The 144,179-nt window shown below is 44.1% G+C and overlaps 1 protein-coding gene and 1 long non-coding RNA gene across 4 annotated transcripts; both read left to right on the forward strand.

Annotated features, from left to right (window-relative positions):
• Window positions 1–13,325: 13,325 nt before the first annotated feature.
• LOC113027186 (guanine nucleotide-binding protein G(o) subunit alpha) lies at window positions 13,326–117,640 on the forward strand. 3 transcript variants are annotated; one of them, XM_026176787.1, is made up of 8 exons: window positions 13,326–14,058; window positions 14,826–14,868; window positions 43,432–43,573; window positions 87,041–87,201; window positions 98,249–98,377; window positions 100,040–100,169; window positions 103,943–104,096; window positions 106,968–109,746. In XM_026176787.1, exons 1-8 carry the CDS (start codon window positions 13,941–13,943, stop codon window positions 107,153–107,155), a joined length of 1,065 nt encoding a protein of 354 aa, XP_026032572.1. In that variant the 5' UTR covers window positions 13,326–13,940; the 3' UTR covers window positions 107,156–109,746. The 3 variants fall into 3 exon arrangements, with proteins under 3 accessions (XP_026032572.1, XP_026032573.1, XP_026032571.1); XM_026176788.1 differs by lacking the exon at window positions 106,968–109,746 and adding an exon at window positions 116,047–117,640 and having other exon boundaries at window positions 13,339–14,058; XM_026176786.1 differs by lacking the exons at window positions 103,943–104,096; window positions 106,968–109,746 and adding exons at window positions 113,124–113,277; window positions 116,047–117,640 and having other exon boundaries at window positions 13,354–14,058.
• A 14,453-nt stretch (window positions 117,641–132,093) lies between these two features.
• Window positions 132,094–132,576, forward strand: LOC113027504 (uncharacterized). Its single transcript, XR_003273067.1, has 2 exons — window positions 132,094–132,124; window positions 132,479–132,576. It is a non-coding gene; the product is annotated as an uncharacterized LOC113027504 (long non-coding RNA).
• Window positions 132,577–144,179: the final 11,603 nt, after the last annotated feature.

The following is a 144,179-nucleotide window of genomic DNA, read 5'->3' on the forward strand; positions in this document are numbered from 1 at the left end:
GATGACCTCAAAGACCTGCTGGGGACATCGGGCTGTAGCAGATCAGAGATGTAGGCTGGTGCCAGTCCGTGCACAGCTCTGTAGGTCAAGACCAGGATCTTAAAATTGACTCTAAATTCAACAGGAAGCCAGTGTAGCTGAGATAACAACGGTGTCACATGTGAGTACTTGCAGGAATTAGTCAAAAGCCGCGCTGCAGCGTTTTGCACAACTTGCAGACGATCCAGAGAACCTTTGCTTAGACACATAAACAGCGAGTTACAATAATCCAAGCATGAAGAAATAAATGCACGTATAGCAATCTCCAGTTCAGAGTGAGATAACATCGGGCTCAGCTTAGCCACATTTCTGAAATGATAAAAACAAGACCGAACCAGAGATTTCACATTGAATGTGAGAGTCGGGTCAAAGGTGACACCTAAATTCCTGATAGAGGATTTAACACAAAGTGAGAGAGGACCGAGGGCTTTCACTATCTGCGATAAAAACCTATCAGGGGCGCATACGAGGACTTCAGTTTTCCCCTCGTTGTGTTGGAGGAAATTTGCAGCCATCCAACGTTTGATCGAATCAATCTAAGCAATCATTCAGACGCTGAAGCTTAGATAAATCCTCAGGCATAAAAGAAACGTACAACTGAATATCATCAGCATAACAGTGATAAGAAATGTCCTCAAAAGAGCCCATTATATGCTGGAGGGGGAGAAGACATATTAAAAACAATAAAGGCCCCAAAACTGACCCTTGAGGGACACCATAAGTAAGGGAGGTAGAGGATGACCTAAAATCGGAGACTGCCACAGAAAAGGATCGGTGATGGAGATAAGAGGAGAATCACTCTAATGCAGTTCCAGATACACCAACACAATTTTTCAGCCTTTCAATGAGGACGTGATGGTCAGCTGTGTCGGAAGCTGATGTGAGGTCCAACATGAGTTGAACAGAGCATTTTCCTGCATCATTATCCATCAAGATATCACTTGAGACCCTAAGAAGAGCTGTCTCCGTGGAGTGAAACCGACGCAAACCGGACTGAAACTTATCGTAAATGCCGTGTTTATCAGGAGCTGCCATAAGCTGCTGAGCCACAACCTTTTCTAAAAGCTTAGCGATTAACGGTAACTTAGAGAGAGGTCTGTAGCTGCTCCTAAGAGAGGGGTCAAGCTGAGGTTGTTTTAAACGTGGGAGAATAGCAGCGTTTTTAAAGTAAACCGGAACTATACCAGACGCCAGTGAAGAGTTGATTAAAGTGAGCACACATGGGCCAATAGACTGGAAGACATTTTTGAACAATGATGCAGGTACAATGTCAAGTGAACAGGAGAATGCTTTCACTGAATTCACTAATTTTACCAGCTCAGGTAGTGAAACAGGAGAGAAAGTATCCAAGATAGCGGGTCAACATGGGGTAGAGATCGAGATAACAGGTGCTGAGTGTGTAAAACTCATTCTCACGTTATGAATCTTTGCAAGCAGAAAATTTTCACAGTCCTCGTTAGAAAAAATAAGGGCCGCAGGCAGAGCAGGAGTAACAATGTCACTAATGGTGTTGAATAGCACCTTAGGATTGCCTCTGCTCTTTGTAACCAAGTGTGAGAAGTGGGCAGCCCTCGCAACTCTGATCGAATTATTAAAAGAAGCTAAAAGGTCCTTAAGATAGAGGAGGTGAACATTTGGATGAGTTTTCCAGAGGTGTGGACTCGAGTCACATGACTTGGACTCGAGTCAGACTCGAGTCATTAATTTTATGACTTTAGACTTGACTTGAAAAAATGTTCTAAGACTTGTGACTTGACTTGGACTTTTACACCAATGACTTGGGACTTGAATTGGACTTGAACCGGTTTACTTGAAAAGACTTGATATTTTACCCCAAATATAAAATTTAACATGCATATTATATAGAGATTGAAAATGTGACGTCATTCACGGGTAGAACCGCAAAGGATTCTGGGAACTCGTGGCAAGCGGTACTAGCGCACGCAGGCTTTCAATTGAAATCAGTCACACAGCGATAAAAAGAAACACAAAAATGTCAAGAAGCCGTTGTATTATTAACTGCAATAGCCGGTCGCATGACAGCCACGGGAAGCCGACGGGTAAAGAGATCGGTTGTTATCGGATTACGTCGTTGAAGAGAAATTGTTCGAGCCATGTTTCCGAAGTGACAAACAGGTGGTCTGGTTTGCAGCCATTCAAAGATCAAATATAACGTCCCAGAACACTCCAGCTCACAGGTTAGTCTGCTCCAAGCATTTACACGAAGGTCAGTGTCTTTTAGTACTTAATACGTCATTTTCATAACATAATTAGTGATATAGGTTACAAGCAAGTCTGGCGCTGAACAGAAATGGTCGCGCTATGCTCCTTTATTTATTGTGCATAAATAGTGAATTGTCCTGACACAATATTGCGTTTCGCTTCTGTTATTATGGTACATTGACAAAAACATATACTTTTATTCACAGGATAAAACAGGTTTTTGTATCACTAATTGCCCAGTACGATTACAGCATACAATATTATTGTCACTGCTACATTTCTGTGATGCTACCAGAAATTATTTCCACTACTAATTAATTACCGTTGAGCTCAAAGGTCCTATTAATAAACGGTTAAGGAATGTGTATTTATGACGACGATTTGTGAGACTGGTAAACTTATGATACGTACGATGGTCTTTCGTTCTACATGGTGCATTTCAAGGTCCTGCACCCATCCGTCGGTAAACTGTACCTGGGCTTGTTGCAGTGACCGGAAGTTACTAAACTTCATGAGTGTGTGCACTCACTCCAAGAACCGTATGATTATAAATATGCATATAAATATGCTACGATGAGATAGCTGACTTTGTGGAGGTAAGCATTAACGACACAGAGCTCTCAGTCCTCACTCCTTCTTTATTCGTCTCTCAACAACAACTGAGCATATCGCGCCACAAAACACGGAACACACTTCCTTTACACTGGGTGTGAGTGGAGCCCTCTAGTGGTCCACCACACATGCCCCCCCCGAACACCCAGCAGAACTAGTCCAGGATCCGGGGCTTAAGCAAACGGCCGGAACGGCTGAACTGGGGGGGTGGGGAAACGACAGAGGGCAACCCAGCCCGGGAGCGAGGCTGGCACTGGCGGTCAGAAAAAGCTGCAGACGACTCCGTTGATTTTGGGTCGCTCCTGGGGGGAAAAACAGAATCCATCAGCTCGGTGGCAGGTGGGCGGCCGCGGCGAGGGGCCTGGGCCGGGACCACCTGATCCTCTTGCATAACATATGCAGGCTTAAGCCTGTCAACAGAGACAACTTCCTCCCGACCGCCAAAGTCCAAAATGAAATGTTTGTTGCCTGGTTTAAGAACCCTGTATGGCCCGTCATATGGTGGACGCAGCGGAGTCCTATGGGCATCGTGCCTGACGAAAACAAAACGAGCAGAGTCCAACGAACTCGGAACAAAAGTGTCAGGCAGGCAGTGGTGCACAGGACCAGGAACAGGAAATGAGTCTCTTGGGGGGCGAAAAGGCAACAAAGAGGTATCGAAACATGGGGGAGGGCTCTCAGGTAAGAATTCCCCAGGGACCCGGAGAGGCTGGCCGAGGACCAGTTCAGCCGGGGAAACCCCGAGGTCTTCTTTAACCGCGCTACGCAATCCCAGCAAAACCCACGGAAGACGGTCGACCCAGTCGCCACTCGTTAAGGAAGCCCGGAGCGCGGCCTTAAGTGACCGGTGAAACCGTTCGCACATCCCATTAGCTTGCGGGTGGTATGCTGTGGTGCGGTGGACCTTGACTCCCAGGCCGTCAGCCATAGCAGACCAAAGCTCGGAAACAAACTGGGGGCCCCTGTCCGAGGTAATGTCAGCAGGGGGGCCGAAACGTGAAACCCACGTTGACAAAAATGCCCTGGCCACCGTCGCCGCTGTCGTGGACGCCAGGGGTACCGCCTCCGGCCACCTGGTTGTGCGGTCCACCACAGTCAAAAGGTGCGTGAAACCCTGTGACTGCGGCAAGGGACCAACCAAGTCCACATGAACGTGATCGAAACGCCTACCTGGGACACGGAAAGGTTCGAGGGGTGCCTGTGTGTGCCGGTGGATTTTCGAGCGTTGGCATGGGATACAAACCGCCGCCCATTCTTTCACCGTCTTGCGAAGGCCCGGCCAAACAAACCTGGCGCTGACCAGCTTGACCGAGGCCCGTACGCCGGGATGAGAGAGGGCATGCACCGAGTCAAAAACACGACGACGCCACGAACGTGGAACCACCGGGCGGGGGCGGCCGGTGGAAATGTCGCAAAGAAGGTGCGGACCGCCGTCCCACACCGGGGTGTCCTCCAGCACGAGGCCCGTTTTCGTTGACTGAAGGGCAAGGACGTCCGGGTCAGCACGTTGCTCGGCGGCCATGGCAGTGTAGTCGATGCCAACATACACCGGAGAAACCAACACACGTGAGAGACAGTCAGCGACGTGATTGGACTTACCAGCCACATGCTGAATGTCTGTAGTAAACTCTGAAACGGCCGCCAACTGGCGCTGCTGGCGTGCGCTCCATGGGTCAGAGACCTTGGACATCGCAAACGTCAAAGGTTTGTGGTCAACGTACGCAGTAAAGTTGCGACCCTCGAGGAAAAAACGAAAATGTCGTGTCGCGAGGTGCAGGGCCAGCAACTCCCTGTCAAAAACACTGTACCTGCGTTCAGCATCCCTGAGCATACGACTGAAAAAGGCGAGCGGTTGCCAGAGACCTGAAACCCGCTGTTCCAACACCCCACCCACTGCCACGTCAGAGGCGTCGGTGGTCAACGCGATCTCTGCCGACGGAAGCGGGTGGGCCAGCAGGGCGGCGTCAGCCAGCGCAGACTTAGCTGCGGAAAACGCACGGACGCGTTCTGGCAGCCAGTCAACCGGATCTTTGGCTGTTTTACCCTTTAAGGCAGCATAGAGTGGCTGTAGCAGGTGGGCAGCTCTGGGGAGAAAGCGGTTGTAAAAATTTATCATCCCCAAGAACTCCTGCAGCGCTTTAACTGACGTGGGACGCGGAAAAACCGAAACGGCCTGGACTCTGTCGGGCAACGGAACCACACCTTCAGCGGAAATGCGGTGCCCGAGGAAATCCAGAACAGGCAACCCAAACTGGCACTTGGAAGGGTTGATGATCAGGCCGTGCGCTGCCAAACGCTGGAAAACCTGGCGCAGATGGGACTCGTGCTGGCTTGCTGAGCAGCTGGCCACCAATATATCGTCCAGATAAACAAAAACGAACGGCAGCCCACGCAAAACGGAGTCCATCAGCCGCTGAAAGGTCTGGGCAGCACCTTTCAGGCCAAACGGCATGCGCAAAAACTCGAACAAGCCGAAGGGGGTAATGACAGCGGTTTTAGGAACGTCTTCGGCGCGCACGGGAACCTGGTGATACCCCCGCACCAAGTCAATTTTAGAAAAAATCGATGTTCCCGCGAGATTGGCAGAAAAATCCTGAATGTGGGGGATGGGGTAACGGTCATTGTCCGTGGCATTATTTAAACGGCGGAAATCTCCGCATGGCCGCCACCGACCGTCCGATTTGGGCACCATGTGAAGCGGAGAGGCCCATGCACTGTTCGAACGCTGTACAATGCCAAGGCGCTCCATGGCTGCAAACTCTTCCCGAGCGACGGACAGTTTCGCGGGGTCGAGGCGGCGCGCGCGTGCGAACACCGGGGGCCCGACCGTGGGAATATAATGCTCAACCCCATGCTTCGTTACCGTGTTAGAGAAATTAGGGACAGACAACGATGGAAACTGTAAAAGCAAGCGCTGAAAAGCATCCCCGGAGGTCACTACATTAGCTCGAATCAGGGGCTCGGCGGCCCGGGTAAAACAGGGTAGCGAAGAAAACGAAACAGCATCGATTAAACGTCTGTTAGCCACATCGACAAGCAGTCCATTAGCACACAGGAAATCAGCTCCCAAAATAGGTACAGAGCTAGCAGCAACAACAAAGTTCCACTGGAAATCCCGGCCATGAAAACAAACAGTCACCAACCTTTCCCCAAACGTTTTGATGGGAGAGCCATTAGCTGCAATGAGCTGCGGCCCACAGTTCGCTGCTAGTCCGTCGGCAGCGGTAGGGGGAAGGAGGCTCTTCTGGGAGCCGGAGTCCACAAGAAAACGTCTCCCGGAGCGCGAGTCCTCTATGAAGAGCAGCCTTTCTGTATTGCCAGCGGTCGCGGCCGCTACGGCGCGCTGGCGGGTCCGTTTCCCTGGGCCGTGAAAGCGCAAGGCGGCAGGCAGCGACGCGCCCTGTCGCCAAAACGCTGATGGTAGAAACAGATGCTCTTTCCGCGGCGACGGCGTGTAGCAATCCCTGCCGTCAGCAAGGGGGCGGATGCTCCGGGGGAGGCAGGTGGAGGCGTGGAAGGTGCCGCCGGCGTGTCCGTAGCCAGGGCGTGAACGTCGAAAGTGCGGCTAGCCAGGAGAACGCGATCCGCTTCTTCAGCCAGGGAGCGATAATCCTTCGCAGGCAGAAGTGGAGAGTTCGCGAGGACAGCTCTCACGGCGGCCGGTAGTTGGCGGAGGAAGAGGTGGGCGAAGAGGAAACCACCGTCATCTGGCCCGAGCAACGATAGCATGTTCTCCATGAGCTCGAGCGCAGTACCGCCACCTCAGCCTGACAGGTTGAGGAGCTTGTCGGCTCGTTCAGCGTCAGAGAGGGCATAGCGCCGAAGAAGCAGCTCTTTGAGGGCGGCGTATTTCCCTTGGGTGGGTGGGTCCCGGAGGAGCGCCATCGCGCGGCGGGTGGCCAGCGGGTCGAGCGAGGCCACCACATGGTGATACTTCGTGTCGTCAGCCGAGATGCCGCGAAGGGCGAACTGAGCCTCCACATGTACAAACCATGACGGGGGGTCATGGAGCCAAAAGTCCGGCAGTTTCAGCGCCACAGCGAACGTAGCTGAAACAGGAGGCGGAGGTCCGGCGGCCGCTGATATATCCATAGCGGGGTCTGTGTTATCTGCGGCCCGTTGCATGCTCGAGTCCGGGGTCACCAATGTGGAGGTAAGCATTAACGACACAGAGCTCTCAGTCCTCACTCCTTCTTTATTCGTCTCTCAACAACAACTGAGCATATCGCGCCACAAAACACGGAACACACTTCCTTTACACTGGGTGTGAGTGGAGCCCTCTAGTGGTCCACCACAACTTCATCTAACTAGCAAATGTTGTCCAGGCTACGTTGGTGATGCAGTTTTTTTTAATGTGTATGATATTTTTGTCATGCGATTTTAAAGCCGGTCCTACAACCGCATCCAAGAATAACATGCAGCTTATCTCAGAACTGTCGGTGAAAATTATTCTTGGAGCTAGGTTTAATTGAGCTGCATTTTAAAGAGGTGCAATTTCACAATTTGTGTATATTTTCTAAGTTCACTATTTTGTCATGTGTTGAGAAAAACACAGATTAAAAAATTACATGGTCTAATATTTACATTTAGCATAACTGCAACATTATTTTTTCGTTTTTTTTTTAAAGACTCGAAAGGACTTGAAATTCAAAGTTTCAGACTTGTGACTTGACTCGGACTTTTACACCAGTGACTTGAGACTCGACTCTGACTTGCCTGACATTACTTGAGACTTGACTTGAGACTTGAGGATAAAGACTTGAGACTTACTTGAGACTTGCAAAACAATGACTTGGTCCCACCTCTGGAGTTTTCCTCCACCTGCGCTCCGCTTTACGACAATCACGTTTTAGACAACAAATACTGTCATTTAGCCAAGGAGGAGATTTGGAGGCAGAAACACTCCTCGTCTTAACCGGACAGATTTCATCTAAAATAGAAAGGCAATAATTATTAAAAAGACTGGTTGAGAAATCAACACCATTTTGAGGTGATAGCTCTAAGTTAAAAGCATCCACAAATTTCTCCGCTGTGGAGGAGTTTAAGATGCGAGAGCTAACCATCCGTCTGACGGGGGACAAAGGCTCATTAAAAGACAAGTTAAAAACTATAACATAGTGATCAGAAATAAAAATGTCCTCAGAGCGAATAAAATCAATATTTAAACCCAAAGTAAAAACAAGGTCCAGTGTGTGAGCTTTGCTGTGTGTAGGACCGGACACATGCTGAGCAAAATGAAAAGAATCCATAATGTTCATAAAGTCTCTGGCGAATAGGTCGGAGTCATCATCAACGTGAATGTTAAATTCCCCAACTATAAGCACTCTAGACAGCCTCATAGTAGCAGATAACAAGTCGCTGAGCTCCGATAAAAATAACCTGTTATATCCAGGTGGACGATACACCACAGCACAGCACAAAGGGTCCTTGTTCCCAATTTTAAGCAGCTGCAGCTCAAACGAACGAAAATGTCCAGTTTTCACGGAGCAGCAGGAGAAACGGTCCTGGAAAGCCACGGCGAGCCCACCACCCCGACCAGACAACCGAGGCCGGGTAATAAAAGTACAGCCATCCAGGCAGAGTTCAATAAGTGACGAGTAGTCTACATCCCGCTGCCAGGTCTCAGTCAGGAGTAAAAAATCCAGTTTTTTAGATAATATAAAATCATTCAACAAGAATGATTTATTAGAGAGAGATCGAGCGTTAAAATGCGCCATATTCAGTGAGCTAGAAGCCTCATTATTTGCAGAGGCTCGAGTTAAGGGACGTAAATACACAGGGTTCGAGCCGTCACGCTCATAGAGTCCACTCACCGAGGGAAGAAAAAGCCAGCCCGCAGAAGAGTCTGGATAAACCCTCCTGAGGTGGCACGGTCTCAGAGAGCCAGGCCCAGCTCATCCAAACAAGGCCGTGGAAAACAAGTCGCCCTCCATGGAGCTTTTCTGGACGCAGGAGACAACGCACGCTCAACGTCGCTTACCAGCCAAACCACGCCGCCAGTAAAGCCCGAGCTTTACCTGAATACCTCCTCTTCTCCCTCTCCTTCTCTGTGGTCTAGAGCAGGGGTGTCAAACTCAAATACACAGTGGGCCAAAATTCAAAACTGGAACAAAGTCGCAGGCTAACGTTAATATTTATTGAAAAAAAAATCTTCCTCCAGATCAAGGTCAAGGTCAAGATATAAGAATGAATCTTTTCTTATGGACTCAAACACGTTTTGCTGGAAAACTGAATATGGAACAAGCAAAGCTTAATACTACACAATATATATATTAGCTGTATAATACCAGTAGGCCAGCTCTAATAGTAATTTGGTATGGCTTTGTGGGCCAAATATAATTAGGCTGCGGGCCAAATTTGCCCCGCGGGCCAGAGTTTGAAACCTATGCTCTAGAGGGACCACTGAAATCGCCTGACGAGGATCCAGCTAATGGAGGAGGGTGGAAAATGCCAGAGGACGACGAGACATCGTGTGGCGTCATGGTAAATAGCCTGGCTTTGCCAGGCGATCATACACCAGAGCAGCAAATACATCATTAAAACTGAGTGAGAACAGTAGAGCAGAAAAAACAACACAACAGTAGTAGAGCGCGACAAACTGCACCCGGCAGCGGCAGAGCCAAACACCATCGCCAACATACCGGAAACTATGACTCTAAAGTCTAATGTCTGATAAATTATTAGCAAAGGATGATGTTGTCTGAAGTTTTAAAATAGATCCAAATGGAGGCACGAAAACACTTACGCTGAGGAAAGCTGGGCCAGAAGCTTCTTATTTTGCCACATATGTAACCTCAGAGCTGTAGCCAAGATCCAACCATTAGTCATGGCTGTAACCACTGAGGGCTTCTTTTTCTTTCTCAAAGCCAATGTCATTTTTCCCAATTGACTACAATATCAAGACTGAAATATTACACAAAGTCAATAAAAGCAAGGCATCTTAGATGATCTTGTGCAAACAGAGGGGTACAAGGTGTGCATGTAATGCGTGTTTTTCCATGTCATATTGTTGATGATGCTGATTATTACCAAACCAGCCACACAATCAGCTGGAAAATGGCTCCATTTCCACAAACAGTGTGATGGTTAGATGAACAGTGCTGCTGTATGAAGCCAGCAACTCAATAAAAACGATGTAATGGAACAGCTGCCTCCCTCAGTATTTTTTCCTTAACAATATTATGTCCATGAACACATTTGTGATATTAGAACTGCAACTGTATTGAATTATAGTCAAAATATATATAAACTAATACTGTAGCTTCGATATTTAATCTTGGATTAAATATTTGTTTGTAGGATGAAATTATGATCACTGCTAATGCACTGGCTACTTATCTTTTTTGTTTTATGACCTTTGGTCACTCGCAGCTGTTTACCAGATGCTGAACATACGTGTTTGTGTTCACCTTAGCTAATTTATGCTCCACGTAGCTAAATGTTGTTGTGCAAAAGTTGATTCTGTTCATCTGGACGTAGCGTTTTGTGGGAGAAACGTTTCGTCACTCCAAGTGACTTCTTCAGTCTCAGCTGACTGCAGGTTTCCCCAAATCTTATAAACAGGACATTTTATAAGACTGGGGAAACCTGCAGGACACCGGCCCTCGAGGCCTGGAGTTGGCCGCCCCTGCTTTAAATTGTCCAACAAACTTTTGCCCTCTGAATTACAAAAATGGGGTTTTAACCTGTTTGCCAAAAATGGGAATCCATCTATCCTGTACATTTCCTTCGGGCCATTTACATACCTAAAAGGGACAATTTTCTCAAAAACTTGTGGTGGTAAAAATGAATATGTAAGGAGGTTGGGGGTACCAAATCATGAGTTAGCCTGGGGTATCAGAAAGGTTAGATCCAGCCCTGCATGTAACCACCGCACTGCTGTCTTTGGGAAGAGTCTCAGAGATACTTTCAGATCAGTCCAAGTGTCTTATACAATGATGCCAGGACATTATTACTGAAGAGAACTTCAGAGAAAGCTACACGAGCAAACAAATCTCATGCATTTGCAGTTTTATGCGTCTGAAAATGAAATCTGTTGCTCTATCGAGTATGAGATATCCATTTAACCCTACTTTATGTGATTTTCTACGAGCCATCGGACCTATAGACAGATCAACCTCACGGTTAACTTAACCTGGAGTCGCTTTGGGTTTAACTGTTTCTGAAGCCTATAGGCTCAAAATGTGGTCATAAATATTTTGTACTTGTAAAAAAGATTTGTATGTGTAAAAAGAATTTGTGTGTGCGTAAAAAAGATTTTTATGCGTAAAAAAGATTTGTACTTGTAAAAAAGATTTGTGTGTGGACTTAGAAAAAACCCCCTGCAAGTTACAAGTACGGATTTTTGACCCTATTTTTCTTCCCGTCATCTGATTGGTCAATGTCATGTCAATCACAAATGTAACAATCCAATCAGAGAACAGATGGGTTTGGCTGTCGGAGGGGCGCTGTTTTGAACTGCAGGTCCTTGAAGGGTGATACCGTTTGAAGCTGGAGGATCGCTATATAAATATCCGATAGCAGCTAGGTCCCCTAACTTTCAGTAGCTGTTGAAAGGAAAAAGTTGTGGTATATCAGTGTAGGGCTGGGCGATATGACCCAAAATTCATATCTCGATATTTTTTAGCTGGACGGCGATATAAGATATATATCTCGATATATTTTTTTTAAAGCCATAAAGTAAGAACAAAAAGAGAGTTCTTAGTCAAAGCTGTGTCCCAGATGTCACACAGGCACTTTTATTAACATAGAGCAGATGTACATAAAATTTACTCAAAAATAAATTATGAGCATTTATTAAATAATAATGCTCCATAAATAAAAGAAAACAATGTTGTTTTTGTGCATAACAAAAAGCTCACAAATGTGCAGTCAAAATGTAAACTAAAAGACGAGCACAATAACAAAGACAGATTTCACAGCTGCTCTGTTCCCAACTTGTACTGCGTGACTGACAACCTGGAGTTTGAAATCCGCTTCGCAACCACGTCTCTTAACAGGTGCCATTTATGGTCCTTATACACAGTAAGGTAATATTACGTTGAAGCACAGTACGTATCACTCCGCGAGGCTCAGCCGTAATGCTCCGACAATCCATCAAGCGGTGCAGCTCCGTAGCTTACCAAAGTCGTACTAAAACATTTTTTGACAGATTGCTGAGCGCTGTGTACCACATAAAATCGGTTCGCGGCCATCAAGCACAACCAGAATTCATACATAAGGCGCGCTGTCAACTTTTGAGAAAATGAAAGGATTTTAGTCCGTGCAGCACCTCTGGGCTGCATGGCGTTAGCGTGGTTAGCTCGTTAGCGTGGTTAGCTAGCTAACACGTTGACGCCGTCCAGCCCCACGGACGGGGCGATGCGCAGTAACTCGTTAACGGATTTGCCGTGTCCATCTTGTCGCTTCCTGCAGGTGAAGCGATGGGGGAGGAGGGGGAGTTGTGTTCAGTGAAGGAGAGGCGAGGCCGAGTAACGTTGCGTAAAGACGAAAGTGGACGAAAGAGAGGCAAACTTGCGGCTCCGCAAGTATAATTATAACGTAACATAGACTATATCGATATAAAGGATATTGTCACATCTTATATCTCGTATAAAAATATATCGATATTTTTTAAAAACTCGATATATCGCCCAGCTCTATATCAGTGGTTAGAAATACATCATTACTTTAGGATTAGTTTAACACAAAGTCAGGGCTGACCCAGGACCATTGCTGTGAGTCACAGTGCGCAGCATAAAAGTCCTTTCACATCGGACGCAGGATGTGCTGCTAATGCTAACTGCTAACTAAAAGCAAAGGATCCAGAATTTGTTGCTGGCTGCTGGGCTCTGTGGGTTTTTGCAGCAGCTCTACCTGTACTAGATGCTCCTTGTCTTTTCTATCTCTGACTTTATGTCCTCTACAAGAGTTTGTTTTTTTTGCTGGTTCTTCAAATGTTCAATAAAAACATGTATGCTAATTCATAACGAAGAAAGCTTTGTAATGAAGACTGTCATTTCCAAAACACTGCCCGCCCCCACCCCGCGGTCCGCAGCGCTGTTGAAAAGGCTGTGGAAGTCCCTGTATTAAACACGTAGACCTGTGACACAAAAATCACCAAACTCGGACGACCACAGACTGTTTTCCTTCGTGGTGATGAAGGAAAACGCTGGGTTGGCATGTAAAAGGGCATTTATTCCCTTCAAGGACCTGCAGTTCAAAAAAAGCGCCCCTCGACAGCCAAACCCATCTGTTCTCTGATTGGATTGTTACATTTGTGATTGACATGACATTGACCAATCAGATGAAGGGAAGAAAAATAGGGTCAAAAATCCATACTTGTAACTTGCAGGGTTTTTTTCTAAGTCCACACACAAATCTTTTTTACAAGTACAAAATATTTATGACCACATTTTGAGCCCATAGAAGCCCATGATGGTACTATATACCAGTGCGCCACAAGGCCGCGCCACTGGGAGCGTGGATGTGCTCTCCCACATTTGTTTTCACTGCTCTGACGTCAGAAACCTGCAACTGAACGAATGAACTAACGGAGCACTGAGCCCCTACCGGAGCTACCGGGAGGCAGTAGTGTTACAGAGCGAGTCCCCGCCGCCGCCCGCCCCGGAGGAGCCAAACGGAAGAACCGAGCAATGCGCACCGCCGCCCAGTAACGCAGAATAGACGAGTGGAGAAGAAGAAGAAGAAGAAGAAGAAGGGAACCGTTATCGTGATTTACTAACGGAGGAAAAAAGAGAAAAGAAAGACACGGATAAAGGACGGACCAGCTCCGAGACCACGCGTGAGAAGCGACCAGCTGCGGAGGCTATATCGTCTCGGTGTTGCGCTGTGGATCAAACCGAGCGGATCCCTGATTTCAATGCTTTAACGGTGCTTCTACCCGGCTGCCCAGAAAGAAACAGGGATCGTAGAGGGATCGAAGCCTGAGCAGAGAAAAGGGGGGCAATAAACCAGCGAAGGAAAGAAAAAGGATTTGCAATTGAAGTTTCATTCATTCGTCTAATTATTGCGCTTTCTTCCGTGGATCCCGGTACCGATACTCTATCAAGCTGTGTTCTCTGACCATGGGATGTACTCTGAGCGCAGAGGAGAGGGCGGCTCTGGATCGGAGCAAAGCCATCGAGAAAAACCTGAAGGAGGACGGCCTCACCGCGGCCAAAGATGTTAAACTGCTGCTGCTCGGTAAGAGACTTGGCTTTAATGCCCTTCTCTTCGGCTGGTAGCGCCAGGGCTGAGAAATGAGACCCTGGGGCCGTGGGAAGGTGTGGTGTGTGTGCGTGCGCGCGCGCGTGTGGGTGGGTGTGGGTTGGTGTTGGAAATAAAGAAAGAAAAGACAGAAACTGTCGACGTCTGTCACAAACTATATTCAACAACAAGAACAAAGATGCGTTGTGATTTTTTTATTGTGCATTTGAAGGAACCCTTCCTTCCTATTGTCGTTTTGAAGCCACCTGCTTGAATAACGGCAGATGGTCCAAATGTTTTAACGCGCAATCAGTCGGTGGGTCGGTAAAAGATAACATCTACACCAGAGATGTTAGCTGCAGATGGAAGCCAAGGCGAAAAAATGGCAGCATGCAGCAGTGGAGGGCCCCGCACAGGCAGCACTGCTTCATTGGTTTGGGATTGATTCATTGATACTTTGCGCGAAATTAACCTCGAGTGTTTAATCTGTTTGACTCTGTTGCAAGATGGAGGATGGAAGAGGCTGAGGAAGAAAGGCTTCAGCCACTTTGTCCATCTCTTTCATCTCCACCCGCTGCTGCTGTGCTGTGCACATACCTCCCTGCCTCTCTCTCTCTTCCCTACCTACCCCTCCTCTCTGACACTCTATCTCCATCTTTCTGTCAAACACACACACACACACACACACACACACACACACACACACACACACACACACACACACACACCCTGTTTATATTGTCTTCTTGTCTCTTATCCCTCAGGGGCCGGAGAGTCAGGGAAAAGCACCATCGTCAAACAGATGAAGTAAGTCTTTCATAACCACGGTCTAATAAACCTATAGTGTGCATGTGTGTCCTTTTTCTTATGCCCCACACACACACACACACCACACTCACTCACACACACACACTCACACACACACACACACACACCACACTCACTCACACACACACACTCACACACTCACACACACACACACACACACACAGGTGCTGCACTGTTGACAGCCTAGTGTAACATTTTTATCTGATGCAAAAATGGATCCAGATTTAATGTTTAGCTACTAAAAAAACCACAATTTTAGAAACGTATGATTGGTCTGGAGTTTCCAAGTTTGTGCATCTGCAAAAGGACGACTGTATCGTTTGACGGTTGCAGGATGAATCATTGGTTACGGTTATGTTCAGACAGATGCAGTGGGTTTTCTCACCCACTGCAGTGACTGGGTAAGTTATGCATTCGCTTTCCATTTTAAAAGCACTGAACTGTTGTTTTGTTTTTTTACTGTTAAATCCTGTAATAATACATTGTAGGAGGATTAGTTTGTGTAGACACCAGGGAAATGCTGCTACCTGTTACCCTGGTTGAATGATAATGTTCCCACACAAATGACTACCATCATTATATAATCGTGATATTTTATTGAGCTTAAACACTTTATCCATTAGCGATGGGGCTGACTGACTCTAAAGAACTATTCTCATTTTATTCTGTATTGGTTTTTTTTTCAGGCTCTCAAATTATTTACTTGTTGATTTTTTTCCTGGTGGGAGTGGTTGGTATGAGGCTTATAGGCCATCATGGACCAGTAGCCGAAAACTGAAACGAGAAACTGAGTGCGACAATCTTTGACCCGAAATGTGACGTAGCCGTTTTATTTCTGTAATATTTTTACTGAAACGTTGTTTTACCCTGTTGGATGTGCTTTAGCCTGTGAAGGCTTACACAGTTACCAGATGTGAGTCCAGTGTAGCTGTGGCACATCTGGATTTCTTCTGTTGAGATTTAGGGCTGAGTTCAGGGGCTTAAATTAAAGATTTCTTTCTCCTGTGGACTCACAACGATGTGCGTAATGATCCTTCTATCAGGACTTATCTGTGGCAACCTTATCATACTCCTAATGCTGTTTTTGTGTTTGCAGCGTTGCTGCAATAATCCTATAAAGCACCTACAGGATTTACTATAGTTCCTCTTTAAGGCTGGCTGCACATAGGCTGCCCCCCCCCCCCCCCCCTGGTCCTTTTCTTTCAAATCTGTAATCCCATTATGACATATGGTTTTCCATCAGTCTTCTCCGCTGGTGTATTTTAGCCGATAATAGGCTTGCTTTGGTTGTGCATGCATGGCGACGCATCACATGACGGACACGAGTGGATCCAGATGAGCCTGTTGCTCAGCTGTTAATGGTCCTTCCAGCAATGGACCAGTCCTCCCAGTGGGTTCACTGGAGTTGTTGTATGCATTGGACTGATGTAGTTCGTGCACTTATAAAACCTGGTGTTAATCCATTTAGGTCTGAGTCTGTTGGTTTAATAGATTTATGTAGACGGTGCCGACAAGGTTGTTACTTTATATCCTTTATTACATAAGACAGCGTGGATGTTTTTGACTTCTGCTCATCAATCGACACGATTTCCTGACAAAAAGGAGCCAGTTATTGTTCTTCACATCAGTCCTGCCACCTCCATGTGTCTGCTGTCTGGCTACAGTCTGCAAGAATGGATGTCATGTTAAAACTATTCTTGGTTTTATCCACTACGCTCTATACTCTTATCAGGGTTCGTTCTGTTTGCGGGTATCGAGCAGCGTGATGCAGCGGGACCACATCAGAGGCATTTTCAAAGTGCCAGTAATGGACTACTGTATAAATTGTAAAATTAGAGCATTTGTGTTTCTTTATAAACAATCGAAAACTTTTTTTTCCAAAGTGGCGGTCAGCGCCCTGTGAGGGAAGCCTTTTAGATGCTCTGGAAACTCCTCGCTGCATTTTCTTTCACAGTGTGCTTTCAACATCGGGGCGTGTCCGAGTGACCTGCTGCTGTTAGTGGACTGCTTTCTTCGCACAGGGAGGACGAGTGGATTAGATTAAGGTTTAGATTTAACGGCGTGTCCACTGAGCTGCGGCGTATCCGTGTGGCAGCTGCGTGTGTGTGATCTCAATGATTGGAAGTAGGGAGTCTATTATAGCAGCGCTTTGTATAATACAGCATAGACACAATAGTGTGCACTGTGCACGGGTGAAGTCGTTTAGGTCTGTGCCCGTTCTCCTTTAGAATGCAGATTATTGCTTTCCGATGTGATGCAATCACTGAATGACAGCAGCTCATGACAAAGCAGCGATAACGTCTCTGAGGGGAACGCAGGTGCTCGTCGTTGGTGCGTGTTAGCGATAGTGGATTAAGTACAGCAGTGTGTGGATGACTAAGCTCTGATGGTGTGAAGCTACAGCATGGTCCACTGTAGACTGCACTTCTGAGACAGTAAAGAGGAAGCAGGATGATGAACTGAGGAAGAACATGTTTGACTGTGCAGAGATGGGGAACTGGTTTCAGAATCATGTGAATGACTGGATTGTGTGCGTTTTTGCATAAGTACGTACACGATGTTATCTCGTGTGTAATGTTTGGGCCGCAAACTCGAGGGACCTGGTCATGTGTTAACAGCATATCACTGTGTGTGTGTGTGCGTGCACGAGGAGACACCATCTGTTTATGGGGCCTGTGTGTGTTTAGACGTGTGCAAATGTTCTCTCGCTGCCCAGCTGGCAAACTGACCTCTCCAGCAGCGTTCACTGTGAGCATGTGAGAAAACTAATTTAATGTCGGATATTTTCATATCATCAAACAGGAGCGAGGAAGAAGCCGCCGTCAGGCAAAGTGAGGAAGATATTAGAGGTTGTTCCCAGCAATGTGACTAAGTACAGCCCTCTGTCCTGTCAGAGTGGCTGTGAGTAGGCTGCACTCTGCCCTGAAAGGCTTTGCTTTGGGGGCTGCTCCTGGAAGGGCAAACTCCAGAGATGGGTGTAAGCGTACCAGGAAATGGATTAATTATTTCTGGAGATGTAAGATTTATATTTTATAGGTTTGCCTAATGACCTAGCAGCAGTTAAAGGATAAAATAGCAAAATCGTTGCTGAAACAAGTGGAATTTCCAGCTTCCAGTTTCAAATCATAGCGTTCAAGATCCAAACACTGCTGTTTTATAGCTGACACGCTGCGCTCGTGGACATTTTACAATGCTACCATAGCCTTTATTTATTTTTGTAAACCATGTTTTTGGCCCTCAGGTACGCAGATGTTTGAAATGACTCAAAGGGTGAGGTGTTACCAGCATGCTTGTATTTTGGTCCTTGCGTAGTCGTAAAGCCTCAGTTTAGCTGAGCTGTCATGCTTATCACACATTCTAATCACACATTGGTCTGTAAAAAGAAAAGTCATAAAGGAGGCATTCATGACATCTTTTGACACGTTATTAAATGTCTGTGTAATTTCTCTTTCAATAACTGACAGAATACAACACATGCAAGCCAAGACTGTTAAACACATCATGAGTTCAATGCACTTCATAGTCACAGAGTAACAGAGGCCTGCATTGCTCACTTAATAAAGATGTCGTTGAGTAACTGACTTTTACCCAAACAGGGCAGTGACGCTCGTTTCATCATCCCTGCTTAGGAACGTTTAAAGCGGTGGGAATGTTAAGCTCGGGATCGCGACGTGCTCAAACAAACCAACATCAGTGATTATTGGTTTTTGGTGTTTTTCTGTGGAGATTTATGCAGTAAAATGGTTATTCTGAAGTAGTTCATTCAACATGAAATATCAGCTTTCAATTTTGTATTGATTTAAACTGACGTGAAGAAAATTGTGAACCAAACTTATATGAATTCATAAATCTTTATCCAGTTATTTTGATTAGAGTGTGTTTTAGCATCAAAGCAATTCAGTCAGTTATTCTCTTTGTGTGTGTGTGTGTGTTCCTGTCTAGCTATCTTTGTGAGGACCAACAGTCACTTGTGAGGACACACTCACAAGTTTGAAGGCCTTTTGAAGGCTTGTGTGTGTGACATACAATGCCTCCTTTTCTGTATTTCCCTCTCGTCTTTATCTCTGGCTTTCTCAGTCTGTGTATATGTGCGCTTGTGTCTTGCTGACACGATCGGAGGCGACCGGCCGAAGGGAGAACAAACGGCGTCCGTCCCTCGCGGCTGCGCTGCTTCCCACAGGCTGTTCCCACCGTGTGTGGGTGGTTTCTCTCTCTAGAACACAAGATAATTGGGTTTAAGCCTCAGAAGAGGAGAATAGAAGGGGGAAGGGAAGCAAAACTGAGGGAAAAAGGTGGTGGTGTTTTGCTCAGAGAGGCAAAGGAGCGTTATAGATGGAAGGAGGCAGAATTTAATGAAGGCAAAAAATACCCAGCGCATAGAAACGGGGCAAAGAATTGCAGTCTGCAAACAGGGGATAGAAAAGACTGAAATTACAGGAGAAAATAGAAAGTGTGACAGTGATGGAAACAAGGATGAAGTAGGAGAACAAGAAAGGAAAGAGGGAAGAACACAAAGAGCAAGGAGGAGAGTCCCAGGGACAACACGCTGAAGCAGTGAGGCACGAGAATTCAATTTCTTCTTTCTCAAAGGACAGAAAAGTGTTGTGGGAGTGTGAAAGGAAACAGGATAGGAGAGAAGAGGGTGCAGCGATATACGAGGAGGGAGGATGAGTGTGAATCAGACTGGGAAGGTAAGAGGAGGAAGATGAAGACATTTTGAGCTACAGAGGAGAGATCGGCAAGTGAAACAACATGTTATAACTTATTCAGCAAGCTAGAAGAAGTGACAAAGAGAGTCAAGGACAAAGAGCAAAGAGCACTTCTCTCCTGGACTCTGCTCTCCTTGATAATTATTAGCTGCCTTTTTCTGAGACGCTCAGACTCCAGCAGAGGAACTGGGCTGCAGAGAGCAGGGGCAGCTCGTGCTGGCACCAACTCCAGTGTGGCACGGAGAGGCCGTCTACAACTGGTCGTCCAAAACGGTCCGTCAGCTAGATAGTCATCCTTCATTGGCCAAATGTAGCCATGGGCGTGCTCTATACTGGAATGATTTGATTGGTCGCTTCAGTGAGCCATGAACTAACAGCAGGGGTCATCATAGCTGTGCGTGCGTGTGTGATGCCCTTTTTGTTTAGTGTCTCAATCAGATCTGCATGTTGTAAATAATCAAATTTGAACTCGGCTATCAAAACCTTATCGGGACCACCGAGACTCGTACTTCTTATCCCAGGGGAAGAAACTTCGGCACTTCCCTTTTTCGTCTCCTCCCTTGAACTCACCTCGTTCACAGTAATCTTCAGTTGTTCTTGTTTCCACGCTGTAAGTCAGTCTTTACAAACTGATACTTAAATATCAGACCTTTAAAATTGATCAGTCACAAGTACAACACTTACATTATGGAAATATCAAAGGCAAACCTCCCAGAAAGGCCGTGTGAAATTTCCAGGAAATTGTTGGAAGAAGAAGTCTCTTTGTGACTGTTGAAGGCCTTTGAAAAAAATCTCTTTCCTGCAGGAATGATGACATCAAAGCTGATTTTGTACTTGATTTGTTATGTATCCTATTACCTGAATGACTGTTAACATCAATCAGCTAGCTTTTAATATTGATGGTCTTTACCATAGACTGCAGGTGAGGACAGCACACGAATCACTGATTTTAGTTCAATCAGACTAACGTCTTGTTTTGTCTGTTTGTGTTAGCAACATGTTTCTCTGATCCCTCGTGAAACCAAATCTACGCCACAAGAATCTTCCAAAATAAAATGAGTGAAAAAAGTGCCTTTTTCTGCTCGGTGTCTGCTGCGGGGTGTTTATGTGAGCATCCAATAGTTAATTGGTATAAAATCAACTGGTGACATTAAAAACTAGTGATCTTTATAAAAGAGCTCTTCATATAATCCCTCCTGTTGCCCCGTGCAGACAGAGATCTTGGTATAGTCACACGTTTTTTTCCCCTTTTGTTATTTGGTTGTTTTTATCTGCAGCTAATCGTGCAGCAGCTTTATTACTCGGGTAACACAACAGGCTCTTTGAATATGCTGCAAATCTTTCTGTGTTTATTGTCCTACCTGTCCTCCATTTCATTTTAATTATATTAAAGTCAATGCGCACACATAGAAAAATATTCCCCTCTAGTCCTTCTTCATCCTTCTTGTTCCTGGGACCTGCTGGAGCCACTCCCCCATCTTGGGAGTCACTGGGACCACTGTTTCCTTCACCCTCCACAACTTCTCCAGCTCTTCTCTGAGCCCTTGATATTTGTCCAGCTTCTGTGTTCCTTCTTCCTGATGTTGCTGTCATTCAGTATTACTACGTCCATCACTACGGCCGTCTTCCTCTGGTTGTCCACCACTACTTTGGTTAGCCACAGTCCGACAGGATCTTAGCTCGGTCATTCTCCACCACCCTAGGGGCGTCTCCCATTTTGACCTCGGGACTTCCAGGCCAGCCACTTGGTTATGGCGTTCCATGTATGCCCTGCCTGCTGGCATCTTGCACCCTGCTGTTATGTGCTGGATTGTCTCATCTTTACACAGCCTGGGGTCTTGCCTGGTGTGATAGACCCCAGCCTCTATGGATCTTGTACTCAGAGCTTGTTCTTGTGCTGCCATGATTAGTGCCTCTGTGCTGTCTTTCAGTCCAGCTTTGTCCAGCCACTGGTAGGATTTCTGGATATCAGCCACCTCCTCTATCTGCCGATGGTACATACCGTGCAGGGGCCTGTCCTTCCATGATGGTTCCTCCTCTCCCTCCTCTTCTCCAGATTTCTGCAGCCTGAGGTATTCACTTAGCACACGGTCAGTTGTGTCCATCTACCTGATGTACTCATGGATGTTTGTTGTCTAAACCTGGACAGTGGTTCCTGCATTCACCAGTCCCCGGCCTCCTTCCTTCCGCTTAGCGTACAGCCTCAGGGTGCTGGACTTGGGGTGAAACCCTCCATGCATGGTCAGGAGCTTCCTTGTCTTGTAGCTTCTATCTCGTCCTTTATGATCCCAGCAGGGTACCTGATCACAGGCAGGGCGTCAGTGTTCATTGCCCAGATCTTGTTCTTCCCATTCAGCTGACTCCTCAGGTCTTACTCTCTGCAGGTACTTGGTGGTTGCAGCTTTCCTAGCAGCCTCTTCGTGGTTCCCATTTGCCTGCGGGATCCCCAGGTACCTGTAGCTGTCCTCTATGTCTGCAATGTTGCCTTCTGGTAGTCCGATCCCCTCAGTTCTGACTACCTTCCCTCTCTTTCTTACCGTCCAACTACACTTCTCCAGTCCGAATGATATTCCAGTGACATTGGTGTAGATCCTTGTGATGTAAATGAGTGAATCGATGTCTCGTCGTTCACTCCTGGCATACAGCTTGATGTCATCCATATATACACATATGTATATATATGGATGACATATGTCATACATATGACATATGTCATACATATGTCATACCTATGTCATACATACGTGTATATATATATATATATATATATATATATATATATATTAGGGGTGCAACGATACACAAAATTCACGGTTCGGTTCGGTTCGATACTTTGGTGTCACGGTTCGATATTTTTTCGATACAAAAAAATGTTCATGCCTTTTTAATTTGTCATTTATTAAAATTATAAATATATATTTTAACTCAAAAGTACAGTTTTTAAATTTAACCCTAACCCTTGTGCGTGTTTTTTATTTTGACAGCGAATGCGCACCTGCGGACCACTTATGTGCAGCCCTGGTTATTTAGCTCGTCATATTGCAGCCACAGAAATTCTTTTGTCCATGAAACCATAAAGCTGCACTTTCTTTTTGCCTTATAGTCTGATTTGTCGTAACTTCTCCGTTTTGTGGTAAGCTTTTCTTTGGCTGTCACTTCTTCACCCTGACCTGTCTTATTTGGCTCAGCAGAACTGAAATGCTTTTACACACTCACTCACATAAGCTCAGCGATTCTCTGCGCGATCAACCTCTCACATGTTTAAGCTGCGGGAGATTTCACTTGTCATGTTTGCATAGTAAGCTAACAATTAATAAGACGATGTCAGAGGAATTGGTGCACAAATTATCATCACTCACCAATCAGTGCTGTCGCTCTCTATACACAGTTTGCACGATTGCAAAGTGAAAGCAAAAAAACAAGCGCAAATTCAAACGCGACTTCAATATGTCACATATTGACAGTGGCTCACCGATGCCAATGACATAATTACCCAGCTACATTTCTGAAAGAATGCAAAAGCATTGACATATATTTTTCCTACAATAGCCCGACGGGCAGGGAAGAGATAGATTTTGGTAGCCCGAGTGGAAAAATCGCTAGCCCCAGGACGTCGGGCTGATCACAGGCTAGCCGGCCAACACGTTAACGAGCTAACTGCGCTAACACACTAGTTCACGCCAATGTAATCGAGCATTGCATGGCACATCCAACATACTGTTTTACTTTAGTCCATGACTCGCTTACCTTCAGGGTCATACGTCACATGAAAACCAAAATAATTCCAAACGCAGATCTGAATGAGGGTGGGGGAGGTCTATGTTACAAGGAGAGCTTAACTTCTGTCTCGCTAGCTTGCCCTGCGCTCTTCCTTCTGACTATGCTGTCTGTGTTGAGCGCTCAGTGAATCTGCATTCGACTACTCCGCCTAGGCTGCACTGTCGAGCCTAGGCGGAGTAGTCGAATGCAGATTCACTGAGCGCTCAACACAGACAGCATAGTCAGAAGGAAAATTGATAAAATAAATTACAAATGTTGTATTGTTCGATACATATGCATACCGAACCGAAAGCACTGTATCGAACGGTTCAATATCGATACGAATATCGTTGCACCCCTAATATATATATATATATATATATGTAGTGGTTAAACTACACGCCTTTGGAACAGAGGATCGCAAGTTCGATTCCTGCCTGGGGCGTCTGTATCCAGTAAGGGTCCTAAGGCTAGACCCCCTATGCTAAGCAAGCCTACCGCAGACATGAGCGAGACAGATAAATATGAAGGCATGCCGGCTCGGACGTCGCCCGGATCAACAAGGTCCGCGTCAGGTGTTGAGGAACCAGGGCACCCTGACGAAAAGTGGGCTACTGGAACAAGAAGGCATCGGTGGGCAAGGGACGAAAACAGGGCGTTGTTGGAATGCTACTACGCAAGTAACCCCGGCGGAAGGGGCTACATGAATAGGATGAGGGACCTATGGATTCTTCGATACCCAACATCCACAATGACGGCGAAACAACTAGTAGCTCAGTGTTCCAACATTCGAAAGAAGGGACTGCTCTCACAGCTAGAGATTGACGAGGTACAACACAAATGCTACGGCAAGGAGGAGTCAGGACGCCAGGTCAGGGGGGCGATATCATCACCCCCACCCGAGATTGGGTACATAGCCCCAAGTGCGATAGGAGAAGGATCGTTGAGTGCGAGAGGAACTGACCTGAAAAATAGGATCATGGCCAAGCTTGAAACCTGGATCCCCCGTAGCCGGTTACCAAGATTACGTGAAGTACCCTCAGAAGGTCTGCTAGATGATGTTAATGCAGCACTACGGACAATACCTACAACCACGATTACCGACACTAACAAGCTGATCTACAATACGGCAGCAGTGATCAGTGAGATGCTTGGCTACAAGTTGAACAGCCACAAGGGGCAGTACCCTCCATGGAGAAGGAGGCTAGAGGGCAAGATCAAAGTAGCACGGAGGGAGGTTAGCCAACTAACGGAGTTGCAGAAAGGTGCGACAAATAAGGTGCCTAAGAAATACAGCAAGTTGTCCATACCTGAGGCCTTGGAAACTGCCAAGCAAAGACTCACAGGCTTGGCCAGCCGCTTGAGGAGGTACACCAGAGAGATAGAAGGCAGGAGAATAAACCAGCTGTTCTCCACAGAACCAGCAAAGGTGTACTCTCAGTGGCAAGGGAACAATAAGAGAACAGCGCCACCAAGGCTGGAGACGGAGCAATACTGGAAGAGCATATGGGAGAAGGATGCAACCCATAACGGCAATGCTCAGTGGCTAGAGGATCTGAGGGCAGACCACAGCGACCTCCCTGAACAGGGTCCAGTAACCATCACAGTGGCAGATATCCAAGAAAGGGTCTCCAGTATGAAGAGTTGGACAGCACCAGGGCCCGACATGGTTCACGCCTACTGGCTGAAGAAGCTGACTGCACTCCACGAGCGTCTGGCAGCACAAATGAACCAGCTGCTAGTTAACGAAAGACACCCGGAATGGCTAACTGAAGGCCGGACGGTCCTGATCCCCAAGGACCCCAAGAAGGGACCGGTCCCCTCCAACTACCGACCAATAACCTGCCTCAGTACTACATGGAAGCTCCTGTCAGGCATCATATCGGCTAAGATGAACAGGCACATGGGTCAATACATGAGCGGGACACAGAAAGGAATTGGCAAGAATACCAGAGGTGCAAAACACCAGCTACTGGTAGACAGAACAATCAGCCGAGACTGCAAGACCAGACTGACCAACCTGTGCACTGCCTGGATTGATTACAAGAAGGCCTATGACTCAATGCCCCACAGCTGGATACTGGAATGCCTAGAATTGTACAAGATCAATGGGACCCTAAGAGCCTTCATCAGGAACTCAATGGGGATGTGGCGTACAACACTAGAGGCCAACTCCAAGCCCATAGCACAAGTTACCATCAAGTGCGGGATCTACCAAGGAGATGCTCTGTCCCCACTGCTGTTCTGCATAGGCCTGAACCCCCTCAGTGAGATCATTAACAAGACTGGCTACGGATACCGACTACGGAACGGAGCAGTTGTCAGCCACCTCCTGTACATGGATGACATCAAGCTGTATGCCAAGAGTGAACGAGACATCGATTCACTGATCCACACTACCAGGCTATACAGCAATGACATTGGAATGTCGTTCGGACTGGAGAAGTGTAGTCGGATGGTAACAAAGAGAGGGAAGGTAGTCAGAACTGAGGGGATTGAACTACCAGAAGGCAACATTGCAGACATAGAGGACATTTACAAGTACCTGGGGATCCCGCAGGCAAATGGGAACCATGAAGAGGCCGCTAGAAAGGCTGCAACCACCAAGTACCTGCAGAGGGTCAGGCAAGTCCTGAGGAGTCAGCTGAATGGTAAGAACAAGATCCGGGCCATCAACACGTACGCCCTGCCCGTGATCAGGTACCCTGCTGGGGTAATAAGCTGGCCAAAGGAGGAGATAGAAGCCACTGACATAAAGACAAGAAAGCTCCTGACCATGCATGGAGGGTTTCACCCCAAGTCCAGCACCCTGAGGCTGTACGCTAAGCGGAAGGAAGGGGGCCGGGGACTGGTGAGTGTCAGCACCACAGTCCAGGATGAGACAAGGAACATCCAAGAATACATTGGGAAGATGGCCCCAACTGACCGAGTGCTCAGTGAATACCTCAGGCAGCAGAAACCCAAGAATGAGGAGGGAGACGAGGAACCATCATGGAAGGACAGGCCCCTGCACGGTATGTACCACCGGCAGATAGAGGAGGTGGCTGATATCCAGAAATCCTACCAGTGGCTGGACAAAGCTGGACTGAAAGACAGCACAGAGGCACTAATCATGGCAGCACAAGAACAAGCTCTGAGTACAAGATCCATAGAGGCTGGGGTCTATCACACCAGGCAAGACCCCAGGTGCAGGCTGTGTAAAGATGCCCCAGAGACTATCCAGCACATAACAGCAGGGTGCAAGATGCTAGCAGGCAAGGCATACATGGAACGCCATAACCAAGTGGCCGGCATAGTGTACAGGAACATCTGTGCCGAGTATAACCTGGAAGTCCCGAGGTCAAAATGGGAGATGCCCCCAAGGGTGGTGGAGAATGACCGAGCTAAGATCCTGTGGGACTTCCAGATACAGACGGACAAAATGGTGGTGGCTAACCAACCGGACATAGTGGTGGTAGACAAACAGAAGCAGACGGCCGTAGTGATCGATGTAGCGGTTCCGAATGACAGCAATATCAGGAAGAAGGAACACGAGAAGCTGGAGAAATACCAAGGGCTCAGAGAAGAGCTCGAGAGGATGTGGAGGGTGAAGGTAACGGTGGTCCCCGTGGTAATCGGAGCACTAGGTGCGGTGACTCCCAAGCTAGGCGAGTGGCTCCAGCAGATCCCGGGAACAACATCGGAGATCTCTGTCCAGAAGAGCGCAGTCCTGGGAACAGCTAAGATACTGCGCAGGACCCTCAAGCTCCCAGGCCTCTGGTAGAGGACCCGAGCTTGAAGGATAAACCGCCCGCAGGGGCGTGCTGGGTGTTTTTTATATATATATATATATATATATATATATATATATATATATATATATATGTGTGTGTATATATATATATATATATATATATATATATATATATATATATACATGTATATATCACCAGTTGTATAAAGCCAGGTCATTTGATCATTTGTATAAAGCCAGGTCATTATGACTGTGTGTGTGGTCTGTGCGCTAATCAGGGCTTCTTATAAGAAACAAAGGTCTTTTGTTATAGGGAATTGTGTTTGTGTGCAGTTACACACACTTGAAAGTTTCTTTTTCTTGGTGCTTTTGTTTGTGTGGCTTTGTGGTTGTGTGACTTTTTTTCCGTGTGTGTTAGAGCTATTTGGCAGATTTCCTGTCAGTTCAGTGCACTACGAGACAATGGAGTCTTGTTACAATGACCACACTCAGCTGATATAAAGTCAGCTGAGTGTGGCTGTGTAGCTGAAAGAGTGTCTGGTTAAATGCATGTTTGTATTTTTGTATTTGTATCATAGCTAACTCAGAGCAGACATACGCAGCAATACAAAAAATTAAATTATTCCCACGGCACTGTAAACTGTAACATATATAAGGTTTATTTTTGATTCAGTTTAAGTATGTTGCAGTATGAAGTATGTTGCATTAAATTGTAAAACATTTTACTTTTTTCCTTTCATGTTTGCTTTACTAACAAAGTACAAAGTGATAAAGAAAAACTTGATAATGAGTATATAGCTGTGCATATATACGTACAACAGCAATCAGCTAATTAATTATCCAAAATATTCATCTGGTTAAAATAAGTGAAGCGTCACAGTTTTAGACTCCGTTTTCGCACAGACGCCATCTCCAGGTTGAGTCCTGATGTTTGGATACGTATCATTAACGCGAACAATTTAAACTTCTGCTCCCACTGGAAGAACCAAAGTCACTTAAATCTCGCTTAGCATTGTGTTTATCTACTGAAATGATTGAAATAAAGAGACCTTTTTGAAATAAGAAGACAAACAGCAGCAGTATTTTGCTGTCTCTGTCAGGCCTGTCTGGGGTTCAGGTGTGCCTATTTTCTTTTCATTTGTTTCTACTGGATCAGCCTGTCGTTTGCTCCCTCAGTAAGTCATTAATATTGACACAGGAGAGGACAGGTAACTTGAATAATTACATTTTCATTTATGAAGAGGTGAGCTACTGTCACTGATGACACACTAATACCAGTAGTGACACAGCATACTCAGAAGGGAGTTCTGTTCGACCAAAGTCCTCATCCAGACCAAAACCATACTGTCCCTGCTGCGAGAATAAGGAGCATTTCCTGAATGCTTGTATAGAGTTTAAGAAACTGACCACCGACCAGATGGTGAGGTGGTTAACTGATGAACAGCGGTGCTGGAAATGTGGAAGAACTCACCAGCCGGAGGTTTGCACCCTCAAACGACCTTGTAATACCTACAGAGAGCAACACCTGACTGCACTGCATGATGCGGTCCAGCAGATCCAGAAGAGTGTGCTCATGATGACTGCTCCGACTACAACAGTGTACTTGGATAAGCCAAACCGGTCTCCCAAGGTGATGCTGAAGGTTGTAAAGGTCTTTTTTTGTTTTTTTTTTTTTTTTTTTTTTGCCTGTCCCGTTTGGCTCTTTTGCCATCAGAATTATTGTCTAAAGGCAAAGAAAGATGCCCAACGGATTTACTTTACCAAACTGACCATCCCAGCCTTGCCGTAATGGTCCATTTGATTCACCTTTTATTGTTTATTTTATTTTCACTTACTGAATACGGAACAGACTTGACTGGGGGAAAGAAGGGGAGAAAGAAAGAGGGAAAGAGAAACAGCTGAGAAGAGGGACGGGGGAGAAGGGCAAAAGACAAAAACCAACAGAACGGGCAGAAAAAAAAATGCATATATCAATCACCTGGATCACCTGCTGAGAAAGAAAAAAGAAAACAAGCAGAAGAGAACAAGAGTAATAGAATAAACAGCATCACAATGATATATGGGAATATGACAGTAAATACTAAATGTTAAACATTATTGTGCAGCACATAAGATCAACAGAACACAGTGTGCTTTGAGGTAGGAGCCAAAAAGGGTGTAGTTTGTGGGTGTGATCACCCGTGTGTACACCTGTGAGCATGGACGCGCTTGTTTTTTAAAAGGTTCCTTCATGTAATAATCTGCTAGAGGGTGTGGGGGGGCCACAGCCCCGTCCTCCAGGGCATGAAGCAGGTATGGAGGAGATCAAAACTCCAGACATCCAGAGGCCCCCAGAACACAAGAGACCAAGGAAGACCAACTCCTTGAATGCACCACTCTGTGCCATGTGCTGCTAGTCTGCCTTGTAGCTGCTGATAGCCAGCATTGTTCCTTGTGTCCTCTCATCAGCATCTCGTGGGTTTTGGTTTATTGCTGTGTGTGAATGCCAGAAGGTGGGTTCTGTTTACATGATGTTGTGTATGTCAGATGCTATTGTGTGTATTTGTTCCCTCGTGACTATGCTAATGTTATCCTATGCTAATACGCTAATATGCTATGTAAGCTACTAAGTTAGTTAATGCTAATTATTAATTCTTGTGTAATTGTTGAAGTTGTTATAGATGTGAGTGTTGAATACAGTTCCTTGTGCCATCTCTGTGCTAGAATTATGTCTGGGCATGTTGAATGTTTTATGTGTGCTGTACTGATAGTTGCTTTATGTATCGTTACTACAGACCACAGCTGAATAAATCTCCTAAACTTGGAAGCTGCCTCCGTGTTCTTTAACCGGAACACACCCACCATACCTTGCTGCTCTAAATCAGCTAAACTCCTGGAGACAACATTCTCTCCATTTTACAGCATGTGTCAGATGTAAGCATAAAAGTAGCCCAGGTTGTGTTTCCACTGAAAACTTTAGTTACATAACTGTGTATTTAACACTTTAACAAAAACTAAACTAACAGGAGCCAGCACAATGCGTAATACAACTGACATTTCTTCTACCTGAGCTGTGTCTTGGGTCGAGCTTTTAACCGGCTGTTTAAAGGCCTGCGTGTGGGTAAGGCTGCTTTAGCTGCCTGCTTTGAGCTGTCAGGCTAATACAGAGGCCCACACCTGATTCTGCCCCGAGGTCACTTCCTGTGCCTTGCCCCTGGTCTTTCTCCCAGCTTTCCTGTCTTCTCACTACTGTCCCATCAAAGAAAGGCTAAAAGCAGTGCAGTGGCAGAAGTAATATCCATTCACCATTTGCTCTTCCTGTCATATATAGTGCAACTAACGAGTGCTCCAGCAATGCTCAGTTGAGTCATTTGTTTAGAATCAGAATCAGAATCAGAAAGGGTTTTATTGCCAAATGTTGAGCAGGTTTACAACATTAGGAAATTGCTGCGGTGCTTCAGTGCAAACATACTGTCATATAACGCTTAAATAAACATAAAAATAAGAATTAAAAGTGCTAAGTAGATAGATATATACTTTTTACTTTTGGGTTGCACATCACCAGCTGCTAGCATCTCCTCCTTCCTAGCCTGGTTGTACTCAATGGTGTATTTGTGCCTCGCATGATAAAACGAGTGTGTAGTTTAAACCTTCAGCAAGCAGGAACTATTTTCTTGCATATTTTCCAAAGGATCGTGCTTTGTTGGATGTAGCTCTCCTTCAGGTACTAAATCGTCATCGGAGGGTGACGCGTGGCTGTCACTGTCAGACAGCGTATACTGATACGATCAGGGACAATATGACACGACTAACCCAAACTGTCTCTCACAGAGCAGACACTACCTTAAAGTGCCTGCTTTGGTGTAATCAGCAGAGCTATTCTTTATAAATCACCTGACGCATGCGTAGGTTTTGGATCAGTGCTACACTCTGCCTTATTTACATACATCTACATCTTCTACCTAAAGCTTTCTGCCAGTCACAACGTTGCTGTAGCCAAGATTTTAGCAACGATGTGGCTGTGAGGAGTGGGTGAAATGAAGCTGGGGAAAAAGATCTGGATCAGATTGGAAATGGCAAAAAAAAAAAAAAAACCCAGCTCACAGAAAACAGGTGAAGCTGTCCCAGGGTGGTGTCTCTGAGGGCCAGCATGTGTCTTTGACGTGGGCTGTGGAAGTGCTATGCACCTGAAATGTACACAGCTGACAGTTAAACCACAGCGGTGTCATTTGATAAGCTCGTGAGCTACTGTTACAAAATGGTCGAAACACTGGACTAGATATGACTGCAAGTGTCAGCAGCTGTATCACTGATTCATTCATCTTCTGAACCATTTTAGTGTTACGGCGATGGCCTGAAGCCTGTCCCAGCTGTCACTGGGCAAGAGGCAGAGTACACCATGACCGATTAGCATTTTAACACCGGGCTGACACAGAGGGAAAGAAAAGAAAAATCCACTCTTCTATTCACACCTCGTGCCAGTTTACCATCACCAGTTAGCCCAACAAGCTGTCTTTGGACAGTGGGAGGAGTCCCCCGAGAGAACCTGAGAGGCAAGCACAGGATTAACATGCAGACTGGTGCAGGGCTGCCAGCCAGCATGGAAGCTGTCGAGTGTATTTGCTGTTTGTGCTGATCGCTGGATCCTCAATGAGAGAATGACAGGTCGCACTGTTTGAAACTGAATTACAAGGTTTTAGTGCAACATGCTGGGTGTGACTCTGTGAAGCCGTCGGCAACTGTTAATTAGGCAACGGTTACGACACGGCACCACCGCAGTGGTTGCACTAAGTTCTGCAAAGACAGCGTGTGTGTGTGTGTGTGTGTGTGTGTGTGTGTCTGTGTGTGTGTGTGTGTGCGTCTGTGTGTGTGTGTGTGCGTCTGTGTGTGTGTGTGTGTGTGTGTGTGTGTGTGTGTGTGTGTGCGTCTGTGTGTGTGTGTGTGCGTCTGTGTGTGTGTGTGTGCGTCTGTGTGTGTGTGTGTGTGCGTGTGTGCGTCTGTGTGTGTGTGTGTGTGTGTGTGTGCGTCTGTGTGTGTGTGTGCGTGTGTGCGTCTGTGTGTGTGTGTGTGCGTCTGTGTGTGTGTGTGTGTGCGTGTGTGCGTCTGTGTGTGTGTGTGTGTGTGCGTGCGTCTGTGTGTGTGTGTGTGTGTGTGTGTGCGTGCGTCTGTGTGTGTGTGTGTGTGCGTGTGTGCGTCTGTGTGTGTGTGTGTGTGTGCGTGCATCTGTGTGTGTGTGTGTGTGTGTGTGTGTGTGCGTGCATCTGTGTGTGTGTGTGTGTGTGTGTGTGTGCGTGCGTCTGTGTGTGTGTGTGTGTGTGCGTCTGTGTGTGTGTGTGTGTGTGTGTGTGTGCGTCTGTGTGTGTGTGTGTGTGCGTGCATCTGTGTGTGTGTCTGTGTGTGTGTGTGTGTGTGCGTCTGTGTGTGTGTGTGTGTGTGCGTCTGTGTGTGTGTGTGTGCGTCTGTGTGTGTGTGTGTGTGTGTGTGTGTGTGCGTCTGTGTGTGTGTGTGTGTGTGTGTGCGTGTGTGCGTGTGTGTGTGTGTGTGTGTGTGCGTGCGTCTGTGTGTGTGTGTGTGTGTGTGTGTGTGTGTGTGTGTGCGTGCGTCTGTGTGTGTGTGTGTGTGTGCGTCTGTGTGTGTGTGCGTCTGTGTGTGTGTGTGTGCGTCTGTGTGTGTGTGTGTGTGTGTGTGTGCGTCTGTGTGTGTGTGTGCGTCTGTGTGTGTGTGTGTGTGTGTGTGCGTCTGTGTGTGTGTGTGTGTGTGCGTCTGTGTGTGTGTGTGTGTGTGCGTGCGTGCGTCTGTGTGTGTGTGTGTGTGTGTGTGTGTGTGTGTGTGTGTGTGTGTGTGTGTGTGTGTGTGTGTGTGCGTCTGTGTGTGTGTGTGTGTGTGTGTGTGCGTCTGTGTGTGTGTGTGTGTGTGTGTGTGTGTGTGTGTGTGTGTGTGCGTGCGTCTGTGTTTGTGTGTGTGCGTCTGTGTGTGTGTGTGTGTGTGTGTGTGTGCGTGCGTCTGTGTGTGTGTGTGTGTGTGTGTGTGTGTGTGTGCGTCTGTGTGTGTGTGTGTGTGTGTGTGTGTGCGTGCGTGCGTCTGTGTGTGTGTGTGTGTGTGTGTGTGCGTCTGTGTGTGTGTGTGTGTGTGTGTGTGTGCGTCTGTGTGTGTGTGTGTGTGTGTGTGTGTGTGCGTCTGTGTGTGTGTGTGTGTGCATTCTTGTTCCACTCTAGAAATCAGTCACAGGGGAGGGAGAAAGGGTGTGTAATGCATCAGCCCCGTGTTTTTAATTAATAGTTAATTGCAAATGGAAAATTAAAGGGAACGAGGACGAGAGGAGTAAAAAAAGAAGAAGAAATAATTAGGTATGAGGAGCGAGGCAAGTTGGAGGAGAACATGTCACGGCAATGTGGGGGAGAGGAGAGCGAGTGTGATGTTAGAGGAGAGAGATGCACGAGGAAGGGATGAAAGAGGAGTTGGCAGATAAACATAACAGGTGACAGTGAAACAGAGAGATAATGGCAGATAGATTTAATGAGGTCTCCTTAGATGTAATACTGAACTGTAATTATTCTGCTCACCTGTCTGAGCTTACATGCATGTGTATGTGGTTCTTAACATCCCCCCTGAACCTACAGACTGTGTCTCTTGGCACCAGAGCTCTCCATTAGCACATGAGCAAACCTGAACCAGGGGGCCTCCTCTTCAGCTCTGCAATGGTTAGAACCAGATCCTGAAGAAGTATGTTAGCCTCTAATAAGCCGGTCGCATGGGGCGAACGTTGTGGTGCAACACTGCATGATGGGTATAAATGTAAAAATGTGTCAGGCTTTTCTGTCTCTCCGTTTCTGAATAAACCTTCAGGTGCTGCGAACATTAATCTGGTGTTATTGAATACAGTAGGACGGCTCATGCTCTTAGACAGGTCACTGCCTATTTATTATACACTGTGTATTACTTTGGATATAGCTGGGATTAGCTGGTGGTGTACAGACCAGTTTACAGCCTCGGTAGAGTTCCTGTTCCTGCTTGAAAAACGTTAAAAAGTCTGCCACTGGAGCAAGTCAAAGTTCAGTATATTAAGCCTTGAAATTAGAAAAACTCATTCTTAGCTAGGGCTGTTCGATATAACGATATATATCGGATGACGATATAAAAACATCTATTGTTTCATTTTACGCTGTCGTTTGTTTCGTGGTGTCACAGAACAAACTGTTTACGGCAATATGTTTTCATGGTTTTGATGGTCACTGTAGTGGCTATATTCATTTCTTAAACTTCTCTCTTTCTCTTATATTTAATATAACCACACTACGGACGGACAAGCGCCTGTTTTTATGCGTTGTCGTTGTCGGTAACAGCATCACGTGTCGGCTTGTTAATGTTCCACATAAACCTTTCACAATAAAGCTCAAGATCCTGTTGAGACTTTTCAAAATAAACTGAATCACGTGAAAGAGCAGATTATTTACGGATGAGAAGTAAAAAAGAGTCGCCAGGTGCTAAAAAATAAACCTTAGACTCAAACGTTAGAACAGGCTTTTCCCCGCAGCACGCCGTGTAAGAAATACTCCCAAAGAAAACGGCGCCGTTACAACTTATGTCTAAAAATGCAACGTTTCATGCATCGGTTAAAACACTTGACTCCAGCTACACGACGCGCAGCTGGAAACACTTCACACAAGTCGAGCTGCCCGAGATTCACAGACTTTACAGAAAATGTTACATGTTTGTGATTTATATGGTTATCGGACGATAGATGTCTGATATCGGGATATGAGATTTTGGTCATATCGCGCAGCCCTATTCTTAGCTATCTTTGACTAGTGTTGTGAAGGTTTGTGTCTCATAATAGGTTCATGGTGCTCAAAAGTAGCTTTTTTTATAACCTTCCAACATCATCATCTTGGTTTTAAGTGTATAAAACTTATTTTCATTTCTAAAACTGTGACGCTGTTCTAGATTTAAGTCCAACACCTCACTTAAAATAAGTCATAATTCTCCATTTCTGGTGCGTTTACCTTTCTATAAGCTAAACAGCTTTGTGTCTAATTTGAAGTGTGATGAGATATTTTGACTAGAAATTGAACAAAAATACTTGGTAACATTTTGAGTTTTTGCAGTTTACTTCAAGCTAAACGTAAGATTTCAATACCTGCATCCATAAAACTGAATTATTAGTTTTATTAATGCTTTCATATATTTTAAGTACAGTATTTGTTGCTCTGGAGATTGATGGTTAACTGATGCAGCACATGCTCCGTACTGAATTATCACAGCTCCTGCATGTAAAACTGTTGTGGCTCTTCTATCCTGTCCACACTTACAGTCTCCTATAACTGTACTCATGAGGCACATTTAGGTTATGTTATATAACATATGATGCTACTATACTCACTGGCCACTTTGACATACATGCTTTTTCAACTGCGTGTGAATACAGATATCTAATGTCTGTGAAGGTTCTCAGTCATCCAGGTCATCGTAGTCAAAGGAGCTTGCAAAGAAAAGCGTCTGGACTCCCACTAGGTTTATATCTGGGACTCTCCACCATTTGACCTTAGAACTGAAGAAGCTTCTCGGATGAGAGGTGAAACGTCTTCAAGCAACTCAAAGAAGTCCAGACGCTTTTCTTTGCAAGCTCCTTTGACAGATATCTAATATTTTTGTGTTGTTTAGAGTCTCGCTGTCTGCAGTGTCTTCTTAGCTAAGAGAGATGAAGTGGTGAAGCAGATGCAACATCTGAGGTGACCAGCTTAGTCATTGACAGTCCAGCTGGGTTGATGTTTTATGTAGTGTTATGTAGTAAGGCTGCGTTTGCAGATTGTTTTTCTAAATCATGCGACAGCATCAGATAAACATCTGGATGTTTGGATTTGGACGTTTTCAGTTCATCACGGGACTTTTCTTGAAGGCTGTTGTAATCTTTAGCTTTGTGCTGACTCTGGGGTTTCCCCCTGTAACTGCTTCTCTTGTTGCTTGTTACAGAAACTCTTCTACCATTAGATTTTCGTGGTCGATGAAGAAGCAACGGTGACGAGCGTAGAGATGTTCCAAACGTGACTGCAGTTGGAAGAATTGTTTCTGCTCTGGAGATGTTGAGTGATACAGATGATGAGAGCACAATAAATACTGAAGAGTCTTATGCACTCACTGGCCACCTTATTAGGTACACCTGGCTAGTGCCAGGTTGGATCACCTGTTGCCTTAATGTTTCATGGCACTGACTCAACAAGGTGCTCTGCTGCACACCTCAGTGTTGCCTGGCCATTCTCCTCTGACCTCTGTCAACATCTCCCCCACGTCTACATGCCTGTATGTATTGAGCTGCTGCTATGTGCTTGGCTGATTAGTGACTGATACGCACTGATCTGTCAGAACAGATATTTCCAGATCAGTAGTTCATGTTACGAACATCTCACATGAGTGTTGTCAGTGCACAAAGAAAGTCTCTTTCTGGCCTAAAAAGGGCTAAATTCCATTTATTTTCAGCTATCTGAGCTGGAAAAGACGCACTGGTGCAGACGGGCAATCCAAAGAAGAAAAATGATAACGTTTATTTATTATTATCTTAATATTTAGCTTTGAAAATCTTATTTTTGGACATATTTTTGTTAATCATGTCTTTGTCCTGTCTTCCTTCTCTCACCCCAACCAATCACAGCAGATGGCCCCGCCCCTCCCTGAGCCTGGTTCTGTCGCAGGTTTCTTCCTGTTAAAAGGGAGTTTTTTCTTCCCGCTATCGCCAAAGTGCTGCTCATAGGGGGTCATATGACTGTTGGGTTTTTCTCTGCTGTACGATCTACTTTACAATATAAAGCGCCTTGAGGCGACTGTTGAATTGAATTTCTTTTGGACTTTAAACTTACATTAGCACCAGAGGCAAAGGGTAGGCTAAGAGTTTGTGAATGTATCGAGACTGTAACAAATTTTCTCCATGAATTTAAGAGTTTTCAAAACCACAAATATAAACCCTGCAGGTGTAGTGAGACCAGTGCCCGGACTCTATTGATATGCACATAAACTCTTCACAGCAATCCATCCAGTAACTAGTTTGGATCAAAGCGTTAGACCAGCCATCCCCCGAGCTTCGCCTCCAGCACGGCTTAAATACCGGCTTATGTGTGTTTTGAAGAAAAGCAGAGACAGAGCTGAGGGCATCGGGATGTGTCTGTGAGAATCTGTGTGCTCAGGATGCTGCTGCTTGACCTCAAGGTGTGATGACAAGTGAGTGGAGCCGAATAACGGAGCAGCTGATGCCTCCATTTCACTGTCTGTGTGTGTGTGATGGGAGGGTGGAGGGGCAACGTTACTGACACCTTCAGTTATTTATAGCTTCTTTATCACACACATTTTTATCTCCTCCTCTTTCTCCTTCACTCTTTGCACTTGCTGTAATGTTCTCAGAAAACACACACACACGCTGTGCATCCGAGTCTGAGGCAGCGCTGACAGGAGTTGGTCAGTGTGCACTTTGTCACTACCAAGAGCTCTGTCGACGAAGAACGGAAAGGGAGTGGATGGACGGCATAGTGCAAAAGAGCCAAAAGAGCCAATCACAGGGCTTTGTGCGAGTGTGTGTGTGTCAGAGCAAACAGTGTTAGCTAGCAACAGTGCAGGGCTGAGATAAAGACCTAATTGCATAGTGTGCTGTGTAGGCTTTGTGTTCTGTGAGTGTTCACATGAGTAGGTGTGAGGATAAAAATACGAGGCATTAACGAGGCAGGCGCGTTGTGTTTGATATCATGTGTGCGCATCAACAGTTTTTCTTTCTGTGGGTTTCGTAACTTTAGCCGGTTAGCTTTAAACTTCAGGTCATCTTGTCAACGGAGCCTTCAAACTCCCAGAAACACGAGTTTTTAGCGCCTGTTGATCAGTGATCATCAGCAAAGAACGGCCACGCTGGAGTCGATGTAACCAGTTTGACAAATTTAAAAGTGCGCTAATGGCAGACACCATCCTGTGACTGCTATATAACATCTGCTGATTGGCCCCAAAATGGCAGCCACAGGATGATGTCATGGAACAGCGTTGTGGTTAAATTGCCCATATGTCTGTCTCTCTGTCCATCTGTCTGACTCGGTGTGAAACTAAACTATGTTTCAGGTCACCGTGCAGATTGTGCCAAGGCTACGTGAAATTGTACACATACACACACCAACACAGAAACACACACACACAGTCCCTTGGCTTTGCTGACAGAAGGGCTTGGAGAGTGGGTAATGAGAAAAGGTCCTCATGCATGAAAGCTCACGTCAGCAAGCTAGCCAGCCGCTCGCGCACACACACACACACACACACACACACACACACACACACACACACACACACACACACATGTACAGAGATGGGAAAACATGTCAGTTACACTTCTGATAACATTCATAACACTAATTTTAAGTCTTTGCTCGACCCTGCTCTCCCCAGCTGTGACCTTCGGTGTCTTCCTCTCTCTTCCCGAGTTAGCAAAGATGCCAGTAAAACTTTCTAGAGCGCTTTCTTCTTCCATCAACCCTCCTCCTCGAATTGTTTTCCAGTTAGGGAATCACGTAAAAGCTCAGCAACATCCACAAAATGTAAATCGATTACCATTTAAGAACAAAATAGTTGAGACAGAGCTAGACGGAGCACACCTCGCCATGCTAAACAACGGGTAGCATCACGATATCCAGCTGAGGAAAGAACCACCTGCCTTTACGTGTCAGAGGATTGTTTTAGCTGTCTGTGTCCAGTTAGCTTAACAACCTTAATGCTGTGTGTTAGAAGCGCCACGGGACATAACGTAGGGACAACACGGGCGTGCTGAGTGTCGGCGCCCTCCCACGGCCACTTCTGTTCCTGATGAAAGGCTCAACTTTTGGTTTGGTTTAAAAAACTTTATTCCGAGTTCTTACCTCACAGTCAGGTTTACATGGAGTTTACATCTAGTCCAAGATGGCGCGGCCACGTCCAGACGCCTTCCTGACCGCTCTCTGTGTGCATGGGTGTTGGACTTCCTCACTGGCAGAACTCAGGTGGTGAGGGTGGGCAGGTGCTTCTCCAACAGCATCACCATCAACACAGGAGCACCTCAGGGATGTGTCCTCTCGCCACTGCTCTACTCCCTCTACACTTCAGACTGTGTGGCCACCCACGGCTCCAACACCATTGTGAAGTTTGCTGATGACACAGTGGTGTTGGGTGCCATCTCCAACAACGATGAGGCGGCCTACATGGATGAAGTGAAGAATCTGGCATCGTGGTGCCAGGACAACCACCTCCAGCTGAACGTCAGCAAGACCAAGGAGCTGGTGGTGGACTTCAGAAGGGGTCAGCACAGAGACTACAAGCCCATCATCATCAATGGAGCTCCAGTGGAGAGGGTGCAGTCCTTCAAGTATCTTGGTGTCCACATCTCCTCAGACCTGACATGGGCTGCCCACATTCAGGTCCAGACCAAAAAGGCTAGGCAGCGCCTGTATCACCTACGACAACTGAGGAAGTTCAGGGTCTCTCCAAAGATCCTCAGGATTTTCTATACAGGCGCTGTGGAGAGCATCCTCACACAGAACATGACATCGTGGTTTGGGAACAGCTGTGTGAAGGACCAAAAAGCTCTCCAGAGAGTGATCCGTACAGCAGAACGCTGCTGCAGGATTGCTCTCCCCCCGCTTCAGGACACCTACACCAGGAGATGCCGGACTAGAGCAGCGCAGATACTGAAGGACCCGTCCCATCCTGGCAACAAACTGTTCCAACTTCTGCAATCTGGTAGAAGGGTCCGCTCCGGGCAAGGACAGAGAGACTCAAGAGGAGCTTCTATCCCCAAGCCATCCGTGCCCTAAACACACACACCCACCCTCTCACATCATCTATAATTGACTGAGACAGGACTCTCTTCCAGACACTAAACCAAGGCACAATGTACATTTCAATTCCTCTAATTTTAAATATGTTTATATTGTCTATCCTGTAAAATAGTCAGATGTCTATTCTTATTAATGTACAGAATTCACCTGCTTGCTGCTACTACTGCACATTCACCCAGTGTATATACTGTATGTATGTGTATATATATATATATATAATGTTCTTCCTCTACACCCCCCCCAATTTTTGCACATGTCGAGGAGCGTGTCAGGCTACATTTCACTGTGTGTTATACTTGTATAACTATGCATGTGACAAATAATAAAGAACCTTGAACCTTGAACCTTGGAAGCACATTCTCACAGTGCAAAGCTGGCCGAGCGCCCCTGCAGAAGAGGCTCTTTGTCATAACTTTAGCTTCCTGTCGTATAAACACAGAGTCTCCAGTTCTGTTTGTTAGGTTATTTCTGACATCAACCTCTCTATTGGCATCGTTTCCTCTTCCCATTAAGAGTTTCTCCTCTCTGGTGGTAGGAAAGGTGGAATTTCAGAAAATGTCTTTTTGGCATCTTTTAGCGGGGACGCAAAGATCTGTCCTGGTTCCCGTCTGCAGCTACAGGCTTTGGCCCTCTGTGTGAAAGGCACTGATGTAAATAGAAGTGTGGCATATTTATATAGGACTGGCACACTGCCTGATTGATCTGAAACATTACACTGACCGAGACCGCAAACACACACACACACACACACACACACACACACACACACAAAGTCAATACCGTTGGACACTCACAGAAGCAGTAAACAGATGTATCGTACCACACATCTGCCATATGTCAAGAAGCACACCAAACCAGACCCCGCAGAGCAGAGGCCTTTTTAAACTGACCACGAACTCTGTGGTCAGGTTGTTATAAAGAAACCGAAGCTTTTCCTTATTTCCTTTCATGTACTTTACGTCATAACGATGGATGTTCATATTAAACTTGTAATGAGGTCGGCGTATGTGCGAGTAATCCCCGTCAGGAACAGAACTTCAGGATTTGGACTCTCAGCACTCCGTCTGCTCTTGGCTCTCTATGATTTTAGTGAGGGTGGATATCACCTTATATGGTAATCTTAGGCGTACAGCAACCCACCCACCTGCTGTTCAAACCTTCTGTTTGAAAAGAGCAGCCAATCAGAAGAAAGCGGGTTGAATGAGGAGCAAAGAGCTCACTTCAGACCTGATATAAGTGAGGATTATTTTGATTCATCAGTCAAGCACCTTTCAGTGTAATCGATGTTGTTCTCCAAAAGTTTAATCTGTTCATCTGGACGTAGCGTTTTGTGGGAGAAACGTTTCGTCACTCATCCAGGTGACTTGTTCAGTCTCAGCTGACTGCAGATAATTGATGTAGTGTGAGTACATAATACTTTATCTCACCGGCTCATGACTGATGCTGCGTATTGCTGTCCAGCTGTCACTAGTAGGAACTAAGAACAAATATAAGCGTTCACATGCTAAAGAACAAGATGTGAACAGTTTCTCTGAACAGTTTCTCTGAACAGTTTCTCTGAACAGTTTCTCTGAACGTCCACTGCGGGGCTGCTGACAGCGCTTATATTTGTTCTTAGTTCCTACTAGTGATGTGCGATACCACTGATTTCCTTTCCGATCCGATACCAAGTAATATTCAGGGTGGTATCGACGATACTGATCCGATACTTTGTACAAAAACTTATTTTATTTGTTGTATCTTAAATTATAGCGTCATAATGATTACAGGACATCAGATTACTTGTTCTTATCACTTAATAATGCAGAGTTCATCATATAGAAATAAAAAAACTGAAGTTGTGCTATTTGACCACCTTGCCTGCCTGTGAGAGACGTCTGTCTCGCCCTAGCAGCACCTGTCCCTCTCCTCCTCTTCAGTTTGTCTCAACATAAGCTCGTCATATTCTGTGATATGATTTACTCTGAGGTGACAAGGTTAGTGATGTTGCCACAACCATACATGCCAACCCTCCCGATTTTTCTGGGAGAATCCTGATTTTCAGTGCCCCTCCCGAAAATCTCCCGGAGCCACCATTCTCCCGGATTTCTCCCCGGACAACAAAATTGAAAAACCATATCGCAGAATTCATAGCGCGGCCCAGCCAATTCCAGTTTCCAACAATGACGGCAGCTGCTTAGTTTTAATATTACTCTTATTTCTCTTTCTGGGTCGCAAAAAAACTTTTAACATATTTTCAGGTGAGAATGTAGCTGTGTAAACTTCAAATATCTGAGCCCACACATCGTCTTCAAACCCCCGCGGGCTTTCACTACTCGAGTTAAACATGATATTTAAGTCACTTTGATAACTTAAAAATGTTCTTGTTTGGCTTCTTCGGTGTTTTATTTGTTCGTGGGTGAATCGGTTTGGCTGAGATTAAAATGATTAGATTAAATTTAATTTAACTTTTTTAATCCCTCGGGAGGGTTACTCCGGGGTTTTACACAGCTGAATAAACGTCAAACAGAAACTGATTAAAGAGAAGTGTGAGACGGTCGAGAGTTTACGCCAGCGCCCGGTTATATTTTAGATAGCAAGGAGCAGACGGCTGAGTTTCACTACCCGGCTTTCTTTAGACCGCGAAGGTCTAAAGAACCCTAAGGCGGAAGAGGAAGTAGTTCCTTTGAATGTAGACAATCCGAATGATATAGTTTCTTTCCACTGTGTTCCTGTTAATGACAAACTACAAATTTACCCTAAATTACTAAAATATCGATATTTTAATGTGAGAATCGATTCTAGAACATAAATGATTGGTATCGGAGGAATCGATATTTCAGGATCGATCCGCACATCACTAGTTCCTACACGTGTCTCTCTGACTTTACCGAGCTCTTTGCACTTTCTTTACTAGATTTCTTTTCAATTTGGATTACTTGGTTGTAAAGTAAGAACAGTGGGATAGACACAGGCCTGTAATACACGCACAAATGTTTGCAGCCGTGTTGGATCCTGAGTTGTGCCCATGCTGGAGGCCCGTTCGTTCGGGTTTATTTATGCATGGTGATGTTGTCTATCAGAATTGCCTCACACTGTTGCCTCAACCTGTATCTGTCTGTTTGAATCAACCTGTTGTTCGTGGCTGTCCGTCTCTCTGTTGGTCTTTGTCTCATTTGTCCATACGAGCGGGAGTCTACCTCGCTAACTGTCCCTGCGACCGTCTGTCGCTGTGCCCTTGCGTTAGGTGCAGTGAAAGACATTGTGGCATTTCAAACAGCAGCCTTAAATGTCAGGTTAGGCTACAGTTATGGGCCCGCTCCCTCCCTCCTCTCCGGTCCAGGCTCCACCTGTGCTTATCTCCATTTTCCTCTTTTGTATCCCACGAACGTGTAAAACACCTTTGCCGTGTGCTTTTAATCCACTTTTTTATCAGGTTGAGAAGCAAACCTGTGCCTGCACATAACTTTGCTGTTCACTTTGTTTGCCTGTATAATGAGCAGAGCCCAAGTATTTAACATTCTTTAATGCCCGTGCGTCTCTTTGTTTCTAGGATCATCCACGAGGACGGTTTCTCCGGCGATGACGTAAAGCAGTACAAGCCCGTTGTTTACAGCAACACCATCCAATCTTTGGCCGCCATCGTCCGCGCCATGGACACGCTGGGCCTGGAGTACGGAGACAAAGAGCGCAAGGTCAGCTCCCGTCCTCAAGCGTGCATACACGTTTCCCAAGCATGCCCAGCAGAACGTACGACACATAAATGACTCATTTTCCAAATACTGTCACCAACATTGTAGAGTGTGATGACAGATCACCATAAACGAGGGAAATGTTTTGTGATTTTTTTGTATTCTCACTTCTGTGAACTAAATAAGGCTCATCATTAAGCACTTAGCTCGTGCACCAAATTCCCAGCCTACGACTGACGCACGTAGCCACGGGATGGACCACATAACTGGGATAGAGCAGGGAGAGGCCGGCGTGGGCCTTGCAAGACAAAAGCACCAGGAGTCCAGCTCTTGTATCAGACCTGTTAAAGTATATGTGGCAGGACAACGATCTCTACCAGCTTCAGCTCCTCGATTTGACCTTTTTGAAGACAAAAATCTCTCTGTATAAAGTTGTGGAGGATAGCACTTAAATATAGCGCAGGTGTAAGACTGCCTGTGCTGTGGTCCCTGAATGCTGATAGCTGGTCTAAGCAAATTCAGGTGCGGCAGTTCAGCAACGTGGAGGACGCATAATCAGCGAGCCAGTGTCAAACCGACACAGACCTTCCCTACACATTTCACTCTTGACTGGTTGCAGCTGTGTCTAATGTAAAAAATATTCACAGCTTGTTCGTTTTCCCAGAACGTTAGACGCTGCCATCAAAGACAAGTTAGCATCACATTAGTATTCACTCAGAAAGCATCATTTTTCAGGGAACACTTTAAAGACGGTACTGAATGACCTAACCAAACAATCCTAATGTGACCAAGGAGACACTGAAGGAAAAGTAAATGCCCGGTGAAAATGAGGGAAGACAAACCATCATGAAATGAAAAACACCAGCTTCCAAACAAACGCCGCCTCCTGAGGGACAAACGGATCATTTGCTTCACCACAAACTCCAGTGGCCTCTGAAGTCATGGCAACTTTGATGCTTTGGAAAGCATCGAGAGGAAAGCAGAAAATGATCAGCACTTGTTTTATATATATTTCATATTTTAATGTCTTTGTTTCGCTTGCTGAGATTGAGCAGCGATCTTGCATCTTTTATTTGATAAACTGTCTTCAGTTTATCGGGATTGGCTGTGAACGGACCCTGTCACGCTTGGGCCGAAATTCCTTCACACTAAGGCTCACACCGGGTCACTTTCCCAATTTTGCTTTAAGTTATAAAGTTATTTTATTATTTACATTTGGCCTAATATTGATCCTTATTGCTGCTTCAGAGGATAGTTTCACTGACATCTACACCGGATGGTCAGGAAGCGTTCGCGATGTCTTCTCCGGCGCTGATAATTGGCGTCTGTCTTGTGTCAGTGACGTAAAAGACGGATTTAATGTGACATGACCATCAAACAGCAGTCGCTTTCTGAAACATCAGATATGTATCGGATTCAGCACCACATACCAAAGTGACCCAGATCGGCTTTGAAAATATCGGATTTGTGCCGTTCACACTGTCACACCATGATCGGACAGATGGTCGCAGAGGGTCAGAAAAGTCGGATTTGATGCGCTTTCGCCTGCAGCGTGAACGTAGCCTTAGTCTTTCCCACTTCTCAGTCCTCTGAATCCTGAAGTATACACGTTCAGTATACGACCTGCTAATTGAGGATTATGAATCTAATCCACAGAAGAGGATCGGTTCTATCTGAACGCAGGGCAGCGGGATGAGGCTAATCAACCGCTCCTTTATACTCACCTCAGTTTCAGGTTCCAAATTTCTAATAAATCAGGTCATTAGACTTGTCAGGATGACTCAGGCACTAAAGAGTGCAGGAAATGCAGTCATGTATGGCACCTTCAGTTAAATGCTGAACATCAGCTCGTGGTTTTGAATGCACTGCTGTAGGAGCGAACACGTTTTCACTCAGCCTCACCTTCTCTGCTGGAACGTTTTGTTTGACCTCTGTCTGCACATGAAGCATCCTGATGTGTTTGTGTGATTCAGACGAAACACTGACACGCCCACTTTGTTCCTGATGTTGTATAAAAGTTCAAAGTGAAGATAAATGCTGCTGGTGTAAGTGTACATCATTAGCAGTTCTGTGTAGTTGTTGATGATGCGTCGCCATAGCAGTCGTGGTGATGATGTCACAGTGGTGATGATGTCACGATGACAGAATATCTGTCCTCCTCATCACTGCGTGAGCGGCACAGATTTGAACTGTAAGAACACATGCAGGTGACCTTAACCTTATCCAAAGGCGCGGTGTATTTTTAATCACAACGCTGCTTTTGATACTCCATGTAGAGGCTGAAATAACAATACACCTATTGATCAGGATATGCTGTGTGTGTGTGTGAGTTGTCTTTGTTAGACTATTGAAATGAGGACATTTTGGAAACGCAGTAGTGTGAGGAGTCAAGGTCAGCCATACAAACGTGTGTGTGTCTGTTGGAGGGTATAATATATCAAAGTATTGCGTTTCTATTTCGAGGTAAAGTGAACAGCCTCAGCTACATTGTTATTTGTACAGAGTCAATCCGTCCACCCAGCCAGCCGTCCAGCTGTCCGTTTTCTACCACTTATGCAGGTCATGGGGACGGCAGGCAAACCTCTCTCCTGCCCTCCAGCACCTAAAGCTCCTCTGGGAGACACCGAAGTGTTCCCAGGCAAGAATGGAGCAGTTTATGTTTTTGGTGTGAGAGTTGACATTTTGAAAAGTGTCTACAACAAGATTTCTGTGCTACACTACTTATCAGGTTAAAGTAACGTGTGTTACAGAAGGGTTGCAGGATTATAACCGGTTCTGAAATGAATGCAAAGTGTTGAAGAAGAGGCGTAAAACAGGAAAGAGGACAGAAGATCGATTTTTCAAGGCAAAATGGAGAAGTGACAGTGGACAAGAAACAGAATGAGCTGTGTTTACACTCCCCATCTGACTTCCCCACAAAGTAACCAGAGCAACATCCTACCCACATCAATAAAGGACGAGGGGCGAACGTGAACGTTTTTCATACCCGTATCCTTCAAGCTCTCCTCTTACTCTTTCAGCTTCCCCCTCTAATCCTGTGCTGGGATCGCGTATGTCAAACCTGTCCCGTCCTATCTTTTTCTGGTCTTTTGCTTGCTCTTCTGACTGCGCCCCACCCACCCACCAATCTGTTTCTCTTCGCTAGTTGCTGTGGCAACCCAGTGTTTTCCCTTGCTCTCAACACATTCCACAAGCCCGTGTCCAAGGGCGCCGTGACACATACACTTGGAGACGCGCACGCACAAACTCACACGCGTATGCAACACATGCACACATTATGATAGCTTGCTTGAAATAGATCTTTGAGCACTTTTCACTCAGGCTTCACAGAAGAAGCTTCAAAGAGAAACCTCTTTGGTGTTAAAGCCTCTGCTGGTCCTTCAATAAAACTACAGTTTATGGCTCCGTGCTGTGACCTGAGGTAGTATACTATGTCTGTCCTTATGTACATACCAATCAGTCCCATTCTCGCAAATCTTAGGAACTATTTTTTTCATATTCAGTTCAAGCAGGGATGAATGTAATCTAGTGATTAAGGCCAAGGACAACTGTATGACAGTAATGATAGTTTCCAGAATTCTCTCCTGCAAACACAAAGTCTAAAAAAAGTAGTTAAAGCTTAGGGCAAGGGTGGGGAACTCCAGGCCTCGAGGGCCGGTGTCCTGCAGGATCTCACCCTGGGTCAGCACACCTGAATAAGACGATGAGTTCATTACCAGCCTCTGCAGGACTTCAAGACATGTTGAGGAGGTGATTTAGCCATTTAAATCAGCTGTGTTGGATCAAGGACACATCTAAAAGCTGCAGGACCCTCGAGGCCTGGAGTTGCCCACCCCTGCTTTAAAGTCAAAGTCAAATTTATTTATATAGCACATTTAAAACGACAACTGTTGACCAAGGTGCTGTATACAATTTAGGCGAATGCTTTCACCTGTATCGTCCTCTGTGTAAAGTTCCCCTCCATTCCCAGACCAACTTGTATTTAGAGATAATGTCCTACGGGATGCATTGGTTAGTTGCATTTAGATCCATTACTCCAGCAGTAGCAACAGTGCAGTATTTAAAATACGAACAGTAAAATATGGCATTTTTCATCCATCCATGTGTTTTTTTTGTAACCGCTGTTGTCATTTAGGGTCCCAGGGTGCTGGAGTCTGTCCCAGCCGTCACAGGGCACAGAGGCACATCCTGTACAGGGCGCTGGTCTAGCACGCCGTTTGCACTCATATTCACACATGGCCTACTGCGTGTCTTTATGATAAGCTGAATCATTCCACTGGTACAGCCTATGTTCTCTTACTTCATGCTGGACGTGTTTGTTGTGTTTGAGGTTGGATGGTGATCCCTGTGGAACCAGTGCCAGTGTTTTCCAGGGTAAGGTATGGATGATGGAGATCGCCCGACCATTCTTCTTGGAATAACATCAGCAGACCTTAAGTGTCTGCCTGGAGCAACCACTCGGGATTTTTTTTATTTATTTTTGTTCGAGCCACAAATAATCAGCCTGTGCTTTACTCGTGGATTTGCCTTAGGCTTCATTTTCTGTGTCGGTATATAAAACTAAATGAAGTCAGAGGCAGTAGGGCAGAAAGGCCACTGTGATTGAGATCAACTCCACTTCAAGATATTCATTAACATTTTATTGTTTCAGCAGGGAGGGGTGCTGAGCGTAACTAGGACAGGACACACATCCTGATTTTATAACCTCAACATTTGATAACAGAATCAGCAGTTAAAGTTAAAGACAATGACTGTACTGTGATTTCTGCCATACTTAAATATACTCAGTAAATGTACTTGTAATCTCTCCTCTCTGACGTAACACAGTATCCAGAGGGAGATGTTCCTGCTGCCGGGCAGCAAACTTTGACACTCGAGGGGCAGTGCTGCTGACGTTTGACTTTCCTCAGCTGTCACCTTTCTGTAGTGTGAGATGCTAAAGTATGTTAGCAACACATGACATGTGATGATGACTTCTTTGAATAAGAGCTTGGGTCTAAGACACTCAAGTTATGATATGTATATCTATTTTTCTATATTTACAAATAAATGACGAGTGCAGCAGTCAGTAATTCAGGTCTGATGATGAGAAGGAAATTATGGACGCAGCTGCTATTGAAATGAAGCGCACGCAACTACTGACATCAGAGAAACACTCGGTGTCTCCATGGACCCTCAGAGGGAAACAGGGAAAGAAGATAAGATGGAGCGGGCATGACGGGGATAGGATGATGATAGGATGGACCGAGTGTGGAAGATAGCGAGACAGCGAGAGCTGGCAGACAGGTCGCTGCGTGTTGTTGTGGAAACTAGCTGAGTTATTCTCACGGGTTAGTGTGTGTGGGTGTTCCTGTCTAGCTATCTTTGTGAGGACCGAAATCTGCATTCTACTATACTTGTGAGAACCAGCAGTCACTTGTGAGGACACACAAACCGGTCCTCACAAGTTTGAAGACATTTAAAGGCTCAAAATGTGGTTTTAGTGTCAGGGTTACAATTAGGTTATGGTTAGGTTTAGGGTCAGGCATTCGTTTGTAATGGTTAGGGTGAGGGGCTAGGAAAAGCATTATGTCAATGAAGGTCCTCACTAAGATAGCTAAACGGGCGTGTGTGTGTGTGTGTGTGTGTGCGCGCGCACATGTGTTTGTACGTGTGAGCTCCAAAACCAACGCCCATCTGAACACAATGTTCCCATTGTGTGTTAAACATAAAATAATTTACACACGGCCATACTGCTGCAATAAACTGGAGACACGTAACAAATATAGCTCAGTTTCCCTTTTTGGGTTGTGATGACACACAAAGTTTTACATATCAGGATATAATAAAAATAGTCAATAACAGGACTTCAAATTAGGTACTGATATGAACTACAAACATGAGATACTTTATTTATTAAAACCAAAACCAAAGATACAAGCTCACTGCTTCCATAAGAATTAATGGGGTAAGGTACAGCCAAGTGCTGCTAATTAAATGAACTGCGTGATGAAGTGTGAAGGACAGACTCTACAGAGCACATTTAGGATGTTAAAAGTTAAAGTTCGCGACAGTACAGTCAGAAAAGATGAGCACACTTTGAATGGGATCATTGCAGATCCCTTCCTGCCAGGTTAAGAAGGTCAGTGTATGGACACAGCTTCCACCACAGACACACACACAGACAGACACACACACACACAGACACACACACAGACACACACACAGACACACACAGACACACACACAGACACACACACAGACACACACAGACACACACACAGACACACACACACGTGTTTGAAGTGTGTGTCAGTCTGCCACCTTCCTGCAGTGCTGAGCTCCCTTTGATTGTTCCCTCCCTCCTTCCCCTCCTGCTCTTTTGTTATTTTCAGCATCATCCCTTTGTCTCTCCCCTCTTACACCCTGTGTCCTTTATTCCTCTCTCCTCCTTCTTTCCTGCACTTCTTTATTGATGCTGTCGTTTCACCTTCTTCTTTTCTCGTCCTTCCTCTTCTCCTCAATCACCCGAGTCTAGTCTCCTCTTGTTTCTTCCCCCTATTCCATTTCTCTCATTTAGGGATTTCCATTTTCCCTGTAGCCTTGCACTTCACTCTCTTCATCTATCTAATAGAGCAATAAGGTAAGCTCCCTGCCATGCACCTGACTGGCTAGCTCAATCAATTAATCAAGACTTTCAAACTTTAATCCCACCTCACAGTGATGAGAGATCATTAGTCTCTGGGTTACTGCAGCTGGGTAATTAACACACACGCACACATGCACATATGCGAGTGTGTGGATTTTAGGCCGTGTGTGTCTGTGTGTAGATGCATGTGTGCTGAATGTGTGAGTCCATGCAGAGAGAGAGAGATAAATATAGAAATCCAGAGTAAACCAGAGAGAGCAGAGAGAAAGCCTCTGCATCTTTAAAGTGAGATTGTCGGTGCAAAGGAATGAACCGTCGTCTCCTAGCAACAAAAGGACCGTCATCCCATACCTGAGATTTGGGAGTGTGTTTTATCCACGTCTTTGTTCCCAGGACTGTCACAGGTCAAATTTTATTATTTATACTGTATCTGTACAGGACGTGTCGTTAGCCTTTTTTCAGTGTTCATACCAGGACAGATTTTCCATGGTTATTTGTTTGAGGCGCTGTAAGGAAGACTCCTTAACTTGGCTCTTTCTGTGAGTTTCCATGCCGAGTTTCAGCTTCTGGATCGGTGGTTCTCCCAGCTCGAGTGGGTTTTGCGGTATCGTCTCTGATGGTGAAGATGGGCTGAAGCCTGCCCTCCTGTGCTTGTCGTGGGGTGCAGCTTTGCTTTGCCTTTATTGTAATCAGCAGGAAAGCTGCCATTGCTCTGAGCTTTGACCAGATTCAGACTGTATTCATTAAAAAAATAAAAGGATCTGAGGTTGTCATCTTTTTATTTGTGGTGATTTGCTCCACACTAGTCATTACTTCCTAAGTGCGACAGAACACACACTGAAAACATTTTTTGGGCTAAATAATTTTGCTATAAACTCATAACTTGTTATTAGTTAATGATAAAAACTAAGAAATAAGAATCGCGATGTATTGCCATTTCTTTCTGTGAAATAAAGAACAACCGTTTCCTTTGAATGATTTCTGGTTAAAATGATTTAATCTCTCAGACAAAGACTCTGACTGACTTATGTCCAATCGGTCTTTAAGTGATGACGTATGAATCCTGTTTCCAGGTCCAAACTGCTCTGTGTTTATTAAGGCTGTTGTGTTTTTAACATGTTTTGTATCCTGTTCTATTTAATCTGAACAAGCCCTTAAAAACAATCCGTGATCACTGTCGGTCTCTCTGGGTTTTATTGCCACTGTTCATTTTAAAGCTCAGTGTTTAAAACCTTACGATGTAGCTACAGCCCAGCCCATGCAGCAGTATATGAATGACTAACCTCGTATTGTGGATGGATTATCTCAGTTGTTCTCCTGACTGAAGTTTGGTCCGTTTACAGCATCCTGCCATGCGATTGCATTTGTCCCTAACCATCAGGAACCCTCACGTTAACTTTTATCGAGTGGAGAAAAGTTAGCGTTCATCCTCCAGCTTCACTGTGTTTATGCTAACATAGCTGTGTAGCTAGCGATCATGTAGCACATCATTATATAGCAGCTAGCCCAACTTCAGTAACCCTACAAACGTCACTGCTGTTTAGTTTTCTGTCCTCATTTATGTTGGAAGTGATAGCAGAGCTGTATGTTTGAATTTTTCAGAAATCTCTCAGTCAGAACATGCTATATCATGCTTAGGTGGAAGCTAGCGAGCTAACTTCCTGCTAACTTTTAACTCTCTTAAACTTCATTAATCCTGTTTTCATGGATGCCTGGATGTTAAACTTAATTGTTACACCTGGTAAAGCAGCAACGCTGATCATTTTATTAAAGATGAAAGAATTTAGACAGTTTGTAACTCTCAGTGATGCCGCAGTGTTCGTTTGACTTTGGGACCTGCAGCGGAGTTTGGACCCGGAAACGGCTAATGTCAGACTTAAAGAGCAGATAGCAGCCACAGTGTCTGATTTTACTTCATTTTTACATCTTTTTTTTAACAGTGTCAATTGATATCCGCTCTCTCTCCTCTGCTCTCCATCACACATGATTAAAGGCAAACTGGTGTTGGTATCTGCTACGTACAGACATTGGTGTACAAATAGCAAAAGCGTCATTTTATAATGACATAATTTCTTTTCATTTTGTTTCACTCGGCTTCCTTGGGGTGTGAGGTCATCTGGAAATCTTGAGAAATATCTGCCGTTTTCTGTAGAGAGGCAGAAAGCTTTGATTGGATGGCCTGTTTTGCCGTTTGGTTTGACCAGCTGGGACCTTCCTGTGTAGAGCTGGCATGTTCTTCCTGCTCTCTGAGACATGCAGGTTTAGTGAACTGGCCACCTTAGAACGCCTGTTGGTGTGAATGTGACTACCAGTGTGTCTGTCTTTGTGTGCCAGCCGCTCTGATAGATTGCCAGCCAGTGCATACTGGGACAGTATCCAGTGCCGTGTGACCTTGAACCGGCTAAGCGGTTTAGAAAATGGATGGATGACTGACTCAGTGATGCTTAGTGCAGGAGAAACAAGTGTTTTCCTCAACAGGCTGCAGCTAATGATTTCTTTTCCCCCAGTTAATCTACTGTCTGTCCTGTCAATAAATCAGTGAGTTTTTTTCTCTATGAAATAGATAAATGCCTCCTAATGACTTTAATGATCCCACCAACATCTTCTTTTGATTTTTTTCTAATAGGTCTCAAGAACTGGATGATTTAGGAAGCTGGCAATCGGCAGGCTGTTGTGTGCTGGTAAATGTAGGCGTGGAAGGACCAGCGCGGTAAAGGAGATGTCTTCTTAGTCCTGGTGCCCGTGGACATGTTAGGTTATGCTTGGTATTCACATTGTTGAGAAGCTGGAATTTACTTTTGGTGATTAAAAATGAGTGAAATAACCTTTTTTGTCAACTGGCTGTTCAGTTCAGCTCTTATTAGCTTTGCATACCACAGTGTTGTGTTCCATAAAGCTAAGAGCAGATCCACTCGTCAGTACTGCCGCTGATTTTGTGCTACCTGTTCTTCTGCAGCGTGCTGCACTGTAGTGTGGTGACAAGTCTTGTGAGTGAGGTTGATTTCATTCTGTTATTGTTGTGATTGATCTCTGTTTTTGCAACCAAACTGCATGACTGCATGTGGATAACACAGCACAGATATTTGCATGTCTCCTTTTCAGTTTGTTATAGAGCGTTTATTTTATTGCAGAAAAGCGAGTCAGGCAGCAGGCAAAATTATGCCTGTTATGTTTGCCGTTATCATCCACTCGGGGTAAAATTAGTTCTGAGAAGTAACACAAGGGTGTGTGTGTGTGTGTGTGTGTGTGTGTGTGTGTGTGTGTGTGTGTGTGTGTGTGTGTGTGTGTGTTTCTGCGAACCAACGGTGCCTTTTAGATACTGAATCCTGCAAAACACGTCAAAGTTTATAAGATCAGAAAGGCTCAGAGTTGGGCCTTTAGGGTAGGCTACATACACACTCACACCCAGACACAACTAGCCCTCTGTTTCCCTAAATTGCCCTGTAGCCCATTGAAACCACACACACACACACACACACTCTTACTCGCCCTCTCTTTCTCCCCCATCTCTCCCTCTCTCTCTCTCGCTAACCTCCCCCTTCCTTGCTGCATTTGCCAGACTGGCGCTGCCAGCATCATATGACAGGCACATGGACCTGTCTTGCCGTGCCAAGCCACAACACTGCGCCACTAAGAACAGGACCATGATGCCTTGCTCCTGTCACCCTCAGTAACCAAGGCCGCCAATCGTCAGTGACGGTTTGCAAAACGGAGAGGAAAAAGCTCCCGCTTCCAGAAACTGAACACATGCACAGAAGCAGACAGATTTAGGGACGTTATGGACCAGATTCTAGGAGACCGGAGCCACATTTAGAGTTCTGAGGTGTAGGAAGACCTCAGGCTGTACTGTTGACTAGCCTGTCCTAATTCTTACCGTCTTACAGTCATGAAATCATGACTGCCTCTGGGATATGAAGCATCAGTCGGTCTGTGATTAGCAACTACGAAGACAACTGTGGAGTGTTCAAAGGCGCTTCAAGCAAACTGCATGTCACACACCTTAGTAACTGTTTGCACACACACACACACACACACACACACACACACACACACACACACACACACACACACACACAGATGCTGTCTTTAAGACAAACTGAGGTTACAACAAATATTGATTTGTTTTGTTAGAAAGGTGATTAAGAAATAGCAAAAATAACAACATGTTTGCATTATATACTGTGTGTGTGTCTGTGTGTGTCAATAATAACACAACGTCATAAAGAATATTAGAGAGAGCTTTGTCATAATAGAATAAATGGTTTTATGCCCATGAGACGCCCTGTTAGCCTCGTGATCAGTCAGTCATTAAGGCAACTGGCAGTTGTGTGTGTGTGTGTGTGTGTGTGTGTGTGTGTGTGTGTGTGTGTGTGTGTGTGTGCGCGTGTGTGTGTGTGTGTAAATGACCTCAGGGACTGGGTTCTCAGGTGCTGAGAGAGAGAACATAGACTATAGTCCCCATGAGGCAGTGAAAGCGAGGGAGAGAAATATGACTTATTCAAATTATTTCGCCTCAGGTGTAAAGCATGATGAACAGAGTGGTGGAGAAGAGGATAAGAGAGCAGGAGAGGCTGGGGTGTTCCTCAGGGGTTAGCACATTGACACAGTATTGTGCTGTTCCTGCTTGTGTTCCTTTATAACGGATCAGGTTGACAAAGCATCCTGCATTAATGTGATTCCATTTCCAGAGAGATTTTTTTATTTCCTGCACCAAAGCCACAACGGGGAGCTCCACAGGTGTGATTGGGCAGATTTATTTGCCCTGTTTCTGCTGGGGGGGGGGGGGGGGGGGGGTGATGTTCCACACAGCGAAATTGTGACTCGAGTGCACTACAACATGGTTCCACTGCATCAATCTTATTATGTTTGCAAATACCCCGAAGGGTGGAAGATAAACAATCAAAAGTAAAACTGATTGACTAATTGATAGACTTTGATTTTATTTTGTAACCAGCCATTGTTTTATTCAATTCAACTCTATTTATAAAGCACCAAATCACAACAACAGTCGCCTCAAGGTGCTTTATACTGTAAGGTAGACCCTACAGCAATACATACAGAGAAAAATCCGGCAATCATATGAACCCCTATGAGCAATTTGGCGACAGCGGGAAGGAAAAACTCCCTTTTAACAAGAAGAAACCTCTGGCAGATCTTACTATAGTCATCCCTCGTTTGTCGTGGGAGGTGAAATCCGCGAGGTAGCCAACTTTAGTTTGTTACAATTATTATAGATGTTTTAAGGCTGTAAAACCCGTCACTACACACTTTATACACTTTTCTCAGACAGGCATGAACATTTGTGCACTTTTCTCTCTTGTTTAAACTCTCAAAGTTCAAACCTTCATAGAAAAAAAGTCCAGTATTACAGGATGAAACCAAAGCCACCCGCAGGAGCCTTTGACGGTGCAGAACAGGGAGAAAACCTACAAACATACAGTGCAGCACTCCAGAGTCACACTGCTGGGATCGAAGATTTATGTAAATTTGACAAGCTGAACGCATCCTGTCCTGTACAGGAGACACGGCACGAGATTGATTGATGATGGTCTACAGCCAATCAGGACGCAGAACACAATGCGCTGTAAAAAAAAAAAAAAAAGACTGCGCTTCACCTTTCGAGACTGCGAAAGGTGAAGCGCATTATAGCGAGGGACCACTGTATATCAAACCAACAGTGTGAAAAAAAGAGGCAGTGTATGGAAATATTGGATGCATTTTTATTCACATGCTGTTAAATCTGTACTTTGGCATACATGTTAATATTATAGATAAATACCCAGAGGAGGACAGGAAAGGGCAGCAAAATCGAGAAATACAATTAGCACAAAGTTCACAGTAGGGCTGCCACAAACGATTATTTTGATAGTCGACTATAGTCGATTATTTTTGCGATTAGTCGACTAATCAGATCATCATCCATTGGACGTAAAACGTACAGCTTATTGCACCAGCAGCATCTGCTCTTATATAACTATCATTAGCTTACAGCTTTAAGTGTTTAAGGTGCTAACTAAAAATAAAGACAAGATGATAGTTTATTAAATTTTAATGAAATCTGCAGATTGTTTCGGTGAAGTTTAATAAACTCCTTGCTATCTAAAATATAACAGGACACCGGAGTAAACTCTCGAGCATCTCACACTTCTGATAATCAGCTGTCTGCTTGATGTTTATTCAGCTGTGTAAAATTTCTTCCGGCGCCCCCCGTGTGCGGCAGCCTGTTACAGCAGCTCTGCTCATTCTGAGTTTCTTTCTTTCTTATCTTTTTTCTCGTAATTTTTTTATAACTAACATATTAGTAATTAGACTCTGCAACCATGTTCTACCGTTTTGTGCTAGTCCTGGTCGTTTTTCTCAGTTTATTTCTACTTTTTTCACCCGTGTCTGGGGACCCAGAGCAGAGATCCTTTGTTTACAGTAAGGATCAGCTGTTAGCGCTGCGTCCTGCAGCGGTACAGCCGGCGGACAGACCCGATATTCCCAGCGAGCTGAGGAGGAAAAGACGGGGGTGTCGTGCCGTCGCCTGAGAAGGAGACGTTATCGACCATCTCTTCCTTCTGTAATCATTGGAAACGTAAGATCTTTGCCCAATAAGATGGATGAGCTCACGTTGCTAACCTGGTCACAGAGGGAGTACCGGCAATGTAGCATCATGATGCTAACGGAGTCGTGGCTAACATCGCTAACTCCGGACACAAGCGTGACACAACCGGGATTCCAGCTGCTGCGAGCGGACAGGACCAGAGACAGCGGTAAGAGGAAAGGAGGGGGACTGGCAGTTTTTGTGAATGACAGATGGTGTAACCCTGGGCACATCACTGTGAAAGAACAACTCTGCAGCAGAGACATTGAGCTGTTAGCCGTTAGCATGCGTCCGTACTACCTGCCCCGGGAGTTCTCGCATGTTATCGCGATAACAGCGTATGCCCCCCCCTCGGCCAACGCGGATGCAGCCTGTGACTCTCTCCACTCTGTGGTCAGCAGACTGCAAACACAATCACCGAGAGCCCTTCTCATAATATCAGGGGACTTCAATCATGCCTCACTGGACTCCACACTGCCCACCTTCACCCAGTATGTGACCTGCTCAACCAGAGTCAATAAAACACTGGACTTACTGTATGCCAATGCTGAAGAGGCATACAGTTCATCACCTCTCCCTCCCCTGGGCAGATCTGATCACAACCTGGTGCACCTTGTCCCTGTGTATGAGCCCTTAGTGCGCAGGGTGCCACCAGCCACCCGCACAGTGCAGAGATGGTCAGAGGAGAGCGAGGAGGCTCTTAAGGATTGTTTTGAGTCGACTGTGTGGGAGGTGATTTGTGATGACCACGGTGAGGACATCGACAGCCTTACTACATGCATTACTGACTATATAAACTTCTGTGTGGATAACACTGTACCTACCAGGACTGTACGGTGTTTCTCCAACAACAAACCTTGGATTACCCCAGAAATTAAAACCGTCCTCAAGCAGAAGAGGAGGGCCTTCAAATCCAGAGACAAAGAGGAGTTGAAAAGGGTGCAGAGAGAGTTGAGGGGACTGATAAGGAATGGGAAGGAGAGCTACAGGCAGAAGATGGAGAACCAGCTTCAACAAAACAACGTTGGTGAAGTCTGGAGAGGCCTCAGAACCATCTCGGGCCACAAACAGCAGAACTCTCTGCCTGGGAGGGATGTGAGGTGGGCAAATGAACTGAATCATTTCTTCAACAGATTTGATTCAGCCATGAGGCAGTCTGCAACATCGGCTGCAGACTCACCCACCCCCACTGCTGCTGTTCCACCTCAGACACTTCACACCTCCTCTATTCACCCTGCTCACTCCCCCCCACCCCCAACAACAGCATCCAATACACACTCAACACAAGGCTCCAGCCTGTCTCTCTCAACCACCCAGGTTAGGAGGGAACTGAGGAGGATTAATGGCAAGAAGGCAGCGGGTCCAGATGGCATCAGCTCGAGGGTCGTCAGGTCCTGCGCGGACCAACTGTGTGGGGTGATGGAGCACCTCTTCAACCTGAGCCTGAGGTTGGGAAGAGTCCCACAGCTCTGGAAAACCTCCTGTGTTGTACCAGTGCCAAAGACTTCACGCCCCAAGGACCTCAACAGCTACAGGCCGGTGGCTCTGACATCCCACCTGATGAAGACCCTGGAGCGGTTGGTCCTGGCTCAGCTTCGGCGCCTAATAAGCTCATCACTGGACCCACTTCAGTTTGCCTACCAGCCTGGCATTGGAGCGGATGATGCCGTCATTCACCTCCTACATCGTTCCCTCGCTCACCTGGAGACCGCTGGAAGCACTGTGAGAATCATGTTCTTTGATTTCTCCAGTGCCTTCAACACTATTCTTCCCTCGGTTCTAAAGGACAAGCTGGTGAACTCTGGAGTGGACCATCACCTCACTACCTGGATCCTGGACTACCTCACCGACCGACCACAGTATGTGAGGACTCAGGGCTGTGTGTCGGACAGGGTCGTCTGCAGTACGGGGGCCCCACAGGGAACGGTTCTGGCTCCGTTCCTCTTCACCATCTACACTGCAGACTTCTCCCACAATTCCACCCAGTGCTTCCTGCAGAAGTTCTCTGATGACTCTGCAATAGTCGGCCTCATCACTGATGGGGACGACAAGGAGTACAGAGGACTGACTCAAGACTTTGTGGACTGGTGCCAGCTGAACTACCTCCAGATCAATGCCAGTAAAACCAAGGAACTGGTGGTAGACTTCCGCAGGCACAAGCATTCTCCACTGCAACCACTGAACATCCAAGGTATGGACATTGAGGCTGTGGACAGCTACAGGTACCTTGGTGTTCATCTGAACAACAGACTGGACTGGACTCATAACTCAGACGCCCTCTACAGGAAAGGGCAGAGCAGGCTGTACCTGCTGCGGAGACTCAGGTCGTTTGGAGTGGAGGGCCCACTCCTGAAGAAATTCTATGACTCTGTTGTGGCTTCTGCTATCTTTTATGGCGTGGTCTGCTGGGGCGGCAGCATCTCTGCTGGGGACAGGAAGAGACTGAACAGGGTGATCCGAAGGGCCAGCTCTGTTCTAGGATGCCCTCTGGACCCAGTGGAGGTGGTGAGTGACAGGAGAACGGCGGCTAAGCTGTCATCCCTGATGGACAACATCTCCCACCCCATGCAGCAGACTGTGACAGCACTGAGCAGCTCCTTCAGTGGGAGACTGCGGCACCCACGGTGTGGGACGGAGAGATTTCGCAGGTCTTTCCTCCCCACTGCTGTCAGACTCCATAATAAAGACTTTAACTGATCAAGCACACACATCCACACATATGCAATAATACTAAGTGCAATAATCCTTTCTGTCATCGTTGTATTTTTACTCAGTTGTATATAGTATTTGTATTTGTATTCTATTTTTATCTTATTGTATATTTATTTTATTGTATTCTACTGTATATAGTATTTTATTTTATTCTATTCTGTACAGTTGTGTACTGTATTTATTCTTATTGTATTCTAATTTTTGCCTCATAACTTTTGCACTGTCCACTTCCTGCTGTGACAAAACAAATTTCCCACGTGTGGGACTAATAAAGGTTATCTTATCTTATCTTATCTTATCTTATCTTAAAAACTTTAATCTCAGCCAAACCAATTTACTCAGGAACAAATAAAATACTAAAAAAAGCCAAACAATAACATTTTTAATTTATCTAAGTGACTCATATATATTTAACCTGAGTAGCGAAAGACGGCGGTGGGTTTGAAAACGATTTGCCGGGGAGTCCGGTGTTCTCACGGTGCTAGTGACCTAGCCCCCGGCTCGCTATCGAGCTAGTGGGTAACAGACGTCTCCGAAAACGTCGGAGCGCTTTTGAAAATATGCGGTGTCCTGATAAACTGAGCCGATATTTGAGGTTTACACAGCTACATTCTCACCTGAAAATATGTTAAACGTTTATTTTGTGACCCAGAAAGAAGAATAAGAGTAATATTAAAACTAACTAGCTGCCGCCATTGTTGGAAACTGCGCTGGGCCGCGCTATGAATTCTGGGACACAGCTGCTTCTTCTTCTTCGGGGTTTAACGGCAGCTGGCATCCTTGTACATGCAGTGCTGCCATCTTCTGTTTCAGTCCGTTATTACACTCTTAAATCCTGCTACTTATTCCTGCGTCTTTTGTGATCTTACAAAGCTTCAAACGACGCGTCGACTATTAAATCAGTCGTCGACGATTCTGTTAGTCGACGTAATCGTGACTAGTCGACTAATCGTGGCAGCCCTAGTTCACAGTCAACATTTACTCCAGTTTCACTTCCACTGTTTGAGAAATGTGAACACCTGATGGCGGGATTATTGTAAATCACATATTTCATGTTTAGACTTCATTGTACTTTAATTGTAAGGTACAACCTGTGTTATGTATACTGGGCCCTCAGAGGCATTTTAATGTTATACTTCTTTTTGTCAACATCCTGAACAGTTAAAGGTTTGCTTATTTAAATGCTGTTTGTTTGTGTGTTATCTCTTGTAGACGTTTGTTCTGGGATTCTTGTTTGTTTGAATCGTGTTCTGTGTTCAGTCTGTTAGCCAGCTGCTGCTGCTGCTAATTAGGCCAAGTTAAAAATAGATCCCTGCTGTATGCTTATAGGATTAATATATCACCTCAGTCTGCCAGAATTCTCATGATCTATGGAGTCAGAGTCAGATATTAATATTAAAAAAATATACATATAATCTGATACAGATATCTGAAACATCATCTGAGTTTTGACTGAAGTATAATGACCTGACATTGTCACAGTAGCTTCAGTAATGTAGCAGGTAATGTTAGAGCAGTCATGGAGAGCAGCTTTGAGTCATGTGTTTGTGCTTTGCTGCTGTTTTTGATTTGTCTGTGAACAGAAGGAACTGTTGTGCAGTGTTATACAACAGGGCCTGATCTTATTAGCTTGTATGTATTTGGTCATCAACCAAAGCCCTGAAACAAGCATCAAAAAAACTCAGATAGCCACAACTAGAACTCATGTCCGTTTCAGTTATTTCGCTTTAATTTTATCGCTCGGTCGCCAGTTTAGCGAGGCGGAGGTGGGCGTGGTCTTCTCTGATGCTGATGTTTCGGACTCTCTGTCAAGATTAGACGGCAGTGAATCAGCAGCATTTAGACTGTCGTTACTTTAGCGCTCTCAGTAAATCTTCGGACAGTTAGCCAACCGTCACACACACAAATGCAGGAACTGCAAACCTCAACCACGATGACAGAGCAAATAAACAAAGCACTTTCTAACGGCGTTACATCTGACCCTGCCGTCTGACAGGGTTTGCTGTTTGTCTGGTTCTTGCTTCTTTTTCTCTGCCCTTTATTCTGTTGTGTCCTGGTTTTACTGCTTGAAGATATACACACACTTTCCTTTATTCATATACACTCTGCAAAACCTGTACCCGGAGAGAGGGCAGGGGTTGTGTGTCTGTGTGTGTGTCTTCTTGGCCTGCTAGATCTAAATTATGAAGGACATTTCAATCTATATTTGATGACTGCCTCCACGCGGGGTGTGTGTGCCATTTTATGGTTGTGAATGCACACGCTGTATACGTGTCTTTATAGGGACTGCAGGGGTAAAAGGTTGCAGCGATTGACCGTCTCACTCATTGTTGCTGTGTATTTTTGTTTGGTGAGGTCAGTGTGGAGACTTGCCTACTCGTGATGTTCTCAACTGGTGCAGCACTCACGATGGAGTATCGAAGACTCTAACAGAACATCTGATTTTCCTGGTAGAGAACTACTGAGCAGTAACCATTCTCCATGATGGACTATATAATGTCTTGGAAACAACAGATGACATTTTCACCATGGGCCGAGCCCATCTTCTTCAGTTCTTCACTCAAAAAGCAATCAGAGCCAGTTTTTGGAAATGGACGGCAGTGACAGGACCTGCTTCTACCATCGAAGGTGGAAAACAGAACAGGACCTACTCACGCCGTTCTTATAAAAGTACAGTCTTTGATTCAGTAGCCTGTAGAACCAGCTTTAGTTGCAGTAACTTGAAGTAATAATTTTTCCTGTGACTTGATCAGTCTCTCAGAGCATCAAGAAGACATTTCGGCCCACTCGTCTTTACGACGTTGTTTCCATTCGTGAGGTTTTCAGACGTTTGCGCTCAGTTCTTCTAAAGTCTCTCCACAGCATTTTAGCCAAGTTAAGATCTGGACTTTGAGCCACTGAATCACCTGATTCATCTTTCCTTTTGCAGCCATGTTGGTGGAGATTTGCTTGTCAGACAGATGACCTCTCCATGACCTCATGCTTTACTCATATGACTGTCTCGATGACTATGAAGTGTATGTCCACAGGCAGACTGAGGTTTGCATCTTATTCAGAAAACTCTCCCTTTGCATCCACACGCTCACATGTTCTCATCACTGCCAACTTTGTTTAGCAGTGAGTGTTTCCAGCATTTTGTATGAGGTCTTGGCGTCCGGGGGCCGGGTCTTTGACCCAGCAGTTTGTTTTGATTTCTTATGTTACATTGGAATAATATAAAGCTCTTGTTAGTTTGGGTTTAGTTGAGTTTTAGTCTAGTTTATGTTTAACCTATGTCTCTTTTCCTGTCTCGTCTTCTGTCTTTAACGTTTAGTTCTTGTCACAACGGGACTGAACGGACTCACGCGCAGGCTCTAGGTCTTGAAAGCACAAGAGTCTTTATTATGATACACCAGGTGATTATTTACAAAAGTGAGGGGAAAGCCGGGCTCCGGGGGTCCACACACGAACGGGAAAGACGCCGATAGTCACACACACACACTCCGTCCACTCCTCTTCACACTCCACTCACTCGGGTAACACGGGGGTAGGTTCAGGGAATCTGTACACAGAGACACGAAGGGATAATAAGGCAAATCGCTGTGAAAACACTTTAGAAGTAATTGAGCTGGGGTTACACTGACGAGGGTCGGCAACGGTCCAGCGACAAGAAACACAGAGCTGCCATCTTATAAAGGAGCTGGATCACTCGTGATGAGCCACAGGTGCGTGGGCAAAGGGCAGGAGCCCACAGGTGAGCTCCGCCCAGGCAGAGGGAGGAAGGAAAGAGGGGAAGGGAGAGAGCAGGAACAAATAAAAAAAGAATACAAAACATATGTAGCCATACTGAGCCGACCGGGTAGGCACAGGGACCCTGAGAGTTATGCCCGTGCCTTCGTCTCCCTCATCTGTCCTCACGTGTCTGTCCTTGTGTCTGTCATGTGTTTCATGTCAGCTCGTGTTGTCCCGTCTACATCCCGTTATGTTCCTGTTTTATTTTGAAGAGTCTCGTGTTCCATGTTCGGTGTGTTTAGTTTCGCTTCCCCTGTGGTGTTCAGGTTCATTTGTGTCAGCTGTGTTTCCCAGGTGTTTCCACTTCGCTCATTACGCTGCTGTGTATGTAAGTCCTCTGTCAGGTCGTTTGTGTAGCGCAACCTTTCTGATGACGAGTGCCATTTAAAATTTCCTCAGAGGTCAGTGTGCCATATGATTGCATTAGCAATGAATGTAATAACGCTCTATATCAACAGTTACTCACTATATAGAACCACTTTATAGGATTACATTTGTTTGCAGATGTTGGCAGCTGTCAGCGAATAGTTATCAGCTGTTTGGAAACAAAAAAAAGATTTTTTATCCACAACAGCAACTGAACAGAAAATACAAATGCTATTTATGGTCTCCTCACAAGAATGATAAGAAAAATAAACTGAGCCAATATGGCATGTTTGTTAATACAGAGACACACATGTTAATGTGATCTCTGGTCTCCAGCATTCAGAGGCTACCTGAGGACTCATGTGAGAGAATCTGCTCACACAGACATGTAGAGCCAAACACTGTCAATAAGGCCTCTGCAATGTTCTGAAGACAGTTAAACTTGTCAGGTAGTGATGTCCAGCAGGTGAACATGCAGCTCCATGAACACGCACAGCTGTGGATTCCAGCTGCTTCGATGTTATATGTATGATTTCTATACATTTTACATCAGATAAAAACTTTGGTTGTAAGCTTCAGATAATTATTTAATAAAAGCTAGACATTTTAAATGAGAATAAGAAAGTATTTCTTTGTGCCCCCCTCTCCCTGTTAATGCCCTACCTGCCCCCCTGGCAACACTTTGCTAGACCCGCCCCTGCACAGTTACCAGCTGTCAGCTATTTAGAAAAGGATCCTGGTGTTATTTGTCTCTCAGAAACAGTTCATAACTTCAACTCATCCATGTCACCTAAAAGGTAAACCTGTTTCTCCATCACAGCTCTGATGATCCAGTAAGGACATCTCCTGGTTTCATCCTTCATGTTTCCCTCTCACCACATATCCAAACCGATATCATGACCAGCAGCTTTACAGCTGTGGCTCCAGCAAACATCAGCTGATACTAGAAATTAATATTAAATAAATTCTAACAACAGCTGATCAAGCTTAAACGTGCTGCTGTTGTTTAGCGCGACATCTGCTGGTTTCCTCTTTCGGCGCAAAGTGAGCGATAAACAAAGAAGAGAGAAAAGCCGATCAGCTGATCATTGATCAGTTTCATGATCGAAGTAGAAACAGGAGAGGGAGGGGGAGAGGATGAGAGAAGAAGAAACAGCTGTGCAGCGTAAACACAGAATAAATCCAGCTTTGTGCCTTTTTCCATTGTAGCTGAAGTCCGGGACAAACTGTTCCTTTTCACTTCAACACGAAACGCGTAATATTTTCTCTGAATACGAGACGATTACGTCTTTTTACGGGACGGCTGGCAGCTACTAACTAACCTTATGAATAAAATAAAGTTCACTATCAGTAACATCATAGCACCACCCAGCTGTATAGAAACTCCGTCATGCTAGCTAGTACGCAGTACGGAAAAAGTCAGAATGACGAAAACAAACTCCACCTAAACTTGGTTTATATCTGACCAGATGGACTGCAGGTCATAACTTCTTACCTGAAGTTCTCCTGACGCTCGGACCGGCGGCCGCCTCGGGGCTCTCCTCCTCCTGCCTCCCCTTTCTTTCATCCACCTGCTGGCCTCCACCACTTGCTAATGTTACTGAATCTGTGGAAGCTCCGCCATAGCCACCACCAAACAACTGAGTTATTTTTACACACCGACCAGCATCTGGCCAATCCACCACCTCTCATTGTTTATACCGTTACAAAAAAACAGCCAAATGCCCGATGGCCAGTCCAGCTATGGTCGTGCCATCAGTTAACCCTTCGCGTGCCTAGGGTTGCCGACCCCTGGTCTAGCGTCACGTACTTCAAGTTGCAGGATTATTTCAGGTTCGGTTCATGTTGGCGTCCCACGTCGTAGTTTTCATGTCAGTGTTATCCCAGTTTAGGTTTTAGTTTAGTTTCGCTTTTGTTCGCCTTGTTTTCTGCTTTTCTGCTTAGTTTTTGTCTCTTTCGTGTCCGCTCCACAAACACAAACACAGCTGCCCGGCTGTGACACTTGGTTCTTCACCACTGGGATCCCTCTCTCTACATCTGCTCTTCCAGTCAGCGGCAGCAGCAGCGCACTGCTGACATGGATGTAAATGACTTACAATCTAAAGAACATTCACACTGCCTCGTGTAATGAGCTTATTTTCTTAGCCAACAGATAAAGTGGTTTTCCAGTCAAACACGCACACAGTGACAGTGCTTACAGCACATTTTCTCCTACCAAGGTAAACATTAGGATTGTACAGCAGCGGTATGGAAATGGCTCGATCGTTAGCGGCGTTGTCCAGTTGCCTGTCTTTCAGTCACACTCGTACTCTCTGTATTAAGAAGACATTTAGCTTTAGCTACTTTGCGCTGAAAGTTGCCAAAATATCTGCAAAACACAAGGAAATAATCCACAGTTACAGTTTTTCTCAGTCGCTTTGGTGCGTTTCTCAGATCAGAATTGAAATTCCCATAACTATTAGTTCAACCTCCACAACACTCAGTCATTTGTGCACATCATAGTAGCAATTTCTCCTCTCTCTGAACAAACTGCAAATGATTTTGGACATGAATCAGTTGCTTCCATACATTTCCCTGCTGCTTTCTGACATTTCCATTTGCTTATGTCATGTCAGTCAAAAGTAATCATACCTATGGATGCTGAATAGTCGTTCCCAATAAAACTAATAGTCATACATCCATTGCTTGAGTCATCACACACAAAATTGTTGAACTAGTTATCACATGCCAAATATTGGCCATCTGTCAAGCAAATCCTATACCTTTCTGTATCATTGTTCCTGGAAATGTCTCCGAAATTGAACAATTGATCTCAGGTGAATTACAGCTGTCACTCATGAGGAGGCTCTACCAAATTGGTGATTTTATGTTTACATGTATTCTACAGTGAACAAGTGACTGTAGCATATTTTTCTTTTGCACAATTCTGTAGGATTACAAACACTTCTACACAATGGAAATGTGAAACGTATGTATTCAGTGTCTCAGTTACTCCCATAACTCCCATAACATCTACAGTGACTTTACTGCACATTTCAGATGGCTGTACAGGTAGGCCATAGTGCTGTCGTCAGCATTTTCAGGTGTCACCAATTGTTTTTGCAATGGGAAACACTGAAATTATAAACTGTCATAGTGGAAACATGACAATGCCATTTGACTATCTTGTTCATAAAGATGGTGTCAAGACTTTTCATTTTGATGGCACTGACAGTTTCATTGACATGGATACTTGCTTTTGAGGTATGGATAATCAATTCTGTGCATGTGACGTGCTTTTGCAGGCTATCCACTAGGTTTTGCAGTTTGCACTAATTGTTTTGGGAAATGCACTAACTGCTGTGCAAATGTTAATGGTGTTCTGAGGAACGCACCAAAGCGACTGAGAAAAACTGTAATCGGGAAGGGAAGCAATATCTTTGCCTTTTATTTTATGTGTCTCAGTAAAAGTGATTCTGCCCCATTACTTAAAACTGAACATTTACCCTGCTTAATAGAAAATATGGAGACATACATAGTGGCCATTCAGCTAAAAGATGTAAAAGCCAAAGATGTGCTTTTGTGAGGATAATAATTATGTTGGTGTTAAGGGGAGAGGCTGCTGATAATCTTGGGAGTGCGTCGTGAAAATGCAGAGAAACATAAATGAAAGCAAATGCAGGAAGCATTTACTTCACATTTCAAACTTTCATGTCAAGTCACATTATGTGGCACTCCAGATTCACACTTCCACCTCTTGATCAAAGCCTTTGAAAAGTAAACACTCAAAGCTGAAGTGCGAGTTGCTTATATCATGAAGGAATATCTTTAGAAATGAACGCGAAGGATGCGACCGTACAAACACAGACGATGTTTGATGTTCATTGATTGTATAAGTAGCCTGACTAGCCCATCCAATCAATACTGTTTCCAAATAAGATGTGTCTCCTGTGGTTATAGAGTCTGATTAAGCTGTGCACTTATAAGAGTTTTTAATGAATGTGATGTATGCATTGTGTGTGTGTTTGGGGGTATGTGCGTGTCACCCACGGTGATGTATGAAAGCCTTGCTGCTGTGCCTCTGACCAGATAATGAAACTCTGACTCAGTTGTTTTGCAGCTATGCACCGTCTCTCGATCTACGACTTTACACACATAAACGCTGACACGCGTGTAATAACTCACACAGCGCACATATGCATCTGTATTTGACATTCAGTGTTGATGTATTGCTACTGGCTGGCAAATCCTGCTAGCTGCATTCACACACACAGACACACAAACACACAGTTTACCTCTCACTCATGTGCACGTGCACATTCAGCATGCTGCTGATTCTGTTTGTCAGAGGACACATTTGTGCTCTTGCACGGTAAAAGCCAGACAGATGTGCATGTGTGTGTCTTTTAATGTGGGTGTTTGCACACTGCTAGTGGCATTTAGAGGCAAATCAATGCCCTGCTGACTACCGCTGCTAATTGAAGGTTAGCAGATCCCATCAGCATGAGTCTCTCTCGCTCTCTCTGCCCTTCTCTCTTCCTGTCCTTGGTCGATTGAGCCGTATTTTTGTCCACCTCAGGATTCGCATTATCTAACAGACACTGATGCACTGATACACTGGACCATATCAGCTGTATCCCTGCCACGTTGCTCTATGCGCACATGTCCTCACACATATTGTTCTCCATTAGAAAATGAAATAACAGAAACCTAAAAACTTTACAGTGACTTTCATTTTTTTTTTCATTTTTATGCGATCGGCTCATATTTCCTCTCTGAATTGTCATCGTCTTCAAAGAAGCTGCGATCGGTTTTAGTGCATGTATTCCTCCACATTTTCTCATAGTGTGTGTGTCTGTGTGTGTGTGCATGTGTGTGTGTGCGTTAGATAGCAGCCTGAGCAAATGCTGCAGTGATGTGGAGCCAGCTGCAGTCAGCAGTGAGAAGAGTGTCATGTCAGGCTGACACAGTGTGCATGTGCGTGCTTTTATGTTTTCACCGTGGCTGCATGAGAAAAGAAGGCTCAAGGTGATGTCATGCTGTTGCCATGGTAACAAAGACACCGGAGAGGAAGAGGAAAGAGGAGGCTGGGTCGGGGGTGGGGTGAGGGGCGTTGGCAGGGCTGAAGATGACCAAAGTTCACCTGGAAAATATGAAAAACAGAGAAAGGTCAAAGGACACAGTGTGACTGAAATATGGATGAAGCAGAAAATGAAAGAAAAGTCAGTGAGAGCAGACCTCCACTGTCAGCTCGCTTAAACAAAATCTCAGCTTCCTCCTCGGGTTCGTCTCTCTGCCCCGCCCACCCCCGCCCCCTTTAATTCTTCTTCCTTCAATTATTAACTTCATAAGAAGCTGCATCTGTCTGCTCAGTGTGTGTGTGTGTGTGTGTGTCTGTGTGTGTGTGTGTCTGTGTGTGTGTGTGTGTGTGTCTGTGTGTGTGTGTGTGTGTGTGTGTGTGTGTGTGTGTGTGTGTGTGTGTGTGTGTGTGTCTGTGTGTGTGTGTGTGTGTGTGTGTGGGTTAATCCTCTCTGTCTTACACCTTCATCGGTCCTTCTTCGACTGTGTCTACTATTTATTTTAGTGTAAAAGTTAGTGGAGGGGCTCATTTAACATTGGTGCGTAAAAAAATGAGTGTAGTGAACCGACGTGGTACATGATGGTGCGTCGGGCCGCAGATTTCACACTAGCTAAAAATGTATTTGGTCAAACTGGGTAGAAAATATCTGAATTCTGTTTGTTCTAAAATACACAAAGGCTGGTGCCTGCTCCACTGCTGGTCTTAGAAGAATCGCATATCAGTGATTTATTGATGGTTTAACTTTTTGTTTATTTGCCACAATCACCTTACACCCTGTTTTTTTACGTAGCCGGCAGCAGCTGGCAGGTGTAAATGATTTAAAGTCGTGCTGTTTGTCTCTGAACTGACAACCCAAGGATTCAGGGCCGTGTAGCGTCATATTATCTCCTCGCCTCCAGTACACACCTTTCTACCTTATTAACATTTGTCAGTTTAATATTAAAGCAGTGTTCTTAACAATTACTCATTGTTACTGTAAATCAATAAGTATAAGCCTGAATAGTTTCTCACATATTTGTTCTTTACTGTATAAAGAAGATCACAGCATGTCTTTCACTTACGTGACTGACGCTGCAGTCACCTAAATAAGATCATCACTCCAGAATAACAGGATTATATTTTCCACAGTTTCATAACAGTAAATACAGCCGGCCTTACAATTCTCCTAATTTCCCCCACCCCCTCGCTCCCTCCCCCTCTAGCTCTTTTTATGTTGCAGTCTTGTGCTGTGTGTGTGTGTGTGTGTGTGTGTGTGTGTGTGTGTGTGTGTGTGTGTGTGTGTGTGTGTGTGTGTGTGTGTGATTGGCAGTGACATACATGGCCCTGATGTGTCAGGACTTTGAATGAAGGCTAGTTTGAATCTCCCTTCTCAATCACCCGGTTTACTCCTTTCTCCTCCATCCATGCTTTTGTGTTGCTTATTCCAAATTCTGGCCCTACCATCTAAATATCATAGCAGAGCTCGTGACTCACGAGACCAGGCAGCATTTTTGCAATCTTCTGTTGCCCAATTTTGCTGAGCCTGTGCGAATCGCAGCTTCCGTTTCATTTTTCTGGTTGACAAAAGTGGCATCTGGTGTGGTCTCGTGCTGCGTTAAGGTTCAAAATGCAATGCATTCTGGGTTCCTCCTTTGGTTGCAATGGTGTTTTGAACAAGAACTGCTGCTCACTGGACATTTTCTTTTTTTCAGATTCTCTGTAAAGCTTAGAGATGGTTGTGTGGGGAAATCCCAGTAGATCAGCAGTTTCTGAAATACCATGCCACATTCAGAGTCACTTAAATCACTTCCTTACTTTTGAACTTCAGGATGATGACTTATATCTACATGCCTTTGCCATGAGACTGGCTTTATCGTTCTAAAAGCCAGGTCACAGAACTATTTGAAATGCAAACAAATTGCACTGCAGTGTGAATGGATGCACTTGCCCCGGATGAAGCTTAAATTTCACCCACAAACAGCCCTGGATGGCCTCAGGAGGCTGCAGGATGCTGCAGGAGGCTATGTAGCTGGATTGCAGCAGCTCTTTAACCTCGTCTTTTACTCTAAAGGAGTACTATGGTTTGTGGAGTTCATATCATTAATACTTAATGATAGAAAGGCAGATTAACAGAAAGGTGTAAATGGTAGAGTACAAAGAAAATTCAAAATGCTGGATTGTTTATGTATTTGCAATAGTAGATTTACTTGAAATGTGCCTTTATGATAATCTAAGAAAACTGAACTGATACCTCTGATATTCCATTTTGGTCTTATGGATGATGTAAACTCACAGGGCTACAGCACAGCTGAATGCACTGGTTCAGGAGACTGGAGGCTGTGAAGAGGCCGGCACACAGTGGAAGTGCTGGTGGATAAAGAAAGCGAGAGAGCAAGACCTAATGTCTCTGTGCTCTGATGTGTCCTTTGTGAGTTCAGAGCTATAGTGAGTCCTGTATGAGTGCTGTCATGCATTCAGTAATATGCCTCAGCATCCCCCCTCACTCTCTCCCTCTGTGAGTTTGTGTGTGTGTGTTGCTTGGGTGGTGGTGGTGCTCCATCCAGAGCTGCTTCTCCTCACCATTCTTCTGCTTTCTAACAGAACGAGAGAGAAAAGGGGCCCAGCCTGAATAGACCCGAGTGATGGGCTGAGTGGTGAGAGGGGGGAAGGGGGGAGGGATGGGGTGCGTGCGTGCGTGTGCACGCATGCGTGCGTGTGCGCGTGCATGTGTGTAAAGCACCCAGTCAGCCAAGCAGCTAGTGCTGCTTTCTAGTCTTGTGCTGCAGAAAGTTCTGCCCACGGGGTGCTGACATACACACATGTGCGCACATACACTCATGTGGGACTACAACCCCCAACGACACAGACACACACACATATTCTTGCATTGTTGTGATCAACAATAGCCAATTTTGTCATAACTATTGAAAAGACGTATGAATATTTTTGGTGTTATAAAGGCTGATGCTGAAAATCTGTCTCGATTTTTGCTCCCGTCAGTTTTTATACTGAACAAAGCGTTTCTTTCAAATTCAAAGCCAAAGTAAATATGAGATACAGTTTCATGCAGACATGTGGGCAGTAATAAAAAACCCATAATGGCAGGGCTTCCCCAGTGTAATGTGTTTGAACTCTACAGTCACGACTAACTCATTAACTTTAGTTTCCTGCTCACATCTGTCCACTTATATCTGCTGAGTTGACGGATGTAATTAAGGTGAAGACTTCAAATAAAATTGAAATGAATATTATTTATATGGGACCAAATCTTCAGGCTCTTTGTACTGTAAGAAGGAAAACTCTGACAATCAGACAAACGTCTATGAGGAAGCACTTGGCAACAGTGGGAAGGAAAATCTCACTTTTAACAGGAAGTAGCCTCCAATCACATACAGCCTCCAGCAGAACCAGGCTTCTTCTTCCCGCTGGCTGTTGGGTTGAACAGTCATGGGTCTCCAAACAGCTGTATTCACACAAGTCAAGACCAAACTTGATGTTGTGCTTGGCGTAAATGCAGCATCAGAACCAGTGTGTCAGCAAAAGCTCTACTGCAGCACTTTCACCGCTTTGTGACGAAGGTTAACAGAGAGCTATGTTACGTTGTTGCTGTTGATCGATCACTAAATGGTAACATTAAACAAACACGTTCAGATTTTCATGTTTGGTGAAGACGACGAAGAAAAAGAAATATGAGATCTGATATTACATTTGTGAAGTTTATGTCAGTTAACTTTGCCCTGTACCCTCTGCATGTGTAACTGCAGGAACTATTTATTATCTTTTCTAATATGTATATTAATAATAGAATAACTGTCCAAAGCAAACTTATTTCTGATCCAGCGATAACTTAGAAACACTTCAGAATAAGTGAGGTGCATTGTAACAGACACGCCGGCGTATAGGCCTACGTGTGACAATGACGGCCCCACCAACCAACACTGTACCCACTTGTTAAAGCCCCGCCTCCTGTTTTTAGTGTGAATGCAGGACAGGTTTTCTCCTTCTGGCCCGTCTCTGTCTTTTCCCTTTTTTACCATTCAGTTTTCTATAAGCCTCTTCGCCTGTCTCTAGGATACCGGCCAGTTACCGTAGCAACCGGGCTAGCTCTGTGGAGCGCACAGCCACGCAGTCACGTGACCAGCTATCTTTCATGCGATTGGATGTGGTTGTTTGTCTATTGGTTGAAACTGGGGGTACCAACAGTTTCCCTCTTCACATGTTCACACACTCCTTTGCTCTCTCTCTGCCCCCTCTCCTCTTCCTCGCTGTCTCTTAGCAAACACAGGGATTGTGTTAGATCAGTGCAACACTGCAGTCGCTGCATGGAGCCGCGTTTGATCACTCTGCTTTGATTGTCTGCATTTAAGGAGAACAACTGTGTTATTTTCACACAACAAAGCATTTCTGCTCGCACCCTCAGCTCGCACAGTCTTGTGACTCTCTGGTGTCGATGATCTGCAGCTTCGTGCTACTGTATTAATGGCAGGAGATGGCCACAGATCTAAATTTTGCACAGTTGTTTCTTTGTCTAACGATTAGTTCCATTTATCAATGAATGCGGTGGCTATGTGAAAATGTTTTCTCTCATTTAAGGTGGCACTTTCATATTCCTCTCAACAAAATCTTTAAAAACTTGAATTTGATGACATTTGTCATCTACAAAACCAACACAATAAATTCAGTTTCTGACACATTTAAGAACTTTGGTTGAATTTTATTAAATCTTTTCTTTTCAGATGACTTCTTTGATTTTCAGCTGAAAAGCTGCGGTTGTAACTTTCTTGCAAGTAATTTCTCCATCCAACTCTTCCCTTTCTAACCAGTTTCTAGCAGCTGAAACTGAGCAGTCTACTAATTCCTTTCAAGAGCAGCTTCTGCCAACTGCTGCAATCCCCAAGCTCTTCAGGCCTGCTGGGAGATTTAGCCCTCTGTAGTCTGTCATGGATTTTTCCTGAAGTCTTGTCCCAAGTGGATAATTCCTAGAAACTGTAAAACGAAGTGCCTCGGAGGCTATTTTAACCTCCTACCTCAACTAGCCAGAGCAAGTTGTTTTCACACAACATCAGCTGCGAGCTGGGCCTGATTCTCCTGATATTCCCGAGGTCTACGTGTGCAAACTGCAGCAGTTACTTCATAGTCAGGAACAAAAGTGTACAGTTATAATTCACCTGCTGTCATTGGAGCCGAGCAGATCAGCCTCCCCGAGGACGTTTCTGATCCTCGTTCCTCTTCGTTACACTCAGTTGTGACAGTACAGTCAGTCTATGGAGATGATGAAGCCAGCCAGAATAAAATTATCAAACAGCAGAGATGCCTGGTTAATGTCACCAAACAACACCGCGGGGAAACCTCGGCTTTGACTCGAGGTTCTGTCCAGCACAAACGTCCGTGTTTGTGTTTAATGCCTGTCAAATACGAACATTCAAATGCTCGCTGCAATACGAAGCTTTAGATAGAAAACTGGAAATAAACTCGGGCACAGAGCGCATCCATAGGCAGCAATATACAACATGTATAATTACTGTGTTGGAGAGCTAGCATCCAAGTACAGGAACTACTTGTTATCCTAAAGACTGCAGCTCCTCTTTGTTTGTCTTTATAGGAGAGCCGCGCAGTTTGAAAAGTGTTTTTGTTAAAAGTGTAGCAGGTTTCATTCAAACTCCTTCAGCTCTTGTTGTGTCAATCTGTTCTCAGTAACATTGTTTTCATGTTTCCAACTTTATTTTATACTCTGTGTGTGTGTGTGGTTTGCCTGCAGACTCTGAGGATGAGGTATGTCTGTAAATAGGAAAGGGTGACAGCTCACTGCTGGATCTAAGAATAGACGAAGCATGAGAAGAAAGACAGTGAGTGACAGAGAGGCCGATTGGATGAGAAACTGATACTCCAAAGTCACAACAAGAAAGAAACTTGGAGAGTGAAGGAGAGCATGGAGCATGAGGAGTGATGGTTGAAGAGTGAAAGAGACGGTGTTGCTTGTAAAAGGCAGAAAATGTTGTGAGCTTTTTTAACAGACAAATGGATGCCCTGATAGGAAAATGTTTTTTAAGTAAATGTCTCAAAACATGCACAAAATCATCTAAAAACAGAATATATTAAATTTACACGTGTTGGTTCGTATTCACGTGTTTATGTTGTGCCCTTAAACAGGGGAAATAGTGAGGAGAGGTGAAAGAACGGCACAGACACGCAGCTCTCACTCTCACTCGTCTGTATTGAGTTTCAGAAGCAATACAACCAAAACAATATTCTTATGGATGCACTCAGTCTCAGGACAACTGTATCCAAACTAAGTGACTATTGTTCGCTGCATTAGCTGATGAGAATACTTTAGATAACATGAACTGTAGCATTAGACAAAAACATATTTTTAACTCGCACATGTTAGCTGACACAGTCACTAACTTTCCACAGCAATGAAATAATACTTTAAGTACTGCATGTCTTTCAGTAGTTAACTTATACAGATAGTAACAGAAAAATCTTCACACAATATGGCGGAGTAATAGCGAAAACTAGCATACGCAGCAACAGAGATTAACTGGAACTTCTCAGCAAAATAGTCTGCAATTCACATCTTTCACTACAATAACCAATGATAACAATGTAATAATCAACAGTAACACACATTAATACAGATTTGTGCATGACAGTTACCTTAAACAGGGGAAATAGTGAGGACAGGTGAAAGAACGGCACAGACACGCAGCTCTCACTCTCACTCGTCTGTATTGAGTGAAGGAGGAAGCGCGCGAACCCACCTACTGGAGCCCTGAGGCATTAACAATGGATCGACGCACAATCAACCCAGGCAAAACGTTCACTGCTTATCTCCCTCTATATTCCCACTGCATATTCTATTCGAAAACATTCAAAGCAACAAATAAAACATTAATAAGGGCATGACATGAAATGTAAGGAACAGAGATGTACAACTTCAAAACTAATCAAATTTATGATCCACCACATTTAGTCCATCCAGCTGTCACAAACGTAGTCTACAAACTCATTCATTTCCCACCTGTGGCCTGGTTCTTTCTCAGTCACACTGGGAATGGTTCGGGTTTTTACGATCGTGACCAGGATTTCGTTCTTTATTGGACGATAGATTAGGGATCTATCCATAAAGAGGTGCTTGAAAGTTCTTTGTTTGAATGAGAGGACAGCTGACGGCAGCGTGGTCCACAGAACTGGACGCGGTGAGGGTGGAGCTGGAGTTCATCCAACTGCAGGACAAGAGACGCTCACTGGAGGGGCAGCTGAATGGTCCTGGGGACCTGCCAGTAGGGCTGTGTGAGACAGGAAGGGGTTGTAGCAAGTGAACTTTCAAAATAAGAGCAAGGGGTTTGTCTTGTTGGCACTTCTCTCAGATAGATGAGAAACTACAAATGAAAAATGCTCAAATGCATGCTGCAGCCAGCCCAGCTAAAGTGTGTGGGAAACACTGTGAATAATAATATAATAATAATACATTTTATTTAAAAGCACCTTTCAAAACACGCAAGGTCACTGTACACAGTAGAACAAAAGCAGCATAAAAGCAAGACGTTTACAGAATCATAAAAGCATAAGACATAAACAAATAAAATAGCAGAGTGGAGAGGTTATGTGGGATAAGCTATTTTGTACAATCGGGTTTTGAGTTTGGACTTAAAGAGAGAGAAGGAAGAGATGTTTCTTAAATCAGGAGGTCGGGAATTCCAGAGTCGTGGAGCAGCTGAAAGCCCTGCTCCCCATGGTGGCAAGACGGGGGGAGGGGACGGAGAGAGAAAGGGAAGAAGCAGATCTGAGACAACGAGATGGGGCGGTGATCTTAATCAGATCAGAGAGATATGGAGGGGAGAGATGATGAAATAAATGTGTACAAGAGTATTTTGAAATTGATGCGATATTTGACCGGGAGCCAATGAAGATGCTGCAGGACAGGAGTGATGTGGTGGACAGAAGGGGTCCTGGTGATGATACGGGCAGCAGAGTCCTGGACGCGTTGGAGCTTGTGGATGGATGTTTGAGTAAGACCAGAAAGAAGTGAATTACAATAATCAATCCAGGAAGTAACAAGGCTGTGGACAAGAATGGCAGCGGCATGTGGGGAGAGAGAAGGACGGAGACGATTATTGTTGCGCAACTGAAAATATGCAGACCGAGTAACATTATTAATGTGTGAATTGAAAGATAGAGTACTGTCGAGGATGAGACCCAAACTTTTCACAGAGGAAGAAATGAAGACCGGCGAGTTATTGATAGTAACAGAGAAACTGTTGGTTCTGGATAATGTTGATTTAGTGTCGACCAAGAGGAGCTCGGATTTGTTACTGTTGAGTTTAAGAAAATTAGAAGAGAACCATGAATTTAATTCAGCTAAGCAGAGGGTGAGGGAGGATGGGGGAAGAGCAGAATCAGGTTTGGTGGACAGATAAAGCTGGGTGTCATCGGCATAACAGTGAAACTGGATATTGTATTTACGGAAAATGTGTCCAAGCGGCAGAAGGTAGATAATGAAAAGAAGGGGCCCAGGACAGATCCCTGGGGCACACCAGTGGTCAGAGGAAAGGACTGAGAAGAGAAGGATTTGAGTTGAATGAACTGAGTGCGATCAGACAGGTACGATTTAAACCAGGCTAATGGAGTATGGGAGAGACCGATGGAGGCCAGCCTACTGAGGAGAACAGAGTGAGAAATAGTGTCGAAGGCAGCGCTCAGATCGAGGAGAATAAGAATGGAAAGTAAACCGGAGTCAGCTGCCATAAGAAGATCGTTGGTTATTTTTATAAGTGCTGTTTCTGTGCTATGGGAGGGGCGAAAACCAGACTGGAACTGTTCATACAGATTATTATTAGTTAAATGTGAGTGGAGGTGTGTGGCAACTATTTTCTCAAGAAGTTTTGAAAGGACTGGTAGATTCAAAATAGGCCGAAAATTCTCAAAATTATTGGGATCTAGACCAGTTTTTTTCAATATTGGGGTGATGGTGAATGGTGAGAATGGTGATGAATAGTGGAATTGTAAAGTGCTTTGAAAAGCGCTATATAGATCCAATCCATTATGATTATTATTAAACTTACGATCTGTGAGTAGATCCCGAATTAGATGACCCTTGCTCGTAAGCGAGCGGATGTTAAGGAGGCCGAAGTTGACATCGGTGTTGTCAGACTGGACAGAGGTGTTAGCCGACTGTGAAGAGTAAATGTGGGGTATTTGTGTGTGCAAACATGTGAAATGCACCCAAGTAAAAATATCTTGCTGGTCGGGATAATGTCTCATTTCATTTATGGAACTGCTGTAACTATAACGGTGCATCATTTTACTTACTGGACTGTTTTTCTTAAGCTGCACTTTGTTTGAAAGATGGTCTAAAAAAGTCTGCAAACTGCTCGACTGGCTGTGAAATGTACAATGAAGAAACAGATCCGGCGAGGATGAGAGACGTGTCTCTGAAATTAAAATCAGAGATGGCGCGTCAACCCAAGCGGTGGAAACATTCTCACTAACCTTGCTGCGTTTCAGTTTCCTGCTGTAATGAGATCCTGTTTGGAGGGTTAGTACTGCAACGTTGTAATCAACAAAAAGTGGAGTCAGAAACATGTGATGATGTGCACAATGCTGTTACTCTGTGTCTACATGCATCTCAGGGTTGAGCACAGCTAGATTGATTTTTCCCCCTGCACTCTGGCTGCTATCGACTAAGTGTATCTTAACGATCCACTCGTATAACAGCGCATACTGTACGCTGCCTCCTCCCTCTCAGTGTGTATGTGTGTGGTGCACTGGGTGTGGTTGCAGGAAGCCCCGTGAGGGTGGCGACGGAAGCTCCACTGGTGCAAACTGTGGACCAGACACACACACAGCTGTGCATATATATATCTGAGTCAGTGTGTGTGTGTGTGTGTGGGGGGGGGCTGAACAACAATTAAATATTTCATTGCGTACGTTATTGAGCGACTGCTGCAGAGAGGGAGGGAATGGCAGGGTGAAAGAGGTGGTGTGTCTGTATTTGACATCTGTATCAGCACCACGAGTGGAATTACTTGCCTAACAAGTGAAAGATCCCTGATTCAATACCAAGAGGAGACACAAACCCCTGTCTAAGGGATGGAGGGATAGATGAAGAAAAGGACAGGGCGATGCTGATGGAGGAGGTGGTGGAGGAGGGTTGCAACAGAGTGGATGGGAAGGGCAAGAGAGAGACAAGATTGCATTCCCTGGAAATGAGGATGGTCACCATGGCAACTGCAGCTGAGAGTCACATGATGCGGAGGAGTGAAAGAGAGAGAGATGGATAAGAGAGTGCAAAAAAAAAAAGCAGGCAGAGGGCGGGGCTTTTAGCTCTGCCAGCAGACGACAAAGGAGGAGAGGGAGGAAGTACAGACGGTGGAGGGATGGACTGCAGGAGGTGTGAAGAGAAGAGAGGTAGTGGTACGAGTGTGGCCATCTGATTTATTTGTAGTCCGCCGGATTACAGTGACGTCATGTGTGTCTTGTCCGAGAAGAGGAACGATAAAGGTTACTCCGAGAGGGGAGACGAAGAAGGATGAGGAAGATGAAGAGGGAAGTCCAGTCCCAAAATAGGAGAGAAACAGGAGCAGATCATAATCAAAGACTTGTTCCGTCTGAAGTCAAACACAAGCACCCGTGTACAAGTTGAATGACCAATTCTTTTATTCGTATATGAGAACTTATTGTTCTGTTTTTTTGTACATTTCACCTTCGTAAGGTTTTGAAATTGCGGTGCTGACTGAGAAATCATACCATCATCGTCGTGGTGTGAACATGTGTGCACAGGATGGTTTGTAATTTAAACGCAACGCTATTTTATTCACATTGGCCGAGTCTCCACAAGCAGTATTCAAGCACTGACTCTGTGCATGTTTGAAATAGTTTGTTTCATTTCTGTATTCACTGGGTTCATGATCCAGCGTTTTGGTTTCTTTCTTAAATGTGTTAGATTAAAGCAGAAAGCCGCTAATCTGCACACTTCCATATTCATCAAGTCATATCATCGTAGTATTGCTGAATTCAGTTCAGTTCAATTGTATTTATATAGCGCCAAATCACAACAACAGTCACCTCAAGGCGCTTTATATTGTAAGGTAGACCCTACAATAATACATATAGACAAAAACCCAACAATCATATGAGCCCCTATGAGCAGCACTTTGGCGACAGTGGGAAGGAAAAACTCCCTTTTAACAGGAAGAAACCTCCAGCAGAACCAGGCTCAGGGAGGGGCGGGGCCATCTGCTGTGATTGGTTGGGGTGAGAGAAGGAAGACAGGATAAAGACATGCTGTGGAAGAGAGACAGAGGTTAATAACAGATATGATTCAATGCAGAGAGGTCTGTTAACACATAGTGAGTGAAGAAGGTGACTGAAGAAGAGATGCATAGTAACAGATCTGTACATAGTGTGGTAAGAAAAGATACATCTACTTTAAGCTGACTTCTTAAACAGAACACAAACAAGAAGGTCAGAAGTGCTCCCATGTTGCATTTACATGTAAAAATAAAAAGGTTATTCTGAGCTTTCTGCAGCAATATAACCTCATTAGGTCAGGAGAAAAACATTTAGTACAACAGCATCTGCTGGGCACATGTCATTACTTGGCTATGACGATACTTTAGGCAAGTTCGAAATAGGTAGTCATGCAAAGGTACATGTAATCCCTCAGGACAGAATAATGTGACTTTTTAACTAACGACTGTGCATGAAGTCAAAAACAAAATCATGCAAAGCTGCATCTCTTATATGCAAAGTAAAACTGATATTAGGTGACAAAGTGAGGCCAGTTTTAAAATTCACATTTGTGTGCATGTGAATGTTTTCAGTGGTATTACTACCAACATGCTTTCATACTGTAGTATTTTGTCATTTATGTGGGCAAAGTTTGAGTTGAGCATAAACACGGCTTCATAGGAAAATAAGCATTTCCACTGTGCTCACCTGAAACCATTGACAGAAAACAAGCCCCGGTACACACACACGCACACACACAGACACACACATGCACACAGACACGCACACACATGCACACGCACACACATACACACACACACACACGCGCACACTCACACACATACAGAGAAACTGGGACCAGTTGTATCCATTCACACGCAGGTGCCCAGATGTATACACACTCCTCTCGCTCTCTGTCCATATCAGGCATTATGTGGCTGCTGACGATGAGAACAGAGCATCAGTAGCAAAAAGGAAGTTGGAGCAGAGACCAGCTCTTTGCTGAAACACGTTCAGATCAAATAAAATCCCGCTGAATGGGATTGGTTCATAGCAGAGGACGACAGAGCTTCAGGTTAACGGTTTAGAGAGAGCTCGTTCAGCGTGTCACGCTGTCACGGCCAGCCGAAGAGCAGGCTTGGGTTTAAATGTGGCTCACGGACATTGTTACTGCCGACGCTGTGTTTGGGTCAGAGGGTCACGGGGAAATGAGTCATATCTTGCGCCTCTCGTTTTTATTTGTCACAAAATGTTCGGAGTCACACACTGAAGATTATACAGTTAGATAATTATTGTAATAATTACATTCATAATACATTAATGTAATTAATATTCTCATATCCTGTAAGTCGTGTTTAGGTCCTGTTTCTGACACCGTGACCGGAAGAGAATTAGACATAAAGGTGTTTATTTTTGCCACCCAGTCAATGAAATTTAGCAGTCATATAAAGACTTGCTGAATTACACCAGTCCAGTCTGAGCTGCACTGTTGTGATTCACTGTTATCACGTTTTAATCCTTCGATTGATCCAAAATGCTACAGCAGTAATACTGATCACGACTCCAAAGAGAGACCATTTTTCTTCCATGTTAGCTTTTCTTTATTGAATCCAAACTTAAAATCCTTCTTCTCACTTACAAGGTCTTGAATAATCAGGCCATCTTATCTTAAAGCCCTCGTAGTACCACATCACCTCAGAAAGAGCTCTTCCCTCTCAGACCGCGGGCTTATTTGTGGTTCTTAGGGTATTTAAAAGTAGAATAGCAGGCAGAGCGTTCAGCTGTCAGGCCCCTCCCTCTTCTGTGGTCAAGGGAAAGGACAACTGGTGACGGGGGTCACAGGCTCCCAAGGCTCAGTGATGCGTGCAGTAAGGGAAGGCCCATGTGGTCTAATATCACACAGTAGCTACTGTAGGTCAGCACACACAGGACTAAGCAGCTCCAGAGCAGTTAGACAGCCCGTGTTGACCTCTAACCTTTGCTGTAAGCAGATACAGTAAGCACATGAAGGTCAGCACTGGACAGCAGAGTAATGAAAGAATGGGCCCATTTACTTAATGATACAGGTCACGTGAGACACATATTATTTATTATTATGTAAAGTAAAGTTCAGGACGTGCCGAGGTGCAGTGGACTGCTTACTTGCAAAATATGGATACCTGTGCTCAGCCATGGAAACACATGCAGGGTTCATCGATATCTGGGTCTGTGGTGTAACTTAGAACAAGCAGACTCGACGGCCACGTCCTGTTTAAAACTAGTCTTTTAAACAGGACGTGTGTGTGGTCAGTGGAGGAAGGAACAGAAGTGGTGGTTGATGGGTGGGGGGAGGGGCTATCTTCACATTCCTTAATAAATGGCAAAGGGCAGAATAGGTGATGTTTGGTGTAAGTCTTGAAATGGAGTGGACTGGCTGATGATAGGTTCATTATTGCACACTTCAGCCATGACATTATGACGCACACATGAACACAGATGGGCGGAGCAGATGTATGTGGGTTGCACTGGGTGGGCGTACTGATGTAGTAGCAGGGGATGATTTGGCTGTAGATGAAAGGCAGTAAGTGAGCAGTGAAAGGCCAACAGTAAGTGCTGAACTGTGCTGATTGGCTATTGAATGCTGGGACATGGTAACAAGATTGAGATACAGGCCGTTGGGGGAATGATCACGGTGATGATGATGGCAGCATTGATTGCCTATTCATTGACTAGGTGGGGATTTACAGCAGGTAAATAGATAAAAAGACACACACACATGCATTTGGAGTAAAGTAACCCAAACTACCCGAGTGCATAAGAAGCAAGTTCATCAACTGTCATTAACTGGAGAAAAAAGTAGCTAAAATCCCCAACACGTGTGTGTGTGTGTGTGTGTGTGTGTGTGTGTGTGTGTGTGTGTGTGTGTGTGTGTGTGTGTGTGTGTGTGTGTGTGTGTGTGTGTGTGTGTGTGTGCGTGTGTGTGTGTCTGTACCCATCCAACAGAGTTCAGAGGGTGTAAAGGTCACTGTGTCCTTCAGTCTGTAGCCATGTCCCTGTTTGAACAAAGGACGCTGTAGAAGTATGACTCATTCCTCGAGTGCGTGTTATGACTAAGCTGGTTTTCTACAGCTCACCGTAGTAATACGAGGAATCCATGTTTGCTGCCTGGAAGAAGCTGAAAGATAAATATGTATGTAACACGGCTAACATGTCGAACAGTTCATCTGAATTTTCTGGATACCTGAGAAAATTCAAATCAAATCAATGATTATTAGATGTGTTTGGTCTCCGCCCACCCCACCACTATGGTCACTGCCTACTTTGATGCAGAGCGTCTGAGCTTTGATGACAGCTACAAGACTGAAACACAGAGTGAGCGTCAGGCAAAACTCTAACATTATGAACTGAACTGCTGAGCATTTTAAGCTCATGTTTATGTAAAAATACTGAAGCTAACAGACGCAGGAAGTTTATTTTACATCCCTGCCTGGTGGGTTCTGGCTAAGCATAAAGTAGAAGCAAAGCATCGCTGCAAATAAGCTACATCATCAAGCTTTAGGGTTAATAACATCACACGCACCTGAGTGTGTGTTTGTGTTTATGCACATCATATTTCCTCAAAGCATGCAGATACATAGAAACAAACCAGTACAAATCTGTAGAGTAGAAACACGCTTGTCATGTGTACGCTCTGTGGTGACAGAAATAACACGGTGCAGAGACTAGAGCAGGTCGTGTCCATGTCGTGAAGGTGGGAAGAAGTTTATTAAAGAAAAGCTTTAAGGAGAGAAGAGCTGCCACAGAGTGATGGAGCAACAATAAAGGAGTGAAGAAACTATTACCTACTGTACACAAACAGCTGCCAGAGCGTTCACACAGTTCAATGAGTGATTTTTGCAGCCTGATAAATCTGATTTACAAAGTTGTAGTTGGACCCAACATGTAACTACCCGTCTGTAAGTAACTGGTCAGCACATTCACTCGGTTGTTTTGTGAGGCTGTTAAAATAGTAGTAAAACACATCTCCTGGTTTACTTTCTGACTAAACGGTGAAAACCCAGCAGTTCCATCATTATACAGTCTGCCTCAGCTGCTAGGCTCTCTGACCACAACTACACCACACCTTTCAAATTCAGCCGCTGTGGGCCGAGGTCGTCTCACGTTGAGTCAGCACGGCGGTTTGATGGACAGCTCTCATAAAAGTCCAAATGAACCTTATATTAATGGTTAAAGACATTGTAGATCTAAAAGTGTACATCCAGGTCAGTGTGATCTTAAGATTTCTTTATTTTTAAAGAGTCAGTGAGAGATTACGGTTTACAGTGACTCAGAGACAGAAAACGAAGAGAGTGTAAGACATCAGAAGAATGTAGGATTAAAGTATTAAGGAGGAGGAAATGTCCCTTCCTTTGTCTGTATCTGTTTAATTTGGAAAGTGTTAACTTCACTCTGAAGGGACGAACGTGAACTCATCCAGTAAATGAAGTGCGTCTGTTTTCAGGCTGCACTATAGACCTGTGTGACCGTCAGTGTAATATCCATGAGTTTGATTCATGTCTGCACTCAGATGATCGTGTGTTTGTAGGGAGTTTGAACTTCAAGTAGCTCATGTTTCCAGCTGTTGTGATCTGTTAGTCACATCTGTCTGAGTCTAGAGAAGAACGGCTTTAAAAACTGGTGACGTAATGTTCCAGCGATCGAACGATGCTTGTAGATGAAGTGATAACTCGGATACTCAGCTGCACTCATATTTTATTTTTCATTGTTGAACGTTTGATTTTCCTCACTGTGGGGACAGTGACTCGTAGATATCACAGAATATACGTTCGTATCTAAAGCTCGCTGACGCAGAGATCACCGAGCCACGGCGATTTTGATTAACTCAGCTTTGTTTTTTGATGAATATGTTGCCACTTTTACTGTTGCATCACCAGCTCAAGAACAATGAGCCTGTTTAGAGCTTTCTAGAAACGATGACGTCGTGCTGTAGGTATGGACTTTGGCAGCAGGCGAGGGAGCATTTCAACATGTGCAAAATACCAAATGGTCTGCAAAATGTAACAAAGTGCAGCAAATGAAACGTGACGGTAACAGATCAGAGCTCAGTTTATCTGAACAAAGTCGACATCCCATCAAATATTTCAATTTCATTCACTTGCATTTCACCTTTAACCTTCATCATCATTCAGCAAATATGAATTTATCACCCAATCAGGTTATTGTTTAGGACAGCAATGTGTGTGTGCGCGTGTGTGTGTTGAAGACAAAAAGACATTCATTACAGCAGTCACTCTGTTACAATTACACGGTGCACACTGGCTTCTTTTGCTGATAAAGGAGTCCAAAGGTCAGGGCTTGGGCATCCTGGCACAACGATCATGTAAGTGTAGAAAAAAGAAATCAATAATGAAAGAGCGAAGGCCGGGAGGGGGCTGGGATCAAACGCTGTGGATCTCCGAGCTGCTTTACTCTGAGCTTATTGGCAAGCTGAAATAAAGTTTGGGTATAACCCAAAGCTAGGAGCGCGGCGCTGACATTTGTAATCACATGCCCCAAACAGCAACTCCTCTTCAGCTGTATCAGTTACCAGGAGCTGATGTAGCTGCCGCCTTTGTCCAGGAGGCAGCCAGTGCAGATCAGCTGGCTCTGCCCCTGAAGGAAGCAGATCACAGCTGTACGACAACAACCGCCTCTTTGGGCCTCTGCAGCTAAAAACAAACAGGCTAAAAAAGCTCTGTCCCTCCCAGCTGCTCTAAAATGTTGAAAGAGGTCTTTTTTGTTCGTGTTTGCTGTTATTAGCCAATAAAGTCCAAATGTTTGAAGTCGACTGTCTGTATGTTGTTGCAGCTTTGTGCTAATCTGGTTTTTACATCACTTCCTGTGGAAACATTGCACCAAGAGAAGAAATGGCTGTCACTCTGTTTTGTCTTCCTTCTTGTCATATTCTTGACATTTTTTTATTTCTGCTTGCCCTCTAATTAATCTAAGGAGCTTGCAAACAAAAGCGTCTGGACTTCTTTGAGTTGCTTGAAGACGTTTCACCTCTCATCCGAGAAGCTTCTTCAGTTCTAAGGTCAAATGGTGGAGAGTCCCAGATATAAACCTAGTGGGAGGACCCCCCACAGAGGGACAAAAGGACCCCCTGATGATCCTCTAATCGCCTGAGCCAAGGTGTGAAACTGGGTGTGGGTCCCAATCAGCCAGAGTTTCAGGTGAGGTCATTGTGAAACCTGGCCCCACCTTATCATGCGAATTCCTGAGGTCAGATGGCCCAGGATGTGAGTGGGCGTTAAGGCGTCTGGGAAGGATCTCAAAACTGGATTATAGATGGCAGAGAGTTGGTGTCGTAAACCCCGCCTCTGTTCAAAGATGGTCGCTCACAGTGGACATAGATGCTTCTTTCACTCCTCTTTCAAACCATCTGTCCTCTCTGTCCAAAATGTGAACATTGGCATCCTTGAAAGAGTGACCTTTGACCTTTAGATGCAGATGGACTGCTGAGTCTTGTCCTGTGGAGGTGGCTCTTCTGTGTTCCGCTTGTGAAGTGGCTGTTTGGTCTCTCCGATGTAGATCGGTTGGTTTACGACACCAACTCTCTGCCATCTATAATCCAGTTTTGAGATCCCTCCCCAGACGCCTTAACGCCCACTCACATCCTGGGCCATCTGATCTCAGGAAATCACATGACAGGGTGGGGCCAGGTTTCACAATGAGCTCACCTGAAACTCTGGCTGATTGGGACCCACACCCAGTTTCACACCTTGGCTCAGGCGATTAGAGGATCATCAGGGGTCCTTTTGTCCCTCTGTGGGGGGAAACTCCCACTAGGTTTAAATCTGGGACTCTCCACCATTTGACCTTAGAACTGAAGAAGCTTCTCGGATGAGAGGTGAAACGTCTTCAAGCAACTCAAAGAAGTCCAGACGCTTTTCTTTGCAAGGACACACGTGTTACACGTGTACACATTTCGTGCTACATCTGAAACTTTTACATTCTAAATATTTCTCACAAAGATGGTTTGATTACATTGTTTACACAGTGCTACACTGTTGTACTCCAGCGTCTCATAATCAGTATGATGCTCTTGTAATGCCACAGCCTCTTCACTCCACTGACAGCGCTAACCTGGAGCTGCCTCCCTGCTGTGTTTTCTTTCAGGCGGATGCTAAGATGGTGTGCGATGTGGTCAGTCGTATGGAGGACACGGAGCCTTACTCTGCTGAGCTGCTCTCCGCCATGATGCGTCTGTGGTCTGACTCGGGCATCCAGGAGTGCTTCAGTCGCGCACGAGAGTACCAGCTCAACGATTCAGCGCAGTAGTACGTCCATGTGCTTATTTCTGCGTGTTTTTGTTGTGAGGCTGTAAACATTATCAATATCAGTACTGAATCCATTATAACAAAAATAAAAACCTAAATCTGATCCAAAAGTTAGCTTAATGAAAAAGTTAGCAGTGTGCTAGCAGCCAAAGCAATCACAGGGAGGTTTTGCCAACTGGTTGGGGAACTGTGTGGTCTGTAGGTCAGTGCGACTTGGACCTCGTTTGCTTCATCTTACATTGACATCTTTATTTAATTACAGACATCTTTGAAGGATTACAAACACATCCAACACGGCCGACAAGTTAATGTTGCCGTCAACTGTCTGCAAAACCTCAGCACCTGGGACGTTTCCGGCTAATGCTAATAGCTTATAGCTAGCTTGCATGGTTAACAACCTGAGAAGCGTGCTGCCTGCAGTTGACCGCTGAACACAAGTTGCTGCGTAACTTTGGACTAAAGCAAATCGCTTCAAACTTTAAGCAACAGACAGTAAACTTTAGCATTTTGTGAATTTCGAGGAAAAAACTAGAAATCCCGTTTGATAAGACTGTCGGCTCAGTAGGGGGAACCCTGAGTTTAAGCATGATTCCCATCCCTTTGGTGGCTGTAGACACAAAGTGTTTGTAGTGATACCCACAGATGCACCAAATCATCACAGCAAATATATTTGTCTTTGTGTTTGCGTCAGCAGATCCCTGATTTACTGAGACCAGATGAATACATGAGTCATTAGTAGCTGCTACACCGCTTTAAACACAACACGTGAACTTAAACACATACACACTACTGTTTATTCATGCAATCATACCCCGCCTATTACAGTCAATCGCCATTACTGGGTCTATCTTATGCTGAGTGCATGTGTAGGTAGGAAGAGAGAGAGAGCGAGTGGGTGGGGTAGAGAGGAAGAAGAAGCAGTCATTTCCCTCAAGTGCCGTGTTTGTCGTTTAATTGTGCTTCTTACATCCAGTAAAATTACAGCACGACATAAAAAAAAAAGATCGTGGCAGAGGACTCAGTGAAAGTTACATGGATGTTATCATTTAAAGATACAGGCTGCGAGAGAAAAGGTAATAAAAGGTCACGTGAAGGGCACAAGGCACGGCGAGAGAGCGAGAGAAATGGAGGAGGCAAAGTGAAGGATCCTTTGAAGGATTACAAACATACTCCTATCAGCATTTACATGTAATCAGTAACTTAAGTAACATCCACTGTGTGTGTGTGTGTGTGTGTGTGTGTGTGTGTGTGTGTGTGTGTGTGTGTGTGTGTGTGTAGTTTGTCTGTGCTAAATGTCACGTTAAAGATTGATGCACTCTGCCTACTATGTTGTGGCCTGTGGAGCAGAACAGAGCAACCAGCCTATGAACTGATAGGACACATATCACATGATCAGACCACACTAGGTTCAACCTGTGTGTGTGTGTGTCTTTATTGAAAACCCTTAACAGAAGATAAATTTGATATTATTTCTCATGTGGAGAATGTTATAAAGCTGTCCAAAGTTGGCAGTTATTAGTAATATTAATAGTACTTTTTTGTGTGTTGGTACTCACGAGTGCATCTAATGTCTTTTTATTGCATAGAAAGCAGAAGGGTCTATTGTGAGAGGAGCAAGTCCTGCCTGAAGCACCTCTCTGTCTGTCTCTGTGCAAATACCCTGCATGGGCTGACCTATTTAGCACAATGCACATACACTCTGACTGTGATTTACATCCACTGCCTTTATGACACAGTCAGTCATTCAAAACGTGAACACCAATCTTGCACATATGAAATTACATACAAATACCAGGCAAAGTAGTTAAATGGTAGGGGTGCAACGATACACAAAATTCACGGTTCGGTTCGATACTTTGGTGTCACGGTTCGATTTTTTTTCGATACAAAAAAAATGTTCATGCCTTTTTAATTTGTCATTTATTAAAATTATAAATATATATTTTTAACTCAAAAGTACAGTTTTTAAATTTAACCCTAACCCTTGTGCGTGTTTTTTATTTTGACAGCGAATGCGCACCTGCGGACCACTTATGTGCAGCCCTGGTTATTTAGCTCGTCATATTGCAGCCACAGAAATTCTTTTGTCCATGAAACCATAAAGCTGCACTTTCTTTTTGCCTTATAGTCTGATTTGTCATAACTTCTCCGTTTTGTGGTAAGCTTTTCTTTGGCTGTCACTTCTTCACCCTGACCTGTCTTATTTGGCTCAGCAGAACTAAAATATATATCCTGCTGCTTTTACACACTCACTCACATAAGCTCAGCGATTCTCTGCGTGATCAACCTCTCACATGTTTAAGCTGCGGGAGATTTCACTTGTCATGTTTGCATAGTAAGCTAACGATTAATAAGACGATGTCAGAGGAATTGGTGCACAAATTATCATCACTCACAGATCAGTGCTGTCGCTCTCTATACACAGTTCGCACGATTGCAAAGTGAAAGCAAAAAAACAAGCGCAAATTCAAACGCGACTTCAATATGTCACATATTGACAGTGGCTCACCGATGCCAATGACATAATTACCCAGCTACATTTCTGAAAGAATGCAAAAGCATTGACATATATTTTTCCTACAATAGCCCGACGGGCAGGGCAGAGATAGATTTTGGTAGCCCGACTGAAAAAATCGCTAGCTCCGGGACGTCGGGCTAGCGATTTTGCGAGCCCTGTATCTGATGGAGGAATCACTCATCTTTGGAAAAGAGAGTTTAATACAGAGAAATGGCTCTTTCCAAAATAAAAGCTATACTATCCGCTTCTTCTGGGCTATATTCTCAGCAGCATAAGGAGAATCATGTGCTAACAGCTGTCTAAATGACTCGGCTAAAGTTAGTAGCATGCTTGTTGTTTTTGTCTTTGCACTAGGATGATGTAAATGTGCAGTCATATTCGTTGTGTTCCCACTAGTGCTTTCAGGTTAATCTCGTTGAAATGACCTTAACGCCACAACACGGCAAATCTCCGTTAACGAGCTACCGCCGATCGCTCCGTGCATGGGGCTAGACGGCCAACACGTTAACGAGCTAACTGCGCTAACACACTAGTTCCCACCCATGTAATTGAGCATTGCGTGGCACATCCAACATACTGTTTTACTTTAGTCCATGACTCGCTTACCTTCAGGGTCATACGTCACATGAAAACCAAAATAATTCCAAACGCCAGATCTGAATGAGGGTGGGGGAGGTTCAGTTTGCCATGTTGCAAGGAGAGCTTAACTTCTGTCTCGCTAGCTTGCCCTGCGCTCTTCCTTCTGACGATGCTGTCTGTGTTGAGCACTCAGTGAATCTGCGCTCGACTACTCCGCCTAGGCTGCACTGTCGAGCCTAGGCGGAGTAGTCGAACGCAGATTCACTGAGCGCTCAACACAGACAGCATCGTCAGAAGGAAAGTTGATAAAATAAATTACAAATTTTGTATTGTTCGATACATATGCGTACCGAACCGAAAGCACTGTATCGAACGGTTCAATATCGATACGAATATCGTTGCACCCCTATTAAATGGATGCTGTAAGTATTGGCTGAGTTCATCAGGCTAAAAAGACTTGAATACAGAGCTCGTGCATAATGCACAGCTATTACAAACACTCCGTCATCGATGTTGGATAAACGTTACAGTTAAATGTCACAGTCTCTGTTTTGTGCTCAATATATTGATTCTACAGCTTGCATTACATTTGACTATTTAGACTCGCTGTACATGTTATTGGGTCATAATGCAAAGCTGCTTTAGCCATGTTGATCATTTATTAGATCACTGCTATACACAGTGATGCTGGTTTGTCCACTGCAGCGCGTGTGCGTGCGTGTGTGTGTGTGTGTGTGTGTGTGTGTGTGTGTGTGTGTGTGTGTGTGTGTGTGTGGTGTGTGCGTGTGTGTGTGTGTGTGTGTGTGTGTGTGTGTGTGTGTGCGTGCGTGTGTGCGAGTGTGTGTGTGTGTGTGTGTGTGTGTGTGTGTGTGTGTGTGTGTGTGTGATTTCCTGGTCTTCTTCTCATTCGTGCTAAGTAATGACAGGGATTTTTCCTCTGTTGACTCAGAGCACTTTTATGTTGTGGCTAGCTTTCATGGGTTTGCATCACGTAGCTGCTGCTTCTGTAGAAAAGTGCTGGTTTTAAATATGTGTCAGGACATCGCAGTAGGGGACGCATCTAACCAACTAAAGGCTGGTTCCTTAGCAACAGCTATGGGTTAAGACGGTTAAGCCAACCCCTCTCTTGCCATAAAAAAACATAATGCTGCATGGAGATAGTAAATTCTGTGTCACTGTTACAATGGTAATAACAAATTTTATTTAGTTTAAACTTGAAGATAGAGTATATGGGTGTACTGTATGTATTGTGATGTTTATACAATAAATCGTTGCTTTAATGTAAACATGACAAGCTTTTTGTGTTACCGTAAGTATAGAGCTGACAGGCTGCTTATGGCTCCCACTTGATGGATTGTGTTTCTGTAGTGAGCCACTGCACTAGTAAATGGCTCACGTAGAGTCACTGCACTTGAGTTTATACAGCAGGGGATCGATACAGCTGTACTCCATATATCTGGCTCTCTCGTACTCTCTGTGTAAGATGTCCCTGTCGGGTCGGTTTCCTGTTATTGTGGTTGGCTATTACTCCAAAAACAATTTAGAAATGCAGCTCTTCCATGGCACTTTACGGCGGTTTTAGTTAATTAGTGTTCAGTGTTATAGCTTTGTTAACAATACTGCGGGCTGTTGTACTCACAGAGGTTTATTCGTCCATTTTCATGGACATAACTAGCCCAGTTTAGAGTTTTCCCAACTTTAATCACATTTGGAATGACAGCAAACATGAAAGAGATAATTATTGAAATCCCATTTTACTTAAGAACCGTGATTGGATTCTTGCCATTTTCAGAAACAGATAAGGTATATATCAGAATAAAATGTTTAGCTGTAGAATACACATCAAATCATAACCAGTGGGGAATATCAAGCACAGCTGGAAATCTTGTCCATTATCCATATTACCTACACTGTAAAAAAAATTCGTGATACAAAAGTATTTTACTGTGTATTTTACAGTTTTGTACTGTTCTTCTAGAATATCATTAAATTTACATAAATAGACTGTGATATTACATTTCAAATGTAAATTAACGTAAAATCACTGTAAATGTAATAAAACTTAATTTTCTTGTTTGTTAAATGTATCTATCTGTACATATTTAGATTGTTAAAATCAAGGCTGGACTGGGACAAAAAATCGGCCCGGGCATTTTGGCCCACCAGGATAAAGATTGAAAATGTGACGTCATTCAGGGGTAAAACCGCAAAGGATTCTGGGAACTCGTGGCAAGAGGTAGTAGCGCACGCAGGCTTTCAATTGAACTCAGTTACACAGCGATAAAAAGAAACCCAAAAAATGTCAAGAAGCTGTTGTATTATTAACTGCAATAGCCGGTCGCATGACAGCCACGGGAAGCCGACGGGTAAAGAGAGTGTTTGTTTTTTTTTTTATCGGATTACGTTGTTGAAGAGAAATTTTTTAAGCCATGTTTCCGAAGTAAGAGCCAACGGATGGTCTGGATATACCAAATATAACGTCTCAGAACACTCCAGCTCACAGGTTAGTCTGCTCCAAGCATTCCCACAAAGGTCAGAGTTTTGTAGTAGTTAATGCGTCATTTTTCTTAACATAATTGGTGATATAGGTTACAAGCAAGTCTGGCGCTGAACAGAAATTGTCGCGCTTTGCTCCTTTATTTATTGTGCATAAATAGTGAATTGTCCTGACACAATATTGCGTTTCGCTTCTGTTATTATGGTACATTGACAAAAACATATACTTTTATTCACAGGATAAAACAGGTTTTTTGTATCACTAATTGCCCAGTACGTGAGACCGGGCCACCAGGATAAAGATTGAAAATGTGACGTCATTCAGGGGTAAAACCGCAAAGGATTCTGGGAACTTGTGGCAAGAGGTACTAGCCCACGCAGGCTTTCAATTGAACTCAGTTACACAGCGATAAAAAGAAACACAAAAAATGTCAAGAAGCTGTTGTATTATTAACTGCAATAGCCGGTCGCATGACAGCCACGGGAAGCCGACGGGTAGAGAGATCGTTTTTTTTTATCGGATTACGTTGTTGAAGAGAAATTTTTTAAGCCATGTTTCCGAAGTAAGAGCAGACGGATGGTCTGGATATGCCGAATATAACGTCCCAGAACACTCCAGCTCACAGGTTAGTCTGCTCCAAGCATTCCCACAAAGGTCAGAGTTTTGTAGTAGTTAATGCGTCATTTTTATAACATAATTGGTGATATAGGTTACAAGCAAGTCTGGCGCTGAACAGAAATTGTCGTGCTATGCTCCTTTGTTTATTGTGCATAAATAGTAAATTGTCCTGACACAATATTGCGTTTCGCTTCTGTTATTATGGTACATTGACAAAAACATATACTTTTATTCACAGGGTAAAACAGTTGTTTTGTATCACTAATTGTCCAGTACGATTACAACATACAATATTATTGTCACTGCTACATTTCTGTGATGCTACCAGAGATTATTTCCACTACTAATTAATTACCGTTGAGCTCAAAGGTTATATTAATAAACGGTTAACGAATGTGTATTTATGACGACGATTTGTGAGACTGGTAAACTTACCTTTGTTCGTACGATGGTCTTTCGTTCTACACGGTGCATTTCAAGGTCCTGTAGCCATCCGTCGGCAAACTGTACCTGGGCTTGTTGCAGTGACCTGAAGTTACTAAACTTCATGAGTGTATGCGCTCACTCCAAGAACCGTTTAATTATAAATATGAGCGTGGTGAAAGTTGGGCAGCACGCTAACGTCTTTTGTCCACTCTGTGTGCTCGTAAGGGTCTGACCCTTTCACTCCTTTGATTTTTCCTCGTATCTTTTCTTTGTCTTTTCGTCAAGTCTGTCTTTGTACGGACCGGCATTGTTCTCCTTTTGTTTTGTACATTCCTTTTTTGTGCGGCAAAGAAAAAAAAGAAGGTATTGGAACCGGAGAATGAACGTTTTGCGGTGCTGCAAATGCTTGCATTTGATGCGGTACTTGGATTGTTTTGCCACGAGTTCCCGGCATGCAATGCGTGAAAGCCACGTGATTGCTAAACAAGGGGGCGGGTCCATCCGGCCTCCTCGGCTGTAATTGGTCCAGCCCAAAGTCGATCATGACCAACTGGCCAATCCAACACCTTTCATTATATATACCCTTCCTATATATATATATAAAAAAACTATCGGCCCATTAAAAACAAAAAATCACCAGCGGCCCACCGGGCAAGTGCCCGGTATGCCCGATGGCCAGTCCAGCTATGGATTACAGCATACAATATTGTTGTCTCTGCTACATTTCTGTACCAGAAATTATTTCCACTACTAATTAATTACCATTGAGCTCAAAGGTTATATTAATAAACGGTTAAGGAATGTGTATTTATGAAGACGATTTGTGAGACTGGTAAACTTATGATACGTACGATGGTCTTTCGTTCTACACGGTGCGTTTCAAGGTCCTGCACCCATCCGTCGGTAAACTGTACCTGGGCTTGTTGCAGTGACCTGAAGTTACTAAACTTCATGAGTGTATGCACTCACTCCAAGAACCATATAATTATAAATCTGAGCGTGGTGAAAGTTGGGCAGCACGCTAACGTATTTTGTCCCTCTGTGTGCTCGTAAGGGTCTGACCCTTTCACTCCTTTGATTTTTTTTCCTCGTATCTTTTCTTTGTCTTTTCGTCGAGTCTGTCTTTGTACGGACCGGCATTGTTCTCCTTTTGTTTTGTACATTCCTTTTTTTGCGGCAAAGAAAAAACAAGAAGGTATTGGAACCGGAGAATGAACGTTTTGCGGTGCTGCAAATGCTTGCATTTGATGCGGTACTTGGATTGTTTTGCCACGAGTTCCCAGCATGCAATGCGCAAAAATCACGTGATTGCTAAACAAGGGGGAGGGTGCATCCAGCCTCCTCAGCTGTAATTGGTCCAGCCCAGAGTCAATCATGACCAATTGGCCAATCCAACACCTTTCATTATATATACCCTATATAATATAAAAAAAAAAAAAAAGATCCATCGGCCCATAAAAACAAAAAATCGCGGTGTACTCCAAACCACCTCTGGCGCTGGTGCCCTACCCTCAATTTTAAATGCATTTAGACACTAAGGGTTTTCCGGAAGAGCCGTGCTGCTCTCTGAGAGGAAGCTAGTACCATGCTCTCCTGAGTTTTAAATGCACTGACCGACTGTTAACTGTATATTTCTGTACATTTAAGTATTATTATTCATAGTGCTGCATTCATTGACCTTTTTTATAGGTAATTTCATTGTTTAATCACATAAAATTCTTCCTAATTTAATGTTTAAAAGCACTTGAAAAAGGCAAAATCCCATGTAAAATTAGGGCAACAAACTGTATTGTCATTACTGAAAATAACCGTATTTTCATGGGAAAGTTATTTTCTGTGATTTTATCGTATTATTTTGGTGCCCCAGCTGCCGGAAAATTACTGTTTTTTTAGGATTTTTTTTTACAGTGTAGTTTTCCAGCCTGGACGGGAACATAAAGTAGAAATCAGCTTGATTGCCGAGCAGTTAGCAGTTAGCGATCAGTCTGACCGTGTCAGAGATCATTGTTCCTTGGCACAGCACTAATTAAGTTAACCACTGTTGTAATTATTAAACACTTTACTGGAAATTTAATAAACAGTGACCCTGTATTTCCCCCCTTAGTAAAATATAACTCTATAGAAGCTACGCCTACAAACATCTGCTGGGCTTATCATGTCTGGTTTGCTAGATTAGCTAGCTACTCAGCTACACATTAGTTAGTAGCCAAAGCCCAATGACGTGGCAGATCAGCATCAAGTCTGTTGAAAGTTGCTTTTGGTCAAGCATTCTTTTAGTGATAAGCCATAATGTTGTATGTACTCCTGAGGTCGGTGTTCATTGACCTAGCGTACCAAGAAGTATGTCCGCTAAAAACAGCCTAACACAGGTTACAAAAAGTCATCTGCCTGTCCGAAGGTGATATGTAGTTGACATTACTGTGTGTTTGAGACCTTTGTGGGACTGCAGCTCTGCACATTATATAATGGCATTTGTGTTAGTGTGAGTTCGTGTGAAAAGGTGTTTCTGTGAAGCCTAACAGCAAAATGGAAACAACCAACAGGAGGAGCGGACGTGTTCTTGTTAGAGAGGGTCAGACCTCCTGAAGGTCACGAATGGCAAATAACCTAACCCTAACCCTTCTTTCTTAGTAAACCTTCTAAGCTCCTCGCAGTTCTTTGGGCTCATTATTTACATTTCCCACGTGCTAGGTTTTGGAAATCTGCTGTTTCTTTGCAAAATGTTTGTGACTTTTCAGTTTGAAATACCGAGTGGTTCACACAAATTACATGAACCACTCGGCATAATTGATCTGCTTTGGATTGCTTTGTAATGAAGTGCTCTGGTTTGTTTGACTGACTGCCTTGTAATCTAATTAGCATCCTTTCATTTTGTGAATTGAAACATGCTTTAACACCAAGTCACTAATCCAGTCAACGGATGCTGTGTAGAAACATGGTGCGCACATCTTCAGGATGTGGTGCTTGTTTGTTTTCAGTTTCAGAAATAAATCGAGGCTCAGCTGTTCACACTTTCATCTTTGCTCAGGATAAAAATATCCAGTCTTCTTGTGTCCTCCTTACAGCTTTCACATTTTAATCACAATATAATTCAGATTCCTTTCTCTGTAATCAGTTGTTCTTATCGCTGAAGCTGTGACAGTGTACCATCCATTTCTTTTTCTCGTCATCTCTCTAGCTTTTGTCTTTTAAAAGTAACTAATGATCCTCCTAACGGCTCTGAAACAACACTTTGAACAGTTTCTAGATTAAAGATATGCATCTGTGGCACCAAGGCTTTGGGCTAGTCACCTATTACAGTTACATTCAGATGACTCTGTGGACTTTAAACTTGGTTTTCAGTTGATACTTTTACTGATTTTAATTTATTATGCATCTTGTTTATGGCTTTTAATTTTCTTATTTATTTTACTTTATTTGTGTCCAGCACTTTGTGACCACTCGTCTATGGAAGGTGCTTCATGAACACTTTTATAACCTTTGTAAATGTTACTTACTGTCTGTGTCCTTCGCCCCGATGGTGAGATTGACCTTAATTTAAAGAAGGGAATAAACAAGAAAGGAAAAAATGAGGGATTAAACCTTCCAAGGTGCACATTAGCTGGAACCAGAGCAGTATTCAGGTGTTAAAGAGGAAGGCAAGCCTAACAATCACAAAGTGACTCTAACATAACTGTAGCTCTTCCTTCTGTCGCCCTTAGCTGTGTGCTACAGTAGATAGTGTGAGAGCTTGAGTGACTGAGAGAACGATTCTCTGGATTCTGCTGTTCACGATTATTTGATTTATACGTGCACATTAAAAAATAAAGGCCCTCTTCCAGGGATATTCCGTTACATAAGTGAATCCTCCCATTCCCCTTCCTCACTTGTTACCAAGTGGCTGCTCCATGTGGTAACTTTGTATTTCAGACAGACGTTATTCTTCTAATGTGTAGCAGCGAGAAGTTTGCTGTTATCCAGTAAACCAAAATTTAATCAACATTTCTGAGCCACTAAAATAGATTTCTACAATGAGATATTGAACCATGTGACACATTGCTGTTGCTACAGTGCTGATTTGAGGCTCACTTCCCATAGAAGGAGCAGGGAAAGAACAGAAGCACCTGGAATTAGCTCAGATATTTGCAGGGTGTCAGATTGTGCTCATTATGCAACACAAATTCACACTTAAATTGAAAGTAGGCCATAGCACCACAAATCCATTCACATCTCTGTCAATGCAGTCATCAACATTGAGCCACTTACATGAGCTCCTGGTGGATGTAAAGGACACTTCAGGGAAATTTGTGAGAACAATGGCTCGCTGATGTTTTTGGACCTCATTTACACGTGGTATTTTCCTGCAGTTGTTGTATGGGTACACAAACAGTTGTTGTGTCAGATTCTGAGTTTTGTGTGTCTGTGTGCAGCTATCTAGACAGCCTAGATCGAATTGGTGCGGCGGACTACCAGCCCACAGAGCAGGACATCCTGAGGACCCGAGTGAAGACCACAGGCATCGTCGAGACACACTTTACCTTCAAAAACCTTCATTTCAGGTCAGTATCCAAAGCGACTGCTGCCCCGATGTGTGCGCTCGGTGCTTCACTCTCAGCGGTGCCTCTTACTGCTCCTCTAGCCAAGCGTACAGTAGGAACTCCAGCCTGTAATTAATGAGATTAAATGCTTTAAACAAGTGTCTATATTTATGATTCCCTTCCTTTTAAATGAGCTCTGATTCAATTAGAACAAGGAGCCGTGGGAATGATGACAGAGAGGAGAGGCATTATGGGAAAGAGAAGGGGCGAGTCCTGTTCTGGCGTCTAATCTAATCGCTCATTTTCCGCCCTACTTCTGTGGATGTGTGCAGGTATAAGCACACATTCATGTCCTAACTGAAGACAGCAGAGGGGTTAATACGTGTAGCATAGACACCAATTATTTTTCTGGATGGATGCACATCACGTTTGGCAGCTAATGCTTGTTTTGCTTTTCCTCCTTCTTTTGCTTGGGTTATATTGTGCAGTTCATTCTGCTGTCACTCTCACCGTTGTGTAGGAGTTGTGCTGGGTGTGCTTTGTTGAAGAAGCCTAAATATTGTCAGCTCAGTTGCTATTACTAGCAGTCAGGCAGTGTGTGGGAGGCTACAGTGTTCCTCTCCTGGGTGTAACCCATGAACCTACCTACCATTATACCCATCACAGACTTGACTGACTTCATCTCACTGTGGATTAAGTCCTTTAGGGTGGTTGTTATGTTCTTTTCTAAAATTGCACATCTGAATCTGGTCATTTGCAACATCAGCTGACTTACTTTCAGTGCAGCACACTCCTGTTTTTTGGTTAGTGTGTGTTTTTGTATACTTGTGACAGATGTTGAGCTACCTCAACAGTTTCAGCTTTAGTGCAGTCCTCAGAAAATCAAACCTGACGTCAGAAATTGCCACGTGTCTGTGGTAATCGATCCGGAAAACTGTCGCTGCAGAGGAGAGACGGGAGAAACAAATCCAGATACTCTGAAGCTCCATTTCTCTCACTGTGATAAAACCCTGATAGGATTTAGCGTCAGGCTAACACCCTGATCTGTACACGCCGCAGTCAGCAGGTACAGTGTGCATACGCAGAGGCACTGTCCTCGCTCATGCAGAGGAAATCCTAATAGCAACCTTCTGACAGCAAATATAAGAGCTCCTTTGTTTATCTGAAGAGCGTAAATAAGTGAAAGTCACATGTCAGATCATCATCGGTGATAACAGTATAAGGAAATGATGTCAGCATAAAAACTGTTTCTGTGTTTCTTTAAACCACAAACTGTTTCAAAAATCAGATTCTGAGGAGAAAAGAAGGAAATCCAAGAAGATCTTTGTGACGGCGCTCGGGAAGCTGTTAATATCAGACATCCTCAGAGCACCTTCAGGTCCAGGAGCGAGGCCAGAGTCCTTCTGTGTGGACGTAAACCTGTTATTAGGACTGTGTTATACCCACGGACTGAAAGCTGCTTTACTCCCCGGATCTCCGTCAGTTTGGACGTCTGCTAAGAAGTCGTTCTCAAATTGAATCAGGCTTCGAAATGAGCTTCAAATTGAATCACTTTCTAATTTGACTTGACTGAATTTAATTTATTATTTCTATTTTGTACAAATGTAATAATTGACGATTTCAATTATGTTTGTGTTAAAAAATCTGATCTTGTTTCCCGTGTTTGTCTCTTGTGTCCATCAGGCTGTTTGATGTGGGAGGTCAAAGGTCAGAGAGGAAGAAGTGGATTCATTGTTTTGAGGATGTCACAGCCATTATTTTCTGTGTGGCGCTCAGCGGATATGACCAGGTGCTGCATGAGGACGAGACCACGGTAAGGACACGTGTTCACAGCTGTGCTCTCTCTCTCCAGTGAATCCGTCCCACGTTTATGCATTCTGGATTTAGGAAAACAAAGGTCACGGCACACACGACAAGCAGCCAGTGTAAAGATAGATCTATGTTTGTCACATGTAAGCGGACACAAAGCTTGTGACAGGGCTGGAGAGAAATGTCTGAAGAAATCAAGCCGTGCACATCTGAAAGGGTTATATATAAATACCTAATGCAGTCCCATTAGGACCCACAGACTGACTCTGTGGTAAACCACACGTCGTGCTACACAGTGAACTTCTGTGGAATTATCCTCTGGGCTTTTACTCACTTCCTGCTGCAGAATACGTGAGGACGCTGAAGTCCCCACGGAAAATAGTTTTCAGACTTTTTGTTTAACAAAGGTTGTAACTGAATGCAAAGGTACATGCGAGTTATTTTTCTCCATGCAAATTATTCTTCCCTGCAACGCACAATAAACAAATTTCTAACTTGGACACAACGAATGTTCCACATGATTCAACACGGCGGCTGTAGAGTCCGGGACGGGTGAAGTGTCGTCACTGCAGAGAAGAAAGAAGCGGTGACATTAACCACAGAGGATCCCTAACGATTATATCGCGTAACCTAAAACAAATAAGCTGATTTGAATGCACAGCACTCGCTGCTATTTATAAGCATAGAGTGAATCCTGGGAGAATTCCAGGAAGTCGAAATGTGTTCAGGTGCTCATCTATTTATGCAGCTGTCATCAAGCTTCCCTCTGAGCTGGGAGCACCAGAAGACGGGCGCTGGAGGAGAGGAAATATCCACCACAAAATGTGCTCACAAATAGCTTCGTCCTGTTTTTGCCGCTTGCATTTAAAATCTGTTGTTTCTGTGCCTCCATATAAATAGCGGTGCAGTTGTAAACAGGCGTAGCTTTGAGCTTGCTGTTTCACAGTCGTGCATTTGTCTTTACAAACCTGTGTGGAAGAAGCAAAATCCCACCGAAAGAAACAGCCTGGACCTTTTTCAACGACGAGCTAGTGATTCTGATTTGTTGACGTAGAAACCGTGAAAGAGCGTGAAAGGCTGCCTCTGTTACCTCTGCACCAGTGCCACAGGAGTTTCAATCAAAAGTGTCGTACTTAATGATCGCTTGACAGAAATTTACAGTATTGCTAAGGTCATGAACGAGAGACGTGATGTGACAGCTGAAAATCCCAAGACACAACAAGACAGATCCAGGCATCCAGCAGTAAACACGCTCATATGTTCAGACAACACGAGCTGGAGTGTTTTTGTTTTTGCAATCTGACCGACGTAATTCTCAAATCAACACTAATATTGTTGAACCAAACAGTTTTCAACGAGCTGCTGCATCCTCTGCCAGTTTTACTAGCAGATGCGTCCATATGCGCACAGTGAGGATGTTACACAGTCGAATGGTAAAGATACCCCCCCCCCCCCCCCCCCCCCCCGACCCGGCAGTAATGGGAGTGATACATACTGCATATCCCTTCTGGGCAGTTCATCAAAGTCGCTGATAGGCTGTGGATTTAATTAGCATGGCAATATTTCCCATTATACTGATCCTTGCTGGACGGGAGATTTTTCTTTTCCCTATCAGACCGAGATCGTGCGTCTGCAGCCCTCACTGCTCTGTCTGCTGACTTGGTTCGAAGGCTGTTTCATGCTGCATGACGACATGCTCCGTGCCTGCATTTAACTGTGTTTAATGACGTTTGAAATAGTTTTCCCAAGAACTCCCAGAATACTAGAGATCGCCAAAGTCACACGACTCAGTCTTTTAATGTCACTATACACATGTACAGTGAGATCCACAGTTAGTGTGCAAATATACAAATAAAAGTGTTATATATTTACAGTGTGGGTTATTGCACAGTATTGACGGTAGTTTATGTACAGAGGGAAGTCCTTGGATTGGGGGGTGGAGCTGTGTCGTCACGTGTGAGCTCAGGGTGGCTTTTGGGAAGAAACTGTTACATTATATCAATGTGTTGTTATTATCAGTATTATTATTATTATGTATTAATAAATAATGGTGGCAAAAAACAAAATAGGTTCATTCACATTTCACTGTTATGAACTCCTTGACATTATACATCCCATAATCACCCACACACATGACATTTATAACACTTCTGTTTAAACAAGAGATGACACGTGTGAGTTACAGCTTCAAAGATACTGCTTGAGTGAATGTTTCTTAAAGCCTTTCAGCACTTGCAGATATGCTGCCATTGGTAGAACAGGAAAACTTCTTATAGCCGAGATTTATTCGTGGGCTGTTTCGGAGAACAGAGAAGAGCTGAAAGAGCCGCTCGCCGGCTTTCTGACCTTTTAAAAAGCATCAGTGTGTTAGAGAGACATCGACACGGCTCACGCTACACTCAGTGCTGTTGCTTTGTTGTTCTATTGCGTCTACTCCAGCAGCTCTGGCATTGTGTTTTTTCTGTGTCACCTCCTCATTTCTGTTGGAGCGCTCTAACGAACACAGGCGTATCCCCCCACCCTTTGACGACACGACTGCTGTATGTGGATACTGTCTTCCTGCCTAAACACTTTCCTTTTAGCACTTGGGATGCATGTGTGTGTATGTGGGATAGAGGACGGGGGGTTAAAAAGGAAGTGGGACTTGGGTTGGGGCGACGGGGTCCCTTGCATTTTCTGTTCCTGCTCTAAGCTCCGCCCTGCAGCATCTCTGGCTACTTCCACTCCTCCTGTCACTGTTGCCATCGACTGTCTTCTCTAACCAATCAGCAGTCAGATCTTCTACAGAAGCTCCACCCACAGACAGGTATGAAACCACCCCGATAGGTGTACGCACACTCTGAGAGTTGAAAGCAGCGCCTCTTTGTGTCTGTGAGCCGCTCAATCCAAAAATGTTGTCTGGCTTTCTCCTCTCTCTTTCTTCCTGGTAACTTTTTAAAGCTCTTCTTAATTTCCTAATTTTCTATAGATCTGTTTTTCCCTAATCCAATCAGCTGCTTTTGCTCCCCTGTCCTGATCTAAGCAGGAAAGAAATCAAACTGGAGAGAAACTGCTTTCAACTCTGTCTCTGAATCAATTTCACTGTAGCATGAACGGGTTTGTTATGAACAAATAATCCAGGCCTCAGTTTTGTTTCATCTTCTACTTATTTTAGTAGCCAACCAAACAGTGGATACTAATTATTCATTTATGAAGCACATGCATTGTTCCTGTTTGGCCGAGAAGATAAATATAGTCAGAAAACACTTGCAAAGCTTTTAGTTTCAAAGTGCAGTAATAACTTGAGCCTCCTCTTCCTCCTCCTCTCTGCCTTTACACTTCATTACCTCCACAAACTGTCACTGCAGCTTTTTCCTCAAATACATGCTGCCAGCCCGTGCAGTCACCTCCTCCTCCTGAAAGCCTCACTCTGCAGGGCCCAGAGTGGGTGCTTGTGCTTAGTTGCTCAGTGTAATAGAAGCTAACTGGCTAAAAGAGCATGGCTTTGCTATTTAGATTACTAATAATGTTGATTACTGATACGCTGATACAAATACACATACCCAGATATACGTGTCACTTTCCAAGAGGAACTTCTAGGACTTCTGTTCTTAGATTCAATTTTAATTCCTCTTTGTGTTAAGATTGTGTGCATGTGATATGGGTGTCCTTAATTTCGCTTTGTGTATGCATGTAGGTGAATACTATATGCCCGCGTTTCCGTTATGTGCTTTTACAGTGTGTTAGTGGTTAGAGGTTTAACAGCCCCGTTAACTCGTGCTAATTTCTCTCCTGCAGAACCGCATGCACGAGTCTCTCAAGCTGTTCGATTCCATCTGTAACAACAAGTGGTTTCAGGAAACCTCCATCATCCTCTTCCTGAACAAGAAGGACCTCTTTGAAAGCAAGATCAGCAAGTCACCGCTGTCCATCTGCTTCCCTGAGTACACTGGTACATACAACCCTGCACTGTGACATCTCATGAAGTGTACTTATGTTAAGAAAAGCCAAACGTGGGTTCTAAAACGAGAACTAGAACCCCTCCCAGAGTCCAAACCTGCACCGAGGATTTACTTTTAAGGGAATCGTTCTTTTCTATGTATTCATTTTATTTTTGTTTAAAAAGTTTGCAGTGCAGTAAAGGAAAGGCAGCTGTGAAGTGGAACAGTGAGATCAGAGGTCAAAGGTGACGAGATATTTGAACGCAAACTATAACGTGATATTTAGAAAATCCATATGCCGACATCATTCCCTAAATGTTACGATACAAACAAAAGGTTGAAAGATGAGACACATTTTATGGAAATTTGACCTTGAAGAAAAGGTCAGAGGTTACATCATTGCTTACACAGCAGGAAACAATGTTTTAAATAGCTAAACTTTGACCTTCGGATCAATCTCTCGACTTTAAAGGAGGTCAGATATCAAATATGTGGCGATATTTGAACTCTCTATATGGTGCTTTCTATATATTGACAGTACACACTTGTAAGAGTGGAGCCTGGCCTCAGTCATAATCTGCCCTCTCCTGCTTAGGCCACAGGTTACACTGCCAGGTACAGTCAATACTACAAATGCAGTACGCATTCAGATAACTACATCAGCAGCTACAGCAGTGTTCCTGCTTGACATCAGAGCTGCAGGCTTTAAGAAGCATTAGTTCCCAGCTAGATGTTGCTTGGTGGCTCTTTACAGCATTCGTCAACACTGGAATGGAAAAATATGTTTACTATTCAACTTTATTTACACAGCGCCAAATCACAGCAACAGTCACCTTAAGGTGCTTTATACTGTAAGGTCGACCCTACAATAATACATACAGAGAAAAACCCAACAATCATATGACCCCTATGAGCAGCACTTTGGTGACAGTGGGAAGGAAAAACTCCCTTTTAACAGGAAGAAACCTCCGGCAGAACCAGGCTCAGGGAGGGGCGGGGCCATCTGCTGTGATTGGTTGGGAGAGAGAAGGAAGACAGGATAAAGACATGCTGTGGAAGAGAGACAGAGATTAATAACAGATATGATTCAGTGCAGAGAGGTCTGTTAACACAGTCTGGCTACAGTATTTCTGCCTCCAGGGTTTGATAGTTGTGTCGATCAGGACCAGGGGAAAAGGTTTGTTGTCCATTTATTTTTTTAAACTGTGGGTGAATCACTTTCACATTCAAACTGTCAGCACCAGATGCTGCTATTAAGTATTGCACACACACCCGTATTTGTAATTAGGCGAAGCAGCAATCGAGCAGAAACGTTGGCAAACTTCTTCAGCTGCTCCAGCTGTTTATTGAAACGAGCCTGAGATCTGTGGACAGCTGCGAGCATTAGCTGCTCAGACTAAAAGTGGCTTCCCTTTCATAACTGCATTATGGTGTAAAAGTCCTTTCTTTTGTCACCACAGTCCAGCTGCACCTATATTAGAGCTGGTGATGTGGTTGATGATTTAAGCTGTCATTCGCTGAAGTTACTCTTTCATTAAAAACAAGCATGTCGAGATTTCACGCAGAGCAAAAATACAGTGAAATGAATCAGACCTGGCCATTCATATATGTAGCTCTCAGTTTTGAAGTCACAATTGTGCTGATTTCTAAGAAAGTATGAAAGTCGAACATAACGTTGAATACAGACAAAGAGACTCACAGGGAATAAAAGCTGGGGTGTTAGTGGGAGCACGAGAGGAGCTCCAGTGAGAGAGGAAACAAGAGACAAGACAACATGTGAGGCGGGGAGGGGGGGGGCAATGCCAGAGACGGAGAGAGCAAGAGTGTGAGAAATTTATAACAACACAGGCAAAGCAAGATGGTGGGAACGCAAGAGGCCGAGCCAGCGGGACTGTGAGAAAGCGAGAATTAGAATTCCAATCTTGTTTTCGGCCCCTTCTCCTCCTCTCTTCACCCCTCTGCAGACTTTGTGCCTGTTCTGATGAAGTTGCCACCGAAGCAGACAGACGAACCACAGTGCTGCTAATGGCTGAGAGCCAGATAGATGTTAGCGACACTTGGAACAACATTTGCTCCAATCAGTGAGATCTGACTCATTCTAAAAGCACTGTACCAATTTAAGCTGCATTACCTGCCAAATGCTTGCGTAAAGGCAGAACAGTTGATAATGCTGTTGAGCTAAAAGGCTGCACAGTGGATTTGCCAGTGCTGGTAAATTGATCAATGCACGGTACGAATAACAGCTCCGTTATTTTTAGCTTCAGGGCCTCGTATCTGTCACATTCTGAAGTCTGTAACACATTAATAATGTTCAGGAAGTTGCAGTCTGCGCCAGCAATAACAGGACATATTAGCTTCCATCACGTATCATTTATCTGTCTGAAATCACCTCGTCTGAGAACGCGGCCCGTGCATCATTTTTATTGAAGCTTGGCTCAACAGCCGACAGAGCACGCCTCAGCCGAATGTGTGCTGAGAGTCAAAGGAGATGTTTTCAGAAAACATGGAGGGGAGCACACGGATACAAAGGTTCAGATCAAAACCAATCACAGCAGATGGCCCCGCCCCTCCCTGAGCCTGGTTCTGTTGCAGGTTTCTTCCTGTTAAAAGGGAGTTTTTCCTCCCCACTGTCACCAAAGTGCTGCTCATAGGGGGTCACATGATTGTTGGGTTTTTCTCTGTATGTGTTATTGTAGGTCGACCTTACAGGATGAAGCACCTTGAGGCGACTGTTGTTGTGATTTGGCGCTGTGTAAATAAAAGTGAATTGAACTGGGGGGCTTTTTCTAACTCTGTGTGTGTGTGTGTGTGTGTGTGTGTGTGTGTGTGTGTGTGTGTGTGTGTGTGTGTGTGTGTGTGTGTGTGTGTGTGTGTCTCCTCAGGTCTAAATACTTACACAGAGGGACTGGGATACATCAAGTCTCAATATGAGAGCAAGAACAAGTCACCCAAGAAAGAAGTGTACTCCCACGTGACCTGTGCTACGGACACCAACAACATCCAGTTCGTCTTTGACGCCGTCACTGACGTCATTATAGCCAATAACCTCCGAGGGTGTGGCCTGTACTGATGATGCTGTTAAACTTTGGCCAATGGATGCTGGGTGTTTGACTTGTATGTGAGAGCCGGTCAAATGTGGGGTCTGAGCTGAGTTCATGATGTCATAGTACTCATTTCTCATACTGGCCAAGTTTGAATTGACTGGTTGGTTGTTGGTGGTTGGTTGGCTGAGACATCTTATCTTTTTCAATCCTAATTAAGAACCGTTATTTTAAGCGTACCTTCTGTCTAAAATCTGTTCTCGCTGCAGATATTTTGCACAAGCTGAGAAGCAGAACGAGAGACCAGCTGAGCCGACCACAGTCTAGTGTACTGAATCACTCGTTTACTAGATGTATTTACTTTTTTCCCTTTGATTTCAATTTGTGTATTCATATTTTTGTATCATAAATTTGTGCCTTATTTATACCAAACGTCGACGCAAACGTGCGTATGATTAGTCTTAGTGGGGGTCAAGTTTAGCTAATTCAAAGCTTTAATCAAAACTGACTTTATTGCAGGCATTTCAAGTACTAAGTGTAAATTTCAGAGCTATTAAGTCGATGAAAATAATTGTATGATATTTTCAGAGTAGTAGAGTTTTGGGGGGTTAAATTCCCAGCAGCATTTGTGCCCACTAAGAAGCTGAGGGGGGAGTTACAGCAACACTGTTGTGAAATGCAAATGATAAAAATAATAATCTAAAATGAATTTGGTATGTTTTATTTAAATGGGATTGCCACTTTTACGTTCCCATAGTAAAAAACAGAGTGCACCCTGGTCACTAGTGGGTGGTCCACAGGGACACCACAGACACACACACCTGCTGGTGGCTTGTTTGTGCTGTGAAATCACGTCATTCTAAAGAGTTGGGCTGTGAGAACATATCACCAAATCTTACTGCTGTGCTTTTAATCTGAGAGGAAACGTTTTCGGCCCGTGTAGATTTCAGTAAACCTCCTGATTCCTCTTTTGATTGAATCTAATTTCATAGTGTAAATGAGCGCATAAAGAGGACGTTGTTGCTTGAGCCACGCCGCTGTCATCGTTAATCTCTGCAGACGCCATTCCCGGCTGCAGGCTCATCTCGCTTCTTGCATGGGACTCCTTAAAATCAATTGAAACAAAGAGTCGCAGAAGCTTGTGCCGACTCCCGCGGACATTTTCCACCTAGATAAAGCTTCAGCACAAGTATTGATTTTAAAGGGCACTGGCACTGCATCCACTGTGTCAGGCTGCACCGTGCAATATGCCTGCTGTCCTCCAGTCCACCTTAATAAACCAGAGGTGAGCTTTGAAAGATTACAGACTGATGTGTACGTCCTCTGGGACGTGAACGCAGACTACGATTGTATCCACGCTGTTCTCCTCGTATCTCGACGTCTGTTTGGAATCGATCATAAAGCGAACAGAGGAGTGACGGGCGCTGTTCTGACCCAGCTCAGAGAGATCAGGGCAGTACTGGAGCTACGTCATTAGTTCCTCCGTGTAGCCACAGTTAACATCGTCACATAGAAAGTGTTTGTCTGTGAGACGCGATGGAGCCGACGAAGCCGAGCGCGCTTCCCGCCAAACAGAGTCATCTTTATTTATGAGAAGGGCATTCGCTTTATTCCGCTTTTCCATCCACGCACAAACAACCAGATGTGCCTCTTCTGCTCAGAGCCGCCATTTTTGGAGCACAGGTAGATGTCATCATCATCGGCCCATCCGACCACATCTGTGCCAAATTTAGAAACGGAGCGCTCCCTGAGGCTGTCGTTCAGCCTGCATGCTGTGTGCCGTGCACTGATGTGTATTTTGTGTGTTCATGTTTTCAGATTGTATATAGTTACCTACATGTGTCTGTTGATAGTACAGAAAAGGTCACGGCGTGTGTGTGTGGGTGTACGTGCTCATGAACGTGTGTGTGTTGTGTAAGAGACGACATCAGCCCATGGGTGCTGCGGTGGAGTCAGCATCTGTGGATTAATTACCCAGAGGGCACCTATCTACCCTTTCAGCACAGACAGGCCTCAGACACACAAACACACTCACGGGGCTTCAAAATGTCACAACACCTTAGTTGCCAAATAATACTGCAGTTTCCAGCCAAAGAGGTTCACACGGCCACACAGCGAGCCGCTGCCACGACTGCTAAAACTGCTTCATCGTCGTCTCCTCGGACTGATCTGTTACAGAAAGGAAAACGATCTCTGCGTTCTGTGTCAGTCTCTCCTTAGTTTTCACTCTCAGTAGCTTCATTCATTCGCTACACTTTGCATGAAGCTTCTGTTCCTTCCAAACACAAAGCGTTTAGTGTTGACAGGCTGAAATCGGTGCTTAATCCCATCGATCCAAAAATCAAAGTTCTTCTATAAATTCGGATTTTTTTCCTAAACTGGGGAATGATCGCGTACAGAGTTCAAACACGATCCTTTCCCTCCCCGTCTATGCAGTGCAGAGGTTAATATCATTGTAATCGCACATTTCACTCGTAATAAAACCAAATCTCCTCTTACCAAAATGATTTCCCTCTGTGTGATACGCGTAGGAGCACAACTGTGCGTCTGATGCAACAGACACGGGCGCATCTAGAGAAATTTTCTTAGGGTGGCAAAGAAACCAAATGGGGTGGCAAAATCAAAGCCTTTTTTTTTTCAAACACATATGCAGGTGGTTACATGTGGCTATAATGATTCAAATGCAGTAAGTATGCACGCTTTTCATATAAAAATAGTCTATAACTTAATTATTGTCTGTAGCCCACATAATTAAATACTTTAGTTACATAAAGTACATAGCCCCTGGGATCCCTGTGACACACAAACCCCTCCACCACGATAAGGTAGCGATTCAAGGAGAGTTTGTAAACATAAACAACCATTTATCTAAAATTGCAGACAATACACCTGCTGTTTTTTTCATTTTGTACAACCATTTAAACATATTACTAAAACTAAAATTAGAGAACAATCAGGTGTCGCAATAAGATGCTCCACAAATGATGTGTGCCAGTAAAAAATGGACCAAAAGACAGAAGAGCACAGGGACAAACCTGCAGGCCCGACAACAGCAGGCGTATCACTCCACTGGTTTTCTACTTTGTGACAGTGTTTACAAATGTGCCTCTGTGACATTCATTAGTGCCCTCACTGACACACAAAACAAAACAACGACTACACAACAGAACAACAACACAACACACTGAGTAAACACTCCACACGTCACAAATCTGCCACATCTAAACTCTCTCTCTCTCGCTCTGTCTCGCTCGCCCTGTTACCGTCACTCCCCAAACTTTTCCCTCTTCCTAAACAACCAAATCCCACATGTTGACATTTTTTTTAATTGGTCGACATGGTGCATTTTTCCACCAATAAGAAAGAGGTGGCTTTTTTCCTTTCCTGTTTTCGTGCTGTCCTTACAAAACGCTTAAAACACACAAACATGACGACAGTATTTAGAACGAAGCGTGGCTGATATATATATGATCATAACTCTGGATTTACTGGCCTGTAATTAAAATTTAAAAACTTTGAAGTCTGAACTTTCAATGTGGCTGAAACAGAGACTCAGCGTGGCTGCAGCTTGTTGCTGTGTCAGCTTACATCAGTCATGTGATCTGGAGGTGCAGCGTGTCCGTGGACCACAGAGGGTTAATAACACTCACCTTCCTTCCATTTCCACAGTGTAACATCCACCCACCTGTGTGAAATCTGAAATTCCCATGGTGTTGTTCAAAATGTGCTCTGGCACGATCATGAGCATCGCTTGCTACTGAAAACAAGAAAAAAGCCGGTCCTGCTATGGGCTGAACCATTTGTTACTGGTGCAGGGGGGGGACACTATGCAATATATTCAGTTTTAGCATTTATATTCACTGCTGACTGTAACTATGCTCAAACTGTTAATGCTGTCTTACTTTAATAAACAACACTGTCATATGCAAAACTGGGGTGGCAAGGGATCATTTTAGGGTGGCACTTGCCACCCCATGCCACCCTTCTAGATCCGCCCCTGGCAACAGATACACTTCTGTTTAGTCACTCCACATCCACGCGGCGCTGACGACTGCTGCTCTGCAAAGGTGCTGCTTGTGCTGCGCTTCCTGGTAGCCGTTAACACACAGAAAGGAAACCGTTAAGTTTGTGCTGCCGTCGGGCTGACGGTGACAGGACGGCATCGGAGCTTTGTCCTCCAACGTTAACCCGCGGCACCGCACGGACCTACAGGGATTCGTGCTGTTTGTCAGTGACATACTAAATTAGTTAGAGTGATCTCAGATCAGTGTGTGCCTAAATTTATTCACAGAACACAACACTTGAATTTTACTGAACATACGCTAAAGACGGCAGCTAATAGAAAATTTACTGAATTGAGCAGAAACGTCTTTTTTCATAAACAGTTCAGTAGAAGTCATGGTGTACATGATGAGAGGTGAAAAGACCAAAGCCAGTCTGTTACGCAACTAAAAGTGTGGAAGCCTCTTTTTTGGTGGAGGTGAACAGTGTAAGCGCTCTGCTACAGTGTTTACAGTCCCGTCTCGTCTCTTCATGACACAGAGCAGGCGCTCGGGACGGGAAACGTGCGGTCCTTCACATTATTACCTTTTAGACCTCGTCGTTGTTTCTGCATCAGGCGAGCTGTAACACAATTAGTGGTTTAGGACCAATCCCAAGTAACAGAAGACAACTGCAACAGTAGGCGAGGTTGAGAGGACAAGAGGAGGACAAGGAAGTAGCAAGTAGTTCATATTGATGGCAAATACTTCATTCCTATAGGCTGCGCTGAAGGACACATCTGTGGGTCGTTTGTTTGCATTGTTGTGCTGTGTGGATAACACAATCAGTGGCCTATTCAGCTTTGAGAGTTGGGGACAGCAGTGGGTGCACTTCTGGGCAGCAGGTGGTGTCACAAAAGAAATGTTAGCACCTTTTGCCATGTCATTGCCACAGCAGCACAAAAAGCTGTTGAAATGTCACAATGGCAGCCAAACCGAAGTGCCAAATCTTTCCCGTGTTAGGTTTAAATGAGCTCCTGTGGCCTGTTTTTGCTGACTTACTTGTACGTTGGATTTAGAAACCGGGTTTTGCTTGCAACCTTTTAACATTCGGTCCCTGCTATACCGTGCCAGCTGATGTAATGTGCACTCAGGCTGCTGAGCTGGGAGAGATGTCAGAGAGCTGGGGGGACATGACCGTAACGACCCGTGATAGCATCACGCAGAGTTTATGCCGGTACACATCAGCATCCTTGCACTCACCGTGCTTTAACCTTCCAGTCTCTGTTCAACCAACATGCTGGTACCAATCAACACTCGCTGTACTGTACAAGTCGCCCACATCTACTAAGCTGTTATCTGTGCGTGTGCGAGTTTGTATGAGCGTGTGCCTGCGCGTGCGTGTGAATGCTGCATTTTATCCATCACTGTGCATAAAATGCATCTGCTGTAACTCCCTCACTGTTGTCATAATTTATTGGATGTTGTATTTATACATGAGATAAAGACAATAAAGCATCACATGAGTAACTTGATATGGGTGATTATTTTTCTTGGTCCTGTGTGTGTGTGTGTGTGTGTGTGTGTGTGTGTGTGTGTGTGTGTGTGTGTGTGTGTGTGTGTGTGTGTGTGTGTGTGTGTGTGTGTGTGCATTTGGAGCAGATTTGAATGTAAATGTTTTCCAGAATATGTTTTGCTTTCCTCCACGAACTATAATTTTTTATTGAAAATATGGGCGAGTCCTGCCCGGGCAGGCCAAATTAATACTGTCACAGTTTGTTGGTGTTCCAGTGTGAGGCCCAGATGAAGTTTTAATGTGTGTCTATGACTGTGTCGACATGCTCAGTCGGGGTAACGTGTAACTTTGGCCTTCTTTCCATGTCCTCCCTATCACCTGTTTCCTCACTCTCTCCTATTTCCTTCACCCATTCCCCTAATCTCCCCTAATCCCATTTTCCCTCTTTATTCGTGCCTCATTATTTTGCCCCCCCCCCCTCCCTCCTTCTCCCCGCTGCAGAATCGCATGCATGAGTCTTTGATGCTGTTTGACTCCATCTGCAACAACAAGTTCTTCATCGACACCTCCATCATCCTTTTTCTCAACAAGAAGGATTTGTTTGCAGAGAAGATCAAGAAATCTCCGCTCAGCATCTGCTTCCCTGAATACACAGGTACGAAAAAAGTTGGGGTTTATTCCAGTGGTGGGCAGGAATCTCAAACAGGAACGTTTGGAATTTGTTTTCCTGAGTTAAAAGTGTTTACAGGACGAAATATAGTCACGAGAACGACACATCTAAAGTTCATTCATTGAACGTAGCCAACTGCAAAAACAGAGCGTAGCACGAACTCGGGCAGGCCACAGAGTCGAGCTCAGCAGATCAGGTGATCTCAGCCCACGTCAGCTGACACATTTCTACACATCCGATGTAAGATGTGCTTTTTGAATCGCTTTACAATGTTGGTGTATATTTGCAACCCACTCAACCCTCTAATTGAGCTCCTCATTTAGTTTAATCAGTTTACTGAAAAGTTATCTTTTAATAGTCCTGTGATGTTGGTTCTTCCTGTCTTTATGTTAAGCTAACTGAAAGCTCAGATCAAGTTTCACCAAATTTCAAATTGCTTCATTTGAAGGAGCTTAATCTTAAAAATTGTGTCGTACAAAATCATTTGGAAATTTGCATGAAAATCAGTGTAACGGAGCCGAAAATAGGCTAATACTGTATGAGACATTTTGAAGAGGGGATATAAAAGTATGAATGACTACCATCTGTCCTGTGTTAAGTGTAATTCCCAGAAATTAAATGCTTTCTAAAGCCCTTCCTGAGGTTCTGGATGCTGATTAACGACTGCTCGGTACAGTACATCGGCTCTGCTTCTAGCCCTGACATTTACTGTCACAGACTTGTAAACAATTCGAAGCACTTTAAATCAAAGTTGCTGTTTACAGTTTGCAGCAGAGATGGCCAACGAACTGTTTAAAGAACTGCAGAGGCTCAGGTTGAAAAGAGAGATATACTGTTTAAAAGGAAAGCAGGGAAGGAGCAGAGGAGAGTCAGATAAATAGAGCACAGAGACCCAGAACCTGTAACGGGCAGAACCGAGTTTACAGATTTCTCCGTGTGGAGGTGAGAGTCGGACGAGGTGGTGACAGAGAAAAGGAAGAGACTGCTTATAAGAAGCAGCAGACAGTCGTGCTTGGTCAGCCGCAATAAGTGAGAGCTGCCTCCTGCCTACTCCAAACTCCTTTCCGGTCTCCAAGTGGATCCTTTTCATTCCTGTCCCTCATGCTTTACTTACGTTCGGCTAACTTGCTTGACAGCCTCAGTAAGTCTGTCTTCTGTCAGTCTCTCCTCCTGTGTCCCATGCTCTCGCAGCTTCCCAACAGAAGACTTTACGAACCTTTAACAACCACAAATATTTTTCAAGCCAAAGATCTTGGAGAAATATCTTTTACATCACACGCAAACATGTCCTGACTTTGCCCAGCAGAAGGACTGAGTATGATTCAATAAATCTGCAAACCTATTAGAATGTATACTATCATTGCTGAATAACGACTCCTCGGTACAGTACATCAGCCCTGCTTCTAGAGGAGAACTATCATTGCATCTGATATACAGCTAATGTGCTTCAAATTAGGTCAAATGAATAGGATACAGATGTGATCATCTGTGTGTAGGAAACCAGACCAGTTAGCCTGCATTTAGCACTGCTAGTCCACCTCTGTTACAGGAATAGTATTTCTACTTACTAATTTGGACTTTTATGTGGTGATGACAGCTCTGCTACCTGCTAAGTTCATACGAAGCTAAAGATATCACATCATCTAAACCGACTCTGTCGACAGGTCTCGGCTTCGCTTCACCTGCTGAGCTGACATTAGCTAACAAAAATGTCTCACTGCTCGACAGGATATGCAGCTGCTTTCCTCTGAAGTCTGAGCTCATTAAAACAGTTAGCTTTAAATAGTTGTGTGAGATTTCCTGTGAAGTGTGACGTTCAGTGCAGCACAAAGGAAGGTGTGGAGTCAGCTATCACTAGAAGTGGATGCTGTGTAGCAGATTTCAAAGCTAGCTGTCCATGTGAATCAGTTATTTGTTTTATTTTACAGTAATATATCTAAGTTTCTTACTAAACTGAAACTAGCAACAGACTGAAAATACTTTGACCTGCAGATTTTCAGAATCAGTGAAGCATAAAGAAAGTGTTTAAAGAGTTTCCCACTGTTGCACAGCCAAAAATGTCCACTGGCTAACTTCCTGTAGCATATATGTATATAGCATACGCATCACAGTCCAAGCTTTAGAGTTCGATACAAACACAGATATTTTGTGTACTTTGTGATGAATGCAGAGATGGTGGTAACACAGTTAGGCTACTAACAACAACCCACCTGAGCACTGAGTATTTGACTGTGTGAACTCAGCCCTACAGGTACTAATGAAGGATTATGCAACAGCTAATTTATTCATTTCCAGCTCTATATTTTTTAGTACTTGTTTGTCTTACATTTACGCAGGTGCAGACATGTAATAAGTCATTTTTGCTCCTACCTCTATAAGACCAACCTCCCAAAACCTGCTTTCTTGTGACTGGCTGTCCCTCCCCTGACTTTCACCAAAGCCACAACAGCACCTGAAATCCGTCCGTTCACTTTTTGATCACTGACCCAGTTTCACATCGCGGAGGTTACTCCAGCTGTTGTACAGCTCGGACAGGCCACCAGTCCATGCAGGGGTGATCTAAACTCTACGCAAAAGTAGAAAAAAGTTGGAAGCAAAGTATTTATAAGAGAATGCAACATTGTAACAATATATAATCATCATCATCATCCAGATAACTAACCAAAGCTACTTGTTAAGTCCTTTTTTCATGAGACTTCCTGTTTGAAGTTTTTGTTTTAATAATTGTGTCGTAACACATCTGCTTCCCTCCAGGACCCAACACCTACGAGGATGCAGCAGCTTACATCCAAGCACAGTTCGAGAGTAAGAATCGCTCTCCAAATAAGGAAATCTACTGTCACATGACCTGCGCCACAGATACAGGGAACATCCAGGTTGTGTTTGACGCCGTGACCGATATTATCATCGCCAACAACCTCCGAGGGTGTGGCTTGTACTGAGCACGCCTACCGACCCTGTTATTTCCTCCCCCCTCTGTCCCTTCCTCTGTCCTCCCACCTCCTCATTCCTCTTCCTTTGACACTGCTGTGGAAATGATGATGACGATGATGACGATGCTGATTACTTAAAGAAAAAACGAAAGAAAAATGAAACTAGGTACATATTAATAATGAGGATAATTTAAAAAAAATAGGCATACATATATATATATATTATATATATATACCGTTTTTAGTTCTTGTCTGCTCTCTTCTTGCTCCGACTCTTCCTGACGTTCTTGAGCTTGCTGCCAAGCAAACAAATTTGTTTTAGTAGAAAACACGAAACCCTGCAGCCTTGAAAACTTTGTGAACAAAGTCGATGAAAGCCTCCGTTCCCCGTTTCCTTTCTTTTACGTTGTCTTTTGTTGTTAACCCAAACCTGTACGTTTTTTATGACTCTTGTTTTTGTTGATCATATGTATATTTATTGCAAGTATCAGTCTGTACACTGATGTTTATTCACGTTTTGCCTCACCTGACACCCCTGTGTGTGTGTGTGTGTGTGTGTGTGTGTGTGTGTGTGTGTGTGTGTGTGTGTGTGTGTGTGTGTGTGTGTATTACTTTGTCCTTCTTTTTTGCTGTAGTAGTGATTATGTAATAACAGTTTTTGCAGAATTATGTTAAAATGTACTAAGAAGCACTAGACGGGTCAGCCAAAACTCTCAAGACCTGCTAAAACTGACGATGCTGATTTTAATGTTAGTGTTTTGTTTACATTAAGTGGTTTTTGTTGTTGTTTTTGTTGTCAGTCACTTTTTTGGGGATCGTTTTACTCAAGGTGTGGTTTTCATCGACAGGATGTAAGGCTTCCTGTTTCCAGGCCTAAGCCACTAGCAAACCGTCGGCCACGGCCGGGTGTGGGAGCCAATAGGAAATGTGCTAACAGTCCTATCAGTGCCATGTAACAAAGGTACTGCACTGTAGATAGCTGTGCTTATAGAAGCAACTACACAATGTTATGATTAAAACTTTCTCACTGTTATAACCTCTAGATCTGCTAACATTCTCCGTGTAAGAAAACTCACCCATGGTTTGATAATGGTCGATTAATTTATTAATTTATTTATTGATTGATCACCTTTCTTCACACACCTGTCTGTTTTCTCTCTCTCTCGTCATGCCACACCTTTACTTCTCTCATCTTCTTCCATCTCTTTCTTTTTTGGCTTATTTTTGCAAAGTTAAAGGGCGCTCCTTCTTTTTTTGCCAACCCATCTCCCCGTCCTCCTCCTTTTCCCTCTAAAGCCCAGATAGCATGTGATACTCAAGCCTTTGTATAAAGAGATCAGTTAATTCATACAACTTATAGACACAAAAAAGTACACACAAATAATGCTCAGATAACTTTAAAAAAAGAAAAAAAAGTAAAAGTAAAAAAACAAACAGAAAAATACAGAAACAAACAAACTGAGAAGATTGTTGGTTTCTGGGACACGGCAGAGGCAAATATATATATATATATATATATATATATATATATATATATATATCGAAAAAAAGTGACAATTTAAGTTTCCAAGGATTGACAACAGAAAGGTTCAGAGTACAGCGACGTGTTAAAGTGAGCTGAAAAAGGACAAAAATGTACTCTGATTACTACAATAATAAAGACCCCAGTGAACATTACCACAGTACCGCCAACGACCTTCCTAATGATCCTGTTAATATTCCAAAAACTTTTCTCGTGCTTTGTAGCTACAGAGTATCTCTTTCTCTATATCTCCCTTTTTTAAATGTAAAAGATGTTTTGCAAAGCGAGCTGATCCGTGAAGATCTCAGACCGACCCCGCCGTCTTGTTATAATGCTCTGAACTGTGCCCCGCCCCTTCTCCTTTTACCGTTTTGCCTGTTTCCCTGCATTAGATCCGTGTCCTCACTTTAGCCTGACTCAGAACAATTAAATATAATATTATAACAATATCTATTTTTTATTATTTCAGAAGAAAAAAAACAAACAAACACTTTTGGGGGAGAGCACGTTTCTCGCTGCGTCCGCTAGTTAGGGACGCCGCATGTTCACACATCTACGCTGTATAAAGTCATGCTCTTTTCTTCTTCTTCTCTGTCTCTTTTCAGTTTAACCCACTCCTTCCAGGTCTACAATGAAAAGCACAGTTTCTCACATGCACACTTGCTCGCACTCACACACACACACAATAAGTAGATCTGTTATCTCTTCATGTGTTAGCCCTCGTCCATCTCTCTATATTGACTTCTTGATTTCTAGTTTTTAAAAAAGAAAACAACCGTGTATAATGACATGAGAAAGCATTTTTTCCTCTCATTTTGTTCCCGTTTCCGTCATATTTTTTATGTTTTGTTCTTTACCCAGTGAATGCTTTTTTCTGTGCAGCTTTCTCTCTCTCTCTCTCTCTCTCTCTCTCTCTCTCCCTCTACTCTTCTTTAGTGAATGGTTGTTATTTCATGTGGGATGTCCGTGCTGGAAAAACCAATCGAATGTAGTGTTTACATTAAAAAGCCACTGTTTTCATGACTACGAAAAAACAAAAGCCGACCTCTTCTTGTCTCCGAGTCATTCAGTCTCTCCACAGCTGTGCCTTTCTGTTGGATCCATGAATTTTCCCAGGATTGCTGCATTTAGCCGCAGTATTGAGCAAACACTGAGCTGTAGTGCTGACCCTGGGGTCGTCCGCTCTGTAAAACAAGCTGTTTTATCTACTTCCCCTCCATTTGAGCCACCCTCCTTTTGATTGGCTGCTCCTGGTAAAGAGAAGGTTTGAACAGCATTGTGGGAACAACTTCAACATATTCAAACATATTCCACTGTAGTCAAAGGAGCTTGCAAAGAAAAGCGTCTGGACTTCTTTAAGTTGCTTGAAGACGTTTCACCTCTCATCTGAGAAGCTTCTTCAGTTCTAAGGTCAAATGGTGGAGAGTCCCAGATATAAACCTAGTGGGAGTTTCCCCCCACAGAGGGACAAAAGGACCCCCTGATGATCCTCTAATCACCTGAGCCAAGGTGTGAAACTGGGTGTGGGTCCCAATCAGCCAGAGTTTCAGGTGAAGTCATTGTGAAACCTGGCCCCACCTTATCATGTGAATTCCTGAGGTCAGATGGTCCAGGATGTGAGTGGGCGTTAAGGCGTCTGGGAAGGATCTCAAAACTGGATTATAGATGGCAGAGAGTTGGTGTCGTAAACCCCGCCTCTGTTCAAAGATGGTCGCTCACAGTGGACATAGATGGCTTCTTTCACTCCTCTTTGAACAGAGGCGGTGGTTTACGACACCAACTCTCTGCCATCTATAATCCAGTTTTGAGATCCCTTCCCAGACGCCTTAACGCCCACTCACATCTTGGACCATCTGACCTCAGGAATTCGCATGATAAGGTGGGGCCAGGTTTCACAGTGAGCTCACCTGAAACTCTGGCTGATTGGGACCCACACCCAGTTTCACACCTTGGCTCAGGCGATTAGAGGATCATCAGGGGGTCCTTTGTCCCTCTGTGGGGGGAAACTCCCACTGGGTTTAAATCTGGGACTCTCCACCATTTGACCTTAGAACTGAAGAAGCTTCTCGGATGAGAGGTGAAACGTCTTCAAGCAACTTAAAGAAGTCCAGACGCTTTTCTTTGCAAGCTCCTTTGACTACGATGACCTGGATGACTGAGAACCTTCACAGACATATTCCACTGTAACAATATAAAACATCTGTAGTCTACATTTTCCAATTTTGAGGAAAATTTCAAATAGATGCAGAAATCTATTGAAATGTGTGCAAAGCCTGTTTAGTAAGAGTTCTCCAGTCTCCTCTTTGGTTGCTAGCTGCTTCAGTAATGTCCGGCCGATCCGTGATTTATATTGTTGGATTGTTCTGTCCGTCTGTGCTCTCGTGACATTGGCCATGAGTGGAATAAACAAACTGCTGCCAGTCAGATACTTTCCATATGGTATTACATAGTTGATCAGAGTCTGACTGTGCTTCCCTTCCCTAAGAATGCCTTCTTGACAGCCACCCCTCCACTGAGACCATTTCTGATGAGGCTTCAGTGAACAGTAGCTGGATTAACTGAAGATGCATCTCTCAGGTCGTTTCTTGATGACGTCACTTTCAGATAATCTTTTGTCCATTTTTCTAGTTTCCTCATTTTTTAAGGACGCGCTGATCTCATGCCAACATATGCCAAGTTTTCAGCTCTTTGGAGATCTCCTGTTCGGTGCACAAATGCTATTTTGTGGCTGTCAAACTGGTTCTTGGCTAAGTCATTAGTTAGCTAAGTCATAAGTTAGCTGCATGGCTTGAATGATCCATAGGTCAGCGTTAAATGGCTTCACAAAGGAAAAACAAACGTTCCTCTGGAAATGGACTGGAGTGGCAATGGGAGAAATAGCAGCTAATGTCCAAAGACAAACTTTGACAGACCTTCAGAAAGCCTGGAGAACAGTTGCTCGACACAACTTTAAGCCTGGGTCCTTTGAAGCGACATATGAAGAAATGAGGCCTGAAATATTTGCACAGTACTCAATAACAGGAACTCATAGTACAGGGTGGGCCATTTATATGGATACACCATAATAACATGGGAATGATTGGTGATATTAAAGTCCTGTTTGTGGCACATTAGTATATGTGAACAAAGAGAAACTTGTAAATAACTCGTGAAAGAATAAAGTTACGTTGAAACCAAGCACACCATTGTTTTTCTTGTGACATTACCAATAAGTTTGATGTGTCACATGGCCCTCTTCCTATTGAAAAAACAAAAGTTGTATCCAAGATGGCCGACTTCTAAATGGCCACCATGGTCACCACCCATCTGGAGGAGTTTGCCCCTCACATATACTAATGTGCCACAAACAGGACTTTAATATCACCAACCATTCCCATGTTATTACGGTGTATCCATATAAATGGCCCACCCTGTATAATAGGCCTACTTTAACCGTCAGCTTCAAGCAAAGTGTTTGCAGGTAATGCCACACAGCCGTTTGGTTCACTTATTAATTAAACCAAATAGATGTGACATTAAATTATACATTAAAAACTGATTGAACTTTAAGGAGTAGTTTAAAAAGTAATAGGCAAGGAATCAATATATTACATTCAACAGAAGTGAGAACTAAATTGTTAGTGTCACCTTTATATCACAGATGACCGGGGACTGATGGACAGAATATGTTTTATTTGATGATGTTTTTAATGCTACAGGACTTTCCAAACACCTCGGCTGTAGCTCACATAGCAGTGAGGAAACACTGCCCTGAAGTCAAAGCCATGTTACAAATACTATTTAAAGTGCTTAGACCAAATCTAGGGGTTACATATTTTACCGCTGTATCGGCGATGCTCACTGTGACACATGTAGTACGTGATGGGCTGATGAACTCTTAATAGCGTTTTAATAAGCTCTCGCTGTTTGTAGCTGGGTTTCCAAGCAGCAGTTAGTCTGATCCTGCTGAAGTCACGCAGGGAGTCAAATGATGATCTCAGGCGATTTTTCACTACTCCAGAAACATGCACAGCCAGTCGTTTCATTTTGGTTCCTGCATCATCTGACAACATTCTTGTTAGCTACAATATAATCAACAAATATTAACAGATGATATATATGTTATATCATAGAAAAAGGAGTTGTTGTTTAAGCTCCTGTGAATGCTGCTTTTATATATGTAAAATACAGCAAATTTTTATAAATCTTCAAAAACACGTGGATGGGATCATTAAGGTGTGGAAAATGGAAAAGCTGGAGCGATGAGTGCATACACAGATACACACTCATGCTTCACGCGTGATAAGAGACACACAAACATGTTGCTTCCTGTCCTCCCTCAGTTCCACCCCCTTGGGACGGAGGTCATGAAGTGAGCTGACATATTTCAGGAGAAAAATACAACGGACAGATTATTTTAACCTCTGCTTGCGTTGCACCATATTCAGTTATTTTCCAAACCAACTCTTGATCTGCGCACACGTGCTCTCAACAGAAAATGAGATTCCTTCATTCATCTTCTATTAGCATCGATGAGTGCTCTCCAAAGTGTTTGCATCTTCACAAGAGCCCGATTTCACTTCTGTGTTGACAATGTAATCATGCATGTACACCTCTGCGGTGAAAACACACACTTGGCGCTGTATAGTGATAACACAGAGGAGTAATCCTGCATATGCAGCACTCTCACTTTGTGGCCAGTGTTTGTGTTTATGCTCTGCTGCAGGTTCTCCTGACATAAAGCATCATCCTCTCACCGATGACAGAGAATCCGTCACTGCAGACAGACACCGCAGGAAAACTGTGAGCAGCGGGCAAAGAGATGTTTGTTCACACATACCGCAAAGAAAAAGAGAAAGAGAGAGAGAAGCCTTTGGTCCTCACTGCTGTGACAGCATCTGTGAGGAAGAGGCGGGTTCACCGGGTTCACAGAGAGAGGAGGAGAGTGACCAGGCGTGTGGAGAGAGCCGTCAGGTAGCAACAAAGACAGGGCGGCTGAGCAGAGGCGGGGGAGGGAACGATCGCCATCTTATCAACATTTACACTTTAAATGGTTTCATTTCATTCCCACTTCCTGTCGGTGTGTGTTGGTTCCTTATTCTGCTTTTGGATCCATTTTACAGAATATTTACAGCATATGTGAACCTCTTTGAAAAGTAGAATGATGTTACATTCTTACTCATAATGTTACATTTTGTAACATTATGAGTAAGAATGTAACAAAAATATCAGCTATGATTGATACAATATATACATCAGGTGTCAGTGTCCTTACTGTGGCAGTAGATTCTCTCATGGCTGTAACCATCATATAATAATAACAATGTTGTATAATGCAATATATCAATATAAAAGTGAACCTTTTCAAAATATAATGCCTGCAGGCAATGCTAAAAAAAGAGGACTCTGGCTGTCAAGTACATGGATCTGTCAACACTGGCCACACCTCTGTGTAGCAGGAAATAAAATGATGCTTTCCAAAATTGTAACAAAATAAGAAAGAGAGAAAAGAAAAGTTGTGTTCTGGTGACTTATTGATCTTATTTTGTCATCTTTCAAACCTTTATTTATGTTATTTTTAGCTATTAACACGTTGGACGAGTGACAGATTCCCAGTTCGGTTACTGGAGGAGGAACGAGTCCCTCTGGGATTGTATCAGAAAGGACGTCTCACGTAAAAACATCTTCCACATAAAACATGCAGACATGCCAAAGATTGGTGAATAAGGGGGCAGCCAAAAATTGTTTGTATCAGAAAGAGCAAAAACAATTTATTGTACATTTTATTGAGTCAAATTAAACCAAATGAATGTCTTATGAACAAACAAACAACCCTCCTCAAAAGTTGATTCTGTGCATCTGGACGTTTCCAGTGGGAGAAACGTTTCGTCATCATCAGGTGACGTCTTCAGTCTCAGCTGACTGCAGGTTTCAACCTTATAACCGTACATTTGCATAATGACTGAAACCAGCCCACTGAGGGACAATGGGCTGGGAGGTCAGTTCCTTAATCTTAATTATGCAAATTCTCATGACCACTGATCAATAACCATGAGTCCCATTCACAGAGAGTTGGGGAATGGCTGCAATCACAGCATTGTAAGATGGTGACAGATGTACCCTTAGGCCCCCTCCTCGATTCAGAGACGGTCTTTCCCTTTTCACGTAAATGGCCACCTTGACTCCGCCCTCAAACCAGCGTTCCTCCCTGTCCAGGATGTTACATCCTCATCCTTGAAAGAGTGTCCACTGGCCTGTAGGTGTGAATAGACTGCAGGTGGCTCTTCTGTGTTGTAGCCAGAGGTTGTTTGGTTTCCCCGATGTATGAATCCTGGCAATCCTCCTGCACTTAACAGCGTACACTATGTTACTCTGTTTGTGTCGGGGACCCGATCCTTGGGCTGGACCAGTTTGTGCCGCAGCGTGTTTTGGGGTTTAAAAGCCACAGAGACCTGATGTTTAGAAAAAATGTGTCTCAGCTGCTCCGATACTCCTGACACGTACGGGATCACTACAGGTTTTCACTTAGGCAGCGGTTGTTCTTCTCTCCTGGATCGGCTGGAGCTTTCTTTAGGAGCCTTCCCAGCTTTGTGGGGATAACCACATTTACTCAGGGCCTTCTTGATGTTCTTCTGCTTCCCTGGCTGCTGTGTCAGTGGGGATGGTGTTCGCTCTGTGTTGTAGCGTCCTGATGACGCCCAGTTTGTGCTCCAGTGGATGATGAGAGTCAAACCTTAAATACTGATCCGTATGTGCAGGTTTACGGTACACGTCAGCTTTTAGATGTCCCCCATTACTGATGGAAATCTCACAGTCTAAGAAGGCTAACCTGCCACTGTTCATATCCTCCCTGGTGAATTTGATGAGTTAATGTGATCCGTGAAATGTGGAACGTCCTGAGATTTGATTTTCACCCAGGTGTCATCCACATATCTGAACCAATGACTTGGTGGTGTTCCAGGGTAGGTACTCATGGCCTTTGATCAGTGGGTTTTGGTCAATGGTCATGAGAATTTGCATAATTAAGATTAAGGAACTGACCTCCCAGCCTATTGTCCCTTCAGTGGGCTGGTTTCAGTCATTATGCAAATGTCCTGTTTATAAGATTGAAACCAGCAGTCAGCTGAGACTGAAGACGTCACTTGGATGAGGGATGAAACGTTTCTCCCACAAAACGCTACGTCCAGATGAACAGAATCAACCTTTGGAGATTTACTTACCTGGATGACTGAGCATGCATCAAGAAATAGCAACCCTATTTCAACCGGGGGTTGGAGTAAAAGCAAAACAAGATTCAGCAGATTTAAAAAAGAAAAAGAAAAAAAAACTCTGAAGCACAACAGAGGCCAGAGCAGAAAGGAACAGCTACTGATTTTGGATTGAGCAGGGTGAACATGGACGGCTGATGATGATGATGATGATGGTGTGTAAAGTGACTGACAGCTGTAGTGTTAAGAATGTTGAATCTTATGCTTTAACATTCTTAAAATATTTAATGAAAGTACTGATGAATCATTGGGTTAAACATACATTGTTTGATAATCAGCATCTGCTGTCCTGGACCACATAACAAGCATCATTTTGCACATATTCAGCTTTCATTCAATTATGAATTTCAATGAAACATATTTTTCACATTTGCACTAAATGGAGGGAAATGAACGCCGACTTCGGCCACATAATTGTCTTCGTTCCTGACAAATTCCTCGTCTGCAAATAATTTGTTCTGGATTATTCAGTGCGTGATCTTTACTAGAGCAGTCATTTTAATAGCCAAGAGCACAAAGTATCAGCTGATATATGACACTTAGTCTACTGCAAGCCTCCGAGTCATCCTGATCAATAAGGGTAGATTGGTTTTATATGGAAATGGAATCCCTGTCTGGTTTTGTTCATTTGCCTTTGTGGTAGTTTAATATCCCATTAGGTCTGCAGTCGTCCACTCATTTCCATAGAAACCTTTAGGTCTCGCTGACAGCAATATCAGCCTTTCAGGACCAACAACTACATTTACTGTAAACTGTAAAACTACAGGGATGAAACAATGATGGAGAAAGAAAATGAATAAACAGGAAAGTTGTTTTCCTTCATTTCTTGCTTTCTTCCTTAGCTGACGTTGGCAGCTGTAAGTAAAGGGCAACTTTACCTAAATGAAATAAGTCTGTTCACAAGTGTCCCACGCTCTGTGGTAGATTGTTCTTTGTACATTTTTTTATACGACAAGTCTGAGCAGGGAATTTGTACACAGTGTTGTACTGTAGTACAAATAAACATGATTTATCAGGCAAGTGTATTTCTGAACGACACCTCAGCGGATTAGATTCACTGAAGTAGACGAGGCGGCTGATACTCGTTAGCTAGGAGCCTCCTAAAGCACCTGTCGTTGCACTAAAACGTAGGCAGAACAGGAGAAGTCACTCCTCCTGTGTTAAAATGTCAAATTTTACAGTATTTAAAAACATTTTGACAGCCAGGAGCAAAAGTGTTTGGGCCTTTATCGCTCCGCCCACATAACTCGGAGTGGGGTGACTTTTTTTAATTACTCAGCCACCTGGAGAATTGAGTTAGGAGTGACTGACAGGAGCCGCAAAGCAAGCGGCTGAAATCTGCTCGGTGTCATCCACTACCTGAAATCATTAAACCGGACACTGTGTGTGTGTGTGCGTGTGTGTGTATGTGTGTGTGCATGTGTGTGTGTGTGTGTGTGCGTGTATGTGTGTGTGTGTGTGTGCATGCGTGTGTGTGTGTGTGTGTGTGTGTGTGCGTGTGTGTGTGCGTGTGTGTGTGTGTGTGTGTGTGTGTGTGTGCGTGTATGTATGTGTGTGTGTGTGTATGTGTGTGTGTGCGTGTGTTTTGGAGTATTTTTACTCTCTTTAATCTGGATAGAGGCGATGCACTACACAACTATAGTTAGAACCTGAATCCCCTTCACTTTATTACACTTGGACAGTTTGACTAAAACGCACATGCTCATGTCTCGATGTTTGATTTACCTGTTGTGTTTTACTGAGTGCTGTTCTTGTTAGTGATCATTTATAATGTGCTGTGGTAGTCTACGGTGTCCCAGGAGACTCTGGTTTGTTTTTCAGTTTTGAGTGGAATTCGAGTACTTCATTACTCTATTACTATTACATGTTTACTTCTGCTGGATGAGCGACTGACTCACCTCTGACGTCAGCGTCATATGACCATTCAAGGAGCCGCAGTTTTTGGCACTTCAGCGAACATGTGAGCACGAAACACCCAAATCACCAGCTGAAGCTTTTCACTGTGTGTCGTGTTTGATCAGAAGAAGAATGAGCACACTTTAACCTCCTGAGACCTGAACTCTTCCACAGCAGCATTTTTAATGTCTCTTTGATATTTGGGCAGATTGGGGCCCAATGAATGTAAAAACAAAGAATTACCAGATTTTTTTTTACCTTATTTTTGTTTTTAAGAAAAATAAGAGCCACATATGAGGATATTCGTTTAAGATTTTGATAGAACAGTAGCAGCATAATGTCCTCGTAAGTGGACATCAGGCCCTTGTAGAGCAAAATTGAGTATTTTGGTCTAAATAACCCAAATTGTGATGTCCACATATGTGGACGCCAGGTCCTAGGAGGTTAAAGAAGTGAGCATCCATCCATCCATGAGTGTTAGTGTAATCAAAGTGCACTGCTAAATTTGTGTTTTGATTACTACTACTTGTACTACTAAACAGATATTTGTTTGATATAAAGTGAGGCATTTATTAGTTTCAGGCATATTTTAGTGGAGTAGTTTTTGTATATGCACGCAGCTCCATTACCTGACAAAGTGTCAAAGCAGTCACTTTAGACCACAGGTGTCACACACAGAGGCCCAGGAGCAGAGCCGGGGCTGTGGCAAAAGGTACGGCCTGCTCACAAACACAGAGGGCCGTATGTGTGAAATAAGTTTGACATCCCTGGTTTATACATTAGTCTTTAAACTGTCCAAGTCTGGACTGAGTCTGTGTGACAGACGGCTCTGATGTGCAAAGGTTTTAAATAGATGTGATGTGTCCCATGGTTCTAACCTGACACTCTGGAAATTCTCCTGAAAAATCCAGCGTGCTTAAAATGAGAGATTGCAGAGAAACTGCCAAAAACCTCCACATTTTCAAACTGAGTTGAAAATAAACGCTGTTAAAACTGAAATTCAGCACATTAACAGTCACCTTAATTCTTAACTTGCGCCAGAGTAATGACCATTTAGCAGCCGCTGCTTTGTGTGAAGTCAGATTAGAGGAAGTGGAACAGAGCGGTCTTCATGCCACACACAGAAACGCCCTCATATTGTTTTTCACAGCCTCCCTGTGACATCACATCCCGGTAATATTGGTTTCATATTAGGTAAGGCGAGCATCGGATGTTTAACAGCTGCTAACAGTCCTGATTAATGGGATGTGATTCACTTCGTCTAGTTTCATAGGTTTCATCAAGATTAAGTATGGATTAGGAGAAGCTGCTGCTTGATCACCTGACTCATAGCAAATGCATTTTGTCATGCCGGTAACTGTTAGATGACTGATGTCAAACTAACAGTGACAGGATACATCCCAACCGCCTTATCAAAGGTTGATTATGTGCAGATTTCCACTTCACTTCAAAACAAAATGTTACTTGCATAAGCAATCCGTCACAGCGCCTTACACCCAGGACTGACACACTGCTGCCTCGGAGTTTGAAAGGACCTGAAGAAGCGAAGAGGACAGCTGGGAAAGCTGAGGGAAGCTTTCCACTCGTCAGAGTCCTGCTATAAATTTCAAGAGGCCTGCACAGAGCTCAGGCAGAATTAGCATGCAGCGTTCACCTTGAGATGTTTAGATAGATTCCTGTCAGTTTAATGTGCCTGCTTCACTGCCACTGCTAATCCAATAGAATGCCTGCATCACAGTTTGTATTTACCGTCTAGTAACACAACATATACATCCCCAGGCCAAACTCTGTTTCACGAATAGGCTTCAGTCCTGTGTACACGAGGTATTTGTCTATGTTTGTAACATAATAGATGAATACACGTGTGTTTAAATTAGTAACAAATACTGTATTATACTACAAACAGAATAGACACTGGACCCAACGACGGCACACACTCACTTAAACGAAGCACGATTTTTACAGATACGTAAACTTTCATCACTTCAAGTTTCTTAAAGTGAAAATGACCCTAATCTGGAGTTCCAGAGGTCTTCATAGAGACTAATATCAGAAGGGACTTTGTGGGAAAATGGCAGCACATGAGGTCGAAATCAGTTTAAATAAGCTAAATTCCACAGTTGAGGCTTCAAAACGAGCCATCAGGTGGCTGTCTTTGTTTCCACTCTGTGTCCCTCTTTAGGTCATGTAATCTTTAGTTAGGATCTTTCTGTCAGTCACGTCTCCATGTTTGTTTATCTCCTGTCAGTGTTCATGTCTTAGTCCAGGGGCCCGTTCTTCGTACGTCGCTTACTACATCCAAGATCAAATGACACATCCAAGATCAAATCATCGCGCTAACCGTGAGCTCGCTAATCCGGTTCCCCGAACACACTTGCTGTTGACGATTACTACAGCTGGACGCAGGAATGTGAGATCACTGGGCGTCGTAAAAGGGGCTACGCATCGATAGTAGAAACATTGATCGGCAACCCGCTGATTGGTCGGCGAAAATGTCGAAGGGGCGTGCTCGGTATTTTCCGGCAGCAGAGCAAGAACTCTTGAGTGAGGGATTTCAGGAGTTTCAGAGTGTAATTAAAACGCAAGAGAACACTGCAAAGGCTGCAAAAGCAAGGAGAGAGGGCTGGCAGAAAGTTGCTGACAAATCAAACTCGTAGGTAATTTAATAATAATAATAATAATGGATTGGATTTATATAGCGCTTTCCAAGGCACCCAAAGCGCTTTACGATACCACTATTCATTCACTCCCACATTCACACACTGGTGGAGGCAGCTACGGTTGTAGCCAGGCTGCCATATCGCGCCATCGGCCCCTCTGGCCAACACCAGTAGGCGGTAGGGTAGATCTATCATATGACACTATATTGTCCAATATCATATGGCATTATATTATATTATAATATGTTATATTATATCCCCTTTCACATTAGAGCCACAACAGGACCCACAAGAACATGGGAACAAGTAAAAGTGGAATACAGGAGTATTCTACAGAATGGTAATATTTATCTCTTAGATTGCTTTGCGTCTCTTGGCAAGGTAATACTGGCCTGTAATACTCTGTTAGTTTGTTCATAACAGCAACCAAGAAAAGGGCAGAGGAAAAAAAGACAGGTGGTGGTCCTGCACCCCCTCGTCAACAAGTTGGTTAAGTAAATAATACCCTCACGGGAAAATCGATATCTCTCTATGAGCACACTGTCGCGCTGAGCTAAAGGATCCTGTCTATCCCGCAATATACGCTGAATTCTGAAAACTCTCCTTATCAATCTTGCACCTTCCGCAATGGGCTGCTCGCGTATACGGACAGGACATGGCTGCGACAGGCTTCCCAAATCCACCTTCGCTTTTATAGCCGTGGTCTCTCATCTTGATTACACAAAGTAATTTGCAATTACTACTCTGAAATATGAATTACATCTGTGATAATCACATACATGTAATAGAATGTTAATAGTACATTTCCCTTTTTTAGGAAATGACCTGTATGTATCTGTGTGACATCAATAAAAGGATCAAGTGCTGCATTATCTTTAGTTGCATTGATAATATTTATTTATGGTGAAACAGTGGTGGAATATCGCTGTTGCTTTCGTATAAATGAAGCGGACATACCTGCGTGGCCGCGATCTAATCCTGTTTACATAAAGTGAACCTGCTCCCGAGCAGGTTTACGCTTACGGCTCTGTTGCTATGACAGCAAGTCCCGGATGAGCTTCGGGGAACCGACTGATCCAGGATCACGCGAAATCGTCAACAATCTAATCCGGCTAACCTACTTAGCGAGGTACGAAGAACGGGCCCCTGGTCTCGGTGTTTGTTACTTCCTGTTTTATTTTGATAGTCTCTTGTTTTGCTTCTGCTTGTTTTGTTAGTCAGATTGCATTCAGCTGTGTTCCCTGGTGTTTCTCTTCTCTCTAATTAGCTGATGTGTTTATACTGTCTAAGTCTCTCTTTGTTCTTTGTCACATTGTCCTTCAAGCCGTGTGTGTCTGTTTTCTCCTGCCTTGTTTCATGAGTCTCAGTAATTAAGCCAAGTCCTGCATTTGGGTCTAACCCTGCCAGCCACACAGCCAGACCTGATACTTAGACTGTCACAGTCACATACTGATGCTTAACAGGCAAAACATTTACCATGCTTGTTACCACGGTAACCTTCTCTAATTAGCATAAAACACTAAGAACAACTAAAGCTAATGATAACTGTAGTTTTGGCTTTAATATGACAAGAAACCAGAGTTCTTGCATTGCTTCCTGTAGAACCAGGACGATGTGTAGATATTTAGGTCTGGAACAAAGAATTTGGTTTGACATTCGAGTTTTCAGATCACGGACTGTATAGAAATTACTTTTCTCCACTTTTTAGAAATGTTTTTAACAATGTTAGGCTGCTACAGTAACACAGACTCATCTCAGTAATGTGTGTTTTTAATCTCATGCTGAGTTTCCAGTGGCCTCGTGTTTGTCTATTCTCCTCATTATACTATGCAAATCTGAAGTGATTTCTGAGAACACATCTGTGTACCTGGATACCATCAGCTACCATCTGGCAGTTGTCGGGTTGCACATGTAACTGCTAAGACTGGTGAATCTAAATCTTCACCACAAAGTCCGTTCACATACAACAGGAAGGGGAGTGAGTGGGTCAGCGCTCAGGGCACAGAGACTAAGTTGGCCTTAAACACACCATTTATTTCCATGGAAACAAACACAGCCCGAATTACAAATACAGTTTAAAATCCCCCTATATGTAACGGGTGTATTAAAAAATAATTTATATTTCACCAAAGATCCATCCTGCAGTGTTATCTCGCTTTGTCAGTATTGGTTATGTATATGTGTTTATTTATATATGTTTATTTTCTGTATTTATATTTTGGGAGCTTTTATTTTGTTTGTGTGACCTTTGACTTCCCACGAAGTCACTTCCTGTAGCTGCGCGCTATTTTCCTCAGTCGCCTAGAGGCCCCGCTGAGGAGGGGTGAGCGTACGCTAGTGTTCTCAGTTACAGAGCAAATAAACACAGTTAAAGTAACTAAAAGTAATTCAAACACTGCTCGTTTCCTTTGTGCATTTTGTCTCATAGTTCTGTTAGATGTTTTAGTGTGAATTAGTTTCTCTGTTGAGTACAGCACTTTATTGTAACATGCTAGTTAGCATGTCTCAGATGAGAGCATAGGAGCATGCAGGTGGCTTCTCATGTGGTCCGCTATCCTTCTCTCTCCCTTGAAGGTGTTCATGCAGAAGTCCAGTAAAGTGAAGTTGCTGTACTGTTTTGTTTTTATTTTAAACAGGTATGTGAGCTCCCTCTTTTATTTTTGTGTCATGTGAACTGGTTATATCTTCTGTTTGTTTGTGATTCATGTTCACTGTTTCAACTTACTGTAAATATGTAAAATTGCCACTGGTAAATGAAGTCTCCCTAAAGTATAATTTTGTTGATGAGGTAATTGTCACTATATGTTCACGATGCAGTGCATTTTTGTTTGTTATATATGAATATAAATACATTTTAGCAGTATTATTTGGTAATTGGATTTGTTGTAATGTTGCACCTCAGTCGCCTAGAGGCCCCGCTGAGGAGAGGTGTTCATGCAGAAGTCCAGTAAAGTGAAGTTGCTGTACTGTTTTGTTTTTATTTTAAACAGTTCTGGGAGAATAAATCCACCCAGCTGGCAAAGTGAGAGCTGACTCCTCTGGTCATTCGCACAACACAACGCAGAGAACTAACGGCAATAAGAGTTTAAGGCCAGACCGGCTACAGTGGTGCCGTGACCCGGATCCACACCACTTCAGACTTGCTCATCGTGGTTCGTGGAGACGTGATCAACATCAGTTTGGTCACCAGAGGTTGCTGTAATGGACAATTTAATGTAAGCTCTGAACACAAATCCCAAGCGTTCGAGGAAACACTTGCACCTTTTTTTTTGGACTGTTGTTTACAAGGTAAATTTAATTCTGCTGTTTGCATTGTACATATGTTATAACAATGGATGATGAAAAAGTTTCAAGTGACGGGTTCAGCTTTGCCATGGGAAGAGGGAGGGTAATTGAGGGGTTGCCTAGTACACCTGTTCGTAGTGCAGGCTCCCCAGCTTTCTGTTCCACTCGCATACTTGGTTGCACATCTTCCAGTAGTGGTAAAGGTAACTCATTCTCAGACCCTTCAGCTACAGCAGACCCAGCATTAAATGACCTGATAACACATATAGCTCAACAGGTGGGGCAGACCATTAGGGATCAGTTGAAAAAGGAATGTGGGGAAAGGGATGACGGGGCCGCACAAGCTCAGAGCAGTGTAAGCCAGCCACCCAGCGAGCCCACTTACCTTAACCTGACTGGGGCAAAGCTAGTCCTGCAGTCAGATGTGAGAGAGCCTCCAGTCTTCAGAGGAGATGGGTCGGATAAACATACAATCTGTGAGTGGGAGGAGCTGATGAGAATGTATGTCAAGAAGCGAGCAACACCCCTTCAGGAACAGTACCAAGAAATAATGTTCAAGTTGATGGGCAAAGCTAAGGACATTGTAAGAATAACTCTGAGAAGCACCCCATCGTTAAAACCTTGTGAGAATCCAAATGTTATATATGACATACTGAGGCAACATTTCAGTGACATGACATATTCGTGTATGCCTATGGCCGATTTCTACAGCACAGTTCCAGTGCCAGGAGAAACTCCTGTAGAATATTGGGTCAGACTGAATAAGGCAGTTGATGCAGCAGAGGAAAGCCTGAAGAGACTCGGACGGCACATGGAGGATCCCTGCCAGGAGGCAGCCATGATGTTTGTGAAGTACTGCCCTGATCCCACCCTTGCTGCTGTTTTCAAGTTCAAGGCACCAGATAAGTGGACAGCCAGTGAGATTCAGGAGCAGGTGAATCGGTACCAGCTTGAGATGAAAGAGCGTATGCTCCCCAGGTCTAAGTGTCTCACACCAGTTAAAGCTAACATCCAGACCCCTGCAGCTGATGGTCTAGCGACATCAATGCACCCGGGAGAAACACAGGTGCAGGCGGGATCAAATGAGACAGTAAAGTCCCCTTGTAATGACAGTTGCCTGAAATTACTAATCAGCCTTTTTGACCATGCTTTATCGCAGAATAACCAGGTTGCAGACAAGCAGCTTCCTCCAGGTCAGGCCCGACCCAGATGTTGTAGAGTATGCCAGTCCCCTGAACATTCTACCCTTGTGCATTGTAGGCAGAAACACCTATGCCTTGCATGCTTTGAGCCAAACCATATTAAGAGAAACTGCCCTCGTCGCTCACCGATTCAAAGGCGCCCTGCCTCCCAACCTAATGACACCCAGCCTTTAAACTAGCTGGCCCGCATTTGGTGAGGGGATGTGTGGGCACAGATGTTGAAACCCTCGGCAGTGATGATGTTGAAAAGCATTACATTAAAGCATGTGCAGCCGCACCAGATGGTGTTAAGGTGGTAGTACAAAACACACAGAGAGTTGGCCCGTTTGACAAACTGTTTTAAGATAAGATAAGATAAGATAACCTTTATTAGTCCCACACGTGGGAAATTTGTTTTGTCACAGCAGGAAGTGGACAGTGCAAAAGTTATGAGGCAAAAATTAGAATACAATAAGAATAAATACAGTACACAACTGTACAGAATAGAATAAAATAAAATACTATATACAGTAGAATAAAATAAAATAAATATACAATAAGATAAAAATAGAATACAAATACAAATACTATATACAACTGAGTAAAAATACAACGATGACAGAAAGGATTATTGCACTTAGTATTATTGCATATGTATGGATGTGTGTGCTTGATCAGTTAAAGTCTTTATTATGGAGTCTGACAGCAGTGGGGAGGAAAGACCTGCGAAATCTCTCCGTCCCACACCGTGGGTGCCGCAGTCTCCCACTGAAGGAGCTGCTCAGTGCTGTCACAGTCTGCTGCATGGGGTGGGAGACGTTGTCCATCAGGGATGACAGCTTAGCCGCCGTTCTCCTGTCACTCACCACCTCCACTGGGTCCAGAGGGCATCCTAGAACAGAGCTGGCCCTTCGGATCACCCTGTTCAGTCTCTTCCTGTCCCCAGCAGAGATGCTGCCGCCCCAGCAGACCACACCATAAAAGATAGCAGAAGCCACCACAGAGTCATAGAAGGTCTTCAGGAGTGGGCCCTCCACTCCAAACGACCTGAGTCTCCGCAGCAGGTACACTTTTACACTCCCGTCAGCATTAATAACAGACACCACATGCAGGGTATGCTTGACTCTGGTTCCATGGCGTGCACACTCAGTGAGCAAGCAGAACAGAGTATGCTGAGTGAGAATACACTGCCAGAACCCACTCCCCTGCCTCAAGAAATAGTGCTAGTAGACTGTGGTGGCACACTTACCAAGCCCAAGTGCATGTATGAAGTTGAAATGAAACTGTATGGAGAGACCTGTATTGTTCCCATCCTTGTAGTGCCAGGTCAACGTGATGATATAATCATTGGCACAAATGTCATCCGGTTTCTCATGCACCAGTTGAAAATAACCAATGACTATTGGCGCCTCGTGTCAGGTGGCGGTTGTCCCCCAGAGTGTGAGCAGTTTCTTGACCTCATGGCTAATTCATCCCGATGGAGAGGTGAAGAACTCCCAGACAAGATCGGCACAGTCAAGCTTCAGCAGTCAGTCACCTTGTTAGAAAGACAAGAGCATCTAGTCTGGGGCAAGCTGCCGAGTAATGTTTCTATGTCACCAGGGAGCACAGTGATTGTTGAAGCCACTTCATCAAAGTCCATGCCACGTAACATCATGGTTGGCCGCATCATAACGCCATTGTGGGGTGATAGGTGGGTTCCCATGAAGGTCACTAACCTGTTGGATAAACCAGTCACCCTGAAAAGAAACAGTAAGTTGGCTGACGTGTCCCCTTGTGTTGCTGTTGAGGATTTTGAAGTTTTCCAGGGCACCTGTCGACCCCAGAAATCTGTGCAGGAGGAAGAGAAGGATGATGCCCACCTCACTGATCTTAAACAGAGACTAAAACAGGTTGGGCTCAGCGAAATTGATATTGACCTGTGCCATGTTGGTCAAGGGGGGAAGGAGAAACTGGTTAAAATGCTTGAGAAGTACAATGACATTTTCTCCAAGCATGCACATGACTGTGGCAAGGCCGAAGGCTTTGTACACTGCATCAGGCTCACTGATGAGAGGCCATTCCGCCTTCCTTACCGCCGAGTCCCTCCAGCACATTATCAAAAGCTGCGACAAGTTTTGTCTGAAATGGAAGAACAGGAAATCATCAGAAGGTCCGTGAGCGAGTATGCCTCTCCACTGGTGTTAGTGTGGAAAAAGGATGGTAGTTTGAGAATCTGCACTGATTTCAGATGGCTGAATGCAAGGACCCTCAAAGATGCACACCCACTGCCACACCAGTCTGACTGCCTTGCTGCATTGGGTGGAAATACCTACTTCAGCACCATGGATCTGACCTCAGGATTTTATAACATCCCTATGGCAGAGGAAAACAAGAAATACACAGCATTTACAACCCCAATGGGATTGTTCGAGTACAACAGAATGCCCCAAGGACTCTGTAACAGCCCCGCCTCATTCATGCGAATGATGCTCAGTATTTTTGGGGATCTGAACTTCAGTAGTCTGCTGTGCTATCTCGACGATCTGCTTGTATTTGCTCGGACAGAAGAGGAGGCCTTGGAGCGGCTAGAGACTGTGTTTCAGCGCTTGCGCATCCATAACCTCAAACTAAGTCCTAAGAAATGCCACTTAATGAGGTCATCAGTCAAGTTTTTAGGCCACATTATAGATGGCAATGGAGTGGCTGTGGACCCAGCAAAGGTTGAGGTCATAGCAAAGATGACAAAGGCTGAATTGATGGAGGATGATGGCTGCACCCCGTCAGTTAAGAGGATTAAGTCATTCCTGGGGATGATATTCTACTATCAGCATTTCATCCCTAGCTGCTCCACTATGGCCAAGCCTTTGTTTGCCCTCACTGCTGGACAAAAGAGGAGAGGGAGAGTTAAAACAGGCACCAATGCTGGTGTATACAGAAAACTGAAGCCCTCTGACTGGACAGATGAATGTGACGCAGCTCTGTCTAATCTGAAAGAGAAGCTGTTGAATTGTGTAGTCCTTACACATCCAGACTTTTCTTTGCCTTTGATATTGTCCATTGATGCTTCATTAGATGGGCTCGGTGCTGTATTGTCACAAATACCAGCTGGACAGCAGAAAGCTCGTCCAATTGCTTTTGCAAGTAAGACCCTGAGCAATTCACAGAAAAAGTACCCAGCCCACAGGCTAGAGTTTTTGGCATTGAAATGGAGTGTGTGTGAGAAGTTCAGTCACTGGCTAAGAGGTCATCCGTTTACAGTGTGGACAGATAACAACCCTCTCACCTACATCATGACAAAACCAAGGCTTGATGCTTGTGAGCAGCGTTGGGTGTCCAAGCTTGCTCCTTACACATTTGATCTGAAGCACATACCTGGTACCAAGAATGTCGTAGCTGATGCTCTCAGCAGAGACCCCTTTGCAACAACAGTCAGCCATAGGCTGATCACAGAGCAGTACAGTCACCTCCTTGCTGAAGCTGAGAGTGTCAGTTCTGAGGGAATACAAAATGCATTCCGGCTGAAGGTCCAAGGTCAACACGTGGACACACCACCTTTCCACACCACAGGACTGCAGACGCCCTCGTCTCAGCCTGGGTGTGATGTTAAGGCAATCCTGGATTTTCACAGTGAGTGGGATCTGGCTGCTGAAACAAGGGCTGTGGAACTGTTCCAGTCTGTTCAGGACCTAGTGTGGCCAGGACAGGAGTCATTTCCTGTGTCCACACTAGAGGAGCTCCAGCATAGCCAGGAACTTGATCCCAGTATTTCAAAGATCTTACCATTTGTCACAAGGAGAAGGCAACCTTCCAGGCGTGAAAGAGCAGGATTTGATGTGAAAGCCATGGTGTTATTTAAACAGTGGGAAAGGCTTAGGATCCAAAATGGAGTTCTCTATCGGATCACAAAGGACCCCCTGAGTAAACAAAGGAGACATCAGTTTGTTTTGCCTGACAGTCTCAGAGCAAAGGCATTGAATGGTGTCCATGATATTGCAGGACATCAGGGGCAAGCGAAGACTTTATATCTGGCAAGACAACGGTTCTTTTGGCCGAAGATGGAGTCTGATATAAAAGAGTATGTCAAATGCTGTCAAAGATGCATCCTGGCCAAAACACCAGAACCCTCTGCTCGAGCCCCACTTGAGAGCATCAGAACCTCCGCCCCTATGGAGCTGGTGTGTTTGGATTTTTGGAGTGCGGAGGATAGTAAGCAACGCTCAGTAGATGTTCTTGTCCTTACAGATCATTTCACTAAGCTAGCCCATGCCTTCCCTTGCACAAACCAGACTGCAAAGCAGGTGGCTAAGAAACTATGGGACCATGTTTTCTGTGTGTATGGGTTTCCTGAGCGGATTCACTCCGATCAGGGGGCAAATTTTGAAAGTGAGCTCTTGGCAGAACTGCTCAAGTTTTCAGGGGTCTCCAAATCCCATACTACGGCATACCATCCCATGGGCAATGGAGGGACTGAGAGGTTCAATAGGACACTTGGCAACATGCTTAGGTCCTTGCCCCTCAGAGAAAAGAACAAGTGGCCTCAACAAATACAGAGTCTGACATTTGCATATAATGCAACTGTACATGAGACCACAGGTTTTGCCCCATTTCAGCTCATGTTTGGCCGCATCCCGAGGCTCCCCGTTGATGTGATGTTTAAACAGGTGCTCTGTGATCCTGTAGTTGTGGATCAAAAAAATTATGTGAAAACACTCATGTCACATCTTCATGAGGCAGCTAAGATTGCCCAGACTCATGCCATCAAGGAACAAGACAAACAGGCAAAAGGATATAACAGAAAAGTAAAGGGCACGTATCTGAACATAGGAGACAGAGTACTCATTGCAAATAAGGGTGAAAGAGGAAAGAAGAAACTTGCTGACAAGTGGGATGCAACAGTGTACACAGTCAGAGACAGAAATCTGCAGACTCACACATACAAGTTGGAAGATGACAGAGGCAACATAAAGGTGGTACATCGCAACCTGGTTTTAAATATCAGCTTCCTGCCAGTAGTGACCGCTGAACTGTGTGACACTGGATCAGAGGGAGGGTCATGTGCGTCAGACCAGTTAGATTCCTTGGATGAGGAGACTGCAGAGGACAGGACCAGTGCTTGGATCAACTCAGATGATGATGAGAGTCAGGAGACCCTGAGTGAGGGACTCTCGGGATTGGGCAAGACAAGTCAACAAGCTCCAGAGGTGGTTGCAGGGGATTCAACCCAGTGTTCCCTGGTAGGAGAGGACTACCCAGACAGAGACACAGACTTGGACAGTTTGGTAGCAGAACCTGACTTGGACCTCCCGTCTGTGTTAGACACACTTTCAGAAACTGCACTCACTCACTCATATCCATCAGACACAGATCGTGATGCACACACCAAGCCCATATCAGTAGTCCCTGTGCATGTCGCCGACACGCAGATGCCTCCAACGGATGTATGTCATGATGTGGGTCCACAAGGACAGCCACGGGCAGGCCCGGACAATGTTGTCATGACGCGAGCCGGCCGAGTTAGTAAAAGAGTTAATCGACTCATTGAGTCCATGGTTCAAAAGCCTTTTGGCTTTAAGCGTTTGGCAAATTCAGTTAGCAGAAGGTCTCAGTCTCTTCTTACGCTGTTTTAAGTAAACCCAGGTGTCTAGAGATCTTTCTGTATGTTGATTCTAGGGGACAGTATCATTATGGCACAATTAAATACATAGTGTGTTTTTAAGGTATTGATGTGTGTGGATGGCTGGGAATGTGTGTGGTGTAAATGGCATCACACTGATCTAAGAAAGGCTGAGGCCTGATCACCCTCATGCTCTTTCTGAACCTATCTGGTAGGTGGCTTATACAGCTGATACTAGAGCTTATAGCTCGGAGGTTTAAACCCGTGCCCAGGAGCCATAAATTCTGTAGATTTGTCCCTGTGTTCCAATTAGATTGTTCACCTGACTGTTCTGGATTTTGGTGAAATCTAGGAGGGGAGGATGTAACGGGTGTATTAAAAAATAATTTATATTTCACCAAAGATCCATCCTGCAGTGTTATCTCGCTTTGTCAGTATTGGTTATGTATATGTGTTTATTTATATATGTTTATTTTCTGTATTTATATTTTGGGAGCTTTTATTTTGTTTGTGTGACCTTTGACTTCCCACGAAGTCACTTCCTGTAGCTGCGCGCTATTTTCCTCAGTCGCCTAGAGGCCCCGCTGAGGAGAGGTGAGCGTACGCTAGTGTTCTCAGTTACAGAGCAAATAAACACAGTTAAAGTAACTAAAAGTAATCCAAACACTGCTCGTTCCCTTTCTGCATTTTGTCTCACAGTTCTGTTAAATGTTTTAGTGTGAATTATTGTTTCTCTGTCGAGTACAGCACTTTATTGTAACATGCTAGTTAGCCATCTCAGACCAGAACATAGGAGCATGCACGTGGCTTCTCATGTGGTCCGCTATCCTTCTCTCTCCCTTGAAGGTGTTCATGCAGAAGTCCAGTAAAGTGAAGTTGCTGTACTGTTTTGTTTTTATTTTAAACAGTTCTGGGAGAATAAATCCACCCAGCTGGCAAAGTGAGAGCTGACTCCTCTGGTCATTCGCACAACACAACGCAGAGAACTAACGGCAATAAGAGTTTAAGGCCAGACCGGCTACATATACAATAAAAAGAGTGTTCTCAATACGCTAAAAACCCTGCCGGCAGAAATAACTACATAATATCAAAACAAAAGCTACACAAATGTTTCCCCCCCACAGTCCCATAATCCCACAGTCCAGCCACACGTGGGCAAATGTTCCTTATCTGAAACAGGAGAGGAATTTCTCTCTATAAAATAGTTGTTTTTCTTTTACAATCATTCATTTAAGCAGTAGGATTTACATTAAAAGAGAAACAAATTAAGTTTGAGTGAAAATATACACTTTGCACTCTCTGGTCAACTGACTCAGTGACTCAAATGACTCAAGAAACCCGATTCACTTTGGTGAGTGACTCATTAAAGCTTGATTCAGTAAAAAGAATCGAATTTACCATCACTACCCCCACCTCACCGTGCCTACAATTGTCCGCTTAGTCCAGTGGATTAAAAGAATATTGTGCAACAACACTAAAACACACAATATAAATATGAGGATAAAACCATGCAATATAAATATCACAATAAAATCATACAAATAAAATCAACACTATGTACCAATACACAGTCTGATCCAAAAGAAAATATAAATACACAAACTCCTCTTGCACCATCTCCATTAACCCGCTCTCCAACCTCTTACTCTCTGTGCGGGTGCTAATTTTGTATCCCAGGCCAACCAGGTGTCCCCAAGCATGTGCGCGTCACTTGAGCTGCAACCTTCATGCACTCGTATCCCCTGATAGCTCGATAACACTTCAGTACTGTTACTGCTTTGAACTAGCATTTGAACCACAGTATCCACCTCCCTGCCTAATTCATGCTTTAATCATGTCACCTAATTTATCATTAAATTCACACATTAATTCAGAAACTTTTAAAGTAAACACAACTTTCAGAATTTAAGGTTAGTATATTATATAAACTAAAGCTGTACAGTGCAATAAATTGACTATAGTCACCTAAAAACTACAAAATCTAACACAGTATACCATGCACACTGCTTTTGGCTGACATCCTGCAACATGCCACATTTACATATAATTACCACGCTTCAAGGGAAGTCATACTTTTATAAGTAGTAAGTATAATCTCAACTTGTGGCTTACTATTGTGTACACTGACTATGCATGGATGTGGATCTTTCATGACTGGAAAAAGAAGTTATTCACATACAAAGCAGAAAAACTGATGCCATGATCCACCTGCCGGCATCTGTAAAGATCACTAATTAACATGTAATATCATGTTTGTCTGATCCACTCACTGAGGTATCAGAAAGGTCGTACACATCCAAATACCAGATCTTTCTTTAATACTGTAACATGGATCTGCTGACCTCTCAACTCTGAGTGCTACACAAAGAAAATTAGCTTTTAGCGTAGCAAGCTGGCAGAATCCAACTTAAAGCACAATTTGTGCTAAACTCTCTGTACTGCAAAGAAAGAAGAAAGAAGGACACATTTGTTCTTTGTTGTGTTCATCAAACTCTGAAACAGTGGAAACATGTTTCATCTATGTCACTCTGAAACTAGTATTCAGACCATGTGAGGCAAAAACCAGATAACACAAGAATCATTTTATGTTTCCTGAAGCAGTTTACCGTTGGTAGATGGGACCCAAACTTCCTGCTTAAAGGTAGCTTCAAAACATAGACTGGTACTAAAAGAGGAAGTTCATTGAGCTCTGATGTAACACTGTCTGTGAATTTGGATTACAGTTTTTTCTGAATGCTTAAACACTAACTGTGATTCCTGTAGCACAATCTCTAAAACTATTCAGACTTATAGCAAAACCACTCACTGAGTTTGCAAAACTAAAAGCACAAAAACTGCTTTGCACTCAGTTTGCAATTTTGTAACACACACTTTGCAAAACTGTAGGCACAATTCACTGCACAACACTCAATTACCAAATTTCCAACACACTCCTAGCAAAAGTATACACATGTATGGCTATCATTAACACTAATCTGCCAACTGTCTGGCACACTTTCACATGTGAAAACTTCTTTAGATAATTAGTTCACTTTGCAATCAGCCTAAGCACTATAATACAGGTAAGCTGTGTGTGCGGAGTACAATGGAGGGAGCAGAAAGAGTGAGAAGTAGAGGAGGCCGAGGAAGAGGACGTGGAGGGGAAGAAGTAGGATGAAGAGGACGACAAGGACAAGGAGGAGCAAGAGGAAGACGAGGAGGGGGGAGAGGAAGGGTAGGAAGAGTAAGAAATAGAATTGCTGATGACATCAGAGCTACAATAGTGGACCATGTAATCAACCGTGGAATGACCCTGAGGGTAGCTGGCCAACGGGTCCAGCCTAACTCGAGCCGCTACACTGTAGCAAGCACCATAAGGACATTTTGAAATGAGAATCGGTGAGTACAGTCACTTCGCACAAAGATTTGTAGCACTGCCATATGCCAATGAGAAACACACCAATACCGTAGATGTAAAAATACTGAAATTGTTACTTTACAGAATTGCTAGATGACCAGATGCTGGGGCAGAGGAAGCATGTTCACTGCAGACCAAGTAACCCATATAGTCATTATGGCGATTGCAAATAATCCTATACTTGGAAATAAACACTTGTGTTTGTTTTGATGTGTTTGAATAAACAGCAGTACTTGAAGTTTGGATCCCTCTATGCTTATGGATCTATGACAGAAGTATGAGCTCAAACTGACATAGCCTACCTTGTGCACAGAGGAAGCAAAAGCCAGATGTGTTTTGTATTCATACCATCAGTGTGCAGTTGGCGCATTGTGTGCTTAGTAGATGATGGCTTGTGTGTACTGTTTGATACGGAAACACCATTTTTACGAAGGTGTGGAGAGTTAATCTAGCTGTGTTTGCTTTTGCAAGAGAACTACAATGTTTTGATGATTGGGTGACAGGTTTTCTTATTTGTGTGAAGAGTTTTGCAAAATTAGCCAATAGTTACAAAAAATGTGCTTAAGCAATCAGAAAAAACTGTAAGAAATAAGTGCTTACAGGTCAAGTTTAAAAACATGTTTAGCGCCATCTTCTGTCAGTGTGGAACGTGAGGTCACGTAGCCTAAAGCAGATGACTCGTAAGCTGGAGAGGAAATGGCATGTCACAAATTTAGAGGATCATCATTTGTTGCTTTATAAGAAAGCCCTCCGCAAAGCCAGAACATCTTACTATTCATCACTGATTGAAGAAAATAAGAACAACCCCAGGTTTCTCTTCAGCTCTGTAGCCAGGCTGACAAACAGTCAGAGCTCTGTTGAGCCAACCATCCCTTTAACGTTAACCAGTAATGACTTCATGAACTTCTTCACAACAGATCATCTGCAGAGGAATGGCTTATTGGAAGAGTTTCAGTCAGGTTTCAGAGCTCATCACAGCACATCACACACACAACTGTTGTTGTGATTTGGCACTATATAAATAAAATTGAATTGAGTTGAATTGAATGTGGTTGGTTGGCTAATAGACTTACATTAGTTTATGTTAACTAGCTAGTGACAGAATCGATGACTCAGAGGAGAATAAGGACACTAAAACTAAAATTCAATTCGATTCACGTTTGAGTTGCA

Source organism: Astatotilapia calliptera, chromosome 7 (assembly GCF_900246225.1).
Source record: "Astatotilapia calliptera chromosome 7, fAstCal1.2, whole genome shotgun sequence".
In the NCBI taxonomy this organism is placed as follows: Eukaryota; Metazoa; Chordata; class Actinopteri; order Cichliformes; family Cichlidae; genus Astatotilapia; species Astatotilapia calliptera.

Bases quoted from the DNA above. Each gene is read 5' to 3' on its own strand.
- LOC113027186 (XM_026176787.1), top strand. From the start codon at position 13,941: ATGGGATGTACTCTGAGCGCAGAGGAGAGGGCGGCTCTGGATCGGAGC. The intron at 43,574-87,040 runs GTCAGCTCCCGT...GTTTTCTTTCAG, and splicing joins ACGGAGACAAAGAGCGCAAG to GCGGATGCTAAGATGGTGTG. The intron at 87,202-98,248 runs GTACGTCCATGT...GTCTGTGTGCAG, and splicing joins CTCAACGATTCAGCGCAGTA to CTATCTAGACAGCCTAGATC.